General features: G+C 39.6%; 1 protein-coding gene across 1 annotated transcript; it reads right to left on the bottom strand.

The window, feature by feature from the left end:
• Positions 1-68,009: 68,009 nt before the first annotated feature.
• Positions 68,010-127,614, bottom strand: LOC126248285 (uncharacterized). The gene is made up of 4 exons (XM_049949136.1): positions 127,361-127,614; positions 95,382-95,542; positions 94,569-94,950; positions 68,010-68,227 (listed from the first exon to the last, which is right to left on the bottom strand). Exons 1-4 carry the CDS (start codon positions 127,430-127,432, stop codon positions 68,156-68,158), a joined length of 687 nt encoding a protein of 228 aa, XP_049805093.1. The 5' UTR covers positions 127,433-127,614; the 3' UTR covers positions 68,010-68,155.
• Between the last annotated feature and the right edge of the window lie 16,565 nt (positions 127,615-144,179).

Genomic DNA, 144,179 nt, shown 5'->3' with positions numbered 1-144,179 from the left:
ATAAATGATTTATTTACAAGGCATGATACAATGACATGTTCATATTCGATCATGGCACAAAACACAGTGAAGTCTTGGCTCCATCTGCAGATACCTGTATATCTCCCTTCACACACCAGCAATGCATGTAACTATCAATATTTCCACAGAGCCCTCCACCTTCCTCCCCTCAAAGTCAAGAGCACTGAAGGGAAGATGGAAACAGCATCATTGTTTGACTGGACTGGCGTGCACAAGTTAGTGTGACCATTTGTGACATGACTGGCTCTACTATGGGGGACAGCTGGACCATTTCTCAAAGTCATGACGTGTGGTGTTGGTGAGCTGGTAGGTGGAGCAGGTGGTGCAGAAGGCACCTGGTGCACCCGTACCTGGAATTTGGTGGTTTATCTGGGGTGAAAGGAGTGGTGACAGTGGGGTCATCTCTGCAACAGAGTCCCCATCATCCTGAGGTCAGGGTGTAGGCAGTGATCACAAGGAGACCCCCACATAGATGATGGTGACGTTGCCGTGTGTTGAAAGGTGGGAAGATAGGGAGGTAGAGTCGATGTCACCAGAGAGGGTGTACGGGTGGTCATAGCATCAGATGCTTGCAATGTTGTGTGTCGGCATGTCTTCATTATGAGCTGTGAGGCTCAGATCATTATTGCTATGTCTGATGGTATCATATGACTTGAAGTCGTGGAGATCAAGCTAAACGGTGATGGGACATGGTGAGCTGTGTTTGGCCATCTGCACACTGGATAGTGGTTGGTATTTGTTGTAAGAACTCAAGCTGGTTTCAAGCAAGTTATAAAAGCAGTCATTAGTTTGTCATTAATCTGAATATCAAAGACATGTGAGCCTCTTCTAAGGACGTTCAAAGGACCTTTGTGCAGGGCTGTAATGCCAGCCAGACCATGTCGTTTTGTAGCATGACATGTACACAATTTGAGGGTGATTTATGTACTACTACCCTGGGCACTATTGGGGGAGCATTGGGGTGGCACAAGGATATGTCTAACAATGTTCTTCACTCACTGAACTATGCAGGTAGGTCCATTTGCCCGTGGCCTCGTGTGCAGAGGGTGGAATCAGCACAGAGGACTAGTGATTTGCTTTATAGTATCTCACCAAGGAGCACCTTGAAGGATTTTCAGGTGCCTAGGTAGAGCTTTGGTCCACAGTCAACTGCAGCACATAATGGCTGCTTTGACAGTCCAGTTCCACTGCTTGACAAACCCATTACTCTGGGAGTGACAAGCTATGGTATGGTTATATTTGATTTAGTAGAGGTTACACAGGACAATGAAAAGTGCTAATCCAAACTGGCGCCCTTGGTCTGTAATAGTCGTCTGTGACATCAGTGATATAGAAGGTCTATGTGAGTTGGTGCTGCGGCAACATTTGTAAGGTGTGTGCGGTGGATTTGTGCACCTCGGTCTTTGAATTATTAGTTGCATGAAGTTGTAGTGTTGAGGTTTCGTTAGCTGTCGATGTTATCTCCAGGTTATATAAGGATTGAGGTCAAAGATGTACCGCCACCTTGAGAGGGCATGTGCTTGAGTCTTCTGTAGTGGCTGTTGGTGACTTGATATCTCTGTGTGAGCCAGTACAGCTATGGAGGCCTGCATTTGAAGTTTGGGAACCCACAGGGAGAACAGCAGTTGTGTGCGACACCATCAAACTGGACATGATACTAGCAGGGCTGTGACCTTGAGGCAACAGTGGCCATCAGTGTAGTTTTGTACACTGCAAGAGTGGTGCCGTGCACAGCCTGTCAGTCAGTGTCAGCCTGTCAGTCAGTGTCAGGTTTTGAGACAGTGACATCACTGTTGGCCGTCCTCTGTTATGCTCAGGGCAGGCTGAAGTGGGGAGCAGGCAGCCAAATGGTAAGATGATGCGAACGTGCTGTGTCTTTGCAATCTGTATGGTGTCTATGTTGTAGTACTGTAAACATTCTGTCTGCAAGAGCCAATCGTTGTTCCTGAGCTTCAACTTTGTGTTATACTTTTGCCATTTGTATTTGCAGTTTAAGTTTAACAGTCCAAAGTGGCCAAAGGGCAGCATCCAGCATGAGGTTACATAAAGTGTAGACTGAAGTCATTGCCAAAGCTGGGACAGTATTCTATCATCCAATTATTCGTCACAGATAGCCTGTATTAACTGTTGCTCTGGTGTCTGGGAAAGCCATTATGGCAGTGCCAAACTGGCTGCATTGTATTTGTTGTAAGAAGCTGGTGCTAAGATGACATGGCTCATTAGATCTCCATGTTCTGCCAGATGACAAATACAGGTGACAAATTGGGTATCATAATCAAGAATGCTTAGTGAACTAAGTACACATTCCATGGTCGCAAATCATAAAATGGTTTGTTAAGTTTAGACTGGAGGCAGTTTAGATTGTGATGTAGATAATGGCTGTGATATAGTGCAGTTATGGTTGGCCAAACCAGACTTGGTGATGAGAAAGTTTATTGAGATTGCAGGATTGTAATAAATGCAGCACCTGGTACATCACACTATCTGGCTGTCTGCGTAGGTATTGGTGAAACTGATGGATGTCCAGTCATGTTATGCGGTGTGGGTGTCATGGTTGACTCACAAAGCATATCACAGTCTGAAATAATTTGCACTTGGTGGATTTTGTACACACTGTTGCTGATTCCAGTAACAAGTTGTCTGTTGCCTGCCATTTCATTTTATTTTATTTTATTATCTTTCCATAAATAATTTACATGATGTAGGAATTGTCACAACAAAGTTATCATACAAGTACAAGTACTACAAACATAATAATGGAATATCACTTTCAAGGCATTTTCAAAAGTACAAATTTAGACACATAAATTAAAATTTTTGGCAATAAATTTACACACAATCAAAGTACTCATCTATGTCATAGAAAGTTTTGCTTAAAAGGTAATTTTTAAGCTCAATCTTAAATTTTACTTCACCTATTATTTCCTTCATGTACACTGGCAGGGCATTGTAAAGTTTTATTCAAAAATAACTTACATAACTTTGTGTTGTCCTTACCCTTTCCACATACAAATTCTTACGACTTCTTGTATTATAATTGTGCCAGTCCTCATTTGTATGTAGATTTTTCATATGTGCTCTTGTACACAGAATGCTTTTAAATACATACAGTGATGGTATTGTGAGTATTTGTAGTTGATTGAAAACGGGCCTACAATGAGTTCTTGGAGATTATGTGTTATGATTCGTATAGCTCTAGTTTTACACCAGAACCCTATGCTGTAAGACATGATGGACTGAAAGTAAGCAAAATACACGAGTCTAGTACAGTCTGTGCTGCATACTCTAGATAATATCCTCAATGCAAAACATGCCGATTTGAGCCTGTGGGATACATACTTGAGGTGGTCTTTCCAGCTTAAGTTTTGATCAATGTGCATACCCAAACACTATGTGGATTGCACACTCTCCATCTCCTTATCAATTACTTTTAACTGGAGGTCCGTATCTTGAGTTGTTTTGCCATACTGTATATAATTTCTTTTACTTAGATTACATGTTAACTCATTAGCATGAAACAATTGTGTATATTTCAGGACTATGTCAGTTGTGGTGTTTAATGATTTTGATCATCACTTATAATTATGCTCGTGTCATCTGTGAACAACATTATTTTGGTAGAAATATTTGGATTTTTTATGTCATTTATATAAATCGAGAATAATAAGGGACCAAGAACACTGCCCTGTGGGACTCCTACTTCCAATTTCTTTGCATCTGAAACCCATTTCATTTTCTGATTTTTATGTTCTAACTTGAAGGTAAGATTCAAACCATTGCCTTACAACTCCTCTTACGCCTATTGTCTCAATCTTTTTTAACAGAATTTGGTGATTTACTGTGTAGAAGGCTTTAGATAGATCTAAGTTAATTCCCACTACACATTTTTACTGTTGAGATTCCTGACAATCTCTTCAGTATATGCATGGATAGCTGATTCTGTGGTGTGGCCCAAGCGAAAGCCATGTTCATTGCAGTTCAGAAGTTTGTAAGCATCTAAGTAATTTATGAGTCTGGTTTTCATTAATTTCTCTAGAATTTTGGAAAATGATTGGAGAAGGGATATTGGTCTATAATTTTCTACCTTTTGTGGATCTCCTTTTTTAAACAGAGGTCTAACCTTAGAGATTTTCAACCTCTGAGGAAACACACGTTCACTGAAAGACAAATTGGCAATATGTACCAGGGGCTTTATAATATGTTGGGCAACTTTTTTTATTATTGACTCAGGCACTTCATCAACACCTGTAGACATTTTTTATTTTGGACTCTTTATCACCATTAATATTTGATTTTCATTTTTGGGAGTTAACAACATGCTACTGTCTACTTTTGGAGCTGTTAATTTTTCATCTTTAGAAAACTTTTTACTTAATGACACAGGTACACTTAAAAAGTAATTATTTATGTAATATGCCAGAATTTAATCTTTTAATTCAATATTTTCACTATTTTTGAGCACTATTTCCTGATCCTTGGGGCCCTTACCTATTTCCCTTTTCACAGTTTCCCAAGTAGTTCTTGATTTATTACCCGATTTTCTTATTAATTTATCATTACTTAATAATTTTGCTTTTATAATCACTTTTATATATATTTTTTGTAGTTTGTTACATGTTCTTTAAACTTGGGGTCAGCACAACTTTTTAGTTTATAGTTAAGCATTTTCATGGTCCTGAAGGAAATTCTAATACCTGTTGTGATCCAAGAGTTAGCATGCAAATGCCCAAATGAGTTTGTTTTGACGAGTTTTTTAGGAAAACATATTTTAAAATTCAACATAAACAGGGAAGAAAAAACATTATATGCAGAATTTGTGCTAGTTCGTAACAGTATTTCTGCCCATGATTGGTTAATCAGTGTATTTATGAAGTGACTGCAACTATTCGTGGAAAAGGTTCTTTTGTAGATTTGATATGAACTATTTTTGGTCACAGGGGCTATGGGAAATTTAAGGATGAGTGCACTGTGATCAGATATTCCTAGGTCAACATTTAATACATCTGTATCTATGGCATCTATATTTGTGAAAACATTATCTATGAGACTTTTTGAAGAGTTTGTTACTCTTGTAGTGTTAGTTATATGCGGATGCAAGTTGAAGCTCTGTAAAACATTCAGGAACTGATCTTTGGATGCACCTTCAGTCGATAAGTTGACATTTTTTATCATGTAATACATTGAGCAATGCCTCTAACTCATTCCTAAAAATTTCAGGATCACCACATGGTGATCAGTACACTGATATTATCATTATATAGCTCTTTTGCATATTCAGCTGTATTGCCGCGGCCTCAAAATGTTTTCTTCGCTCAAGGATTCAGTTACAGTCAGTTTTTAATCTTTACTCCAGGTTTTACATAAATGCAAACACCACCATGTCTTGTTTCCTTCCTGCAATAATGACTTACTAATTTGTATGGGGAAATGCAAATATTTTCTAGTTCATACCTCACGCACCAATGTTCTTGAATACAAATACAATCTATACTAGCTTCACTGGCTGCAATCTCAAGTTCTAATATTTTATTTTTAATGCATTGTATATTAAGGCTCATTATTTTTAAATTATTAAAATTAGCTTGAGATGAGTTTGTACTTATGCTTCCCAAAGTTACCGGCTGTTCCTTGTTGAGGCTGGGTACCAAAAATCCTTAAGAATTACGTGTTTCCTGCTCCTTGTATTTCTTACCTCTGGAGGTGCCACCATACTTGTTGTATCTGTTGTTTCAGCGGATGCTGGAGGTGTTTCAGAAGCTGATGTTTCTGTGGATGTAGGAGATGCTGCCAGTTTTGATGTTGAATCCGTTTTTGTAGCTGATGTTCCAATTGTTACTGGAATTTTTGCTGAGACTGAAGTTCCATTTCAAACTGCAATCACGGTTGGCATTGATGTTACTGTGGATGTTGAAGCTGCGTATCAAGTTGATAAATGATGCTTTCATGGTGTTGATTTTTCTTCTGTTGATGACGTCTGATTGGCATTTTGTACCACTGGTCTTGCCTCTGTTCTTCTGATTGCAGGACTAGTCACAGATGCTGTGCTTATTTTTGAAGCTGCTGGAGAGGGTGTTACGTCTGCTGCTGATGATAATGGTTCAGCTGTTTTTGATGATTTTGACACCACTGATGAGTTGGCTGATTTGGCTGCTTTACTGGACGACACTTCAGATTGTTTTACTTCTTCTAACATTGAAAAATCTTCTATTGTTACCAATGATTGTGGGACATCAGCTCTTCCTATTTCCACTAATGTTGATACTGTATTAAGGTCGTTTTCAGACGGTGTGATAGTAGTGATAGTACTTTTGACTCTTTAATAACATTCGATGTTTCAGCACTCATGTCTTATTTCCCTTTCATGTTTCATTGTCAAGGCATAGAGCACACTGAAGTCTTTGCTCTGTCCACAGATAGACCTCTTTTCGCATGTCAGCGATGCGTATAACTATCGACATAGACATCAAACGTTTCTGAGGCTTCTAAGTAATTTCTGAAGAACATAATCTAAGATCGTAGTTTTATAGCTTGAAAGTCTTATCTACTCACAATCGCCGCAAATAGCACTAGACTCCTTGATGGTGTACACTATGTGATCAAAGTATCCGGACCTCCACAAAAACATACGTTTTTCATATTAGGTGCATTGTGTTGCCACCTACTGCCAGGTACTCCATAACAGCGACCTCAGAAGTCATTAGACATAGTGAGAGAGCAGAATGGTGTGCTCCGTGGAACTCACGGACTTCCAACAAGGTCAGGGGATTGGGTGTCACTTGTGTCATACAACTGTACGTGACATTTCGAAACTTCTAAACATCCTTAGGTCCATTGTTTCTGATGTGATAATGAAGTGGAAACATGAACGGACACGTAGAGCACAAAAGCGTACAGGCCGATCTCATCTGTCAGCTGACAGATACCGTCGACAGTTGAAGAGGGTCGTAATGTGAAATAGGTAGACATATATTCATACCAATACACAGGAATTCCAAACTGCATCAGGTTCCACTGCAATTACTATGACAATTAGGTGGCAGGTGAGGAAACTTGGATTTGATAGTTGACCGGCTGCTCATAAGCCAAACATCACACCGATAAATGCCAAACAATGCCTTGCTTGGTGTAAGAAGTGTAACCATTGGACGATTGAACAGTGGAAAAAAACGTTGTGTGGAGCGAGGAATCATGGTACACAACGTGGCGATCCGATGGTAGGGTGTGGGTATGGCAAATGTCCAGTGTGGTGCCAACAGTAAAATTTGGAGACGGTGGTGTTATGGTGTGGTCGTGTTTTTCATGGAGGGGTCTTGCACCCCTTGTTTTTTGCATGGCACTATCACAGCACAGGCCTACATTGATGTTTTAAGCACCTTCTTGCTTCCCACCGTTGAAGAGCAGTTCGGGGATGTCGATAGCTTCTTTCAAAACTATTGAGCATCTGTCACAATGCACGACTTGCGGTGGAATGGTTACATGGCAATAACATCCCTGTGATGGACTGGCCCGCACAGAGTCCTGTCCTGAATCCTATAGAACATCTTTGGGATGCTTTGGAGCACTGACTTCATGCCAGGCCTCACCGACCAACATCGAGACCTCTCCTCAGTGCAGCACTCCGTGAAGAATGGGCTGCCATACCCCAAGAAACCTTCCAGCACCTGATTGAACGTATGCCTGCGGGAGTGGACGCTGTTATCAAGGCTAAGATGGGCCAAAACTATAATGAATTCTACCATTACCGATGAAGGGTGCCTTGAATTTGTAAGTCATTTTCAGTCAGGTGCCCGGATACTTTTGATCACATAGTGTATCTTTCAGATCTATAAGCAATGGAGATGGTACTTCAACTTAACTACATAGGTTTTACAAACATACTTATTGTTAGACCCACTGTCTTCAGTAATCTACCAACTTTTCTAAGTATGTTAGCGGTTATACTTACGAAAAGTCAGCTATTATCGATACATATCGCATAAGCTAACGCAATGAAAGGGAGCTGGTTGATGCAGATAGACTAATACAAGGCATCAGCGTTAGACATCCAAACATAAACACTATACCTCACTCTCACACACACTTAAGCATAAAGGTGACAGAACCTCATCATTTTCTGTCACTGACTTAGAATTGTTACGGCACTAAAACTGAACGACTTGATTTATATATAAGGTCTGACAGGGAAATGGTTTATTTCACGTCATACCACGTGTATCTTCGCTTCTTGGACTCTGATGTCTAGAGGGGTTGCAAACCAATTTTCAGTTTTGCGTCAGAACCAAGAAATTTTACATTGACATTGGTTACAAACTTTCTAGGATGATAGAGAAACAAACAAGTCGATAGTTATAAGCAAAAGCCGTTTTTGATACCTGTGACAGTGGTGAAACAAATTGATTGGTAAACTGATTTCGCACTTCATTGACTGGTGGTGCCAATTATATGTGTTGTTGCTCAGATTGTAGCACACGCAACTTTCATAGGTGGTAGTGTGGGCCAAAACAACAAAAAATGTCTTGAAAACATGGGCTCTAAAATGCATATCTGAGGAGCTATGAGCACTTGTTCGCCTTCACTACTGTGAACAAATACCCATACCTCTAAAGCTATGCATTTCAGATCCCATGTTTACTAGATATTTTTTCTTGTTTTGGTCCACACTATCACCTCTGAAAGTTGCCTACCCAACAATCTAAGCAACAACAGTAGCAGTATGTGTACTGCACTGTCAGAGGTATCAGAACGGTTTTCACTTACAACTTTCGACTCGTTCATTTCTCATACAGCGTCACTTACCTCAAATTCATACATTTATCTTTCTCCATCACCCTAGAAAGGCTGTAACATCACTAAAACACCCAGTATATACATGCATTTACAGGCGTCAGAGCCTATTCGTAACTTTAGACATTCTGTAGCGTCTTTGAATTACATTTCCAGACATGGGCTCCTATTGAAAATATTATGTAATCACTCCCCTCTGCAGGCCCTAGCAGTTTGTAACAGCAATTTCCGCACACCCTGTAGATTACAATAGGTTTCCAATTAGCTCTAGCAGTACTGTATGGTCACCGGAGCTTGACGATTGCGCTAGTGCTGCCAGAAGCGGAGAAACTCGGCACCTCTTGAAAAGTATTCGTTTGTCGTCCAGTGCCGCCAACCTAAAGTTGCCCCTGACGTCAAGTATTACGAAAGTCTTGTGTCCACCAACAAATAACTTGTGTAATTATTGCTGAGGGGTTTACATTAGAACAAAATCTTACTCAAGTTTACTTGTTCATGTTACTGAGGCACACTTATTTCAGCAATTTTCTGAAAATACTTGTTTTATAAGTGCAGCTGTTCTTAATAAATACCAAAGAAGTCTTCACTGTTGTTGCATTATTACTAATGAATAAAAATCAAGACGAAACCTAAAAATAAAAATAAAATTGAAAAAAATTTTAGGAGTACATATTGATGTTACCATGAAACATTATTCAGTTAACTAAAATCAAAGGATTTCACTTAGATTAAAAACTTTGAAGAGGTCATATGGAAATTTCGAATATCTGTTGTCTATTGTATAATTAAATATCCCATAACAGGTAACAAAATTGCGACGCGGTATCTCACCGAGACACTGTCTTTTAATTACTCTTCGATTTTTTCAAACAGTGTTCACAACTTTTATCATAAATGTAATGCATTGATGTTTATGGTAACATTAAAAACTCAGCTCTAATTTAAAGACGTCTCTACTACCATTCTGCTTTCCCTTCTGGTGAAACTAATTGATTGGTAAACTCATTTCGCACTTCATTGACTGGTGGTGCCAATTATATGTATTTAAGGGTTCCAATGGTACCTACATTTGTTTCGGCCTATCTGTCTTTGTGCAACTCTCATTTTCGACACCAACATTTTCGCATTGGTACTGAACACTCACAAATTCTGTAAGTCTGAGAAAAACTTTCAAAAAATGACAAATTCGGCAAGTACTCGCAGCAAGATACAAGAAAGTAATACGAATTTTCACCCTGCTGCGAGGTGTGTGCTGATTTGAAACTTCCTGATAAATTAAATCTATGTGCCGGACCGGGACTCGAACATGGGAACCCGGCTTGACACGCAGTTTTAGTTTATCAGGAAGTTTCATGCAAGAAACTGTTTTCATTAACTTCCGAATTTCTTGAAGTTGACGAAACTACCAGATGTTAACGGAAAAGGGGGGGGGGAGGGGGTTGTTTGCAGATATGGTGGACGGTGGTTCCTATACTCCTCCAATTCTGTAATTGTATCGATAATGCGCAATACCACAACTTAACACGAAATCAGGGGTGACACTTGTGGAAATATTGCCCGCTTAAGTGACACTTCCGCCAGATCGGAAAACACTTAATTTGTTGACATATTCATGCTCGCGAGTTTTACCTATAACTTACGTAAACCTATTATTTATCCATCGCAAATAAAGAAGAATGAAAGTAGATGAATGTACAACTTACGACACTATGAATCGAAAGTTAAAAACTGATTTAAAAAATCTGTTTGCACATTGCCGATTTTCTCCGCTTCTGGCAGCACTAGCGCAATTGCCAAGTTAATAGTGACCAAACGGTGGTGGTGCCAGCACTGCTGCAGGTAACCGATACCACCTTCCTCTCTCCGCTCATCTCATCTCGGCAGCCGTAATGCAGGGGGCACGGCCGTTCTCGACAGCCACTCTGCCAGTCGTAAACTTATCGTGGAAAAAGTAAATCTGTAGCCACGGATTCTCAGCCAGCTGTACCACACCCTCATTTGATGGGGAGAGTACTATATTTTAACTAATAGTGATATTCGCTGATAGTATGCCGTGGTGTGACAGAAACTTGATATCGAAACAGACCAAATGTTACACTCTAACCATCCTTCCTATAAATAGAATGCGATCTGTTGTTCAGACTAGCACTGCATTTTTAAGCGATTCCTCATAAAAACTGCAAGTGTTTTACACAGAACATACAACATTTTCAGCAGATTTCTTCCCACCACTCACACCTAGTGTGCAAGCTTACTAGCCACCAAGAATGTATTGGAGCAGCATGTAACAGTGTTTCCAGAGAAGCTCTGTCATATACTGGTGCAGGACACACACAGTTATTTCCAGACTTTGAGTTTCCATAGTCTCCAACATCTACGCCACTAGGATCATATATTGCACCTATGAAAGTGGTGTCACTTTTTGCAACGTTAAATGTGCTATTATAGAATTGTCACCATACCAAGAGTTCAGTGTAGCGGTAATTTATAAAAATCCACAATACGCTGACATGAAAGTAGTGCAGTAAGATTGTGATTGATGTCAGTTATATTGGAATTGAGTATAAACAATGTTCAGTCTCAAATTCTGACAGTATTAACCTACTTGATTACTAACACAATATGAGCAAGAACCACGTTAGAACAGTGAAAATATGCACCAGCCACGAGAATACCATGCAGTACAGTCCCTTTCAGATGCATGTCAGCAAATCCATGCAGTGTATGATATCCTCATGTGTACTGATTTCATGGAATAGCCTGAGGAAGTGTTACCGAGCTCACCTATCAGAACACTTCAGGAGGAGTCTCTGCTATCAATTTCTAGCATGTTATTGACATGTGACAGTCCAACACCATGAACCACACAGAAACGGAATGCTATCTGGTCTACATCCCCGTACACCACTACCCTGCAAATAGTAACTAGCATGACATGTCTAGCTCAGAAGCACATTCATTGAGCTATTTATAACTAACGTGTTTCCCCCCAGTTCTATTTCAAGTCTTCAGACATGTTATTCACTCGCCTTTCACGTAACACATTAAACCACTTAACCAGATAGCATTATTTCTGTGACATCACCCTACAGGTACTAATGCGTGGTTCCAAGTGTGGAATAAAAAATAGTGATCCAAGATAGCAATCCATGACATTTTCGATAATGTCAGATTTCTCGACTTCAGCCATAGGGTGGTGGGGTTTCTGCTTAACAGGTCATGTGTGTCCTCTACATGCAGGAGGTAACTACGTAGGTAAAAGGGACTGTGTGTAAGCACTGAAGCTCAAATCGTTATACGTACTGAAAGCTGGCTAAGGTCGGAGAAAAGTTCAGCTACAATATTTACAAACGACCAGACAGTTTTTAGAAAGCATAGATTAAATACAGTTTGTGGTGGCATCATTGTTACTGTTAGAAGTAGTTTATCTTGTAGCGCAATTGAAGCAAGTAGTTCCTGTAAATTAGAATGTGTGGAGGATATACTTGGCAACCAGAATAAATTAATAATTGCCGTTGGTAGGTATGAAATAGCATCGTAAATTATACTAAATGATTTCTCTGAAAAATATTAGTTCAGGATCCCAATCCTGCTGGAAATGGTCGCGAAAATTAGCAACAAATAATCCTGAGAAAATAGGGAGCATCATGCCAGATACAGGGGTTAGTGACCAAATGATAAATTCAGGATATATGTATATAAATAAGCAGATAAAAATTCGTTTGTCGCCTACCTAAGAGACAGCCTCCACTCCTTCCCAAATAAATATGAAAGTGTAGACGAGATGTGGCTTAAATTCAGAGAAACTATGTCTGAAGCAGTTGATTTATAGCATATAATTATAGCATATAAATTAATAAAAGATGGTGCTGATACCCCATGGTACACAAAACAGGTCAGAACACTGTTGCTGAAGCAACGAAAAAAGCATGCCAAACTTAAAAGAGCACAGAATCTCCAAATTGGCGATGTTTTACTGAAGGCCAAAATTTAGCTGGAACTTCAATGTTAGATGCTTTTAATAGCTTCCACAATGAAACTCTGTCTCGAAATCCGAAGAGATTCTGGTCATATACAAAGTACACCCGTGTCATGACACAATCAATACCTTCACTGCGTGATACCATAGGTAATGCAACCAACGACAGTGAAGAGGGGACCTGGTTATCACCGTTTAAAGTCATAAACGTGCAGTGAACTGGCTTTACTGCCGCGCCCACACACTATGCTCAAGAGAGAGGCTTGGTGACAGGAAATGACGGGAATAGTTTTTGTTAGCGACACACATTTATTTTGCCATACTTAGCAAGATGCTACAAATAATGTTCATCATTAATGTCTGTCCGAACAGGTGCGCTGCACTGATGAGCCGTGGTGCGACCGCGTGGACCACGCGAGACAACGGCCGCATCTCCAAAAGTTCCGTTTTCGGTGCGACCCGCGAAGCCCCGTAACTTTCGCGGACGGGAGAAAAAGCACTGCGGAGCGAACGGATGCGTGCCGTGAAATGAGCGAATGCGCAAGACTTCGCGTACGTGTTTGTGGGGAGTCGCATTAACGCGACTCCCTTGGTCCACGGCGAGAAAGGTCGGAGACTGTCGCGTCGCGTTGACCAACTCGCACGGCGCGCCTCACGCCTGCTTTGTCCTGGGCGGACCGGTGCGCGACAAGCCGTTGCCAAAATTTGGCGTAGCGGGTAAGCCGTGCGCGCGGGCCGCGCGAGTGCCGGGCACCGTTTGCTTGTGTCGGCTATGCCGCAGTTCCGTACAGGCGTCTAAAGCTAGCGAAATGAGGGATGCTCAACTACCTAACCTACCGATAGATGGTTCTAGCGTCAAGACTCCATGATCCTTTGCGAGTCCAGGTGTCTCGGGTCACGCTCAACTACAGGATCAAACGATAGATGACTCTACGGTCACGTTACCATGATCCTTTGCGGCGCCTGTAATACGGAGCGGCAAGGAAATTCCAACTCCTGCTTATTCTATAGTCTGATCTATGAATGATAACTGTTCGCGCAGATCGAGATATGGACGGGGATTTCACTGTTTGCCGGTTCCAAGCGACGATTGCCGTAAGCGCATACACGTGCTCTGTGCTAGAAAAAAGCGTGTTTGCTGCAAATTATGATTCTCACTTGCCTGTGCGAATTTGTTGCTTATCTCTACCATCGACCGTGACAACTCGCAAAGCCCACAACCGCCTCCAACTCCTCAAACTCCTCTCCGGCCGGACATGGGGGTTGCACCCCTCTACCATCCTCCACACCTACAAATCCTTAATCCGTCCCATCCTCTGTTATGCCAGTCCTGCCTGGATATCTGCCCCCCCCCCCCAAATTCTATAAGTCCCTCCAGATCCTTGAGGGTCATGCACTCCGCTTCGCCTTCCGTATACGCCTCCCGTCCCCCACGCGGATCCTCTATGATCTCATTCCTTTCCCCCATCTGCTCCTATTCCTCGAACATATCCGCATCCTCTACACCTCCCACCGTCTTGAACCCCCTCACCCCCTGGTTGCTCCTCTCCTCTCCGATCCCCGCCCCCTGCCACGTCTTCACCGTTGTGTCCCCCCTACCCTCCATCTCTACACCCTACATCTCCTTTCCCAAGGTGGCTTCCATCACCTCCCCCTCCCGGATGATGCCCCCTCTCCCTCCATTTATCCCTCCTATCAACTCTGATCCTCACTCCCCCTCCTTTCCTCTGTCCTTTTCCCGGGCTCCCTCTCCCCCCCTTCCATCCTCTTTCTTCCCCACCTCCCCTCTCTTTGCCCCCTTCTCTTCCCCGCATCCTTTTACATTTCCCTCCTCTGCCTCCTCTCATTCCCTCTCGCGTCTGCCCTTTTCCCCCTTTATTAGTCCTCTCCCTCCTTGGTTCCCCCCCTTTTCGTTTTTTCCTCTCCTCCCTCCTTGTTTTCCCCCTCCTGCAGGCCCCTCCCCCCCATCTGCCTTTGGCTCGGGAGTGTCATCTTTGTGCTGCCACTTTCGTGCAGTGTTCTCCAGTGAGTATTCTACAGTGCGTGTTTTACAGTGAGTGTTCCGTGTTGTGTTTTTTGGGACTTGTTGCGAACGGCCATCATACTGTCGCTGGGTGTGCCTTTTATCTCTTGCGAACAGAAACCAGACTGTCGCCATGTTTTTTAATTGTGTGTCTACTATGTTACTTGTCTGATTCCTGTGTATTTTATTTACATTGCCAACCCCTTTTGCTTTCTGTTTTAACTTTCCGCATTTTTACGCCATTTTACACTTTAAATCACCATTTTATCGCCTGTTTTCCCCTGTTTCTTTCTTCTTCCTTCATTTAAAAAAGGCTGTAGGCTGTAGAGCAGCGTAGTAAGCTGCTGCCAGCCCGCCCCCTTAGGGGGCAATTGAAAATCAATAAAGAAAAAAAAATAAAGAAAAGACAACTCGCAAGAAATGAAATAAAAGTTTACTAAATAACTCGCTATGGTCGCGTTTAATGCTCACGATGGCAACCACTTTCACAGCAGAGATCTGAGAACAGTACTGAACGCATATTGGTTGTCGGAGAATGCGTGACGTAGATGCGCAGAACAGGCTTGACCCTAACTATAGTGAAAAAATCTTGCAAGGAAAGGTTCCCTTCCTAGTTCCGCCACACAGTTTCGACCTAAATTCTGTAGAACTGGTCTGGAATCTTGGAAAGAATAAGATCTGTAGTTGTAATGCATAGAGCATCTCACTCACCAACCCGAAAAAGTAAAGGCTGATGCTTCTGCTGTTAACAAATGTGTCACCAATCCTGAAGCAAGCCTTTCGACGTAAACCGTTACGTTAGCGATTTGCGCGTCAGTTTCGCTCCTTTTATATTCAAGTAGCTTTTCTGTTGGTTTCCCAAGGCAGAAGGAACCTCCTTCCAGATCTTTCCACCAGATAAAAAACTTCGATGGGTACTAACTGGGTATTGAACGCAGGACTTTGACATTACTAGCCAAAAACTGTAGTCGTTCCACTACAATGTCATTAAGGATATTTGGCATTGTAATTATAACTGAAGTATTACAATATGGATCAAGACCGTCACACACACAAAAATGGTATGTGATAACTATTGGAGAAGAAATACTTTGACGGGCAAGGGAACTAAAAATGTAACAAAATCACTCAGAATAGATTCAAGTAAAGGATCGGCAATATCATTCGCGACGAATCAACATTCACAGCTATGAAAAATAACTACATCACCAGAGAATATAGGTTAACTGTGGTTTTGACGGATACTGCCAGTGAAGAGTCGTTAGCAGCTAAATTAAGGTATACTGATACGTACTGTTTCTGTTGTCTTAAATGGGCACCTATTCCTGTGGCGCCTACAGACATAGGCGTCTAAAGCTAGCGGTAGCTTGACGCTAGAGCCATCTATCAGTAGGTCAGGTAGTTGAGCATCCCTCATTTCGCTAGCTCTAGACGCCTGTCAGTTCCGCCCTTCACGCGTTTCTTCGGTGCGGCCGTCACAGCAGCACCACTATAACGGAGTTATTAAATACAGTTTTCTGAAATCCAAACTGCCTATTGGCTTCTGTCTCGGGTTCTTCGGCCGACGTTCATCTAATGATTTTTCTGACGTTTCGCCAGCACGAGTGGCTGGCATTGTCAAAGCTTCATCCTCCATTGCCGGTGGTGCCAGTTCACCACCGGCAATGGAGGGTGAAGCTTTGACAATGCCAGCCACTCGTGCTGGCGAAACGTCAGAAAAATCATTAGATGAACGTCGGCCGAAGAACCCGAGACAGAAACCAATAGGCAGTTTGTCAACAAGTGGCCACGAAAGCCTTAACAATTTTGTATTTCTGAAATCCCTTCACCAAAGAAAACGAAATATATATTCCATAATTCGTATCGAGAACAACTGCTAACATAAGTAACAAGGAAGTAACTATCCTCGGTCTAACGAAGGAGCTTAAAGCACTTAATAAAGGCAAGTCTTCCGGTCGAGACAAAAAATGGTTCAAATGGCTCTGAGCACTATGGGACTCAACTGCTGAGGTCATTAGTCCCCTAGAACTTAGAACTAGTTAAACCTAACTAACCTAAGGACATCACAAACATCCATGCCCGAGGCAGGATTCGAACCTGCGACCGTAGCGGTCTTGCGGTTCCAGACTGCAGCGCCTTTAACCGCACGGCCACTTCGGCCGGCCCCGATCGAGACAGCATTCCAGTAACGTTCCTTTCAGCGTATACTGATACAATACTTCCATACTTAGTAATCAAATACAACTGCTTGCTTGACGAAAGGTCAATACCAAAAGACTGGAAAGTTGCACAGGTCACATCAGTACGCAAGAAAAGAAATAAGAGTTAAATGCTGAATTACAGACCTGTGTCACTTACTTCGATTTGCTGTAGGATTTTGGTATGACCGTGTTTGAACATAATGAATCACCTTGAAGGTACCATAGGCAGCACAGATTCAAAAAATATTATTCTTGTGAAACACAACTAGCTCTTTATTCGCACCAAGTCGACCTCAAATTGATTCCATATTTCTAGATTTCCAGAAGACTTCTGACATTGTTCCTCACAAGATACTTCTAATCAAATTGCGTGTCTATGGAGTATCACTTTAGCTGTGCGACTGAATCTGAGATTTCCTCTCAGAAAGATCACAGTACGTAATAATCGATGGAAAGTTATCGAGGAAACAGAAATGATATCCGGCATTTCGCAAGGAAGTCATAATCCCTCTGCTACCCTCTTAGATTGTTTGCAGATGTTTCTGTCATTTACCAGTTAGTAGAGTCATCAGAAGATCAAAACCAACTGCAAAGCAGTTTATACACGATATCTTATTGGTGTGAAACGCGGCAGTTGTCTCTCTATAAAGAAAAGTGTGTGGTCATCCTCTTGAAAACAAAAAGAAATCTTTTACAACATATATCACACAAATTTGTCCGCCGTCTTAGCTGAGTGGCCAGTGTGTCTGAGTGCCATGCAGCAGATTCGATTCTCTTCCAGGTCGGTCACTTTCTCCACTTGGGAACTGGGTGCTGTGTTGTCCTCATTATCACTTCATCATAATTGACACGCAAGTCGCCCAATGTGGTAACTACTTAAAAGGCCTGCAACTCGGCTGCTGAACTTCCCCAGGTGGGGACTCCCAGCCATCAATGCCATACTATCATTTCATTTCACATAAATTCAAAGGCTGTCAATTCGACTAAATACCTAGGAATTACAATTACGAACAATTTAAATTAGAACGATCACATAGATAATGTTGTGGGGAAAGGACACCAAAAACTACGTTTCATTGGTAGAAAACTTAGAAGATTCAACAGGTCTACTAAAGAGATTGACAACACTACTCTTGCTCATCCTCTGCTAGAGTACTTCGGTGCTGTATGGGATCCTTACCGGATAGGATTGACAGAGGACATCGAAAAAGTTCAAACGAGAGCAGCTCGTTTTGTATTATCACGAAACAGGGGTCAAGAACAGGTTACAGATATGATAAGCGAGTTGGGCTGGCAATCTTTAAAACAAAGACATTTTTCGTTGCTGTGAGGTCTTTTCATGGAAATTCAATCACCAACTTTCCCCTCTGAATGTGAAAACATTTTATTGCCACCAACCTACATAGGGAGAAATGACCATCATAATAAAGTAAGAGAAATCAGAGCTTGTACGGAAAGATTAAGGTGTTCATTTTTCCCATGGGCTGTTAATGAGTGGAACGGTAGAGAAATAGTCTCTAGGTGGTTTGAACACTCCTCTGCCGGGCAGTGCAAAGTAATCGTGTAGATTTAGATGTAGATACAAGTGTAAATGTAGATGTAGAACCGAAGATGGCACTCCAATATGACGATCCCCAATATCGCCAATGATGTCAGAATTCAGGATGGCAATCCAAGATGGCTGACCTGGGGATATCGGCCTAATCCAGAATAGTTGTTTCAGTTTCCATATTGCTCTGGCTGTCTACCCCCACCATTCGTCCACAATGTTCAGGCTTACAACCCATCAAGAGAACCCTGAACTTCTGCTCTGTACACCCTGGTGAAAGGCTGATCATCACAAATCATCATCAGAGATCTACCACATCCACATAGAAAAAACTGACTCAGACATTTGACTGTAAGTATTAAACCATGTCTCTCTTTCAGTGTTTATTATTATTATTCATGTATGTGTGTTTTTCATGGTTTTCTTTTATTCATCCCTCAGCACAACAGCTCCCTAACGTAGACAACGCTGCGTCTGATACATGTGTACAGCAGCCCAAATGCCGGCCGCTGTGGACGAGCGGTTCTAGGAGCTTCAGTCCGGAACCGCGCTGCTGCTACGTCGCAGGTTCGAATTCTGCCTCGGGCATGGATGTGTGTGATGTCCTTAGCTTAATTAGGTTTAAGTAGTTCTAAGTGTAGGGGACTGATGACCTCAGAAGTTAAGTCCCATAGTGCTTAGAGCCTTTTGAACCATTTTTTAAGCAGCACAAATCACGCCAGCACACAGATATGTCCCCTGATGCAGCTCCAAACAAACTGGAGTGTAAATCAAGTCAGTATGCAGAGCTGTTTTCAGACTTCAAATGAGCACTATATCCATCACCAACAAAACTAAGTCAGTACACAGACAAGTTATCGGATGCAGCACGTGGTGTATCAGAGCAGGGCACGAAATTGTTTCCAGACTTTGAGTTTCCACTATATCCAATGCCTGCACCACTCATCGAGCCTCAGTAAGGCGTTTCATTGCAACAAATGGTTGTAGCTCTGTCATAAATGGCGTTGAGAAGTATCTATTTTATTTCTTGATGGTGACTAGTTTCGCACACCTGTGTCCGTTTTGAAACCATCGGTGCTTCTCAGTGCAACTTATGACAGAGCTATAACTATATATTTCAATTATAAGACAAGTTGCAGACTGATTTTTCAACTGCAGCCCACTGCAAATTCGTAAGGCATTTCAGTTTGCTGTTGTTCAATACTACTTATTAGGTAACAGCCACTGGGTCAAAGTGTGTTAATGTATGTTTAGCACCTGACATAGACTTCGAAGTTATAGTAGAAATAGAAAATATACAACAGGGTACGAAAGTTCAGTTGAGGGATTTGGAGTGGGATCAACTGTAAAGCAAGTTGAAGTACACTAAGGACTGCATGACAACTGAGCACAATCCAGTCCCTTGAGACACCATATTTTGTTCACAAATCTATGTTTCAAAACATTCCATTATTATGTTCAAAACTGTATGCTGAAGAGCGGCTTCAGTACTGTTGCCAGCTTGCCCCGAGGGGGAAGGGAATGAAATGACAATAAATAGAAAAAATGAATACAATTGTGGGGTTGGTTATTATCATAACTGTTGTCAATACCACACAGAATTTTTGGCTGACTTTTGCAAGCATAGTACCTGATTTTTTTTTTTAAGTTTCCACCTCAAGAGAATGAGTGTGCACAGTTTGTTTTTTGAATTCCCATGTAGAACGTATACTTGCCTTGTACTTTTTTTTTCCAACTTGGGTGAAGTTTGAATCCCTTTCATCCTTCAATATGGCTTGAAGTACAAGTACGATTCCTGCATTTTTCATGTTTCTTATCATTGTAATTCAGGTAATATGAGCTGTGGTGTTAGAAGTGGTGCAGCGCTATTACAACAGTATATTCGCGGTGGGAATCACAACTTCTATCCACCACTTTGCGTTAGGCAATTGAATGAACAGTATGTGTGGCATCTCTGTGACACTGTCACGGGTGGATGGTGGCCGGACTACCGGCTACCTGGATGGTGTTGAACTGGACTTGTGTTTCTGCTGCAATCTTAATGTGGTATGGTGACCCCAGCAGCTGACAACTCAGCCCTCCCTGATCCTCTGGTGGCAACAGTGGTGCACAGTGACTCAGCTCTTAACATGCTACTGTGGAGGCCCACGGATCGGGTGATGGTGCATTTCTCGTCTGGTCTGTGGACTATGAACTTTGCCAGCGGGGAAAGCCTCCCCCCCCCCCCCTGCACCTCAGTGTGGTGTTAAAGACATAAACTTTCACGGCCTAGCATAAGTGGAAAGTTCGATACTTACGGGGACTGGACTTTAACTTATGACAAACACTATGTGTGTCACGTGAGGAGATGGAAAACCCAGGAATTCTGTATGTGACCTGAGTGTTATAAACAGCTTACCGGAGAAAACATGTTGCTGAAAGTATGTTAGCAGGCAAATCCAGAGTCAGACACCACTGGACCTGCAAGAGGAAACAAACGACTTTTGTCTACGGTGAGGGACGTCAGATGAAAACGCAGGGAAACTAACACCAATGCAGGCTGTGCTCATATTCAAGGCAAGCCATCTTGGATCGCCATCTGGGATTCTGAAGTCATAAAGCTATTACAGTATCCCAGTTCAGCCATCTTTAATGCCGCCATCATACAAATTGTACCCATATGCAAAGCGTGCCATCTTGCTTTTGTGAATTTCACATCAAAATGACACTACTTACCTTGAAATTTTGAATTGACCATTGATTTATTCTTGGGATAACAGCCCTATGTCTGCACTTACATGATAGGCATGAGGAAAAAACTCTGTAGCACAACTGGCTATTTTTGAATTTCCTGATAAATTTTGTATTTCGTGCCATTTCATATGTACGGCAAAGGTCTATGTCAAAGTGCGACCTTGGGAGACGATACCCTTTATTCAAGGCCTGGGGAACTGATGGGAGAGGGGGGAAAGAACAGTTCTATTTGTATGTTCCACAGGACTATACATATACACAGTTGGTTTCGAATTGCAAAGTGTTTGATACCTTACTGTTTCGTGACATGTGGGGTAAAGCTGATTTCCAGTTTCACTTTGTTCCACTTTTGAATCACTTTGTATCCAACGTAAAACAATCGCTGATGCATTTCACATACTCATATTTCTTAGACCACTGTTAGCTTGGCAGAAGTTGTGTGAAAGTTTTGGATCCATAATTCTGCAAATACTTCTACAAATAGCAAAAGAGCCCTTTTCATTGCTGGAAGTCTTGGTTTACTACATATTAGATGAACTATCAGAATTCTTTCAGGTTTCCAATTAAACATAAATAACAGTGCAGTACACCCATTTGGAAGCATCACAGAAAATATGCAATGAGTTAGTTGTCAGACATAGGCATTTGACATTTACAAACCACTTCTCATGAACACTGGTGTTAGTTGCTTTGGTCTGCTGGATACACCTCTATTAGAAATCCTGTTGAAACATCTGATAGCTATCAGAGTTTCAACAGGATTTCTAAATGATTTCTAATTATTGCAACTGTGGCTCTTCCAATGGGGGTATTTGTGTGGCAAGTCTTTTGCTAACCAAGGTTGTGGATGGTCATGATAGTGACAGTCTGCTGTTATGAATTAACAGCACTTTGCATGTCGCTTAGGACTGTTGGCAGATCAAGAATGCTGGCGAATCAGTCCCATAGCGAGTTCCTCCAGGTTTCGAAAGGTACCTGGCATCACATGTTTAGACAAGTACTGTAAACTATGGGTGCAGAGGTGACGTCCAGTAGTATGTCAGACTCGTTCAGACCAGATGAATTTGATGGTTAAGGCATCATTGTAAGCACTCCTGAGAACACTATAACACTATTTGAGCTTTACACTGTAGAAAATTATAATGGTGTTAGTATGGGAAGCCTTTCTGGTCGCAAAAGGGAGCGTCAGAGATGATCGGTTAAATGGTCACACATGTAATGTTGAGTATATTATGCAAGTTTGCTGGGTACTGAGACATTGAAGTATGCTCGCCTCTAGTTATACTATAAATATATCCAACAGTTATTGAACTCACAGTTATTGAAGGTTGGTAGGACAACGATATTATGCAGATTAATCTGAAATATTTAGATTAACTGTAGCAGGACTATGGTGGGAAACTGAATAATTCTTGGACCGACCAGTAGCAATTTAAACTACATTTACCGTACATTGTCTGATGGTGTTGAGGAATTGATCAACGCAGTAGTTTCACAAAGTTAACTTATGCTATCATCATGGAGACTCCATGGCACTCCACCCCATTCACTGACCTGTTACAGCAAGATTGTAACAAACGGCCCACCTTGCACCAAAATTGCAACAAAATTCCCTTGTTGTAGCAAAAATTGTAACGAATTATCACTATTAGCTGAATACATGCAAGCCGTAGGGTCCCGTGAGAGCTGTAGGGCAGACTACACACCCACTTCTGAGGAACTGACATACTAATTGTCCTGACATGGGGTTATTAATAGGTGCAATATCATAGCTGTCACAACTGTTCACTGCTGTTAAAAAGACTTCTTAGCTCGCACATGACCATATCCCACAATGTTTTGCATGAAGTCACAGTGGAAGTAAGTCACTTGCGCCAAATACATGAGAGTGTGCTGAAAATTAATGCCTCCTTTTTTTATGTGAAAACTGTTGAAGCTTGTTAAATAAAATTAACGTTATTAATATTCCACATTTTTATTCCTCATGTCGACATATTTATTTCTCAATCGCAATGAACACATTTCTCTCAGATCAGTGTAGAATGCTTGATTTTGTTGATGAAGGCACAACTCCACCTCGCACTGATTCGTCACTGTCAAAGTGAAGTCTTTGAAGGTATTCTTTAAGTTTTGGAAATGAATGAAAATCTGATGGGGCCAAGTCGGGGCTGTACAGAGGATGATCACTGACAGTGAACCCAAGGTGTCAGATTCTTGCAGCTGTCACAGCACTCGTGTGTAGTCTGGCATTGTCATGCAGAAGGAGAGGGTGTTCTACGCGTGGACAAACTCCTTGAATCCAAAACTTGATTACAGCATGCTATTTCTAATTCACCTCAGCATACCCTCATGCAATCCAAGATGGTCACTTGTGAAATCCAAGATGGATGGTCTGAGGATACTGGCACAACTTACATGGTTGTAATACTTCTGATGTCATCACCAATGATGTCGCAACGCCAACTATCTATCCAGGATAGCTGACTTGAGATTATAGGCACCGTGTGTAAAGCTGTCAGTCCAAAGTAGTTGTTCCAGTTTCTATGGTACTGCATTCACCTAACCTCACCACTCATTCACAGCATATGTCCAGGTTTTCTAGCCAATAGGTGAACTTTGTACTCATGCTTTTCCCACTATAGTAAAAGGTTGATCAGCATGAAGTGTCATCAGAGATGTGATACCTCTAGACGGAGAAAGCTGACAACACTCAGTTGTAATCATTAACCCATTTCTCTCTCTCTCTCTCTCTCTCGGTGCATATTACAATTCATTATGTATATTTATGTGATCTCGTGGTTTCCATTTTCAGCTCTGGTTCTATGATATTTTGATATTTCCGAGCTGTGGCAAAAACTTGATAGTGGCACTCGCCACCCATCTCGAGCATTTCAGATAGGATGCAAAAAATTTAAAAAATTCAGTTTTTCAAAAATATGTTCATTTTGTAGCGCACATCTTTTTGAAGAGTTTGATATACAAAACATCAATATTCGAGGAAGTGTAAGACATGTTATTGTGTCTTAAGCATGCCAAAGTGCAGTGCTACGCCTCTTCCCACAGCATTCTTCTACCACATCTCACTGTTTTTTCGCTCTGTGGTATTCAAACGTGTATATTTTGTAATGGACCCCATCAAACCTGCATTCAGGACAGTGGGAATTAAAATGTCTTGAGGTGGCTATCCTGCTCCCAGTCGGCCGGTTTGACATCCTACCTCCCTTTAAAAAAACTCACAATTAATACTGGGTGGGTTATTTGTGACGAGGAGAACAAGAACTCTTCAGAAAATTTGCAGTCTTTATTGCCTATTAGCTAACAACTTCATCTTGTTGACATAAAATTAAATATAGCCAACTAGAGAAGGGCAAACTGAAACATATAACTGCTTCGAAACAAATGAAACAGTACAATGTAATGTTTCGATACGCTGTGTCGAAACAGTGAAGCAGTTTGTGTTTTGTAATCGAATAGACCTACACATTTTATCATCCTGAATGTCTACTGTATAAGTATGTCCATATAAACACAAATGAGGTGCGAGAGAGCGAATGATATAGCAGAAAGTGTGAAACTTTCTTTTAGGTGTCTTGGTAGTTTCGTATTTCCTGCAACAAATGCGCTGCTTTCGTGTCGTGTGACTTTCATACTTTTCAATTGGCTGAGAACAGAGTTTGTATGTTTGACATAATAGATTTTGCCAAACTCCTTTCTATGTATGCTAGCTCCTAATTTTGATAGGTTTTATGAGTGAAAGTCCGTATGTGCTCTTGAAAAGGCATGTCATGAGATGTAATTTGTTGAGATAGCATTCTGAGAAGCGAGGCACTGAATTATCATTTATGAGTGTGCCACTCACACTTCTCTTACAGCTAAATTTTTCGTTGTTTGTCACACAGAGCAGGCCTGCGAAGTGACTGATGCACGCAGATCAAAAAATTACCATAACAGACTGAAGCATATAACGCAATGGTCAAGTATGACAGTTTTTCATCAAACATTTACAGGTCAGTTGAATACAGCTCTTAATATGTACACTTGATAGAACTGGAAATCATGTTAAAATATTTCAAGGTAACTGAAATGCAGAGGTCGGTAGGTTTCCTTGAAGTATAAAATCCAGACTAAATTTGATACCTACATCATGGCAGATCTGGCTCTACACCACTTACAATTCTTGCTAAAGAAGTATGTTTGATGTAAAGTCATATGGAGATCACTCAAGTACTCACAGCAAGCATATATATTTTCATTTCATTGTAAACTTCCCCAGGAAATCAGAGTTGCTGTTGGAATGCAATTTTTATCACAGCATCCAGCGACAAAAACAAAACGCTTATATTGTGTAATAATGAAACACAGCACATTTACAAAAAAAAAAACACACACAAACACTTACATACATAAATCAGATAATTATCCTCAAACACATAAATTAACGTACTGGTGAACAAAAAAGTGTCTTCTGTGTGCAACAAATTTGAGAAATATGTTCTTGTAAGGTAGCTACATGTAAGATTTAGTGGACTAAACAAAATACAGTCGGATACAAATTCAGTGCACATTGTCCAGAGAAGAACAAAATCAACTGAAATTTTACTGTTTCATTTCTGAGTAGATCTACTGTACCTATTCTAAGCTGTAGTTTAGAAATATCATTTTTGATACTTTTTCGCTTGAAGGACAGGATCGGCTATCTGTTACTGTTTGCTCCTGCTTTGAAAATATGCGCTCAGATAGAACAGAGGTGGCCATAATACAAAGACGTCGTTTCATTATTTCAAACAGTGGAGGAAATAACATATGGTTTTCTTTCCATCACAGTAACGGATATTGTGATCTAGCATCTTCATATACTTATCAAGCTCGACTATACTTGCAGCATGTGGATTATCTACACTTTGGATCAACTGTCCTACAGCTTGATCAAAATCTTGCCAAATGCTGCCACTGCTAGAGTTGAATGTCCTCACCTCAAATGGTTTGGCTGGTGGTGGACTGTCTGTAGAACACCTTGTGGGTTTCTGTCGTATTAAACAGCACTTGTTAATTATAACATCTTTTGTTCGATTTAATTGATGCCCAGTTTTTAGAAATCCATGCTCCATGAAGCGAGGATCCAGTAATGTTGCTCCGCAAGCAATTGCTTTATCTGCAAACTTTTGAATGAGGTGGCTACATATTCCATCATCAAGTTTAGCAATTACTGTATTCATGGCTTCATTGCTGTAATCTGAGTTTCTCAGTCTCGGACATTGACTTTGTAAACCTTTGCTTAATAAGACAACTTTTGACAAGGTTACATTTCTTTTGCTGCTAATTTCTGTTCTGACTTGCTCAAAATTCCACTACTGACTTCACTTTTGTCCTTGTCTGTGTAATTGGTCCAAGGCTTACTTGCACAATTAAATGCAGTGTATGTGCAAAGCAAGGTATATGCCACCATTTGCACATCATCACTGCCTTCACCATATTAGGTGTATTATCTGTAGTGCAAGCTATAATTTTATTGGTAATACCCCAAGTTGAAGTCACATTTTGTAATTCACTGGAAATGTTTTCAGCTGTATGCTTGTTATGGAATTTAAAACTAGATAACAAATATGACTTCAGATTGCAGTTTTCGTCAATGAAGTGAGCAGTCACTGAAATATAATTCTCATAGATGTTCATCAAGCAGTCGTAATGCAGATGGAGGATGCAGCTTGCACTGCATGTCTTACTCACATTAGTGTGTTGTCAAACACTTGAGAGAGTAAGCTTTTGGAGACGGTTTTTCTACTGGGAGGTACACAGTTTTCATTTAATAAAGAAATAATTTTTCTAAACTCTACACTCTCAACTACATTAAACTGAAGATATTCTTTAACAACAAGTTTTAAAATCTGTTCGTCTATTACGGCTCGTTTGGATGAAGACACTGGTCTTGGTGCAAATCCAGAAATCTTTGTTTGTCTACCACACCTACCCACAACTGAACTGTCAGATTCCTGACAGTTGTTGTGGAAGTTGAACTGACTTCGTCATTGCCCAGATTCATAAAAACTGGTTTCGAACGAGTTTCACTCAAATTAACTGTTGGATGCTTATGTCGCAAATGTTTGTTTAAGCAAGAGGTTGAACTATTTTTAATCGACAACACTGCTAAACACAAGTTACAATTAATTTCCTCAGGATTCACCTTCATAAAATAATCCCACACAGTGCTTCGTAACGCCAGAGCTAAAGACAGAAGAACCACCACGAAAGGAACTAGAGGTGGGAGCAAACTGCAGAAACAACGGATACGCCACTGGGATTCATACATTCCATTAGTATGGGTAATACACCCATCCTGCTAATTTCCATGCACACAAAAGGAATCATTGTGGATAATAGGCACAGTGACTATAGACTCACAAATAACGCCAAGTAATTCGAATAAATAACAAAATATAAAAGATAAATTTTTGTCTTTCAAGGAGTTTCCGAACCATTGCTATAAATTCACCGTGCTTCCCAGCCCTTCCCGTTCACCATTACACTATCAGTGATACTTCAAACAGATTGATTGCAATTACACCTACATGAAATTTACGTATGTGTCTAATAATTGTCACTCTACGCCTTTTTTTATTCAAAATGTTGTAGGCTTACTTGCGATTCTTAATATGATTTCTGTTCATGAACAGAGAAGCGTATGTTATAAAAATGTGAAATTTAACTGAATGATTTTCACACATTTATTACTTTGAATGTGAATAGTGTGCGTTATTTTAGTGTTTGGTTGATGTTTATAAAGCAGATGTTACGCCATTTCGGAATAGGGCAGGCAGCTAGAAACGAAGCTTCATTTTTGGAAATCTTAAGCTTCATGCTATTGCTTAAAAGATTTCTACACTCTTGAAAATGTTTCATGAAGTGGTATGTTAAATGTGTTTCAGTACCTGTGCCAAGCTCGAATCTCGTCCGACACATATCGGAATGAAACATCACTGTTTCGATACAATTAGTCCGTTCCAAGCACAGGTGGACTGAAGCAGCCTTATTTTGAAACAACGATACAGTTTCCGTGTCTGGCTCGAGATCGAATCTGGTCGTTATCCGACACAGGGGCGGAATGAAACATCACTGTTTCGAAACAGTGAACCAAAGCCGTTCCGAAACACTGAAACAGTTCTACGTATCGATACACTGTATCGAAACAGAGAAACAGTGGCCAAGTCTATAGCCAACATAAAACCAGTAAGGACAAGAGACAAGGAAGACAGGACACATTTCTTCAATCCTTAGGTCCCAGCATTTTTTCTCTCTGATTTTGCTACAGCTTTACATGGCGAGCTTTCCTTTTGGCGAAAGAATCTATTACCTCATCAACGTTTGTCAAACGTTTTGCTACATGAAAAATCAAAATGTCTTTTTCTAATACTAAAAGAACTGTTAAAACGGATACTACCCAAGGCTGGTGTGGTTTCTCGATTTGATTACGTCTATTTAGTCTGTATCTGCTAGATAAAACGAAATTGGTCTTTTTAATATTGCAGCAATTGTAACACACGCAAAATAAGTGAGACTGTTTAGGCATGAATGGTCATTTTTATGTATCTTATTTACATAAACAACACGACAGAACATAATTCACAAGTACCGATATCAAATGCCTAATAGGCTACTACAAGAAAAATGTTTTATGTTAGGAAATAGTTTCACATTTCATTTTTCTGCACCAATTTCTCAAGCATGAGATCGAAAAGCAGTAGTACGAAATTTTTACATAAATTTGGAATTGTCATATTCTTCCATATAATTTGTGTGATGTTCCCATTTCTTCTCCTTCCTCCTTTTCACAAACAATCTTTTCATCACTAATTCCGTAACTAATCCTGCCATTGTCAAAACTTATTCTTTGCTTAACTTCACTAACCCTGCCAGAATCATCAGTCTAGTTATCTCGCGTTTATTCACTGGTTAGGCGTTATTACGTGTTCGTAAAACGCGTTTTCGGCCCTATTACGAGAATAGAAATTAAAGCACCTGTTAATCAGGTACTTTACAACTGGTAGTGTAGCGATCTGGCAAAAATTTTCTGTCAAATTTTCATTTTCTTGGATACACCGAGAAGATAATATTTATCTTTCTTACCTGTTATTACTGACAGTCGTTTATTTCTTCTCTGTTAGTCTGAATCTATGGATTTCGCTAATAATTCTAGCTACGTTGATCATTCGCACATCCAATCGACCACATAAATAGCGATTGGAATTTCCCCATTCCGTTTATTCGGCTCAGCTCATGTAGCTCTGTCCCCTTTTGACCGTAGGATAGTTTTTATTTGTAGATGCAACAAAGATTCCCCTAGCAGAGAAATCACGTACATTATGCATGCATTCAAAAAAAACTTATGATTCGTTCAGAAATCAACTTAGCATGTGTTCAGAAAGTTCAAAAACATTTGGGACATGTTTCAAAGTTATTTGAATAATCCATAGACCAACATACGCTGGATGCTAGGTGCTTTGTGAAACAAGGTTTTTTTTTCTTCAAGAATATGAATTGGCGCCCCCTGAAATTTCTGCGAGGGGCCTATACACTGGTTTATCCCATCCCCCTACATCTAGGCCTGCCCATTTTATTTCTCATCTCAGGAAAACAGCTCCTTGATGTGTACAATGTAGTGCTCGTACACTTAAACACAGCAGAAACCAGCATGCAAAACATTCCCTTAAGCAGCTCCCAACATGTTGGAGTGGAAATCAAGTCAGTACACAGAACTGTTTGCTGAGTTTGTGTTTGGACTACCATTCGTTTAAGAATGCTGATTTTCAACATTATTTATCAACTGACTTCGAATGGATCGAAATGTGTAGTACCAGTTTAGTATCTGATATAGACTTCAAGCTTATTAGGGAAGTAAACAATGTCTAGCAGGGTTTACAATGCCATTCAGTGATAAGGATAGGGTTCAAATGTGCAACAAGCTGAAATATATCAGGGATTGCATGACAGCGGCTAATATAACTAAAATAAACATAAATTACACACAAACGGAGTTTATAGAAGGCATACCTAGTTATATTAGTGCTCCTGTTTGATTTGAATGCAACACAAGCTGAATTTAAAACATGTAAAAAACAGTTATTTGGAAAACATTGCAGAGTGGTGACTGGGTTAATGTAGAAAAAAATTATGGCAATGTTTTAACACTAGTGATACATTTTCTCAGTTAAGGAAGAAAAAAATATTTTATCAATTTATAAAAGCTGTACCAAAATATGTATGATATTAAATAATACATATATATTTTAAATTGCCTTTTGTTTTATGCCCTAATACATATTTCTCATGAGACTAAACAGTTCAGCTGTTGGACAGAGAGTCAGAGTCAGAGAGGTTTTGCAGCATTAGCACATTTTTAGATGAGATGATCCTTACCACTTCAGCTGCTGCAATGTCAGAGAGTAAAAGAAACTTAACATTTTCATTTATTGTCACTATGTTAGGCGGAAATAGCAGTTCATACATTTTTCAGTTATTGTTGGATTTAGCAGTTCATTATTATTGGCAGGGAGAAAATAACGAATGAAAATAAATGCAGTTCAGCATTTTATATGTCAAAATAGTTAATTTATATTGAGTTTGGTATTGCAAGCTTAAAAGTATGCAGCTACACTGAGTTCGTCAGGATGTTGCTTAATAGCTAATGACCAGCCATATAAGGAATCTTGCCTCATATATTCTATAATTAGGCTGAGATTACTAAATGTAGTTGGTGATGTTCACATATCGTGCACTGAACTGCACAAGTGCTTTAGTTCATGATACAGATGCAGATGTGTTTCCATTCTGTACAGGCTACAAGTAACGCATGAAAACAGTTCAAGGTGTAACATTTGAAGCTAGAGACAGAGAGAGAGAGAGAGAGATAGAAAGGGAGAGGAGACTTACCACATTTTAAACTTAACAGTTCAACTGTTGCAGTCTCATGGAGAGTGAGAGACTTCGCAGTTCATGCATACTTCAGCTGTTTTTGGATTTAACAGTTCATTATTACAAGAGATAAAATGTGTTTCTAACGTGTTTGCTCATAAATTAAAGCATATACAGATGAACCATCAGAGATATCTGTGAGATGGTTGGAGTCTGCTCACTCAAGTGACATCCTTACACACTATGTGGACAGGATAGTACTGTTCCCAGTCAGTTTAGCATGATGCAATTCCTTAATGGGGTAGTACACCAGGACAATATGCAGACAGGATAGTACAGCGCATTTCCTGGGTGGTATGCAATGGTGTGGCACCTGAATATGTTAGTAAGGTAATGTGCCACAGAATGGGCAGCCTGTCTTCCTTACCCACACTTCTTGTATGGTTCAACTGAAAATACTTCAATTTTTGAGCAAACCCATTCCACGTGCTTTTCATCTCTTCTAACAATTAATTGTTAACTTCAACAACAGCTGAAATATGCATGATCTGCTGAGTGTCTCACTGTCGTTGACATTGCAATAAATGAACTGTTTCATCTCAGGCGAGATGTGCTAAGTCTATTCCATACAGGTTGCTACCTGTATTATAATCTCTCTCTCTCTCTCTCTCTCTCTCTCTCTCTCTCTCTCTCTCTCTCTCTCCCACTCTCAGGTCAAATGTTCAAATATTACACCTTGAACTGTTTTCGTACTTTACTTGCAGCCTGTACAGAATAGAAAAATCTCCACATTCATCTTCTGCACCACTGAGCAGTTCAACACATGATGTGTGAGACATCAAAAACTACATTCAGTTACCTCAGACTCAATATAGAATGTATGAGGTGAGACTAGCATCATTCAGTGGTTGGTCTTTAGCTATTAAACAGTGTTACAGCAAACTGATTGCAGCTACATTCTGTTATGGTCATAACTGAGATTAAATCGTGTGTTTCCATTAAGTTTTAGGCTTGAAGAGGTGGGGCCAAGTGCACGATCCATGGGCTGGAGATCCTCTATGGTTTACCACGAGTTTGTTTGTGATTATTGTGAAGGGTAAAGATTTTATAGATGCTGTGTGTCAGAACACAGACATATTAACTACAGCAAGGGATGTAGCTCATATTAAACTTACTCCAGATCTTCAGGAAACTCTAAGAGCTGTTACTCCTAAAACATTTACATCATCACCTGAACAGCATGTGACTAAGAGAGTTACCAACAACATTTGCCTGTGCAAAACTTGTTTCCTTGAAGAGATGGGAGAGCTATTCTTTCTATAACGGTGCCAAGGGCGGATGGCTCCTGCACCTTTGGTTGTAATGGGATTTCCAGGACAGATGGTGGTGGACTGTGGTTGTCTGCTAAAGATCTGAACAGGGTTAGAATAACTTCTTTATTGCAGCTTGTTTACAGTCATTGACTTGGAACTGCAAGTAATGATGATGGGCGATGTGAATATTTTGGCATTTCCCAGTGCGTATGCCCCCACTTGTTGATTCCATGCCCTGTTGCTGTTGCTGTGACGCCATATTGTCAGTTTCCCCAGTTGGAGAAGATGTGGCTATCAGTGGTTACTGCAAGAAAGTCTGGCTGCACCACACTCCATTGCCCAGAGTATATTCTTCTGTTGATACCCTGGCAATGGTAGGAATAAACGCCTATGTCATACTCGGAGGATGGCAGCAGAGTGTGGGACTGGTATGGTACCCAGATGCTTAGGCAGCAGGCAGTGATTAATGTCCCTGTAGTGATAGACATGTCTGCATCATTATCACAGCTCTGAGCACACAGGTTCAGCATCACATAATTCCCCAATTGGTCTGCTGCTGATGGACTGGCTGGGTAGCCTTAAATACTGCTGCTGCCCACTGACTGCAGCGTTTGTGCCTCATGCCAAATTATCTGGAATGGAAGCAATGACTGTCTGTCATAAACAGTAGTAGGTAGGGGTTCCTGGTGAGTGGCCTGGTTTCGACATGCACGAGTCTGTGACATGGAAGAGGTGTTGGTCCACTCATCATGTGACTTGGGTGACTCCAGTGTAGGCTCATTACATTCTTGCATCAAATTTCTGGTTTCAAGACCCATTATAACTATTTCCCTTTGTGATTCCTCCACTCTATGGAAAACTCTGCCCTCGGATTTTGCTTAAAGACAGATACTGGTTCACTTATGGTTATTTATCTAGGCACTCAGTCCGGAACCACACGACTGCTACGGTCGCAGGTTCGAATCCTGCCTCGGGCATGGATGTGTGTGATGTCCTTAGGTTAGTTAGGTTTAAGTAGTTCTAAGTTCTAGGGGACTGATGACCACAGATGTTAAGTCCCATAGTGCTCAGAGCAATTTGAACCATTTTGAACTTACGGTTATTTACATTTTACACTTTCACCTTACTCACGATGTTACTTAGTCCCTTGCACGTTTTACACTTTCTGTCTGACTACACAAGCACTTAGCTCTATACAAAGGTCTTTCTTCATGGTTCACTTTGTAGCAATTCCTGCATGGAGAGGGGCATGAAAGGCATTGGACTGTATATTTGAGATCACCATTAGTATTTCAAACACTTTCAACAGTTTCCACACTACTGGGTATGCATGGAGGGTGGAACACTGAAATGTACAGGCCTTACAAGTTAATATGAATTTTGAAGTAGATATCAACTTTTTTGCTAGTAACTGTAGCTATATACTAATATAATGATAAAAATTCTTCCCCTATTCCTGTTAGTAGTTCTAATAGAACGAGTGATTTGGATTTTCCTTAATCCTACCTGGAATTGATCCGGTAGTAGCAGTGTTTGTGTTAAATGCCCACAAATGGAGTAGCTCAATGGTCTCGTTGTGTGCATCAGTAATACTTTGGGCAAGGCTGTGGAGTACGTTTGAAATCACTACCTGTATGTTATGTTATCCAGGCTAAAGCTGTAATTCGTTGTATCTGCCATTGACTGAATGTGAGACGTAAACATTGTGGTTAAGGGGCACAGTTGTATGGTATTGCTTACTATGTCTTCTGACAGACCGGAGAGCTAAGTACTGTGTTTCCTAGTTATCATCTACATCTATCTGTACTTGTTTTAATGCCTTGTTAGTCATATCTAGGTCATCCACGTCAGCTGTTCCAGACATTGTTTTCAAGATTCGATTTCCAACATCTAGCCAATATCTTTTTTGTTGCAATTGTACAACTTACTCCATATCTCTCTCCATCATCGTGTAAAATCTTACAACTGCAGCTGATAATCCCCTCTGTATCACTGAATCTTGTCTGTTCATTTATCATGTGCTGTAATTTGTCAGATGCGTCTTCTAACCTCCAAATTTTGTTCTTCAATGTATAAAATTACGGCTATGACATCAGTAGATTCATTAAAGCTTTCTAGTTCATCTTCGCGATCTTCAAGAGATCCAGATCTTACCACTTAATCTGTTTGTACAATATTTCGACGGATAACATGTGTAGGCACCCTATACGTTCTATAGACAAGAAATATAATATGGATGTAACAGCTTATTGAAAATGTTCTTCAATGTAAACATATGACCAAGTTAAGAACTACACAATTACCGAGAGAACGTAAATTTTGAAATAGACAAAATGCATATTACATGGCAAACAAACCTCTGAATGTTAACATCATAGAAATACTCCTGTTAATTTCAATAACAAACCAAAAGCCTTAAGTTACAAGTTGTACAATAGTATTGAATTATGGATTAAATTACCTTTTGGAACTTCATGTCTCATTCAAAACTTAGGAGACAGGGACATTGAAATGTTTCCTAGTTATGGTCAGTTGTATTCTAAATAAAAAAAATAGCCAAGTTTGAAAAATTAAAATTATGTCATCCATTTGAATTCAAAGGCATAGTTTAATCATAAAACTGTTCACAGGGAATTTACTTTTATTATTTGTAAATCCTGATATGGAACGTAGAAAAACACAAAATTTTTAAACACCTGTTTGACAATCAGAGTGGAAAACATGCCCACATCAAACTAAGCATAACATTGTCAGCAGAATATAGAACATCATACTCTCATACATAATTATGAATATGACTCTGTAAGCACTATTCTCAAACTGTATGTTGCATATTTTTGTAATGGAATTAACCTCTTTCTAAGAAGTGTGACAACTAAAACCAGAATAACAAACTCTAGTCTGAATATGGAGGTGTAATAATGTCTTTGACATATCGACACATATGACCACTTGGTTGCCAGGAATGCTAAGAAGCTGATGTGTTTTAAGGATCGCTCTATAAACTATCGTCATCACTAATATGTGTGAATATTCTACCCAGCTGTGAAAGTTTGTCACAATTTGGAACTAAACCATGTCGAAAAAAATGACATCTACGCCAAGACTGTTTATTTGAAGACAAATGTCAAACATAAGTCTGCTACCAGGACCTGTTTTTAGAAGTTTATGCAAGAAGAAGAAGCAGCAGTCTGGGAGATTATCCTCAAAACTTTAGCATCATACAGCTAAGTACCACTAACTCAGCTCCTTCTGCATGTTGTCCAAATTTAGATACTCTAGGGTATAAGACAGGAACTAAAATTTAGTCATTCCAAAAAGGTATGGGGAGACGTAAATGATGCGACATTATAAGTGCCCAAATATTGCAATTTAACCTTAGAGTCCATTTGTAGACTGATGTAATCATAGCCAGTTGCCATGTAAACAAGTCACCACCTATTAGAAGATGTACCTTGAGGCATGCTGCCACACTGCAAAAGTGTAGTAGACTTATTATGATGAAGCTTCCCACATTCTCTTTCTTTTCGTCAAAAGCCTCATGCCTGGCACTGGAACTGCTTCTCCCCACTCTGGTTTAGAGCCATGTGCCCTAGAGGAAGAAAGAATCCTTTTGCCAATTTATTATTCTTGCTCATGGCTTAAGTGTGTAGTGTCAGGTTAGCTGCAGTACTCTCTTGCTTTTTTCCCAACCTTTTCCTTCTTACTCCCTTCATTTAAGACTTACCAACAATAGAGGTAACAGCCCTATGGTTCCCTTAAAAGGACAATCACGACTGACATGAACTATCATAGAACGAGTTGGAAGTTGCAATTTAATATTAACAGGCGACGGTAATCCTGTCACCGGAAAGGGACCCTGTTAATGTGTCACAATTTTTTAGCCTTTTGTTTTGGTACACATGGGTTGCTCATCACAACCCACTGGCCTACATGCTACTTAGGAAACATGGCTTTCTTATTATGGGTTCTGCCTTGTCATTTCAAAGTTTTGGTGTTCATCTTTATCATCTATGACCAAACAATTTTTAACCTTTAAGACAAATTTTTCGTTGATGAAATATCACTTCCTGTAGTAGGCTTGGGGGAAAGCGTCTTCTGGCCAAGAACCACTTCACATGGAGGTAGCCTGTGTTTTTGTGGATTTTCGAACTCTATGCTCCCCTGACATATGGAAGTAGAGCGACCCAGTAATTCCGATGCGAGTTAGTGAAGTAGTTTAGCATTTTTTTAATCACATTATGAACTCTATCCATTCAACTATTTCCTGTGGATGTAAAGCACTGGTCAGAAATGCAATAACCAACATAACTGCTTCATTAAATTGCACATAAAATTGTCCCTTGGTCAGTTGTTACTGTTTCAAGCATTACAAATTTTAGTATTCACTGTTCCATCATTGCATGTGCTACTGTTCCTGCCTGCTGGTTTAGTATGGCTATCATACAAACTAAACGTGAAAAATGATCAGTTATTGTCAACTCATACAGTTTCCTGCTGGTGTTGCTGCACATGGCCCAAAGATAGCCATTACAGAAGAATGCTGAAGATTAGATGGATAGATCACATGACTAATGAGGAGGTATTGAATAGAATTGCGGAGAAGAGGAGCTTGTGGCACAACTTGACTAGAAGAAGGGATCGGTTGGTAGGACATGCTCTGAGACATCGAGGGATCATCAATTTAGTATTGGAGGGCAGCGTTGAGGGTAAAAATCGTAGAGGGAGACCAAGAGATGAATACACTAAACAGATTCAGAAGGATGTAGGCTGCAGTAGGTACTGGGTGATGAAGAAGCTTGCACAGGATAGGGTAGCATGGAGAGCTGCATCAAACCAGTCTCAGGACTGAAGACCACAACAACAACAACAACAACAACAACAACAATTTGTCTCACGTAATGCTTGTAGCACAATCCTTTGGTGAATGAGCACTGCTCTATGCATGCAATGGTTACAGTTCTTGATGTAACATTCAACATCCTGTATACTTGTTATCCACCAGTAATGTTGAACTGCTGTGTGATCCATTGCCTTTCGACCAGCATGTCTGCCCAAAATTCTCTTTTGTTAATTTCTCTGGTGCTACTATGCGTAATCTGCATCTCATCTGTCCGTACAACACTGTTTTTTCCATGCTGAATTGTGGCTGTCTGGAAAACCGCTGACAATCTGGGTCATTGCTCTCTTCCATTCAGCCTCATTCATGCCAACACATTCCACAGAATGTATTTTGTGGCTGACGCTGTCTCTGTTTGCATGTGATTTCCCTGGACAATGTATTGCTTTGAAATCGAATCCATAGGGACACAACACACACCTATTTAATATAACAGCTGGATCTGTAAGTCCTAATAGCCATTTGAGTGCTGTATGATTTGTTATTACTTTAAAATGTCGTCCATATAAATAACATTTGAAATAACTAATTCTGTATATTAATGCACACATTTCTTTCTCAACTGTCAAACAACTCTTTGCTGCTCTATTAAGCTTATTAGGCTGTCTGGGCGCATAAGCTATGGGGTGTTGTTGTTCATCTGTCTCCTGACTAAAAATGCAACCTAACACAAAATTGCTAGAGTTACATGACAGTATAAACTCTTCCTGGCAATCTGGAATGCCAGAAACTAGACTAGATGTTAATAAAACTTTAGTTTTGGAAAATCTGCTTCATAGTCAGATAACCAATGAAACTTTATTCGTTTTTTCAGTAACTAAGTGAAGGGTCCGACAAGTAACAGTGAATTTTTGAACGAAATTTCGATAAAAATTTATGAGACCTGAAAAAGACTGTCACTACTATACTGTGGTGGATCTCAGACAATTTTTGGGATCATTAGTGGGGAGTGGATCCATTTGTACCCCGTTTTGGTCGATTATATGGCTCAAGTGACAGACTTCTTGCTGAATGAAATGGCATTTTACTAGACAAAGTCTTAACATTGCTGCATGTAAGAAACCAAAAACTTCATGTGAACGCAGTATACATTCCTAGATATCCTTGGAGATCACAATAGATAAGATTACCAAGACATGACAACAAGTACAGACAGATGTAGATGGTAACCAGGAAACACAGTACTCAGCTCTCCAGTCTGGAAGAAGACACAGAAAATAATACCAGACAGTTTACGTCTCACATTCAGGCAATGGCAGATACAACGAATTACAGCTTAGGCATGCTTACTGTCCTGGATAATGTACTCACTAAGCTAGTAATTGCAAAAGCACTCTACAGCCTAGCCAAAAGTATTACTGATGCACACTTCGAGAACACTAAGCTGCTCTGTTCAGGGCATTTAACCCAACATTGCTACTACCAGATCAGTTCCAGGAAGGATTAAGGAAAATCAAAACAAAAGTACTCACTCTATTAGAACTACTAACAGCAATATGGGAAGATTTTTTTATCATTATACTACTGTATGGCCACAGTTACTAGTATAGAAGTTGACTCCTACTTCAAAATTCATGTTAAAATACTGTTAACTTGTAAGGCTTGCAGAGATAAAAAGATATAATGTCATTAACAAGCAAATTTTATATTTGACACAAATTTTATAATCGTCACTATTCAATAATCCCTCACTTGAAATGAGAATGAAAGATAAAATTTCCATATATCAAAATCTATCTGTTAAAGCTGTACCTGTTTTAGATGAATTATTCTTATTTGGTGAATTGATTTTAGAATCAAATGATTATGATTCTATAGAAAAATAATTATTTAATTTTCAATCTATATAAATGAAGAACGAATCAATCGTTCACAACTATCACATATGGTGTATAAAAAGTAGAAAATTTACTTAATTCCCTTATAGCACAATTAAAAATGGAAGACAAAAAATTGAAAGTCTCTGTTCAATTTATAAAGCTAAAATGGTTAAATTTGTTAAACAATTTTACTCGGGCTGAGGTCTAAATATTTGTGAAGAACATAGTAATGAATTACATAAACCAATGAGAAAATTTTTTAAAAGAAGTGTCATTTCTCTAGGTATTGCCGACTTAAGGCAAGCAGATTTAGTCCAAAGAGATTCAGGTAATTTAAAAGGAGTTTCACAAATAAATAAAGGATATAAATATTTACTAACTTATGTTGATGTGTTTTCAATATTTTCTTGGATGGTTCAAGTTAAATCACTATTCAACTTTTTCTGAATTAAAAGCATCTGGCGCTAAAAGATTTAATAGAACATTGAAAGAAAAAATGTGGAAAAAATTTATTAATAAAGGTAATTATAAATGGATTGATTTTTTAAAATTCTAATTGACGAATACAATAACACACATCATTCAATGTTGAAGCTGCAAAATGTGTATCAAGAAAATGAAAAAATGTTATTGAAAACTGTTTATATAACAAAATTGCCAGATACTAACAGTAAGTATACAATCGACAATGATGGAAAAATAAGTAAATGAATAGGAATCTTAAGAGAAAGGATACATGACTAATGGCTAAACAGAAATATTTGAAACTGAAAACGTCATTCATTCTAATCCAATCACAAATAAATTAAGAGCTTTAGATGGAGAAGTGAAAGCAATTTTTTATGAAAAAGAACTGTTGTAAACAAGTTATCCAGCCTTCTATCTTGTTGAAAAGGTTTTGAGAAAGGAAGGTCATAAAGTATATGTTAAATGGTTATGGTTCGATAAGTCACAAAACAGCTGAATAGATAAAAATAAAACTGTCTTGTAAAAATTCTTTCATATAAATGGAACTCATTATTGGAACTATTGAATATAATATTCATTCCACTAAATGTTTTATTAAAGATGGTAGAGTGTACTTTGAGATTAGAATACAAGTTAATAAAACAATTTAAGGTTGACATTTTTTGATAATTTGAAATTTGAGTTATATGAATCAGATGGCTGTAATTAATATCGTTTTTTAGGTGTATATAAAAATCGTTATGAATGTTACATAAAGTTTACATATGAAAAAAGGAGCTAGACTTTCACTTTAATTGATGAAGCCTAATTAATCAATAGTTATTGTGTGTAATTACTCAAAATATTAAAATAATTGTGACACCAGGCAATTTTCAATCTTTCCTTCATTCTTTGATGTAAATATATCGAACTATGATCACAATTCAGTCTTAAAATTTCTCCACAATAAGGCTGACTCTCTACTTTATTGTTTAATTGTTTCTGTAAATGTCTTCTTTGTATTCTAATGACATAATATATACATTCACATTTATCATTATACGATTTTTAAAGAACAAAATTTGGTCTCAGATTTTTCAATTGTTTGAGGAACAAAATGAGCTAAAAATGTATTTATTCCTTTATTTCTTTCGATTATCATCTCTGAAGCAGTAATAATTGTGTCTCTTAAATTTTCTTTTCGTTTCTGCTCCAATTTGATGATTTATTCATTATTTTTATTTATTTTTTGAAGCTGTTCTATGCAATAATTTTTGTATTCTATTTGGTTTCTCTAAGGACCTCTAATTTCTTTTCTAATCTTATATTTACCACATTCATGAATAGATGGTGAAACGTCTTCATAAACAAAACCTTGGAAATTTTCTGTCAAATGCATTTTGGAACTTAACTGAATAAATTTCAGGTTCATTGATAAATTTTGTATGAGGAACAATATTTTTAGATAGCACGTTTTTGGCGATAATGAAATTTTCATAAATTTTACAATATTTTTGTTTCACAAGATCATTAATTGATTTCCTAGATATTTCATATCCTAAAATATTAGCAACATCTTTTGCATAAAGCTCAAGGATTATTTTAATCATCATATATCACAAGAACTTCTGTACTGTTATACTTAATTTTGTTTTTTAAAAGATCTAAAAATGATGGCAATTATTAGAAACGATTTGAATATAAATTTTTAATATATTTGGAAAGTCCCTTGTGCAAACAAAAAAAAATAATTAGATAAAAATACAAAAAGAACTTAGCCTCAAAAATGGACTGTGTTGAAGCACATATAAAAAGTAACTTAAAACATACAAAAGAGCTTCTTAATAACTGGGATAAAAAACTCTTACGTGCAAAATTAAAAAAATTAATAATATTTTTAAATATATTTATAAATGTTGTTATAGTACACCAAAAAAGGAAGAAAGAGTTTAAGTTGTGGCAATAAACTTTGTAAAGTGTGTACCAACACTTCTTACCAAAAAAATAAATATTTAAAAAAAACAATGTTCTGGTGGAAAATTTGTTTCTTGAATATATTTTAAAATATCTCAAGAATTTGCTTATCGCGAAAAAATATTATAAACTGATCAGGGTGGGTCAGACACTAATTTTTCATTTTATAATATCCATATGGTAAAGCATTCCATCTTGTAATACAAATTTTTTCCATCTTCAGAACTTAAAACAATTTCATTGCATTTCACAGTATATAATTTGTGTTTAACAAATCAAATCAAATTTATTTTTCTATACTATTTTATTTTTTCATTTTAACAATTTATATAATCATTAAGAGCAATTTCACTTTGTGCTACAGATTTTCTGAAGCCTTTAGATTTTTTATATTCTTTCTCTCTTACTCTATAAGTGTACATTTTCGATCTTAAACTAACATCCTCAAACAATTTTTCCGTAATATTCGTCTTTAATTTTTTGTAAATTCTTTGGTTTACTTCTGCAGTTCCATAAATATTATCTTTCCCATAATGACTTGTATAAAATTCGTTTATCATCGATTTCATAATGTCATAAAGATCTTCAGTTCTTATATTATAATTAAAAATTAGTATGCATATAACATATATAGACATTTTCTACATATTTTGGTTTCATAACATTACAGTGAAAATGGTACAATTTAATTTTAGAAATAGATAAAATTCTCATTCTGACAAACAGCTTTACCGAATTTAATTCTTGTATTTTTCATTTGGACTGCTACTAAATTTTCTGAAAATACTGTTGTGTGTTCATAATTTGGCTTTGAAACATATTTTGTATATTTTTCTGCATCTATTACTGTTTTAATATTTCGCCTGTTTTTAATATTTTCTATCGTTTTATCGACAGAAAGATTATTCATTACTTTATAAAAGTATTTTTGAAATAGTTAGCCATTTTTTGTCATTTTGGTGTTGAAATCAATGTATTTTTCAACCAATCTGAGTTGTTAAATGCTAAAATTTTATCAGAGTTTGTAAATTTTAATTCAAGCTTTAATTCCTGTTTGAAAAAAATGGTTCAAATGGCTCTGAGCACTATGGGACTCAACGGCTGTGGTCATCAGTCCCCTAGAACTTAGAACTACTTAAACCTAACTAACCTAAGGACATCACACACATCCATGCCCGAGGCAGGATTCGAACCTGCGACCGTAGCAGTCTCACGGTTCCGGACTGCGCGCCTAGAACCGCGAGACCACCGCGGCCGGCTAATTCCTGTTTGAGATTTCTATATTGTAAAACGTATTTTTCTGCATTACTTAATCTTGTTAGTAATTTATTTAATCCTTCTGGCACTAAAGGTAAATCTTTGTGTAAATCCATGACTTGAGATATTAAAAATCGACTCTTAAAATAAATTCGTATTTATAACCAACTGGTGTTTTGAGTATAATTTTTTATTTCAGTTTTCTGGATGTATCAACTTGAAATTTTTAAATGCTAAATAATTAAAAATAGCTAAACTGCAGAAATTATCCTAAATAACTTTACCTACACCTTTAGTTTATCTCTAAGTACCTTGAGAAATACCTCCTCAAATTCGTTTTTCGGTAAGATCACATCATAAGCGTTTAATACTTCTACTTCAATTTTAGTAATTTTTACATGACATTCCAAGATAAACCTGGACCAGGAAAATAACAAACTAACCCGAGTTTATAATTTTAATACAAGTATCTCTAAAATCCCAGAAAATGTCCACTATATTAAAATGTCAGATGTATTATATAATTTCATATATTGTTCTAAATTTTTAATATTAAACTTTACAAACTAATTTTGCATGATTATTATCTTCATCAGCAATATTGAATATGTGCCAAATAATAAAAAAAGATTTTGTGCCCTTTAATTTTTCCTCAGAATCCATATACTCGTATGGATGAAAACTTTTTTAATTATTAAGTCACACTTTCCACAATCGAAATATATTGCTGTTTTTCTAAAATGTTCTTTTTTTACATTAGAAGACAATTTTTCTATACTCGTTGCCATAAATTTGAAAGTATCCAAAAATCTTAAAGTTAATCCATCCTTATTGCCAATTCCTTAATTAACAAATGAACATCATAATTTGCTAAATTATGAATATAAACTGGAATAAATGAATTGTTTTTACAATTAAGAGTTCAATCTTCATGTGTGGATCCTAGATATTTCCTCATTAAATGACAATGATCCCTTACTTTTTTCCTCCAGCAGTAAATTATTCTTCACAAAGAAAACAAGTCTCTGAATTTTTAAAATATAGTTTATCTCTTTCAGTCATTACTATTGCAGCATTTTGTTCATACAATGCTTTCATTTCTCTAGATTCTTGTTCTGACATTTCTACAAATTTTTGCAATGAATCGTTACCAACATATGTTATGGGTGATTTATAATCTGCATTATAATATTTTATATAACAACTAAAAGAGAATGGCTAATGCTTTTGATATTTATTAATATAAGGTTCTCAGGATTTAGTTGACAAGTGCTAACACCTTTTGAAAATCATTCTAAATCGGCATAATTTGCAAAAGGTAGCCAAAATTAACCAGTATAATTCTTAAATTTAGTTTTTTCTCCGTTTTTGCATTTATTTTTACTTCATGTTATATACAATCGTTTTCATAATTGTCTTACCGAGCCACATGGCGCAGTGGCTAGCACACTGCAAAACATTTCCTTGAATAAGAGAGAAATTTGGTGGGGACACTGAGAAAGAACAGAAGGCATTTATTACCAGTCATGAAACATACCATAAAAATGGTTAAGTGGGAGGTAAACAGTCATCTGACTGCATTGTAGTTCCAAAATGGAAGAGACATGGTCTTTCTTTCAACAAAACACATGTTGGATACAGTTCCATCAGACCAGTCTGGAAATGAAAACTAAAACCAGAAGTCTTTCTTTCAACAAAACACGTTAGATACAGTTCCATCAGACCAGTCTGGAAATGAAAACTAAAACCAGAAGTCATCATTGAACATAAAAAAGGAAAATAAAGGGTAGACATTTCAGATCAAATGGCTAATTACTTCTCATACATGTTGTTGTTGTTGTGGTCTTCAGTCATGAGACTGGTTTGATGCAGCTCTCCATGCTACTCTATCTTGTGCAAGCTTCTTCATCTCCCAGTACTTACTGCAACCTACATCCTTCTGAATCTGCTTAGTGTATTCATCTCTTGGTCTCCCTCTACGATTTTTACCCTCCACGCTGTCCTCCAATGCTAAATTTGTTATCCCTTGATGCCTCAAAACATGTCCTACCAACCGGTCCCTTCTTTTTGTCAAGCTGTGCCACAAATTTCTCTTCTCCCCAATTCTTTTCAATACATCCTCATTAGTTATGTGATCTACCCATCTAATCTTCAGCATTCTTTTGTAGCACCTCATTTCGAAAGCTTCTTCTCTTCTTGTCCAAACTATTTATCGTCCATGTTTCACTTCCATACATGCCTACACTCCATACAAATACTTTCAGAAACGACTTCCAGACACTTAAATCTATACTCGATGTTAAAAAATTTCTCTTCTTCAGTAATGCTTTCCTTCCCACTGCCAGTCTACATTTTATATCCTCTCTACTTCGACCATCATCAGTTATTTTACTCCCTAAATAGCAAAACTCCTTTACTACTTTAAGTGTCTCATTTCCTAAGCTAATTCCCTCAGCATCACCTGATTTAATTTGACTACATTCCATTATCCTCGTTTTGCTTTTGTTGATGTTCATCTTATATCCTCCTTTCAAGACACTGTCCATTCCGTTCAACTGCTCTTCCAAGTCCTTTGCTATCTCTGACAGAATTAGAATGTCATCGGCGAACCTCAAAGTTTTTATTTCTTCTCCATGAATTTTAATACCTACTCCGAATTTTTCTTTTGTTTCCTTTGCTGCTTGCTCAATATACAGATTGAATAACATCGGGGAGAGGCTACAACCCTGTCTCACTCCCTTCCCAACCACTGCTTCCCTTTCATGCCCCTCGACTCTTATAACCGCCATCTGGTTTCTGTACAAATTGTAAATAGCCTTTCACTCCCTGTATTTTACCCCTGCCACCTTCAGAATTTGAAAGAGAGTATTCCAGTTAAAATTGTCAAAAGCTTTCTCTAAGTCTACAAATGCTAGAAACGTAGGTTTGCCTTTCCTTAATCTATTTTCTAAGATACGTCGTAAGGTCAGTATTGCCTCACGTGTTCCAACATTTCTACGGAATCCAAACTGATCTTCCCCGAGGTCCGCTTCTATCAGTTTTTCCATTCGTCTGTAAAGAATTCGCGTTAGTATTTTGCAGCTGTAACTTATTAAACTGATAGTTTGGTAATTTTCACACCTGTCAACACCTGCTTTCTTTGGGATTGGAATTATTATATTCTTCTTGAAGTCTGAGGGTATTTCGCCTGTCTCATACATCTTGGTCAACAGATGGTAGAGTTTTGTCATGACTGGCCCTCCCAAGGCTGTCAGTAGTTCTAATGGAATGTTGTCTACTCCCAGGGCCTAGTTTCGACTCAGGTCTTTCAGTGCCCTGTCAAACTCTTCATGCAGTATCTTATCTCCCATTTCGTCTTCACCTGCATCCTCTTCTGACTCCATAATATTTTCCTCAAGTACATCGCCCTTGTATAAACCCTCTATATACTCCTTCCACCTTTCTGCTTTCCCTTCTTTGCTTAGAACTGGTTTTCCATCCGAGCTCTTGATATTCATGCAAGTGGTTCTCTTCTCTCCAAAGGTCTCTTTAATTTTCCTGTAGGGAGTATCTATCTTACCCCTCATGAGATAAGCCTCTACATCCTTACATTTGTCTTCTAACCATCCCCGCTTAGCCATTTTGCACTTCCTGTCGATCTCACTTTTGAGACGTTTGTATTCCTTTTTGCCTGCTTCATTTACTGCATTTTTATATTTCCTCCTTTCATCAATTAAACTCAATATCTCTTCTGTTACCCAAGGATTTCTATTAGCCCTCGTCTTTTTACCTACTTGATCGTCTGCTGCCTTCACTACTTCATCCCTCAGAGCTACCCATTCTTCTACTACTGTATTTATTTCCCCCAGTCTTTTCAATTGTTCCCTTATACTCTCCCTGAAACTCTCTACAACCTCTGGTTTAGTCAGTTTATCCAGGTCCCATCTCCTTAAATTAGCACCTTTTTGTAGTTTCTTCAGTTTTAATCTACAGTTCATAACCAATACATTGTGGTCAGAGTCCACATCTGCCCCTGGAAATGTCTTACAATTTAAGACCTGGTTCCTAAATCTCTGTCTTACCATTATATAATCTATCTGAAACCTGTCAGTAGCTCCAGGCTTCTTCCATGTATACAACCTTCTTTCATGATTCTTGAACCAAGTGTTAGCTATGATTAAGTTATGCTCTGTGCAAAATTCTACCAGACGGCTTTCTCTTTCATTTCTTCCCCCCAATCCATATTCACCTACTATGTTTCCTTCTCTCCCTTTTCCTACTCTCGAATTCCAGTCACCCATGACTATTAAATTTTCGTCTCCCTTCACTACCTGAATAATTTCTTTTATCTCATCATACATTTCATCTATTTCTTCATCATCTGCAGAGCTAGTTGGCATATAAACTTGTACTACTGTAGTAGGTGTGGGCTTCGTGTCTATCTTGGCCACAATAATGGTTCACTGTGCTGTTTGTAGTAGCTTACCCGCATCCCTATTTTTTTATTCATTATTAAACCTACTCCTGCATTACCTCTATTTGATTTTGTATTTATAACCCTGTATTCACCTGACCACCGAACTTCACTAACTCCCGCTATATCTAACTTTAACCTATCCATTTCCCTTTTTAAATTTTCTAACCTACCTGCCCGATTAAGGGATCTGACATTCCACGCTCTGATCCGTAGAACGCCAGTTTTCTTTCTCCTGATAACGTCCTCTTGAGTAGTCCCCGCCCGGAGATCCGAATGGGGGACTATTTTACCTGCGGAATATTTTACCCAAGAGGACGTCATCATCATTTAATCATACATTAAAGCTGTATGCCCTCGGGAAAAATTACGGCTGTAGTTTCCCCTTGCTTTCAGCCGTTCGCAGTACCAGCACAGCAAGTCCGTTTTGGTTAATGTTACAAGGCCAGATCAGTCAATCATCCAGACTGTTGCCCCTCTTCAGGAACCACATGTTTGTCTGGCCGCTCAACAGATACCCCTCCATTGTGGTTGCACCTACGGTACGGCCATCTGTATCGCTGAGGCACGCAAGCCTCCCCACCAACAGCAAGGTCCATGCTTCATGGGGGGGGGGTTCTCATACATGCAAAAAACAACTGATGGTACAATAAAATTGTATTTGATTCCTCCTGAACACCTCAGCAGTGAATACATCAGAACTAAATAGGAAACTAACTGGAAACATAATAAAAATAAACCGAGAAAGGTGGCACAGCCATTAGCACATTGGACTCGCATTCAGGATGATGACTGTTCAATCCCGCATCCGGCCAACCTGATTTAGGTTTTCCGTAACTTCCCTAAATCGCTCCAGGCAAATGCCAGGATGTTTCCTTTGAAAGGGCACAGTCGACTTCCTTCCTTGTCCTTCCCTAATGTGATGAGACTGATGACCTCGCTGTCTAGTCTCCTCCCCCAAACAACCCAACCCAACCCATAATTGTCTTATTGTTTTAGTGAAGGGAAAAAAATCTATCACAAGGATGAATTTTTTCTGTATGTTTAGTTAATCGTGATCTAATTAATGAAGATAAATCTTTTATCCAACTATACTGAGAATTATTTTCATCTATGATTAAAAGATGATTAACATGCTTTTTCTTGCTTATTTGTTGTATGGTAAAGAGGTTATATAATAAATTTTCGTCATAAGCATAAACATTAATGGAAATATTTGATTTTTTCAAAGTTTGGAATATCTGTTAATTGCATGGGAATTTTTTTTTCAAAAATTTCATCTATTTCTAGCCCAATATTTTTATAATTATTAAACTTTTCCACACGCTCTTTTGCTAAATACAAAACTGATTTTATGCATACAGAAAACATTTCGATTTTCGTTTTTAACATTAACTACACCATTTTAATTTTTTATATACACTCCTGGAAATGGAAAAAAGAACACATTGACACCGGTGTGTCAGACCCACCATACTTGCTCCGGACACTGCGAGAGGGCTGTACAAGCAATGATCACACGCACGGCACAGCGGACACACCAGGAACCGCGGTGTTGGCCGTCGAATGGCGCTAGCTGCGCAGCATTTGTGCACCGCCGCCGTCAGTGTCAGCCAGTTTGCCATGGCATACGGAGCTCCATCGCAGTCTTTAACACTGGTAGCATGCCGCGACAGCGTGGACGTGAACCGTATGTGCAGTTGACGGACTTTGAGCGAGGGCGTATAGTGGGCATGCGGGAAGCCGGGTGGACGTACCGCCGAATTGCTCAACACGTGGGGCGTGAGGTCTCCACAGTACATCGATGTTGTCGCCAGTGGTCGGCGGAAGGTGCACGTGCCCGTCGACCTGGGACCGGACCGCAGCGACGCACGGATGCACGCCAAGACCGTAGGATCCTACGCAGTGCCGTAGGGGACCGCACCGCCACTTCCCAGCAAATTAGGGACACTGTTGCTCCTGGGGTATCGGCGAGGACCATTCGCAACCGTCTCCATGAAGCTGGGCTACGGTTCCGCACACCGTTAGGCCGTCTTCCGCTCACGCCCCAACATCGTGCAGCCCGCCTCCAGTGGTGTCGCGACAGGCGTGAATGGAGGGACGAATGGAGACGTGTCGTCTTCAGCGATGAGAGTCGCTTCTGCCTTGGTGCCAATGATGGTCGTATGCGTGTTTGGCGCCGTGCAGGTGAGCGCCACAATCACGACTGCATACGACCGAGGCACACAGGGCCAACACCCGGCATCATGGTGTGGGGAGCGATCTCCTACACTGGCCGTACACCACTGGTGATCATCGAGGGGACACTGAATAGTGCACGGTACATCCAAACCGTCATCGAACCCATCGTTCTACCATTCCTAGACCGGCAAGGGAACTTGCTGTTCCAACAGGACAATGCACGTCCGCATGTATCCCGTGCCACCCAACGTGCTCTAGAAGGTGTAAGTCAACTACCCTGGCCAGCAAGATCTCCGGATCTGTCCCCCATTAAGCATGTTTGGGACTGGATGAAGCGTCGTCTCACGCGGTCTGCATGTCCAGCATGAACGCTGGTCCAACTGAGGCGCCAGGTGGAAATGGCATGGCAAGCCGTTCCACAGGACTACATCCAGCATCTCCACGATCGTCTCCATGGGAGAATAGCAGCCTGCATTGGTGCGAAAGGTGGATATACACTGTACTAGTGCCGACATTGTGCATGCTCTGTTGCCTGTGTCTATGTGCCTGTGGTTCTGTCAGTGTGATCATGTGATGTATCTGACCCCAGGAATGTGTCAATAAAGTTTCCCCTTCCTGGGACAATGAATTCACGGTGTTCTTATTTCAATTTCCAGGAGTGTATTTTGGTAGATCGATATAAGGATGACCAAAAATCGGATTGTGTCTATTAACACACAATTCTGAATTTTCTATAGAGTATGAAGCCCAACCACATTTTCTGCCTCGCATTTCCTTCAATTGTGTCAATACTTAATTTTTTGATCTGTGGTAATAATCTTTCAAAACCGTTGTTCTTTATAAAACTTCAATATTCGTTTTAAAACATAAGACTTTAATTTCTTCTACAATAAAACCTCATATTAACTTTAGTCGATCTCCTTTGTTTCAAAATATTCTTAAATTTAGCAATTACTATTACTTTAATTTGATTAAAAAATTCTTGCAGTTCTACAATATTTTCAGTATTATTAATTATGTAAGTTATTATTCTAGGTTGAAAAGATGCAGTTTTTTCCATTATTTTGTTCAGTAGTTTTAACAAAAATCATTAACGTCTAGAAAGTTATAACCCGAAATTTTTTCTTATAGTTTTTTTTTGTTTAAGTTCATAATGGTTATCTACTAGAAGTTTTAGAAACGATTATAAGTTGCTTCATTATTATTATTTTTTTTTCAATAGCATAGTTTACTTGTTGTTCATTAAGTTCAGAATATTGCTTTACACTTTTTGCTTTGCAAATTTGATGAAGATCTTCTTTAGTTTTAATGTCTCAGTTCATTTTATTATATTTTTCAATAAATTCACTGAGATGTAGTCTACTTAAATTCAAATAGCCTTCTTCCTTACAATAATTTTGTGAATTGTAATAATCTGAATAGCCATTTTCTCTACAATACATTCGTAAATCTCGTGATCTGTATAACAACTCTAGGTTGGAATACATTTTTTGTTTCATGTTTATAACAAAGAAAATTTGATTTTTTTAAATTGAGAAAGGTTGATTTGAGAAAGCTTAGTTATAAGGGAAAAATTTATTATTTCTTTAAAAATTAAAATGTTTAAAGTTGAAATGTTCCTGCAGACTCATCTTTCTCATTTCAAAAAATGAATTAAGGGTGAATGAATAAAATACATTTATTTTGTTACATATTAAATTTTAACTGAATAAATTTATACTACATTTTAACTGATTGGGTTTCAATAATTTTTGCAAAAACATGTTCTGGTCCAGAACATACATATTAGAACTATCCATTTTTTCATTACATTGGACAGTTGTGTGTTCACACTGAGGTAAGATTTATTACTTTATTTGCAGGTCTCAACAGTTTCTGACTACCATATTGCATCAAGTGAATGAATATATTCTTCCGAACTGCGTCGTTACCAGTTCAAAAATGGTTCAAATGGCTCTGAGCACTATGGGACTCAACTGCTATGGTCATAAGTCCCCTAGAACTTAGAACTACTTAAACCTAACTAACCTAAGGACATTACACACACCCATGCCCGAGGCAGGATTCGAACCTGCAACCGTAGCAGTCGCACGGTTCCGGACTGCGCGCCTGGAACCGCGAGACCACCACGGCCGGCTGTCGTTACCAGTAAATGACATATATTTTCTATACTAAACAATGCCTCTGAACAAAAAAAAAAAAATGAAGGGACAAAAGCAAAGGAACACAAAATACCAACAGCTTTGGTTACAGTAAGGACAATAATTTTGTAACTTCTAAGTTTACAACAGATCACATGCACAAAAGGTGTCCGAAATTTGCAGTGTTTGCTTGACTGCAAGTATTGCATCGCTCAATTACCCCTTCATGCCTAAGTGCGACTGCTGCACGTGTGAGTTGGTATGCTATCTGATGACGTCACATGTGCAATAGTTTTATGACATTTCCCAACATTTGCAATCCCCTGTGTCTTATATTAAATTACTTGTCTTATCATCACCTACGTCACTCCTGTGGCTTTTGAACGTTAATAACAATCAACCGGTAGATTTATAGGCTTACAAACAAAGCAAATATTTGTGAGTGTACTCTACACTCTAGTAACTGTAATACACATACTTAAAGAAATAGGTGAGAAACATAGAATACGAATCAGCATTTAGCATTGCAACCATCAGGGAAAGTCCAAAGAAATAATAATAGAATGAGAAAATTACCTTTCATTTTATATGTTTGAAAACAAGGCATATACAGTTATAATACCAGTTTGTTTCACAAGCTTAGTACAATATAGGCTAGTACTTATTATTGATATTATTACAGTAAACATTGTTGTGCTTTTATTTTAATCAAGTTCTGAATAATGTCATTGAAACCTTTTTTTCAATTGATTAAATGGAAAAATTGGCTAGATGATCTTGATTTGTTGTCCAATGAAGATAATTTTTTATTAGTTTCAGTTTAGAAAAGCTTCCTCATATGATGGGAATGAGAGACAATGGTCAAGTAGCATTCAATTATAAGTGATGTACAGGGTAATCACTCACTGAAGGCCCACTTAATTATACATTGAAGGATTTCTTGGGCTGTGCATCTAGCTGCACTATCCACATTTGTTTTGGATGCACATTGATGCCTTCTTATTTCTTGCTGCACCTGCTTCTTTCCAAAATTTCTACCAGTCCCCTGTGATACAGCCAGACTGTCATCTGAAGCGTCAAGCATATTAATTTTTATTCCAACTGTTTGAAAAATTTTGGCGATTTCCTTCTTGACTGTGTATCATTGTGATACTTCTTGTATAAATTGGTCTGTGCATTCAAACAATGATCATCACATTACTTCTTGAACCACAATTCCAGTGTCATGAGCTAGTTCACCAAGCATTGTTTTATGTAGTGTCCCTCTTCCTCATCATTCGACGTTTGAGTGCATATCAATGCAATTTTTAGTGGCAAAAGTAACTGCAGTGTCTATAATTGTAGTTCCTTGTGTTAATAAAAACTCATTCGAGATTTTTAATTTGGCAAGTCCTTCATCCAAAGTCATTTTTGGAGACTGTTGACTCTGCTGAACTAAATTTACTTCCTCTAGTATCATGTACAAAAAAATTGATGTAGGTCGAAAAGGTAAAATCAAATATAGCTGGAAGGAAAAAACTTGTTGCAGTACTACTATTAATGTTTCCCTTTAATGGATCTTGCATGTCTCCCAAAGTGCTCACAATTGTTTCCCTGTCTTCTTTTATGAGTTTAACTGAATTATAAACAACACTCCAGTGAGGTTCAGACAATCATTTCCTGTTTTTATTGTTCCTCCTAAAATAATTTCCCATCTATACATAGAAAATGAAAAGAATGAGTATAACTTCTCTGCAGTTCCAAAACAAGAATGATTAGCACAGGGGCTGAACAGAGCTTTTGGACTGACTTCCTGAATTTCTTGAACAAGTTTTTCAGTAATACTTGCTAATGTAGGAGCAGAAATGCTCAACAAACTCCCAAGTGAGACACTACAAGAATGAACTTGTGCACTGCAGAAAGCCTTCTTAAAATTTCAAGAATCCACTCTCTGAAGGACAAGTGCAAAAACAGAATGAGGTGGTGCAGTGGCTAGCACACTGGACTCATATTCGGGAGGATCACAGTTCAATTCCGTTTACAGGACATTCAACTCTTACCTTCCTTCAGTTTTCCTTCCAAGTGAAAAGGTAAATATATGTGCTGCAGGGAAAATGAAGAATGCATGTAGATATCTGCAGCAATAGGCTAGAAGCTGTGGTGATTCACTAACTTTCACTGTTGAGTGTTTCACAAATGAGACAAATAATGCTTCACATGGCAGAAGCTGGATACTTCTGAAAGATTTCTCTGCTTCAATGCATGGCACAAGTTTTGTATAATAATTCTTGTGTCTTCTTTTCTTCAGCATAAAACAGATTTACTCTATACTAAATTGATGTTTGCCTGAGCAGTCCAAACATTCCAGTGGGAGATGTATCTTCTATGCCTGATTCAGTTGCTACATGGTCACATTTCCAGAAGCAGCACGACCTCAACATATTAATGTAGTATGGCAAAATGTGTGGCATTTTGGAGCATCACATTAGATTCTTTACAAATGGACAAAACAGAAAAATCTGAGCTTAATACATTTGTGCAAGACAGACACATATAAAAATGAGGGCAGCAGTATTTTCACAGTTGCTATTCATGTGTCATATGTTCTTTGCTTCAGTAACATCCCTCTTCTCATTATTTTGGTATCCCTAACGTATCAATATTCATCTGGTCCCACAGCTGAGTTTAAATTTTATTTAATTTGGCAACAATGTCATAGTTAAGAAGCATTACATACCAAATGTTTGGCAACTTAGAACAAAGTGAAAGGTTCCATTTTGAAATTTCTTAACTTGTTTCAGACTTCAGTCTGCTTGTCAACCAGTCTGATCCATTTTGTATATAGAATGGGGGGCAGGGGCACATTATGAAAGATCACTGACTTTTTTTACAACCTTGAGCATGTCTGCACACAATTGCATCTTGTTAGTATTGTCTAACCCTCATTTTAGTTTAACCATTCTCGGGTGAATTATCCTCTTGGTTTCCTCCTCAGGTTGGTTGACATTATCCATTAGTGATACACATATGCAAATAGCATTTATGTAAGTTTCCATCTCATTCATATGAGCTGCTGCAAAAATACATGTCACCTCAGGAGGAGCCTCACACACCTACATAAGTCTAACAAAACTGTTGTATGGCTGATGGTTGCAATCGGATGTCTACCTTCGAGAGCCATTCAGCTTAATGACACTCAGCTACACTTCGGTAACCTTTCAGTTGTTATTCTTAAACTAATTTCTAAATATTTTTCACTGAGAAATTCTCTGGCTGTAACCAAGAAGGCCCAAATCAATTCTGCAGTCACAACTGCCATAGGAGATGACAGTCATTCATTACACTCATTTCTAAATGCTAGCGTTGAATTTTTACACGAAATTTCCAGTAACTCATTGGAAGGTGAGTTAAGTAAGTATCTAGTAAGAAGCCTCGTAGTTTAACAGAAAAACTGAGATCTCTAATCATTTATCCAGATACTAAAGTGTCTTCACATTTAGTACAAAAATAAACTGCAGATTTTTAGTATACATTCCACTATAACTCATGTACTCTTTTATCATGAGCCACTGTGGATAAAAGAAAATTTAACAAATGATCCTTAGACCAATTAGCTGAGCTATAATGACCCAAGTACCAGTCTTGCATTATATCAATCACAAACAATTAAGAAGCTTGCAGACTCTTCAAATTTGGTAATCTTCTGTTCAAAAACATACTGTTCCCTACAGTTCCCCACTTTTACTCCCACAAGCTTCTCGAAGACCAAAGTCAAAATTTCCATATATATACAACTTTGTAGCATCAAACACAGTTTCAACCACATGACCTCACTTGTGTGTTGTTTGTACTGAAGGTTCCCAATAAAATAAATTCAATGCTTAATCAAAAATTGTTAATTTCCACACTTTTTTCAAGGATTCAGTAACTTCCTTTCATTAACTGCCTAAAATTAACTGCCTATAATGAACTGTTCCCTAATGTTACATATATCTGTTACCATCCTTGTTAGGACAAGGATATTGTTTTGAAGCTTTCAAAGCTTGATTAAAAATTTTGTTATGCTTATGTCTTGTCAGTCTTGCTATGAGTGTTTCTGTCTAACAAACAGAAAAGTGATGCCTCCTTTTGCCTCATAAATGTGGTCTTACACTTTATAACTGTGTTTGTGGTTAGTACTTTTGTGATCTGTGGACAGAGATCCCATTTCAGGCAATAAAAACACTGCAATACTGGTTTTGTTTTCAAGAAAAAATTGAATTTATTTATTGAATATGCAGTAACTTTTCACAACATGATTGTAATCTCACCTAGTCATTTCCTTAATTTTTGCTACATCACAGAAACTGAACAGACAAATACCTCTAAAAGAGTTACAATAACGTCAGATGTTAAGTAATAGACAATGTCAATGTGCTATGTACAGTGAAATTTCACTCAGTAATCTACATAATAGATTTTGAAAAATTAATTGCCACACTTTATGTTAATCATATCTGATGGAAAAATAATCAACACAAATATCCCAGAAAAAGCATTATTACTTGTGGCACCTGTTACATCAAGAAGGTCCCTAATTAATTACACTTGGTCTCTTTCTTTTCTCTTCTGCTTCAGATCCTAGAGCCAGAGGAAGCCTGTAAAACTAAATACTCAAACACTTACAACCTTTGTTATTTAACTGGGTCCTTATATAGTATGAAAATTATTTTAGTGCAGCTTCAATGAAAGAATTCATTACCTGTGTCAACTTTGAAAGCTGTTAAAGCGATATGAATAATTTTACATGATTAAAATTCATTGCTGTCTACTTTTGGAGATTCAATTAAGTTGACATTGGATTACAACAGGAGTCCTATCAATTTTATTGGTTTACATATGTGTGAAATGAGACACACCAAATCCTGATCATAAGTCAAGTTGTTATATTCATCATCCTTGCAAGATATCATTCCAATCCACATATTTGATTACCAAACTATTTCATATTTGTTTGTTTTTGCATTAGGACTACTATATTTGTCATCTTATTCACTGGGCCTGGAATGTGCAATGAGCACAGTAAGAACAAGATTTGATTCTTTAGTTTCCAGGGTGGAGCCCAGCTGCTTCCCTTCTATTTTTGGTTCAACACTGTTCACTTAGAGTGAGCAGGGACATACAAGTTGTTACGGCTATGGTTAACGCTGTTTTCAAAAGCCTCCTGTTCCTGCATAAGATGAACCTGCCACTGTCTTTTCTGCTGAAGGCATCCAAAAATTATGTGAATTTTATATAAAAAAACATATATGCACTCATTCTTTTCCAATTTTTTCTTTAAAGCATTTTCATTCTTCATTTAATACTTGTTATTATACGAAAGCTCACAAAAAATTACAGGACACTTTTTAACATGTCACTATACAGTGTGTGTGTGTGTGTGTGTGTGTGTGTGTTTGTGTATGCAACACAAAAATAAGAAAATCCTTAGAAGTACTTTACTCATATTGAAATGAGTTTTTCTTACAGTTATTTCCTGATTTCCTGGATAACACAGAGGAAGACCACAGGAAATTACCAAAAGCTGCTCAGACACAGTAAACACTAGTGCAGAAAATAACAACCACATCTTAATTCAAATGAGATGTTCATGTATTTAAAAGCTATACCTATGAACATAGTACCATAACCTGATTTGATAAACATTTGGTGCAGGAGATGCTTACCTGAACTGCTCAAAAAATTCAGTGACGCCAGATAGCACACAATTAGAAGTAATGATAAAGTACCATATTAGCTATTGTTTATGGACACACAAAATTAGTTTATTTGTGCAAATTGAAATGAACAATGAGCAGGGCCTCCAGTTGCTATGTTCCTGTACGTTGCTAAATTATTTTGTGGCAACAGCAGTTAAGTTTCAGAGTAAGTCAACCATTGGAAAGTTGCCTGTTTTCAATTCCAAAATAACACACACACAGACACACAGACAGACAGACAGAGAGCAGGGGTGGGGGGGGGGGGGTGGGGGGTTGGGAGGGAGATATGTAAAACTCAAATGACGTGGGTACTTTACTATCTCCATGCCTAAATTGTTGGGCACCTCTCTTATTAAGGAGATACATGAATAAATTAATGTATGCCCAGCATTTGGAATTTTATAATTGTAGTCACACTTCTCTGAAATAAACTGTGAAAACTTCATATTATACTCAGCAGAGGTACCTGTGGTTCACCACATACCATGTCACAACCATTATCAATCATACATTTCAAACTATGTTGTGTCCACAGCCTCCAAATAAAGATCAAATCTATTCAATAAAAAGACCTTTTGTTAACATTGCTATCCACTGCACGTTTATCTAATGACCCATTTAAGAGACTGACAGTCTTCACTGCCCATAATGAACAAAATTAAATGTATTTAACAAGACAGCTGTGCATGTACTGTGGAAAACTAATGATTAGGGAAAGTTACTCAAAATGAGCTTAAGCTCTGGCAAAATAAATCATTGGATAATATATAAAGTATTAAACACTGAAATTAAATAACTTGATCTAAAATACAATACGTTTCTTATGCAACCAAGCATCCAACTTCTAAGGCCACAAGTAGACAAAATAAATGTGTAAGAACAGAAAGAGACAGTGTAGCCAAATTGTTTGCTAAAATCGAATCATGAGAATTAAGCCTTATCACAAATAGATATTAAATAAGAACAGTTAAACAAAGTGATCTCCTACACAAAGCAACATTTAATCATATGGAACACTTCAAGAAACAAACATAAATGGATCTCCAAGACTAACAGTAACACTTTCAAAAAGAAAAGAGCTGGCAAATTATGTGAATGGAAGTGTGGGGGTGGGGGAAGGGTGCGGGCGGTGGCAGAAATCACTATAAACAACAGTGTACCAGGATCAAAACCAGTATCTATTAAAGATGCAGACACTGTGGAACAGTAATAAATGCCTAATACCAAATTTATTGCTCTTTCATTCCTATTCAGCTGCTCTTGCAAAATCATCTTTGGCAATACCTGCAGGTAATGTTAATCTCATCATAAAATAAAATGTTTAGTTATCTGAAAGCTGGTCTAGCATGATCCTAAAGGATGTCATATGGTGTAGCACTGCCTTCCTCTATAATGTGAACTGACTAGATCAGTCCGTTATCAGTGGACTTGCAGTTTATTGTGGAAACTGGCAGAGAAATTCGGCACTTTTTTCTGGTACTGCCATAAGTTAAATACTGAATGTCAAAATCTAGGAGATATTAGAAAAGGGGGGGGGGCAGGGGCAGAAAAGATGAAGGTGCCTTCTGATGGAACTTGTAGACACAAATGTACCTTTAGAAATACCTTGTGAAAGGTGGTACCTCAATTCAACTTGCACAAATTCTACTGAAATTCTTCCACATAGAATGCAATAATGCATTAAATGGATCCAAAGCATAATTAATCATCATGTTTGTATATGAAAATAAATATAAGGGACGATCAAAAGGTTCCGTTTGAGGGCTTCGCTGCAGGCTACATGCAACGTAGCACAACCTTGATGAGAGTAAATAACCACCGACATGTAAGCAAGGGATTATCGTGGCATTTGTGGCTTTCCAACATTTGTGTGGTAAATGTAGAAACATGAACTATGGCGACTTTATAACCAAATGCATCCAAATAGGACCAATGTGCTGTTATTCTTTTCTTGGCTGCTGAAAGACCAACACTGGCAGCCATCCATCGGAGAATGAAGAATGTGCATGGAACAACAAGTCTGTCAAAAGCCACCATTGTGGAATAGTTCACCTAGTTCCGTGCTGGTCACGATTCAACACAAGACATCAGTCGATCTAGGAAGCCGCCTCATTCATTACGGACAAAATGTGGGAGACAGGTCAGCACCCGCCCCCTAGTTCTGCTCTGTCCCCAAGTGATTATCAAGCCTTCAGCCCCTTGAAAAAGGCCCTGAATTGTCAATGATTCCTGTCAGATGAGGATGTGCAGCAAGCAGTTAAAGATTCCTTCACACAGCTAGACACGGTGTTTCACCAAATGGTATCTTCAACCTGGTATGTTGGTGGGATGATTGCTTCAATGTTTGTGGCGATTTTGCAGGATTGGCATACCAATTCTGGAGTGGACAGCCTTCTAACGAAAACCTTTTGAGCACTCCTTATAAATGTCAAATCTTCCAACAGCAGTGTACATTGACAATAAGCACAAACTACTACTAGAAGTCATCTCAGTCATCATCACAAACTATTTTCTGGCAACGCTTTTGAGTTTGTCATGAAAAGATTACTTGTTTGGTTCTTAAATGTAATTTTTTTTCTCCTAACATTTGTATGATACACACAGATTACTTTTACAAATCATTTCCACTGAAGAACAATTTCACTTAAAGAGTAATAGTGCAATAGACTCTACCCTTGACTAAATTACAGAGAATACAAGTTAAGAGCTAAATATCATCATCTAGCAAACATTTTCAAGTTATGAGGGACCTTTCATTAGTGTAGGATTCATCGGCAACACCAGTCTAACATTAATACTAAAAAATCTTTGATGGAATACAAACAATGGGATGAAGAAAGACAACCACTCACCATACAGTGGAAGCATTGAGAGGGAAGGAGAGAGGGAGGATAAATATAAAAACAACTATTGGAGTAGTTGGTCTGCAATAGTGAGTTATAGTGTTTTTTTCTTTTTTACATGCCTATCCATTGTACAAACCTCCACTGTACAATGTGTGGCTATCTTAACCCATTTCAATGAAACCATTCTTAGAAACTTCAACTGAAAAACTGAACTGCAGTTTTTCCAAATACACTGTTTCTTTACTAAGTTTGATTATATTAATCATATTTCCCTAATCTTATTTTCATTAATGTATCTCCTTACTTCACTTTCTAACCTTAATTCTGTGTACACGAGGTATCTCTCCTTTAAACAATCACATTTTTCAGTTTTTTTAGAAAGGTTTTGTTTCAACATCATTTTCAAGAAGTTAAAAATCAGAGCAGGCCTATCCCTATAATTTCTTTAATGGCTATCATCAAGTTCTCTGTTGTATTTATTTTGCCAACAGTTCCATCATATCACTGTTTCTTTCATATCATTGTTTTCTAATGATTTAATACATCCTGCAAGACTAAAGATGTGAAGTCTTCACTATTCCTTTCCGTATGACTATTTCTAATACAGCTGCAATTGTTTCATTAATAATTGTCAATAAGAAACGTATAACCCCCAAATTAAAAGGTTTTTATTTTGCTTTATTTGTAAAAATGAAAGGGCAATAGAGTTAACAGTATAAGCTTACAAGTACAGAGTTGCTAGTTCCATCATTAACACCCATTACCCACTTCTGTTACAACAACAATGTAAAATCATGGGTGGGACACAAACAGCACAGTTTGAAAAGAAAACCCCTTCCACCCACCCACCCACCCACCCACCCGCCCGCCTGCCCTCCCCCACATCATGTTCCATTATTCCCATCATGAAAGAGTGCCTTCAGGGATGCAGAACAAACCAAGATACACATTAATAGGCAGCAGGCAACTTCTCTCAGGTATAGTAAAGGTGTTGAATATTTATCAACAAGAAGTTGGTTGTTTGAGCAGCCCAGAACAATTAGTAGACACTAACTTCTACATATTTATGTTCTTTTTAAGCTGTAGGAATTGAATTTATTGTTGTTCTTTCAATGATGGGAGATTAGTAGTGATGTGCATTAAAGCAAAACACAGGATACTTTGAAGTGACTAAACTGATTTATCAAAACCTGGATTAAGAATTTATAGGTATCAATAAGTCATTAGCATGAAATTCATACTTTGAAGATGAGAGTACACAGGATTGCCAGGTTGTGAAATTTTCCCATATTCTTACTTTTTTTACTGTTAACTTAGCCTTACTTTTTTATTTCCCCATGCAGCACTTTCTTCAGTTTTTTAATATTTGGCACTGGCCTATCATAGAACCCAACACAATTCTTACCCTTAATATACATATAACAAAAATGCCGACTGATTATATTTGTTATTATTACTATTTGGACACACACGGTGTTTCCGTAAGACTGAGCAAAACTGTAACAGGACATAGTGAATGCTCCACTGAACAATTTGAGGAAAGGAATCTGGGCTCAGAGAAGCCAGCATAAGGAGGAACGCAAGTAAACTTGTCTACCACTTTGTCTAGCATTTCTGTTTTCCAGTTTATTTACAATTAACATGCGTACAAATTTACACATGCTGTACTGCTTATTTACTTGTACATTGTTTATTTTCTGCGAGGAAATGACTACGATGAGCCTGATAACTAGGAAGTATTTCCTGGTCACTGGATTGGAAGGGGAGGTCCTATTCTATGGCCTGCGAGGTCACCTGAGCAGAATCCCCTTGATTCTTCAGTTTCAGCACATTTTGCAAGATACAGTACAAATAGTACGTTCATTGTGCAATGATGGTATTTGCAGTTAGCTGTAGCTAAGGTAAATTAGACAGTACACAGTACTGTGATTTTATTCCTATTATCTCCTTAAGCTGGCTTCTCTGACCCCAGGCTCTGAACCTCAAATTGTTCAGTGGAGCATCCTCTATGTCCTGTTAAATTTTTGCATGCTCTTATGGAAATGCCCTGTAGATTTTCTGGTAGTCTATGCTTAGCCTGGTACTTTTTAAGCTCACCTGATTGCACAATTGATAGTGTTGTCAATATACTTAATTTCCAATTCTGATGTTATGTACATGTTCTTAAACTTCATTGCTGTGATAAATTTCTTGAATCCATACAGTATATATGCCAGTTTTCTTAATTTGCTTTTGTTTGGGAATCATAGTCAGTGGGAAGACACTTTTACATGTGTTAGACCTGGTTCAGCCTCTGATAAACATGTTCTTTGTACAATGCGCAGCAAGGAATTAAGCATTTCGCATGGTGAACAGTTTGATCTCAAGCAATATGCCCACTACAAAGAACATCAGTTAAAGGAGAAAGCAATTAGTCAAACCTAGAAAGTGTCTCAATATTTTGTGAACAATACAAAATCTGAAGCCAATGTTGTCACAGCTTGTGAGTTAGTCAAAAATAACCTTAGTTATACAAGTTTGACATGCAGCAATAAATTGATGTCATGTATATTTGCAAATTCAGAAACAGCTGTAAGACTTTCCTGTGGCAAGATGAAGGGAGAAATGTCAGTGAAAAACTTATTAAGCATCAAAAAGTGTCAGTGAACAACTTATTAGCATCAAGAAGTGTCAATGATTTTGTTCATCCTCTAAAATCTCCTGAAAGTAGTAAGTTTTTCTCAGTAGCAACACATGCTTCAAACAGAGGCACCACAAAGATGTTCCCAATATGAATGAGATACTTTGAATCATTAGTAGGCATACAGAACTGTTGACATTGATTGAACAGTAAGATAAATATTCAAATGCAGTGGTAAAGTTAACTGTTGATAGCCTGGAGAGCCATTCACCAAATAGTAATAATTTAATAGCATATAGTGCCGACAATGCTAATATAAATTTTGGCACGAAACAATCTGTTTATCAATTGTTGCTTTTCAAGAATCCCAACCTGCAGAGAGCCAGTTGTTCAAACAAGATGGTTCACAATGTGATGAAGCACATCATGGAAGAGATCTTTGAAGATCTATAGTCATTTCTCTGCAACACCTAAAAGGCTAGATTCTGAGTGGTCTGAGATATTAAATGTGCCCACAAGATGGCTCTCTGTAGCTCCTGCCATTAACAGATTGAGTATGGATGTCAACTACAAAGAGCTACTTAAGAAGCTTTGATACTTGTCGAAAGCAACTTGCATCAGTATTTTTAGCTGAAGGTCCGAGAAAGGAATTCTTGGTGAAATATATTTGCATTTTGAGACAAATATGAGAGATCAAATGCAATCAGTACCAAAATACCTGGAAAAGAGGGAGCTAAGTATTATCAAATCACATAACAGTCTGTCCATGATCTGTGAGAAGGCCACACAAAGAAAAAATGATAAATTCCACGGGAGTGAAACCAAGAAATTAATGAAAGAGATTTCAGCAACATCCCTTGAGATTTCAAGTGAATCTGATTGTTTCTATAACACCTGCATGGCAAAGTTGGAACCTCTTCCTTTGAATGGGAAAACACGATACTGTGACTTTGAACATGCGGTAGAAATACTTTGTCTACATGATCAAGTCAACCTGGATCAGCTACATGAAAAATTTTCTGATGAAAGATAACTTCACTGATTTTATCACTAAGGGTGGTGTCTGGGTGAAATTCTTCGCACTAGTGCCTCACCATAAAGTGACACATATATCTTGGTTCATACGTGTTGTACTAATCATACCAGGTTCAAATACATTCATGGAATGAGTATTTTTGGTGATGAAGAGCAAGTGGACCATTGTCAGGAAAAGGTGTTCACCATAACTCATAAAATCAGAGCGTCAAACTGTAATAAATGATGATATGTCTTGCAAAGACTTTTGTAACCTGCAAAAAATGACAGCATATTTCTAGATAAAGCTAAATCAGGTACAAAATACCACAGTGATATGAAGTAATATGGTTCAAGGTAAACGTCAGTGATTTTTGATTGAAAATGGCATTTAATAAATAAAAATAATTATGAATGAATGAGCCATTAAAAATATGTCCATGAAAAATTTTCCTTTTTTGTGAAGAAAGTGGCAACCTTTACTATGTCATCTTAAATGACATGTGGGAAAATGGTGTAGGACACTGGTATAGTGATGTTGTGGAACACTGCTGAGCATCCCAAGAATGACAAAACATGCAAATGTTTCACGTCAGTCTAAAACTAACTACAGCGTACTGCAAGACTTATTTATTACCAAATTAATACATATGCATATCAAAACAGACTTCCAAAAATGTAATTACAACGAAGTTGATGATAAAGAGCTGAAATTCTACAGCTTACTGTAGCATTACAAATATTTTCGAAGTGTGTTTAAATGAAATTTGGAAACTGAAAATTTTACCATCACTATGGATACTGGTATAAATGAAGGTTAAAAAGCTATGAAACAGTAGCTTATAAACCATGGGTACTTTATGTGAACAAACAATGGTAAACAAAAACACAATATACCATCATGACAACTGGCATGTAGTCACTGCACAGCAAAGACATCAATCAGCACCACATGGCAGACAATCCCAACATACAAAGTGATACAATATCTGAATATAAAATAAAAATGTAGTATTGTTCTGAATTATTTATCTGAACTTGGCTGGTTGTCATTTTTTTTATGAAAATTTGTGTGTAACTGAAAATCTGGAGGATGGAGTGGCAGCAGAAGGAAACACTGACCATGATACACACATACATGGTGCAAAGGATTACAGCCAGGACTCAAAAGTACTGGATACACAAAGCAAATCAACACAACTGTTTAAAAGTTGTGAAGGTTAGATACAAATTAGACTAATGATACACTTCAACTTACTTTTGGAGGAAGGAGAAAAGAAAATAATACTTTTCCCCTACAAGAGATAGACTACACTGCCACCTCTACACCATAACAAAAAAGTTTGCCTATAATGGAATCAGTTAGCTGAACTCAAATAAACTATTTTCTAAAATAACTGTAAAGACATTATAAATAATAATGGATGAGGTTGTCACAGAAGAGGGTCGATTCATTGTTGGTTATTTTACATGCCTAATGAATCTGCCCTCCAACTAACTAATATGCAATCTTGAAAAGCCATACAATGAAAAGTAACAGACGAATATGCAATCCCTCTGAATCTTATCTCAGTTATTGTATATGTATATGATTAAGATACAATGAACATGTAAGAAAGCTTTTCTGTGGTAGAGATCTTAAGTCTTTACTTTTATAATAGTGGAAAATTATAAAGCAGTAACAGAAATTTACTTTTCACCCATGAAACTGAATATGACCTCCAATTACTGCTACACAAAGTTTTAGTGTAATGAAAGAATATGAGTTATATCTCTATCACAAAAATTTAAGCAACAGCTTTCATGAGGAGGAACCTCAATGACCAAAACTGTTATTGTGAAATAAAGCATTATAAAAGTTTCACAACTAAATTAATTAGGTTTTGACGTGCTACTTTTCAAAGAAAAGATATCTGTATGGGAAGATATCAAGAAGTATGTGATACATTCATTGTAAACTGAAAAAATTACCTAGTGCCAAATCGATTCTGAAACTCTAGTATGTTAAAGTTTCATTGACACTCATGTACCAAAATGAACTTGGAAACTAAGTTGTAATATGAGAAGTAGAGTGAACATCAGAAGGCACCTAAAGACTTTAGTAGTTAATGAGCTCATAAAAAATTTCAAAAATAAGGGGGGGGGGGGGAGTTAGCTCATATGTGTGTCACATAAAAATTGATAGATTGATAGGTCACCACTGCATTTAGTAAGTTGTGGACAATGAGCAAAACATTAATTTTAATGACTTGGGCTGCAGTGAGTATAACAAAGCAAAGACCTAGCCTGTAAGAACAATTTCATTCCCTATTACTAAATGCATATGATTAGATTATTCTATTTCAGTTTTACTTTAACAACACAGTAAAGTTTGAAATAGACATTTTTATAACTGTTGAGTTATTCTAAAGACTGAAACATAAGCTGTAACTTAGTATTTTAATTTCACTTACTGTCAGTTTCAGTTATTTCCACAAAGTCCCAGGTTTGAGTCCCAGTCCAGCACACAGTTTTAATCTCTCAGGAAGTTTCAAATTTCTGCAATGGTTTCAAATTTGATCTACTTTTGTACCAGGAACCCGCACTTGCTTTTTAATGAAGTAATTTAACTCTTACTTTTTTTCACTAACAAAAAAGTTTAAACAACTACCATCTGCCATTTACATAGATTCTACAACGATACTTCTTTAGACATCAGTTTTACTGAACTACTCAGGGTAAATGTTTCAGAAAGTAGTACCTGTCACAACATTGGGGTTCGTACTTCCTCCTGACACTCAAAGCTATTTGCTCAGTGGTATTCAGCATGTAAATATGAGATCTAAATGTTGCTAGTTGAATCTGTGTTTTTCATACTAGTTAAAAAGTTTTTTGTTTGGAACAGATCAATGTTCCAAGACGTTAAAAAATATATTATTTTCTATTAATTATCTGCCCTAACAGACTTCACCCAAATCTACTACACAGGTAATTTATGTAAATACTACATGACATTCTTCATTTTCAAAAAAGTATACCAAATAGTTTAAGAATATATGTAGTCTTGAAATATGAAAACATTTGTGCTTGACATCATAGCATGAAATTTGGTTCCTCTCACAAGGGTTGTCTTCAAATAATTGCAGAGATCCTCTCCCTTCCATGTCATGAAAAAGTCATCTGCTAACATCGAAGCTCATCCTTGAGTCTGAAGACAAATAAGATACATGGTTTTAGAAAGAGAGAGAGAGAGAGAGCTCATTTCCTCACTTGATACACCATAACAGAAAAAGTAAAAAATTAAGGAGGAGAGAGGAACTGGTAAAAAACTATTTAGTACATCAAAAATCTCAGTCATCATATTATGTAAATGAAATATGATATCAAAGTAGCTCTATTTGGACAAATGAAGCAATATACTGCTTACAGACCATTTACTTATGCACCTTACTTGCTTGAGAAGACTAGGATGTCCCTATGAGAATAGCTACCAATTAGTACCAGCACTTCTGGCTTTTGGCAGGTAAATGACACCATCTATGACAGTAGGATAAGACCATTAAAAAATAATGAAAATTTACAAGAAGACACAGAGGGTGTCTCAACATGTAATAGTGTAAATGATAATGTTAGAAATGGGCTGCAAATGTCACTTTGAATCATACGTATGAAGACAGTGTCCCCATAAAAATGTATAAGAAATAAAAATCATTCTGAGAAATCTGAGCTGGCAGACTGAATGCAGTTATACTTAAAATACTTCTTCAGTGACCTGTAGATAAGATGCCTGGAAAGCTACATATTAAGGTAATAAACATTAAGACTGTGGGTACTGAAGTGCAAGAATCTGGAGTACCATTTGAGACTGCAAACTCCCCATAAAACTTTAGCAATTTAAAGAGTATATAAAAGAGAATCTTCAGTTTTGCACTTGAGTTCATCGTCATCACGTACAGTACACCACCAAGAACAACTGACAATCTGCTCCAGTTCTTATGGATAATAGAATATCCAACAGTTCCAGTTCATTAATCACTGCTCCATGTTATTCTTTGTACAAATGGTTAGTTAGCTGCATGACAGGACTTTTTTTCACATTATGAGTTTACACTGCACAGTGCACAAGCACGAAGTACACAAAACAGACCCCACACATGTAACTGTATGTATTTAATCCTGTATATGAAGCATACATGCTTTCCTGAATACTCTATCTTCATAACATTATAGCGTTATCAGACTCTTCGGGGAGAAGTATGGTAGGCACTGATGATAAAAATAGCTTCTTTTCCTATTTTTACGGCCAACTAATCTTCTGCCTGACCTTTTTTGGCTTTGTTCCCTCTGACACCGCTTCTGTGTTTTGCTCCTGCAAAGAAAATAAAAACTATTTAATTTACAATTAATTTTTCACTATGAAGCCAGCTGAAAACCTTCAATTGGTGTTCTGCAACAGAACAACTTAATTATTCATATTTTTAGTGGCTATCAGTGAATGTTTTGTCTATAACTAAGATGTGTTATCACATGTGAATTGAAGGTTGGGAGTTAATGTTAGCCACAGCAAAGCTACCATGTATAACTGAGATCTGAAACACACTACGTGACTGTATTGCAACTCTAAATCTCTTTCCTCCCTAAGCATTCTGAAACAATGGACATGTGAAGGATTTTGCAGCATGTCTCCATACAATATATAAATAAATGAAAAACACCTAGTTTGTGTTCCTTATCTAGTCATTTATTATTATTCTGCCAATAAATGGATTCCACTACAACATAAGTCAGAAATGGACAATTTCAATAATTTGTTAATAACATTCACATTAAACGACACATGGAAAAGGTATTAGAATGATACTTTATCATTATAATGCCCATAGCACCATTCCACATCATTTCTATGCAAAATGGATGATGTTCTCTGGTAGCGGATCCAACATGCTTTCCTCCACTAGTTCAACACTATCTCATAAGTTGTCATGTTTATACTCTTTAACTAAAAATTCTAAATTCTCATTGGATATTCACCAGTGGATAACAGAAAGTGGCCTAATGTTGTCTATAACCACTACTCACACACAATGTGAAGTAAAATGGCTAATCCTTTGTCATGCACCACATTCTCCTCACCAATATTTCACTGACTGCCACCTATTCTTCCATGTTGTCCATTCCTAGGCCACAAAAAGTTACACATCATAAGTATCTGAGAATTAATAAACATCAAAAATTCCGATTTCTTTCTCTACATATTCTACACACTGCCACAGATGCCATAGGCAGACAAACTTAAGTCTCTTCTCAGTCTATTAACTTTCAGATGTACTGAACTGCCAACCCCAGTGGCATGCCATCATGTACAAAATGTTCTTGAGCCCATCAAATTACATTGCAGGATATGCGCCTAATTGCCTTAGGTCATTATCATTTTCTACCACCTATATGTTTAAAAAAATTAACAACTTCGATTACAAAATAATGAAAACATAAAAACCAGTTACTTTCAATTTATTTATAGTACATTCCTGGATTCTCAAGATTAAAAACCCCCAAGTGGCTCAGACATGTGACCTAACAGGAATTAATATGGTATTTCCTTGTAGATTAAAGTTTTCTTCCAGTAATATCTACACTGCTATCTGAAATGGTTAATATGGACTACAACATTACCTGAGGAGCATACACATATACATCTCACATAACAACAATAATTTTTATACTGTTTGTGAAGACAGTACACATGTTCAGTGTCATCACCCCACACTACAAGTCAAGTCCAACTACACACCGCTGTTCCCACAGTCACTAAATATACAGCACAGTTCAGGAATATAATTACGTTCCATCACAGTCCAAATAATTTGCTTGCACACACTCACTCACACACACCTGGTTTGCTGGCTAGGAAGGTTGGACGAAGGGGTGGCACACGTGCAGGGTTGCTGAAGCTGGTGAAGAGCGGCACACACCGAAGGTGATGTGGAGACATGAAGTGGGAGGAGGTGACAGGTCGGAGATGGGGAAACTGTTGGGTGGAGGGTGCGGGAATAGCGGGTTACAAGAGACTGAGGGCAGGATGATTACAGGAGTGAAAGATTTGTTGCAAGGATAATTCTCATCTATGTCGCTCAGAGAAGCTGGTTGTGGGGGAGGAGGATCCAAATGGCACAGATTGTGATGCAGCCATTGACATTGAACAGTTATGCTCAACTGCATGTTGTGCCACTGGGTGGTCAACTTTGTTCTTGGCAACAGTTTAGTGGTGATCCATCATCCTGGTGGTTTGGTAATTGGTAGTTTGGTTGATAAGGGGAAGGGGACCAAACAGCGAGGTCATCGATCCCAATAGATTAGGAAAGGATGGGGAAGGAATTGAGCCATGCCCTTTCAAAGGAACAATCCCTGAAGCGATTTAGGGAAATCATGAAAAACCTAAATAAGGGCGACCCGACACAGGTTTCAACCATTGTCCTCCCGAATGCGAGTCCAATGTGCTAACCACTTTGATGGTTTTGTAGTCATACCAACATAAAAAGCTGTGCAGCATTTGCAGCACAGTTCGTACAAGACATGGGTGCTTTCAAAGGCGGCCCGGTCTCTTCAGATGGCCAAACTGTTGCCAAAAACAAAGTTTACCACTAAATCACACAAAATGCAGCCGAGCATAACATGCTGAATTTCAATAGCCATGTGACAACCCGAGCCATCTGGATTCTCTTCTCCATCATCAGCTTCCCAGAATTACACAGATGGGAGTTATCCTTGCAACACATCCTTCACTCCCATAATTATCCTGGCTTGTATCTCCAGTAACCCACTGTCCCCACATCTCCCAGGCAGTAGTTTCCCCTTCCTCCAGTCTGTCACCCCATCCCAATTCACATCCCCACATCACCTTCAGTGTGAACCATTCCCCACTGGATCCAACAACTGTGCACAAATGCTCAGCCTGTGCACCTGCCACCACCCCTCCCTCCATCCCTGGCAAACCAGCTCCCTCCCTCTCAGCCACTAGCCACCTACCCCTAACCCATCTCCCTGCCTCCCACCTCTCTCTTCCTCTACCCACCCCACCCAACGCAACCCCCAATCCCAGCCTAGTGAACCAGCCAAAATGCAGCACTTGCGTCGTTATACCAGCTGGTGCCATGTAACAGCGCATGCATGTGGTCTTCCTCAAAAAGGATTACTCTGAAAGCTAACAAGTTCTTTCTTTTTGCGTGCACCTGTCATGACTCAATGCTTCTGCTTTTCGTTGAGTGATCTCCTTTACTCCAAAGTATTTACAGATGATGAGTTGGCCAATATGCACTTCATGTATATGTTTACATAAAGCACAATGATTCTATGCTGAACAGTTCCTATAATGATGTGTTGCATCGAGGGGTGTTGCGTTAAACTGTGTTTTGTGTTGTCCATTTTGGTGCTGCATACAATAGGCTTTTTCACTGCTGAAAAGGTACTTTCGCAGAAACCAAGATGATCAGGATAATAAGCTGAAAAAATTATAATTACTAGACCTCGGATTTTAGGTAAAAACCTATTTTCATTAAATAAAGGCAATAGAAGTTGCACATATACGAATTACGCCAATTTACAACTGAAAATGCTAGTTTTACAGCACCTAAAAATACCTAATTTCATGTTAGAACCTGACAATCAAATAAAATTTGCATGACTAAAACTACTCTTCTGGTCTTCCCGGCTACTTATAAAACAGTACTTGAATGATAACTGCTTTGTTTGCATACGTGAACACCAATCGTGAGTCAGACGATGACAGAATAGGCCAGGCTGTTATAGCCCGCCCTGCTCTGCAGATTGTGGTTGTTTGCTGTGAATCATCAAATAAACCGGCAGGGCATGGAGGAGTCTTGTGAGCTGCCTCCAGTGCCTTCTTGCCCTGTCGGAACAGCCTGTTTAAAACACATGCACTGTCTTCATTCAGTCGGTCAGAGTGTTGCTTGGATGTGGTGAAATATTTCACATTGACAGTGTATTTGTGGAAAGTCAAGCATGCCGAAAGTAGCCAATTCCAAATCATCTCTGATTAAGAGTGGTTACAAGAATTTACTGCTTTTTCTCCAGACAGAAGAGTTATTCATTGCACTGTGTACAACAAAGACACAATTAAAACGTTAACCTTTTATCTGCTATGCCCACTCAGAGAACAGTGATGCCACTGTTTTTCCCAAATTAACTTGGACCAGACACATGCGAATGAGAAAATATTGTTTCTAAACCCTTAATGTAGGTTAATTTTGCTAAGCAGATCTCTTATTTAAATACTTCCACAAAGTATTTCTCATTTCTTTTTGTTTTTAGGTATGTCCTGACCAGAGGTCGCATTTAAGTCAGCATGTTGCAGGGATTAAACACCAGGCAAATTTAAAAAAATAAATAAAACTTGAAACAAATGTTTGTAACTACTCCAAATGCAACAAACAGAAACAAATTTCATCTTGACCCGTGTCGAGCCATTGTTGCAGCAAATATATCATTCAATGCAGTTGAAAATAGCCAGTCCAAAAGTTTTGTAGAGAAATACTGTCACTGCAGCATTCCATCAGAATTCACACTGAGAAAGAACTATTTAGACACTTTATACGAAAATACATTGAGCGGGATAAGTGAAGATATAGGAGATTCATATATGTGGATCTCTGTCGATGAGACAACTGGCAGACAAGGTCGGTATGTGGCTAATTTGATTGTTGGAAAGTTAAATCCTGACACTCGCTCTGTACCTCATCTGAAATGCAGCAAGGAGCTAAAAAAGACTAACCAGGAAACAATTGCTCATTCTGTTAATAAAGCCCTCAAATTACATTTCCCCAACAGTCTAGATGAAAATAAAGTACTTGTAATCCATGCCATAATAGTGTAGCTGAGATGATACATAAATATTGATATGTAAATAAGCTAGTTTCAACCATCAAAAAGGTTTTTATTAAAGCACCTACAAGAATCCAGTTACTTTGAGAGGAACTTCCCAACGTACCACTTCCACCAGAACACATACTTAATCACTGGGGAACATGGCTAGAGTCCCAGAAATATTACAGCGAGCATTTAAAAGACATTAAGTACATGTTCTCAAATTGCGGGAGGAGGCAGTGAGCATTATTCAGCTAAAGATCTTCTAAATAACTCTCCAACGACATTGCACACACAAAATCTCATTATGCATTTTTGGTCCCTATTATTGAAGCTCTATAGAGTGTTCAGACAAACCTGTCTACACACAACTGCGAATGATAGAAGAGGTGACAGAAAAATAAACTTGGTTCCAGGTTCTATGGGTATGAACTTCAGTGAAGAACTAAAAAAAAAAAAAAAACAGGATTGACCCCCTCCCCCCCCCCCATGCACAGTGGCTGACACCTTATCAGGTAAATCAACTGAACATGAGTGTGCGGTCCCATTGCGCCTAATACCATCATTTAAATATCCTCTGGTGACATCTGTTGACGTGAAATGCTCGTTCTCGGCCTATGAGATGCTATTAACAGACAAGAGATGCAATTTCTAAATGGAAAATCTGGAGAAAGAGTTAGTTATTTACTTTGACTGTAAATATGGACATTGACAATAATAAAATGTGGATTTTTGTCAATATACAGGGTGATTCAAAAAGAATACCACAACTTTAGGAATTTAAAACTCTGCAACGACAAAAGGCAGAGCTAAGCACTATCTGTCGGCGAATTAAGGGAGCTATAAAGTTTCATTTAGTTGTACATTTGTTCGCTTGAGGCGCTGTTGACTAGGCGTCAGCGTCAGTTGATGCTAAGATGGCGACCGCTCAACAGAAAGCTTTTTGTATTATTGAGTATGGCAGAAGTGAATCGACGACAGTTGTTCAGCGTGCATTTCGAACGAAGTATGGTGTTAAACCTCCTGATAGGTGGTGTATTAAACGTTGGTATAAACAGTTTACAGAGAATGGGTGTTTGTGCAAAGGGAAAAGTTCTGGACGGCCGAGAACGAGTGATGAAAATGTAGCACGCATCCAGCAAGCATTTGTTCGCAGCCCAGGAAAATCGACTCGCAGAGCTAGCAGAGAGCTGCAAATTCCACAATCAACTGTATGGAGAGTCCTAGGAAAAAGGTTAGTTATGAAACCTGAACGTCAACTACCCGAGGCGATGGATCGGCCGCCAGGCAGCCCGTGACAGAGCACTTCATCACTGGCCTCCAAGAAGCCCTGATCTTACCCCCTGCGATTTTCTCTTATGGGGGTATGTTAAGGATATGGTGTTTCGGCCACCTCTCCCAGCCACCATTGATGATTTGAAACGAGAAATAACAGCAGCTATCCAAACTGTTACGCCTGATATGCTACAGAGAGAGTGGAACGAGTTGGAGTATCGGGTTGATATTGCTCGTGTGTCTGGAGGGGGCCATATTGAACATATCTGAACTTGGTTTTGAGTGAAAAAAAACCTTTTTAAATACTCTTTGTAATGATGTATAACAGAAGGTTATATTATGTTTCTTTCATTAAATACACATTTTTAAAGTTGTGGTATTCTTTTTGAATCACCCTGTATTTATCTTTCTAGACAATAAAATGTCAGATTTTGGTCACCAATATTCTTATCTATATAACCTATTTTTTGTATGTGATAGAAACTATTTTAGGTACCTAATTTAAGATTTTTAGAACCTAAAAGTCCAAGGTGTAATAATTATATTAATATGCTGTAATAAGTCCCCAGTGATCACAAGTACTCAGAAAACTTCCCTGAACAACATTCAAAATTCTGTAAGTGGAATTCAGGTTCCCCATGTATATAATATTTAGGATAATTTTACACAATAAGGAGACCACATAATGAATGCTGTAAGTACTGAAAGACATTTCCTATGTTATTCATATATCTGTAGACCAAAATTTTGTTTTCCTGACACCAGTAACATATCACGTTGGTGCCATTGAGATGCTGTTCAGTTCACAGCAAATACATTGTCAAAAAGATAATACAAATACAAAAACATGAAAGGTAAAAATGAGTGTAAACATTACTTTGAACCTGCAGCACACTAAGCCTAATTTTGAAGTGACCACCTGTCGAAAGCCTGAAGAACCACCTTTTTTGGTGTGACATATGCAGGAAGAGTGTTAGTGAGGTTCTAGAAGGTTCCAATAGGGATCTGGAGCCATTCCGACGCCAGTGTCATGGTCAGCTGTGCTAGGTTTCTCAGTTGAAGATCTATGGCATGAACAGCCTGATCAAGAGGGTCCCATAGCTTCTCGATTGTGTTTAAATCTAGGGAGTTTGGTACTCTTCAAACCATGCACATACACTGCGAGCTATGTGAGACACTGCATTGTTCTGCTGGTAGATACCATCATGCTGAAGAAAAACAAACTACATGTATGGGTGGATATGGTCCCCAAAGCTAGATCCATACTTGTGTTGATCCATTTTGCCTTCCAGTACAACGAGATCACCCAGGAAATGCAACAAAAACATTCTCCAAGCCATAACACTTACTCCTAGTTGCAGGGTGTTAGTTGCAAGGTGTCTGCTTTCAGACATTTCACACTGTGCACACCAACAGCCATTTCTCCATTGAAGCATAAAATTGATTCATCTTAAATGGCCAGCTGTCGCTACTCAATGGACATCCAGTTGTGGTACTGGTGTGCTAATTCCAGCTTTCATCACAGGTAAATGGCAGGCATCATGGGTGCAAGAACCAGGCACCTGCTGCGGAGGTCACATGCAGCAATCTTCACTGAACAGTCATTGAGGAGACCCTACTGCTAGCCACTTCGTTCATCTGGGTGATCACTTACTCAACAGTTGCATGATTATTCATCCATACATATCTCCAAAGCCATTATTAACCCATCATCTTTGGCCTGTAGGGCATCACAGTTGTCTCAGTACTGGTTTTTGGTAGCACTATTTTGCCTTGCATGGTATACTTTAACCACTGCGGCGTACAAGCAGTTTACAAACTTAGTTGTTTTGGAAACGCTTTCACCCTTGGTAGAAAAACCAATGATCGTATCCTCTTGGATGTCAGATAAATAATCCCATTTCCACATTATGCATCCTCCGACACACTTAATATATCCTCTGGAGCTAGAGCTGCCACCTGCCGTCCACGAGTGGTTATTGCATGTTGACATTGAACATAGGTGGTGGCCACATTGATGTCACTGGACTGTATATAATTTGTACTTATTAGTGTTCAATTTGCAGTGACCAGAAAATAAATTATTGCCCACTTACATTGGACAAGAACTGACACAAAATGAAATATTATTCCGCAAACAGTATAACGATTATACTACAACCCCTTACCCAGTTACACTTGCTGTACTTTTTATTATTCTCAATATATTGATGAATTTTAATTCTTTACAGTTTCACTTCACACTTATAATGTCAGGCCTAGAAAACTGGGCATTATCTAAAGTGTTATCGGCACACATGTAATTGATTTATCTTCAAGATTATTATGTACTAAGAAAACAAACTTCAAGATTTGTTTTTCATATTTACTTTAGTTCTTTGATATTAAAATAATGATAACAGAAAGTATAATTATCCTTTAAAAATTGAGTTACTGAACAATTTCTTCCTCTTGAGCTACCAAAATTTCTTGTTCACTCAATAAACATGATTTATTTGTAGCAGAATTGCAGCAACCTGTGAAACGTGATGAGGACATGCACAAAACTATGTCAACACGGTCACATATTGTCTCAGCTATTCAAGACAGAAGCTGTTATGTTCACTAATATTTCTTTGTAAATAATTCTAGAAATTGACAACAGAAGGCGGCACCTGTCAAGGGACAGGTAATGAGGTGTCCATACATTATTCTCATATGAAATGAGTCCAGTTTTTGATTGAAAGATGTCTTATGCATCAAGAAAAGCATGCCCCGAGCTACACTTGGATGCAGTATTTTGAATACAGCATCGTGGCCTGCGCTATGCTCGGGCTTGGTCGCTGATGTGTTACACATACACTTTTGCCATATTACTTTCCTGTCCTACTATGGAATGGTTGATTGGTATGAGTTAAGGGCGCCAAATTGTACAGTTATTAGGCCCACACAAATTTCTTGTTGGATTCGTGACTTGAAAAACATAAGAGCTTTCTTTTGAACGTGTTAAAAGAACAGTTATAGTCTTACAATAAAATATATCTCGATTAAAATCTCGAAGATGAAAGGGAAGAGCATACAACTGAAATTCAGATAAATGTGGCTGGCTGACCACTGGTATAAAAAATGGGAAAGAATCAACAACTCTGAAATATGATAAAACCTTTGGATATGCATTCCATAGCATGTGCAGATATGTTATGTTGTAGGTATATCTCACAGCGAGTAGTTGTCACCAGATAGCTGGTTGCTACTCCCCAGCTTCTGCACTTAGGAGTATGGCTGGCCCAGTAACTAACCCAATACGCTCATAATGCACATTTTAGGGTATGAAGGTTGCACTGACACTAGATGCCATAGTTCTCAAATTATTCGAGAAAAACATACAAATTTGACCATCAAATGTATTTCTCTTGAATAACTTGAAAACAGTGGCCTCCTGTGAAAACATATCCCAGTACAAAATTTAAGTACTTTAAATTTCATACAAAAAGATCCTGTTCCTTTTTCTGTAGGACTCCTAGGATTGCACATAGCAAGAGCAAGAGTATGAAAATCTCATGCACAGTTTTTGAAGGCATTGTAGGTTGCATAAAACCCATTGGTAGTGGCAATTCCACACCTAAAATAGCACTTTCAGAGAAAATATCTCAGTAGGTGGGGGAGATGACCACAGAAGCATCAATCATGCAACTGAACCATGATGTAGTACCTCTTACTAATACCATATGATTGGTGGATGTCTACGAATACCGCTATAGAATTACATTTCCACAGGAATGATCTTCACTAATTGCCTCTATGAACACTAAGATGTCAAAAGTAGACCAGTGTTTTTCTAAATCCACATTGGAGGGAGCTGGTTACATTTCTTATTTACAAGGTCCAGATAAAATACTTGTTAACCACGTAGCCTACGATGCATTTGTGATATAAACTCACAAATGAGATGTGCACCCATGTTGATACTAGATAAGAGCATGAACACAACTATTATGGACATCACAATAATAGTAAAATAGCAACAGGTAGTTTTGTGACCACTCTTTTTAATAACACATTTCAAAAATATCAATATCAGATTCTGAAAAGAGATTTTTACAAAACCAATTGCAAGTTGTGAACACATTGTACAAGTGTGGTATAGCCAGATGATATATATACCAATTAAGGGACAGGCGTCATACAATTTAATGAGTCAATTTAAGTGTACCATATTGAATAGGAACTGAACATCTCTGGCTGGAGAGCCATGCAAGAAAACTGAAGTTGCCACTAGCAACATCTCGTACACAACCGAAGCCAATGAATGCCAAAAAACGCATACAGAAAGGCACTTTTTTGTAATAACTACTGCTTTGTTCCACATAATTAATAACGTAAAAAGTAGTGTGCAATGTGAGGCCTTGCACGATAGGTTTTGGTTATGAAGTACAATTTGTAGCAATATCTGTCTATTGTACGTATTGCAATTTTGTACAACTAAAAATGGCACAGCACCAACTTAGTGAATACAGTATGTAGTAAAATGTAAAAGGATAAAAACAATGTTTCAGGGGTAAACTCATGTTTCTGTACAGTATACCATAATAAACAGTGGCTACAACCAATAAAAGTACATCAAGTACCACATTATAAAACTAGCCTAATGTTTACAGTGGAGCAAAGCAGTAGTAATTACAAAAAAAAGTGCCTTTCTGTACGCATCTTTTGGTATTCATTGGCTTCACTAGAGTATGATATGTTGCCACCCTACAGCTACTTTAGTTTTCTTGGGTGGCTCTCCAGCCACGGATGTTCAGTTCCTCTTCAATTACGCCCATTGAACTTCACTCAGTACACTGTACAGTGTCTGTTCACTTGACTAGTATGTTTAATATCTGGCTATACCACATTTGTACAATATGTTTGAAACTTGTAATTGGTTTTGTAAAAATCTCTTTTCAGAATCTGATGATGATATGTTTGAAACATATCATTAACAGTAGTGGTCACAAAAATACCTGTGGCTATTTTACTATAATCATAGCATTTGCTATAGCTATTCCCATACTCCTATCTAGTAGTCTACAACTTTTCTGCAAAATTTCATGAGGGCTGTAACATGATAGTCACTTACATGTAAGCCATCCCTCCCCAGATTTAAGAGAGGAACCATGACAGCTTCTTTCCATGAGTCAGGGTATTGCCCCTCAGACCAGAACTTGTTACAAAAGGCATAACCAGCATAGATGTCTTAACTAGTCCTAAAGAATCGCATATCATTCTGGAGTGATTTCATGGGAAGTAGTGAATGTAGCATAGAATTCAAGAAGAAGGGCAGGCTGTAATTTTAATTCTTTGTTAGAGTAAATATTAACTCGGATCATCACCAGGTCTTACTTGTAGCAAAAAAATCCAATCTCTGGCTCAGACAAGGTGTTATTCTGTAGAAGTATTGTGCCACTGTGTGTGTTGCCTCATGTGGTGTATTTGTTGGGCACCCCATTGTTTTAAAATGGCTGTCAGGTGAATTGCCCTATCTTTCGCTGAAATCCTGCTTACTGATTCCCACACTTCTGTGGAAGATGTTGGGGCAATTAATGTATTTTATGAACCATAAGATGCACTTTTTTCTTCAAGACATTGCCTCCAAAATTCAGGTGCATCTTATACCCAGAATCAATATAAAAATGTCCAGTGTTTCATATAAAATTCCCGGCAGTATTAAAAATGGCCATATATTCAATGCTGCAGGAAACCTGTCTCTATCTGGCAACAATGGATTCCACTGACAGCAGCAGTGCACTGATGCAACAAACATAAGTTGCGGGGATTCACAAGCTTACTAAAATTCTGCCTCCCTCCTGCCCGCTGCATCACTACAGTCTACGGTGCCACTGATCTTGAATTGAAAGTGGTTTGTGTTGTTGGTAATAGTACAATATTTTCTTTAGTAACTACCTTTGTAATGAGAAAAAATAATAGGTATTCATACAATACAAGCAATAAATTGAAAGTAATACAATATGTATAACATGGAATGGCTCTGAGCACTATGGGACTCAACTGCTGTGGTCATAAGTCCCCTAGAACTTAGAACTACTTAAACCTAACTAACCTAAGGACAGCACACAACACCCAGCCATCACGAGGCAGAGAAAATCCCTGACCCCGCCGGGAATCGAACCCGGGAACCCGGGCGTGGGAAGCGAGAACGCTACTGCACGACCACGAGATGCGGGCCAATACAATATGTATAACATGGAAACAGACCAGCTGAGCATCGTTATGACCCTCCAAAACAAAAAACAACCTCACGGGTGGTGATCTAGTTAAAAAAAAAAAAAAAAAAAAAAAAAAAAAAAAAAAAAAAAAAAAGGTGCAAATAGAGGAATAAATGCTAAATGACCAAAAGTAGAGGATAACGTACTGAAATGGATTCAAGGACACCATCAAAATGCCACTGGAATTGATACATGCTCACAAGCTTGTGCTACAGTGGAATTTAACAGACTTTTAAGCATGGAGTTGGTTGGAGGTACAGGTTTATGAAGCATCATGAACTTAAAAAGTGAACCAAAACCAAAATATATCAGAAAATGCCACGAGAGTATGAAGAGAAATATTATCTTTTCAATGCTTTATTGTTTAAAATTGAAAGAAAACTGATGTGGAACTATGCCAAATAGCAAATACGGATGAAACTCCTTTGACATTTGATGTACCAAGTAACAAAACTGTTGCCATGAAAGGTGCTAAAACTGTAACTATAAAAACAAGTAGACATGAAAAATTCACTACACTGCTGTCCTCTCATGTTATGCTGATAGTACTAAACTTAATCCAATAATCATTTTCAAGGGCAAAACAATGCCAAAACCTTCTGCAATGCCATCACATGGTGGCATTCATTTTCATGACAATGGTTGGACGGACATGGCTTGTATAAAATTATGCATTAACAGTGTGTGGGAGAGAAGGAAAGTTGCTTGACTGAAGAAGAGTTCTCTTCTTGTGCTAGATCACTTTAGTAGTCATTTGAAAAATTCTGTGAAAGAGAAACTGAGACAGGGAAATATTGAGCTTGCTATTATTCTGGGAGGACTAATTGCAACCTCTTGATATCTCAAAAAAATTAATCGTTTAAAGTAAATATGAGAGAGCAGTTGAAAAAATGTATGACTGATGAAACCAAACAAGAATTCACACCGAAAGGAGCTTTAAAACAACCTACAATCACACAAGCGTGTCAGCAGATAAAACAGTTGCAATCAAGAGTGAGAAGACATTATTGGTAAACCTTTCAAGAAGTGCAACGTAAGTAACGCTCTCAACGGCAGTAAAGACAATCTTATATATGAAGACAACAACAATGGTGACAGAGAGGAAGAAGAAAGTTCAGTTGAAGATCTTCAGGGACTTTAAAGGTCAGTTCAGTTATATAAACTAAAAATTTTTTTTTAGTCTGGCTTTTCAATCTTATAATAAAAATGGTCAAAACGTTATTCAAAAAAAAATTGCTTGAAAATTGAGGTGTTTCTTACAGTCCATAGCATCTTAATAGTCCGTAACATACTGGTTTTCATGACCTCTTATTGTGATTTCAACTGGCTCTCTCATTATCCTTCAGGCTTTAGCCTTTACAACTCAGGTCAAAAGATTTTCTGTAGGTGGACTGTTCCTGAATCTTCACAGCATCAGCATCTGTCCACTTCAGAGTGATACAGTTCATTCCAGAAGTGTCCATCTTCTCTCTAAGGAAGTCTGAAGTGGATTCTAGAGTATTACAGTCGTTAAATGTTTCATTCAGTTCTGGACACGGTCTTGTTGCTGAATAACAGCCAATTAACTGAACAGAGTGCAGCTTGTCTTACAGACGATCCACTTTCAAACAATGGAATTTCTAGGTTGGAATATAAACAATATTATGAAAAAGATAGATGGCTACTCACAGAAAGCAAAACAAACACACATCCACACAAGCAACCAGACCTCATGCACACAACCACTACCTCCAGCACACTACTACTACCTCTAGCAGCTCTGGGCAAAATGCAACTGTGTTGTAACAAATGGAAGTAGCAATCCAGATTGGGGCGGGAAAGTGGACGGGATAGCAGGATACGGGTGGAGAGGGAGAAGTGAGCACTGTCTGGTGTGTTCCAAGATGGCCGCTGAGTAAGTGACGCCAGAAACCATTTCCACAAAGTTTAGTGATTTAGACAGGAATATAATTTAGTTTAACGCCGACAACAAATTAAATACGTGCATTAGTGTATCGTTTAGTCTTGCCATTAAAGGTTTGACTTTTCTTTGCGTATTTTTTCAGAAAACACGAAAAGATCGTAACTTCGCGAAGTCGCGCTTAGGCTTAAATTTTGTAAACGTGTTTGTTTATTGTTTCACGGTAATTTAACTAGTTTCTCGGTAACAAATAAGTAAACTACCGTAAATAGCGTATAACTTCATTGTTTTAATACAGATTTCAGAAAAACAGCGTAACTTTATATCAGAAACTTGCCTATATACATTTGTTTATAGGCCTAATTCTCATAACGTTTTTGGAGAATCAAAGTTAAAGTACCTCGTTTAATTGTCCTTTTTTTCATTCAATCGAGTGAAATATATAATAAATAGCGTATACCTTCATTGTTTTAATACAGATCTCAGAAAAACAGCGGAATTTTAAATCAGAAACTTGCTTATATACATTTGTGAATAGGCTTAATTCTTGTAACGTCTTTTTTGATTTTCGGTAATTTAATTGATTTATTCTAGCTAAAGTATTATTTTTGCCATGAGTGAGAAGTGCCTGACTTGCCGTAGAATTGTTAGTTCCGGGGTTTGGTGTGATGGATGTAGTAGTTTTTTTCACTGGGGGGACTGCAGTGGCGTGGGTGTTGGGAAAGTGGATCAGGCTCATCAGTGGTTATGTAGGATTTGCAGCAGAGATAGGAAGATAGTGGAACAGGAGGGGAAAATTGCTGCCCTTCAGGCTGAGCTAGATCAGGCTAGGGAAGATCTGGACAGGTTAAGGAGGGAGAAGGGCAAAGAGAGGTGGGAAGTGGCAACAGGTAGCAGAAGGAACAGGCCTAGAACTAAGTCTGACAGTTTTGTGGTGAATGTCAAAAATAAGTTTGACCTGTTGCTTCAGTTAGAAACTGATGAGCCTCAAGTAGAGGTAGGTGTAGACAGGACACAACAAACTTTCAATAGGAAATTGAAAAAGAATGTAGGAAAGTCATCGAAAAGGAAGAAAGTTTTGTTGTTAGGCAGTTCTCATGCCAGAGGTGTAGGCCAACTTCTGCAGGAGGAATTAGGACCAGAATACCAGGTCACAAATTTTTTCAAACCAAGTGCTAGTCTGGATCAGGTGACGGAGGATTTAGGTTCACTCTGTAAAGGATTTACCAGGGAAGACACCGTGGTTATTGTGGGAGGGCCAGGGAACAGCATCGACAGAGATCCTGGGTACAGTATAGAGTGTGACTTGGTAAAGATTGCGTCGGCATCGAGACACACCAATGTTGAATTTGTATCTGTCCTGAGACGCCATGACCGGCCCCATTTGAACTCTTCTGTTGGGAGAGTTAATTTGGAGTTGGAACGGCTGCTTGGGTCGGGTGCGGGGGCTCATATTGGTGTGGTTCCTGTTGATTATCTCAGTAGGTGGGACTATACCAGGCACGGCCTACATCTCAACAGGAAAGGGAAGGGGAAACTGGCTGGGGTAATAGCAGGAAATTTAAGGGGGGGAGGCACTGCCATGAATGGTAAAATACCAGTGGTTACAGGTGTTGGAGCAGCACCTTTTTTAGGATAGGTAAGACAGAAAGATGTCAAGTTCTACGAGAGGTCAGGATTGAAACAAATCTTCAGTTTAGGAAAGAAATTAAACAGCACAATTCTAGCACATTGGCTCACCAATCACAGCTATCAATTATAAATTTTCACCAATCACCAGAAATTTTATCTCCACCAAGTTGTATCTCAGTCCTAGGTAATTGCATTGATGAATTAAAGTCACCCAACCCAGTTGACATAATCTGCCTCTCTGAACACCGTGTGACCACTGGTATAGGAACTAGGCCTAAGCACAATGAGAAACTCAGACAGGAGAGTACTGCAAATGTTAGAATAAGGAAACGTTCTCATAAAAGTATAATTAAAAATAATGTAAGTATATTTCATCAAAATATTGGGAGTTTAAAGAATAAAGTAGATGAGCTTCTGGTTTGTTTAGAAGATTTAGAAGCTGAGAATGAAATAGATATACTATGCCTGTCTGAGCATCACATTGTTACTGATATGGATAAGGTAAATGTAAGTGGATATAAGCTCTCTGCACATGTAATGAGAGAAAATATGGAGAAAGGAGGAGTTGCCATATATGTCAAAAGTTATCATTGTGCAAAAAGTATAGAAACAAAAAAGTTTTGTGTAGAGAAACATATAGAAGCATGTGCCTGTGAGCTTAAATTAAATAAAGGCACATTTATAATTGTAACTGTATATAGGTCCCCATCAGGAAATTTTCATCTATTTCTGAAAAATTTGGACTCCTTGTTGTGCTATCTGTCAGACAGGGGGAAGCAAATTATTATTTGTGGGGACTTCAATGTAGATTCTCTGAAAGAGGGTAATAGGAAAAATGACCTTGAAGTATTACTCAGTTCTTTCAATTTGACACCCGTTATTGATTTTCCTACTCGGGTGGTAAAGGATAGCAGCTCACTGATAGATAACTTCTTTATAGACCAAGATAAGTTTAACCAGATAAATGCTCAGCCTGTTGAGAATGGTCTTTCTGATCATGGTGCACAGCTAGTTACAATATATGACATAGCCCCATTCAGCAATACTAAACAGTCCTCCAAAGTAGTACGTCCAGTCAACGATTTAACAATTGCAAATTTCAGGGAAAGCCTACAACAGTTAGACTGGGATGAGGTGTACCGTGAACCTGATGCCAATTTAAAATATAATTTATTTCATGACATTTTTGTAAATGCATTTGAAAACTGCTTCCCCAAGAAAATAGTTAAATATACTCGTAAGAAACCTTGTAACAAACCATGGCTTACTAAGGGTATAAAAATATCTTGTAACCGGAAAAGGGAAATGTATCTGACAGCAAGAAAGAGTAGTGACCCAGAAACTATCAAAAATTATAAAAACTACTGTGTTATATTAAGAAAAGTTATTAAAAAATCCAGGAGTATGTGTATCATGTCTGAAATCAGCAACTCTGATAATAAAATTAGAACAATTTGGAATATTATTAAAAGAGAAACAGGTCAACCAAGAGCAGAGGAAGACAGTATTACCATCAAATTGAATGAAAACTTTACGAACAAAAAGTCAGAAGTTGAAAATATTTTTAATAATCATTTTCTAAATGTTGTGGATATAGTAGGATCCAGGTGTTCATTAGAAGATGCTAGGCTCTTAATGGAAGAGGCCATACCTATGCAATTTGATACAATTGAAATCTTACCCACTTCTCCCTCTGAAATTAGGAAAATAATAAACTTGCTTAAAAGCAAAAACTCACATGGAATTGATGGCATTTCCAGCAAAATACTAAAAGCTTGTTCTCAACAGATAAGTAAGATTCTCAGCCACCTGTGTAATAGCTCTCTGGAACAGGGCATTTTCCCTGATAGACTGAAATATGCTATTGTTATACCTTTGCATAAAAAGGGGGATAGATCTGATGTCAACAATTACCGTCCAATCTCCCTTCTAACAGCTTTATCCAAAATTTTTGAGAAAGTAATGTATTCAAGAGTAGCTTCACATATCTGTAAAAATGAAGTACTAACAAAATGTCAGTTTGGTTTCCAGAAAGGTTTTTCAACAGAAAATGCCATATATGCTTTCACCAGTCAAATTTTGAATGATCTGAATAACCGAACACCACCCATTGGGATTTTTTGTGATCTCTCAAAGGCTTTTGATTGTGTAAATCATGAAATTCTTCTAGACAAGGTCAAGTATTGTGGCATGAGTGGGACAGTGCACAAATGGTTTAATTCGTACCTAACTGGAAGAGTGCAGAAAGTTGAAATAAGTAGTTCTCGTAACATGCAAAGATCAGCACATTCCTCAAACTGGGGAACTATCAAGAATGGGGTTCCACAAGGGTCAGTCTTGGGTCCTTTGTTGTTCTTATTATATATTAATGACTTGCCATTCTATATTCATGAAGAGGCAAAGTTAGTTCTCTTTGCTGATGATACAAGTATAGTAATCACACCTGACAAACAAGAATTAACTGATGAAATTGTCAATACTGTCTTTCAGAAAATTACTAAGTGGTTCCTTGTAAACGGACTCTCACTGAATTTTGATAAGACACAGTACATACAGTTCCGTACAGTGAATGGTATGACGCCATTAATAAATATAGACCTTAATCAGAAGCATATAGCTAAGGTAGAATATTCCAAATTTTTAGGTGTGTCCATTGATGAGAGATTAAATTGGAAGAAACACATTGATGATCTGCTGAAACGTTTGAGTTCAGCTACTTATGCAATAAGGGTCATTGAAAATTTTGGTGATAAACATTTTAGTAAATTAGCTTACTACGCCTATTTTCACTCATTGCTTTCATATGGCATCATATTTTGGGGTAATTCATCACTGAGGAATAAAGTATTTATTGCACAAAAGCGTGTAATCAGAATAATAGCTGGAGTCCACCCAAGATCATCCTGCAGACATTTATTTAAGGATCTAGGGATATTCACAGTAGCTTCTCAGTATATATACTCTCTTATGAAATTTGTTATTAACAACCAAATCCAATTCAAAAGTAATAGCAGTGTGCATAACTACAATACTAGGAGAAAGGATGATCTTCACTATTCAAGATTAAATCTAACTTTGGCACAGAAAGGGGTGAATTATACTGGCACTAAAGTCTTTGGTCACTTACCAAATAGTATCAAAAGTCTGACAGATAACCAACAAGTATTTAAGAAGAAATTAAAAGAATTTCTGAATGACAACTCCTTCTACTCCATGGAGGAATTTTTAGATATAAATTAAGAAAAAAAATATTTTTTAAAAAAATAAAAAAAATAAAAATAAAAAATAAAGAAAAACAAAAAAAACACAATAAAATAAAGTTGTTATATTAACTTAAGTATGTTGTTAAATTAACCTAATTATGTCATGTATTGGAAAATTCGACTCGTTCCACATCATTACGAAATATCGTATTCATGATCCATGGAACTAGTATTAATCTAATCTAATTTAATCTAATCTAGTGTGGAGGGACTATGGCTGGAGAAGGTTGCCAGGTGCAGTGTCATGAGGCTGTGGTGGAGGGAGGGGGTGGGGAGCAGAAAAGGAGAGGAACAGAGAAGGGGAAAAAACTGGTGGGCGTGTTGGCAAGGGAAGATTTCAGCAGAAGAGGATATGTTGTAAGGATAACTCTCACCTGCACAGTTCAGAAAAGCTGGTGGTGGAGGGGAGGATCCAGATGGCCCGTGTTATGAAGCAGCCACTGAAATAAACCATGTTATTTTCAGCTGCATGTTGGGCCACAGGGTGGTCCACTTTCCTCTTGGCCACAGTTTGGCAGTTGTTATTCAGCCTGGTGGACAGCTGGTTGGCAGTCATACCAATATGGTATATGACATGGTTGCTTGCACAGGCAGCCCAGCCTCTATTAGGGTAGGATAAACCTGTGACAGGACTGGAATAGGAAATGCTCGGTGGGTGGGTTGGGCAGGTATTGTATCTGGGTCTTCCACAGGGATATGTTCCCTATGATAAGGCAATCCCAGAACACTGTTGTTAACCACACCACCAAAATCTTTAGTATCACAGAAGTTTCAGTCCTATCCAAAGGCCTCACTTTGAGCGCTACAGCCATATTTAACCATGTTGGACAGTTTGTCAAAGACTTAGTCTTGCCCTCCTGACCACTGCAGTGGAAACACTTCTTTGCTACCAATCCTTCCAAGCAAAGCCAACCTCATGCTAACTTTGAACCCTGCCTCTCCCAATCACAGCACCAAAACAACACAAAGTGAGCTCCATAATCAGGGAATTGCAGGGCAAGCTGGAATTCCAATACCACTCATCAGTGATGCAAATGACTGTAAACAGAAAAAGTTGTTTACAAACTATAGAGCAATGGAAGAATGTCATTTGGTCAGATGAGTCTTGTTTCACATAGTTTACAATTCTTACATCCCAAGAGTGAAACCTGGCAGGGCTTTGGTGATGATTTGGACAGTCATATAGTAGTATCGCATGGTCCTCATGGTTACTCTGTTAGACTGCATTACCACCAAGGATTATGTGATCAGTTTGTTTCATCAGGTCAATGTTTGTCCACCAATGGCGATTCTGTGTTCCAAGATGACAGGGCCCCTGTTCACACAGCTCACATTGCCCAGGACTGGTTTTGTGAGCATGAGGATAAATTGCATCTCTCCTGGTCATTACAGTCACGAGATCTCAATATTACGGAGCCTTTGTGATCTACTTTGGAGAGAACAGTGGACGTCACTATCCACCTCCAGCATCATTGCCTGAACTTGCTACTATTTTGCATGAAGGATGGTGTAAGATTTCCTTAAAAACCACGTACAACCTAAGTTGATTCATTCTGAGATGACTAGATGCCGTTTTGACTGCTATCGGTTTTCCTACACCATATTAGGCATGGTAATATGTTGTGTTTTTGAACTTTCCGTATTCCCCCCCCCCCCCCCCCCACATGTATTGTAGGAGCTACTGCTTGTAGTGTTGTTTGCGAGGTGATTGGCACTGGGTGCCAGGTATCACTGGTAGAGACTCCAACTCCACCTTTTGCTCTTTGTCCACTTTTTTGTGCAGTTTATAGGCCTGGAGGGCAGCAATGTGGAAAAATTTAAAATGAGTCTCTTGCAGGTATACAAAGCAATTTATTCCATACTAGGAAGGTCAGTTGTTTCACTTGATGCCATTTACATTTCACTGAATATCAGGAGCCATTTACCACTAAGATTTTCATTTCTCCCCAGAAAGCTGGATGGTCATGAAAACAGTTAACTTCTTCTTTTCTTCTTCTTCTTCTTCAAGGGCCACACATGCAACACCAGTTTCAAGAGCCACCATGTCACACACCTCTCTCACGATGCTTGACCACTGCTCCCTAATGCTGTGTGACCACACTTTTAACACGTAAAACATTTCACTGTATTTTTGATGTACAGATGTACCTTAATTTGTAGGAAATCTGCATTAATATATTCAGACTACAATGGAGAACTGAATGTCAGATTAAAGGACTGTTTTTTAATTTCTCCATTTATACTCCTCATAACATTTGTCATTTCAGTTATTACTTCCTCCTCCAGCTCTTTCAAAAATATTCACATCCAAATGTCATTACAAGCTGTAGCACTCTTACCACAATACAAGGTATTGGACAGTTCTGCTGTTATCAGATAATCACAGAATTTTTTACTTTTAAGGAGATTGTTAACCCAACAGTGTAACCTAGTCAATAAGGACCAAAAAAGATTGATTACGGGGAAAGAAAAAACATATAGTTGTAAATATTTGCCCAGTGTTAGAAGTGAGTGGCCTCAACAACATACTGACCAGTGGGGTACGAGTGTTGCGGTGAGGGCAAGTTTAAAAGTAACTTTTTTGTTCTTCTCTAGCAACTCAAAATCAATGGCTTTTTTCCTACAAAAAAGGTCCTACTCATTTTTTCTCTGAGACTAATAGTTTCCAAGTTCAGAGAACGGATAAATCACAGATTATTAAAAAATATTGTTCAAAAGATATAAAAGTAACATTTATCTTTAAATCATGTAGGTTCAAAAACAACCACATCTAAGTGCAGCAGAACTGTATTAAGGGATAAATTATGTTCTGGGGATGTAAAAGTGCAGAGGAGGGAGACAAGTGCCATAGAAGCATGAGGAAGGTTGTGAATCCCTAGTGACACAGGGCACAGACATGCCCGGGGAGCATTTATTTTCCACAAAAGGCATTAACACTACATGGAATGCAGACTTAGTTACTAACAGGACTAACGCAAGTAATGCATATGGACAGAATCCAGAAAATTACTGCACATTTTTTTACACTGCTCGAGGAAAAATTGGTTCTTAGTCATCCTGTGTGGCAGTTGTGTTCTTCCATGAAAGGCCACTCCCCCACCTCTCACACTGAAGAGCCTTTTCCAAGGGTAATATCCTGTAAATGTGTATTTGACATCAATTTCATTGTCTCAACTATCACTGTCTGTAATACTTTACACAGTATGCAGAATACTTCACACAGTATGCAGAATATCAAATGCATTGCCCCAGCCTCAGCTCCCTCAACATCTGAAGAGACCCAGAGGCTTAAGATGCATACCTCTACAACTGAGGTAAGTCACCTAGGTCTTACAGAACATCATATATTTGAACGTAAGACAAGTAATGCATTACAGACTACTTAAACATGATCAGTCCCATTCTATCAGACATATTTCCTTGCCCCCGCCCCCCCCCCCCCACTCTCTTGGATACACTGTGGATGCATGGTAAGTGGCTCCACTCAGGGCAGCTCACTCTACAAGTGCTAGCAATTCCTGAATGGATTTATGTAACCTATCAGTAACACAGTTAACTTCACCAACACATGACCACAACACAACTATATGGTTTTACGACATGCTGTCAATGACTGAGAGCAGCAAGGTGTCACATTTAACAATCCAGTCCCTTTGAAGAAATACTGCATTGGTCACTGACAACATCACACTTACAAATTAAACATTTCTAGTCATTGTTTACAGGAACACGTTTTATACAATACCACACTTAACACCAGCAAAAAGTATTCATTTAATAAACTGAAAATAACTCCACTATATAAACATGAACTCAGTGAAGTTATTTTGTCTGTTCACGTAAGAGAACTGGACAGGAAATGCTGGGGAGGTACTGTCATCTGTGAACTGAAAATCAAGCAGCCCTTGTAGTGAGGGAAGTCACATTTCCCAGAAGGACACTACAGCTTCTGTAGGTGATGACTATGAATCAGTTTCCCCTCTAGCAGTGTAAAACAGTATGCAGAGGTTTACACAGATTCTGTCCACATGTGTTACTTTTGTTAGCATTATTAGTTTATATCTGTGTTACGTGTAGTGATAATGCATTTTGTGAGAAATAAACAACCCCTTGGCATGTCTACACACTACATCACCAGTATTTTGTATGCACACTGCAAAAGGGTCACTACAACTTTCTGATACACCATGTAGTTGCTTCTTGTGACCTAGTGGGGTAGAAAGAGTGGGGAATCACCTGCTCTATCTCCAGTTTCCAGACCTATGAAAGAGGAAGTGCATGAACACCATATGGCGATATGGCGACCTACCTCCCCTCATGTTTCTACTCCTCACAACCCCCCCCCCCCCCCCAAAATCACCCTGTATCACCCCAGGAACACAATTTTCCCTTAATATGGCTCCACTGCTACACACATTTAATTTGTAATCAACTTTAAAAACAAACAATTTTATATTGTTACAACACAATTTTTAATAATCTGCAATTATTCCATCTGCAATGAGGAAGCTATTAGTCTCAGAGAAGAAACGAATAGGACCTTTTTTTCACAACATTAATGTAGTCTAATTTGGTACTGGGAAACATTTGTGTTAGGAGCCACAGTTTTCGAATTATTCGAGAAAAACATTAAAAAAAAGTCATATTTAAATGTCCCTGCCCCACCACCCCAATGCTCACACCTCACCCAATAGGATTGTTGAAGATACTCCTCTCCTAGCACTGCATAAAAATTTGTGACAATATAGCCCCCCCCCCCCCTGCTTTTTTTCCCTTTGTTAACTGGAGTAGTATGTAGACGTTTCCACTAGGAGAAGGTTATTACAGAGGCATTTCACTTATATAAGTGCCCCAGCCAGCCCCTGTAAACCCTTCTTTGCTACTGGAAAGGACAAGAATATATTAGCAGATTGAAATTTTCCGATTACTTGTTTCTACTCTTTACTTAGAACACACGTTTATGGGTTACCCTCCATCATTTTCTTTATTGGTTACTGGGCATTAACACTGCAAAATGAGCTCCCAAGAAGGACAAGAGAGTAATCATTGATCATCAGGAGCCATCTGAGTCCCACAAAAAGTTAGAGATATTAAGTACAGCTACAAAGAGAACCATATACCTACTGGGGTGTGGCATGTGCCCCACGTTCAGCTCAGTAAAAGCTGTTCTTTGAGTGAGTTTCGGAAGTGCTTCAAAGACTGTAAGAAGTGCTGGCAATAGCATATTATTTCTGTGAGGGATTGCTATGAAGGGGACAAAGTTGATGATGATAAATAAAGACTCTTTAAGAAAAACAAAAATTCCTGTTACTTTTTGATCATAACTCATAGCTACAGACATGCATGAGCTTTAAATTCAAGGGGAGCAGGGAGTGAAAGAATAAACTGTATGAAACTGAAAACGTTACTTTATTGAGAAATAACCAGTGATGCCTACCGGCTGAGGATGACACAGTGGTCGGCAAGTACTGTCGCCCCTTCTGAGGCCTATTTGGATGGAGTTTAGAGATTTAGTACATTTGCAAAAAATAAATTGCTTCTGGGTTAATTCAATAATGTGTTACTCCACCCCATGCACTGTAACATTATTGGATCCCTACTTGTGCAGTCAGCAAGGTCGTCAGACTTGCCCCACTCTTCAGCAATACCACTCCTGAGGTCAACCACTGTGTGAGAAGGCGTCGTGCATCAATGCACTGCAACTTTCAACTGATACCAAATATGATCCATTAGGTTCTTGTTAGCAGATACCACAGATCATTCCTTTCACATGATTCCTGCCTCCTGCAAAAAAGTGTTAATGAGGTGGGCACAGACTGCTCATGCACTGTAGTCTTTAAAGATGAACCCATTGCCAAAATATTGACTTTATGGCTTGACAGTGGGCTGAAGGATCCTGCCTCATTACTCCACTGCCCTCCAATTACCCCCAATGGTGATGACAAGCATCGAGTCTCCATGTGCAATACAGGCTTGAAACAAGACTGACTCATCTTCCTGCTGAACCCACATGCCTCACACACACATTGTTACCCGGACACCTCCACACTTTTCTACAACACTCAATCAACAGATGTGATAAATCCTGCACTCATAAATGAAGAGTACTAGACACTACTGATCCACGTTCTATTCAATGTGTTGTTTCTCCCACTTTTTTTGTGCACCATGGTGCTCAGGAGTTTGTAGTGTGGTTCGTGACAGATGCCTGGAAGCAAAATTGATCATATGGAGATGGCTGCATACTGTCTGCATTGGCACAGCCCTACCAACTGCCTTCAAAAGGCAGTGCACAGATCTATTGTATTCTTTTCAAGGTACCTAGAAGCCATAATTTGGTGGTAGTTATCATTAGCTGATGTTGCTGGTTCCACACAACCACTATTAGGCAGATCTTCAATGTTTTGCATCTCTCCATAGTGAGTGAATGTTCAAAAGATGTCAATGTTCTATGCCAATTCAGCACAAAACTTCCCATGTTGATAATCTTTCTTGCTGTAAAGTCACAATGTGAACACAGCCTAAAATTGAAATGATCCTTCCAGGCTAGTTGGTTGACTAAACAGTATGTACAAGTGACACTGGAGACACAGCAAACACTACTGAATTGCACTAGAAATGCAGGCTTACTTTTACCTCCGCAACACATGTGGCAGAATGCAGCAACTATCTGTGATCAAAAGAGTATTAAGACAGAGGTTTCTGATTAAAAAACACAAACTATGCAAGTAATAAGAGTCAAACAATGGAAAATCCAGGATGTAATTTAAGAATATTGTGACAGTCTTCTTGCTGTGCCTATCTGCAACTCAGCATCTCCACTATATAGTGAGTAGCAACTTTTCGTAATACTGTTACAACTAATGAGAGTGTTACATAACTTTTTTCTTATACTCCAAAAGCAACTTTATGGTGTCAGGCAGGAGGTACCTCATGTACCACTATTATTTCCCTCTTCCCTGTTCAACTTGTGAATGGTGTGCAGGAAGAATGAATGCCAGCAAGCCTCCAAATGAAGTGAAATTCCTCTAATTTTATAATCAGTGTCATTTTCAGAAATAAGTCAATATGAAAGAATGGTGGATTCAATAAAATGGATCAGATGCTTAGACAACACAACAGAAACACAAGGAAGGCAGATTTTGGTTTCATGTCTTTAGAGGAGCAAAACCTCATATTGGGGAATGATGGGGAAAAAAATCTGCTGTGCCCTTTTCAAAGGGCCATCCTGGCACTGCCTGAAGATATTAGGGGAAATTATGGAAAAAGTAGATCTGTATGATCAGACAGGAATCTGACATACCAACCTCCCAAATACAAGTTCATTGTCTGAACCTTTGTGGCACCTCATTTGGTGGTAGAAATATGAGCAAATTTTTTAATTACATGTTGTGATGCAAGAAAATACAAAAGTGCTTACGGTATCTTCACAACTGTGTTAGAAATGTAGGCTATTAAGAAAATATGCTGTTCCAAGGCTTCAGAACATTATAGATTGTAGTTGTATTAACTTACCTCTTCCATTTCAATAACAGGTCTCTTCAGTGTTATCTTTTTTGCTTTAGTAGGTTCTGAACAAACATCCTTCTTTGCATTTTGTTCTTCATTTTGGCTTTTCTCTATTTTTACATCAGCTTTCTTGTCAGTTGATTTACTTTTAATGATTATTTTGTCAAGGAAATTATCACCTCCATTACTTGCTTTACTGCTTCCAGATGTGGAGGTGCTGGTGTTCAACTTGATCTTTTTACTCTGAGTAAGATCTGGAGGTGGTTTTAAACGATCCTTTCCTGTATGGTCAGAGTGCTGTTTCTGACGATTTGAATATGGCATTGTTGATGATGACGACGATAATGACAACGATGATGATGATGGACTATTGTTTGTAACAGATGTGCTGTATTGGAAAAGAAAATATATTGAAAACATCTGTACAGTACTTACAAAATACAGTTGTTAAGAGTATTTAAAATATTTCAGCAGTAAGTAAATATGAGTCGGCTAGCTGCTTTTTCAAAGTGCTTAATGAAACATGAAACTGCAAAAATCAACTTAACCTCAGACTAATCCAGTAACCAAGCAGTTCAGTACCCAAATCATGACCTCAGACCTCACACTTGTAAATGAGTGACATACAAGAAAGCAATGATTCTACTCAGTAACTTAACATGATACCAAGAAATTAGAAATCTTTAAATTGTGTCAAATGTACAGATAATGAGCTACACATCTCACAAGTAAATTTTTTTGCTTTATTTTAGGAATAGCACGAAGAACAAGCTATAACAGTTTAAAAACGTTAAGCAAAGAGATAAAGTTGCCCGGTACCTTTGCTTTGTCTTTTCCTGTTCTTGCTTTTCACGCATTTTTGTTAATTCCTTTCCTCTTCGAGAAAGTTTGTATTGCCTCTGTGGCAGAGGAACACACAGTCTATGAAAAACATCAAGAAGCTTACGCTTTGATATTCCGTAGTCCATCCGCACTCCCCTCTACAAAAGAACACACAAATGAATACAAATTTCAATTTTGTTGATGGTGATGCTTCAAATTACAACTGCAAAGGACTTCCTCTCAAATACTACTACCCTTCATACTAAAATCAGGCACTCACCTACAGTGCATAGAAATATGTACTGGGCATGGAGGGGGTGATGACTGCAACAGGCGGGAGGAGAGGGATGATTGGAGAAAAAGTCAGATTTGAGGAAGTTTCATCAAGGAGAAGTACCTTATGCTAAAGACAGGAAAAATTGTTATATACATTTTAAATGAATTTTGAAACTAATTTTGGGACCCAATTTACACAAATAAATTGTGTGTGATGTCAGTCTCACTCTGATTAACACAAAACCTAATTGTTTCTGTTTCAATTCATCCACTTAACACTACAAAACTACTTATTAACTCTAGTAGTTGTATGTTGGCACACACCCAATAAGGTTTTTGCAGCTATTTGTACCATATTTAATTCTTTATCATCTTCAAGTACTTTCATCAACATTAATGGCAGGTATCTGGGCTACACAAATGTCAGGTGTTCAGGTGTACTCTCATGTTGAGACACATTTTCAGTAGCTCACTCACCTTTCTATAAGCACTTAGTTTTCTAACTATACTGCCAGCAACGAACCTCAAATGGTTTTTCTGAGACAGTATCTTAGCAGTGTATGACATGCTGTTTCTGCTGTTCTTTCAATAAAACAGTGTGTTGGGTCATCAGTTTCTGAAAGAGTGTTTCTGCCCCTGACATTAAAACTGTAATTTTTATCAAATTTTTCATTATGTGGTCCAATAAATCTGTAACTTGGTCTTTCTACAGTTCATTTTAGAAATGTATTCAATACAGAGTTGTGTGGATTAGTCTCTAAATTTCTGGGGCTGTATTATAAAACTTTCAGCAGAAGTCTTAGTATCAACTGACTTAATAAATGGCACTGCAAGATTAAGAATTGGTAGATTATTGTACTTAAAATCCCATTTATTAGTAGCAAATGAGGTACATGACAAACTAGGCACGTGATTCGGCACCAAACAGATAAACTGAATGAATACTGTGAGAATAAATGCCGACAGCAGTATATGGAAAATTGATGTGTGAAGAAATAAAACAGGTTTGTTATGTGATTCAACACCAGTTGTAAACTTGTAGTTCTGGAGGAGCACATCAAAGTAATTCATAAAAATTCCCATCGAGACAAGACAAGTAGCACATATTCGAGAGTCCAGTTATATTATCAAGGATTCAAGAATTTTACAATGGTTATGCTGACACTACACACAAAATAAAGAAAATAAAGAAATTCAATAATTTACACACTTGGTATGACACTGTATTAATCAATGTGAAACAGATCAGATCTGTCAGTTTTTATTTTGAGTGGAAAATACTAACAACATGAAGCAAACATTACTGTATATCTTGCACTGACACGTTTATTTTTGTTTGACACTGTGCTGTGCAGTTGCACATACCTTCTCTTCTAATAACACATTCACTTGCATGTGTAATTGTATCCCACCTTTAGCTTCAACTGACAGCTTCAAATGCTAAACTGAATACAACAATTAAACAAGTCTAATGTAAAGTAGTTGTCTTGTATGTTTATGCTTGTCCACTACCGCCCCCTAGCTATGGGAAACATTTCAAGAATGCTAACAAGGGAACCTCCCCATCACACCCCCCTCAGATTTAGTTATAAGTTGGCACAGTGGATAGGCCTTGAAAAATTGAACACAGATCAATTGAGAAAACAGGAAGAAGTTGTGTGGAACTGTGAAAAAATAAGCAAAATATACAAACTGAGTAGTTCATGGCAACATAGGCAACATCAAGGACACTGGGACCGCAGGAGCGCCGTGGTCTCGTGGTAACGTGAGCAGCTGCGGAACGAAAGGTCCTTGGTTCAAATCTTCCATCGGGTAAAAACTTTAATTTTTTATTTTCAGTTTATGTGACAAACTCTTATGTTTTCATCACTTTTTTGGGAGTGATTATCACATCCACAAGAAAACCTAAATCGGGCAAGGTAGAAGAATCTTTTTACCCATTCGCCAAATGTACAAGTTAGGTGGGTCGACAACATATTCCTGTCATGTGACGCACATGCCGTCACCAGTGTCGTATAGAATATATCAGATGTGTTTTCCTGTGGAGGAATCGGTTGACCTATGACCTTGCGATCAAATGTTTTCGGTTCCGATTGGAGAGGCACGTCCTTTCGTCTACTAATCGCACGGTTTTGCGATGCGGTCGCAAAACACAGACACAGACACTAAACTTATTACAGTGAACAGAGACGTCAATGAACGAACGGACAGATAATAACTATGCAAAAATAAAGAAAGTAAAATTTTCACTCGTGGGAAGACCTCTCCTTTTGCAGCTGCTCACGCTACCACGGGACCACGGCGCTCCTGAGCTCACGTTCTCCTTGATGTTGCCTATGTGGCCCATGGAGTACTCAGTTTGTATATTTTGCTTATTTTTTCACAGTTCCACACAACTTCTTCCTGTTTTCTCAATCAATCTGTGTTCAGTTTATCAAGGCCTATCCACTGTGCCAAGTTATAGCTAAATCTGCGGGGGGTGCGATGGGGAGGTTCCCTTGTAAGTCATATTCTTTCGAGACAAAATCAGTAGTATTACAACTGTCATTAGATATGAGCAATGTGTCGCTGTGGTATGACATTGGGCTCGCATAAGGGAATGGTGATTCAGTTCTTTGTCTAGTCATCCAGATGTTTTCAGCAATTTTTCTAATCTGATTAAGGCTGAGGCTTCTTTGAAAAGTGCACGGGTGGTTTCCCCCCTATCCTTCACCAATCTGATCCTGAGCTCAACGTCTTATGACATCACCAACAGAATGTTGAACTCTAATTTTTCTTCCTTCTGTATCTGTAGAGTATTATTACAACTGATGCCCAGTAAACAAAGATTCACTGGGTGCCTAAGATTAACAGGCCCTGTATAAGATAATGTGTAAGTTGGCCATCCAGATGAGGGTAAAGGCTGCAGTTAATATCACCTGACTGTGATTTATTAGTAGCTGTCTAGTTGAAATAGCAAAAATGTATCATAAAACCATGTATTTTAATCTGCAACAGCCCCCCCCCCCCCCATCATGAGCAACCAATTCTTTTAGAATACAGTAACTTGCATTCAAGATCCACAAAGACGTATCCATGAGTTACACATTTCTTCAATCACTTATTAGTATGAACAGCTAAAAGTTGGGGGACACGGAATGATGCACAGCCTACTTAGTGATGTACAATAAGGGTGCCATGTTATGAGTTAGCAACCTCTGTACTTATTTTGTGACAGCAGTTTAGTCACTTTATTGAGTGTTTCTGAATGTAAGTAAACGACTGCTAGCTTAATTTCCTGTTGCTGTCGACACTTATACAAACTTCCTAGAATATTAAAACTGTGTGCTGGACCAGACTCAAACTCGAGACTTTTGCCTTTCAGGAGCAAGTGCTCTACCGACTGAGCTACCCAAGTATGATTCAAAACACCTCCTCACAGCTTCAGTTCTGCCAGTACCTCATATCTCCTATCTTCCAAACTTCATGGGTGTGTGCCACAATCAAACCCTACCATCAGTTCTTATCAACTGAAATTGGGACTCATCTGACCAGGCCATGGTTTTCCAGTTGTCTGGGGTCCTACCAATATGGTCATGAGCCCGGAACATGGGCCCGTAAGAGGTGCTGCAGGTGATGATGTGTTGTAAGCAAAGGCACTCCCAGTGGTTGTCTGCTACCATACCACATTAATGCCAAATTTCACTGCACTGTTCTGACGGGTACATTCGTCATACATCCAACATTGATTTCTGCATCTCGTTCACATGGTGTTACTTGTCTGTTGGTACTGACCACTCTATGCAGATACCGCTGCTCTTGGTCATTAAGTGAAGGCCCTCGGCCAGTGTTGCCCATGGTGGAGGTAATGGTGAAATTTGGTATTCTCGGCACGCTCTTGACATTGTGGATCTTGGAATATTGAATTCTATGACAATTTCCAAAACTGAACGTCCCATGCGTCCACATTCAAAGTCTTATAATTCCCGTCTTGTGGTCATAATCACACCAAAAACCTTTCACATGAGTCACCTGAGTACAAATGACAGCTCCACCAATGCATTGCCCTTCTATACCTTGTTTACACGGTACTACTGCTATCTGTATACGTGCAAATCTCTATTCCATGACTTTTGTTACCTCAGTGTTTGTTACATTAATAAGTGAGACTAATTCTGGGACATTCACATTCTGTAGTTAACTAATATTATGTTTAAATTTTCTTTTGTGACTTAAAAGGATTTATATTCCCCGCCATAAAAAGTACAAATGATGCACTCATGGCTCTATAATGTACAACTTATTGCTGAAACTTCCTGGCAGATTAAGACTGTGTGCCAGACCAAGACTTGAACTCGGGGCCTTTGTCTTTTGCGGGCAAGTGCTCTACCATCTGAGCTACCCAAGCATGACTCACGACCCATCCTCACTGCTTTAATTCCACCAATACCTCATCTCCTACCTTCCAAACTTTGTTCTGGAAACTTATTGCTTATTGAACTAATAGATGGTACTTCGAAAATTCTGCATTTGCATGCCATATGTCTGCATTTGCATGCCATGTGTCTGTGCTGCCCAAGGGTGTTAATATGTGTTCATACAAGCACCCATTCATGGGCTTCATGTTACCAATAAATGGAATTTTTATGGATGACCATCCACCATGTCACCGGGCCACTATGGTTCGAGACTTGTTTGAAGACTATTCTGGAGAATTCGAGCGAATCATTTGTCCATTCACATTGCCTCACACAAATCCCATCAAACATTTATGGGACATAAGTGAGAGGTCAGTTTGTGCACATCATCATGCACTGGTAACACTTTCGCAATTATGGACAGCTATAGAGGCAGCATGGCTTAATATTTCTGCTTGGAACTTCCAACGACTTGTTGCTGCATTATGCTGGGCAAAATGAGCTCCAACACAATATTAGGAGATGTCCCATGACTTTTATCATCTCAGTGTATCTAGAATGGTTTGATTGGAAAATTAACTGAAATCTAAAACAAAGGGCAAAAAGTCTTAAAAGCTATGTATAGAATTAGAAAAGTAGATTGAACACAATGGTGGCAGCATATTCATTGCCAAAAAAGCTCAGTAATTTCTAATGAGATAAACAGAGAACAATTACAAAACAACCTGACTGGAAATAAGCACCAAAAGTAGGAGGGGGGGGGGGGAAGCTCGCAATGACAACAAAGCATATTAATTTCAACAAAAAATTGTCTCAAAAATAACATGGTTCCAAATTATCTGAAGACTGCCATCAAAACAAACACAACAACTGAAAAGAAAACACCGGAAAACACACGGAAACTCTGGAAGAAGTTTATAATGCAGAATTACAGTTGGGGATGTTGCTACATAGACTAGAGTACAATTCCATAACCGAAAAAGTCAGAAAGTACACCGAGTTCACCATACAGAAAACAAAAGCCACACAGAAGAATAAACTAGTCGACCTTATAAAACAAGTCACCTCCCAAACTGAACCAAAACAGCCAAAGGAAACACACATTCTACACACCTTTCCTCAACAACACCAATATAATATTCACTGCAGAAGAAGAGGCACTACTCAGCAGCAGTTTAAAACACAACATTACAGTTCCACTGGACCAAAAGAACCAAGAGAAGCTCATCACTAGTGTCCCACAGATTTCAACCATTGCCTTTAAGAAGCGAAATGACAGAATAGCAGCCTGCCACAAAATTAACAGAATTATTGAGAAGGAAATTGTAAAACCATTCCCAGCATACAAGAAAAAAGAAGAAGCGCTTACACATACTACTAAGACTAAATCAAACATGAATAATGCAATAATTGTAACAGCTGACAAGGGTAATACAACTGTTGTAATGAACAGAGCTACATACATAGAAAAAACTTTAAACCTCTTCCAAACCAACAACATAACAGAAATACATAAAGATCCAACAGCTCAAATACAAAAAGAGATTAAACACATTTTAAACACAAATTTCCTACACACCATCCAAGAAGCAAGAAACATTGTAACAATGAGTCCACAAGCACCTTGCCTTAGATCACAACCTAAGATACCCAAAAATGGGACCCCCATCAGGCCTACAGTGAACTGTGGAAACAGCCCAACATTCAAACTCAACAAAATGCTCTTCAAAATTCTCAAAAAAGCATATACATTCAATAATGAAAGAACACTAAAAAACATAGCAGAATTTACATAACATGCCAAAAACATGGAAGTACCTGATGGAGCCACACTTGCTTCATTTGACATACAAAACCTTTTTTCCTCTGGCCAATAGATGCCACACAACAAATAATCAATGCCTACCTACAAAAGCACAAAAAAATCCCTTCAACTCACATTACTGAACTAATGGCCTTGCTCGAATTCACACTTTCACACAACTACTTTAAATTTAACAATAAAATCTACAAACATTTCTGAATTGTTAGCTGAAATATTTATAAGTGATTTAGAAGACAAAATCCTGAATTCCAGTCACAACCTCCTCAAAAAATATCATCTACTACCACAGATATGCAGATGATACCATCATTTTAATCAAAGGCACAAAACATGACATCAATGAGTTGAACCAATTATTCAACAACTCCCATGAAAACGTAAAATTCACAGTTGAACACCAAACAGATGACAGTATAAATTTTTAGACCTTACCATTAGAATAAAGAATAACAGACATCAGTTTGAAATTTATTGGAAGCCTACCACAACACATACTACAATCCACAACTCTCTTGCCACCCCACAGCCCACAAAATTGCCGGTTTCCTGTCATGAGCAATAGAGCTATCCAACTACCACTCTCTGAAGACAAATGTGAACTAGAAATTGAAATAACAAAACAAAAAGCCATGGCAAATGGTTACAACAGCTCCATAGTAGACACCCTAAAACACTCAATAATGGCAAAGCAATCACGTCACAAGTAACAAAAAGAAAATCATCATCTTCCATACTATTCCCTTTTTAGGTAACATTTCATATCAGATTGCCAATGTCTTCAAATGAAAAGGCATAAGCATATCCTTTACCACAGACAACAAGATTGGACATAAGTTACCCCACTTCATCACACAGGTGTGTACAAAATTGAATCTTTGGACTGTGACTGCTTCTACATAGGCCAGACAGGCAGATCATTTGAGATTAGATTCAAAGAACACATGGCAGCACTAAAAAATACAAAATACCACACATCAGCAATAGCCACCCATCTGCATGAAACAAAACACCAAGTTAACAACACAAGTATGACTGACCTCATTTACAATTATATAATCACAACAGCTTGTATCCCCTGTTAGCTTGAAATTATATGTACATCAACTACTGGCACAAATTGTACATCCATCAGCATATTTTAATGCATTAACCAATGTATTACCCCAACCTTTAGGCAGTTATTACACGTAACAGTTGCAATCTTAAGACCACCTGCTTTGTAAAGTTTGCTCTCATACAATCACTCCTTCCACCATCTCCCTCCCTCTCACTTTCTCTTTCTCTTCCACTCCTTCCGCCTCCAGCCTAACTGTGAATCCCAACCAAAATTGTTATTTGTGTATAATTTTACCACTGTAGCCAACATAATTACTGCACTTAAAGTTTGTAACATGCCACCTGATTGTATAAACGAGTATAAAGTTTAATCTATACTAACTTGTCAAAATTGGATGTATATACCAACTGAAATATTTATTCCAAAGCAGGCATTTGACACCTCAAAATAAACATCCCCAAAATCCTTTAAAAAATTTCTTCTGTAACAATGTTGTTACAACGTATATTATTTGTAATTTGTGATAATGTTTTCTCTAGTGCTATACGATCCTTAAACCTAATAGTTTCCAGACGCCATATTTGATTACAAAATATGACACTATACATGTGATGTATTACAGCAGTGAAAGGAACCTGTGACCACTATAGGTACTCTATTTTACTTCGTTTACTTATTTTATTTTTACTGTTAGATACACGTTTAGTTTTTGTCAAAAGAAACCCAAAACCATGTTCTAAAATAGTGTTTTGTTTCTCCATTAGACAGGGCCACAAGTTCCTCCAAAAAATTGTAATCCCCCCCCCCCCCCCCCACACACACACACCATACTAATAAATGTAAATCCACCTGATGATGGAGGTTTAAACCTTTGAAACGCGTCGTGGAGATAAATAAACAATGACTGGTAACAGTAAACTTGTTGTTTCATTTAAACTTGGATAAATTATTGAAGTGGTGGAATGTTCAAGAGAAAGCATGGAAAATATCATTTGTAAATTCTCATTTTATGCCACAGTAAGGAACAGAATTTAAATTTTCCCACTACAGAATGAGGATGCGTGGGTTTAGAGGGACAAAGATATATGTAGTACTGTACAAAATTTCTTCCCGCTACCATGGGCAGTTGGTGTGCCAAATTACTTTTGAGGGAACATGTTAGATCTTATGGCAAAAATTAAGCCAAAGAATTGTTATTCAGCTAATGTACAAATGGGATTCAGTGACCACAAACTACATATACATCTACATGACTACTCTGGAATTCACACTTACGTGTCTGGAAGATGGTTTTTTGAATCACCTTCAGACTATTTACCTACTGTTCCACTCTTGAAATGTGCATGGGAAAAATGAACACCTCAAACTTTCCATGCAAGCTTGGATTTCTTTGATTTTATTATGATTATCTTTACTCCCTATGTAGGATGGGTACAACACAATATTTTCATACTCAGAGCAGAAAGCTGTAGTTTGAAATTTTGTGAAAAGATCTCACAATAACAAAAAGCTCGTTTTAATGATTGCTGTTCTAACTCTGTTGCCACATCTGTGACACTCTCTCCCCTATTTCATGATAATACAAAACGAGTTGCCTATCTCTGAACTTTTTTGATGTTTTACGTCAAACCTATCCAGTACAGATTCCATACCACATGGAAATACTCCAGAAGAGTGTAAGCAGTCTTTTTAGTACATCTGTTGCATCTTCTAAGAGTTCTGTCAATAAATCTCAGTCTTTGGTTCGCCTTTTTGCAACTTTTTCTATGGGATCATTCCAATTTAAGTTGTTTGAAACTGTAATACCTTAGTTTTTAGTTCAACTGACAGCCTTTAGATTTGCGTGATTTATTGTGTAAATGAAATTAAATAGATTTCTTTTGGTAGTCATCTGGATGACCTCACGCTTTTCATTATTTAGAGACAACTGCCTCTTTTTGCATCATATGGGTATCTTGTCTAAATCATTTTGCAATTGGTTTTGATCTTTTGATGACTTTACTAGATGGTCAATGACAGCATCATCTGCAAGCAATCTAAGAGGGCTGCTCAGATTGTCTTCTAAATGGTTTATATTGATAAGGAACGGCAAACAGCCTAAAATATTTCCTTGGGGAATTTCAGACTGTTTTATTATTTTACTCACTGACTTTCTATCAGTTACTATGAACTGAACAATGTTTTCTGAATCTGTGTTAACTATTTGTCAATAAATCATTTTCTTCACAGTAATTCATAAGGTTTGAACACAGTATATGTTACAAAATTCTACTTCAAATTGGAGTCAGCGATGTGAGTATTATTTAACAAATTACTTCTACTTCCTTTCTTGGATACTGCTGTGACCCATACTACTCCCCAGTCCTCAGATAAGAATCTTTCATCGAGCAAGCAGTTGTATGTGATTGCTATGTACGGAGCTCTTATATCGGTACACTATGAAATGAGCATAATTGGTATCCCATCTTTAGCAGAAGATCTGCCTTGATTAACTGATTTAAAGTGCTTTGCTACACTGAAGATATCTACTTCTAAGCTACTCATTCTGGAATATTTACTTCGTCATCTTTGGTGAAGGAATTTCGGAAAGCTCTGCTTTGGTTGAACTGCTATCAGCAACACTACCACCACTATTACACAGCGAAGGTATTGATTGTGTCTTGCCATTGGTGTCGTAACACACAGCCAAACTCTCTTTGGATTTTCTGTCAGATTTGAAGACAGAATTTCACTGTGGAAACTATTAAAAGCAGCATGCAATGAAGTCGGCCTTATAATTCAAAATTCCAATCTTGGAGATTACAAACTAAATATACAAAAACCTTCCTGCAATTAAATAAATATTTCTGTTTCCTTGGCACATCAGATTTGATTGTATAACCAAGAGGAAATGACTGAAAGGTTGAGTATACAAATAAATCTTATGCAGTAAGAAAACCAAGAAACCTTTATCTAAGAACATCACAATGAAAAATTACATTCTCATATTAACTTTCTATCTTTGTTAATGTAACAAATGACATTACTTTGATATAGTGTAATGGAAGACATTTTGTGCTACAACATTTTCTGAGACCAAAGAACTCCTCTGTAGGAATCAACACAGATCCTGCAAGCAGGAGTTGTGTGAAACATGCCTTGCTCTGTATGATAATGAGATCCATATGACTGTACCTGGTGAAACCAAGGTTCCAGCAGAAAGTCTGAATTTCAGTAAAGACTTTGCTACAGCTCCGCAGTGTCACCTACTAAGCAAAGCAACTGCTTACAAATCTCCAGACTGGGTATGGACTGAATTGAAGACATCCTGGAAACAGAACTTGGCAGATCGTTCTTAACAGTGATAAACTGCTAGAAATGAAATTAGTATCCAGTGTAGCTCAAGGAGGTGTGCTAGGCAGATAAAATCACTGTCTCACACACTATTCACAGACACTGCATTTAACTACTGGCGATTGACCTTCAACAAAAATGAACATAATCTAATGGTGTATGTAGATGAACTGACTCTGAAGGATCGGCAATGTTTATGCCAATTGCACATGACACTGTCATTGCACCATTCCGAAGTCAGTTGAGTACAGAAACTCCACCCAGTCACCTGTGCCCACTTCACTCCCTCCATGATCTCCATCACTCCCTGCAAATCTAAATGTGCATCACATGCAAACAAATGACCACAACCTCAATGTAACTAATGGTATTCATCCACATCATTTAAAAGTCAGTGCATGCAGAGAACCAGGGGGAGAAGACACAATGAATATTGGAAGACTGCCATCAATGCCTCAGCGAGACAGGGAATCCATACCTGCACCACAACCATCAGTATACAAGTAGCTACAAGTCAGTGACTCAAGGATACTACTCAGTCAGATGAACAAATGTCAATTTAACTGAGAAAGATAATTACTTTCAATTACTGCTGTTACCAGCTCGGCTACCTGTAAAATTTTAAACAAAAGAGTATAAATTTTACCATGGAACTATAAATCTTTGCGTTTCTAGTTTAAAAGGTCTACCAAGTATCCACCTCCTACAACTGCAGACACAACATACTTGAATATCATTTGACTGCAAAACCAGTAACCAGTCACAACCACAAATTATCTAGGACCATCTGACCAGAGCAATTTATGGTGGAATGTCCACACAAATCAACCTGTGAGAATGCAGAAATCATGGAGCTATCCTATATATTGTGCTGCCTCTTCCTTTTTGACAGGTACAGGAAGCGCCAGACTATTAAAAATCATGAAGCTTATGTCTAACATATCACCGTTCCAGAAACAATACCGCATAATTGACATTTTGTCAATTTACCAGTTTTTGGACAACTGGTATCCTTGACTTTGAGCACAACTGCTGTAACTGCAAAGATGACAAACTTTTAGTTCTTTACAAAGAAAATTACGCTGAAGCAATACTGAAAAAAATGTAATCCCATTTAACTGCAAAATAATAACATACAGCATAAATGGCTCACAGAGGTTATGACAACAATACTGCATAAATGCCAAAACATGCACAGCCACAGGATTTTATGACTGTTCATTATCTCGCCATGTTAAAAAGTAGTCATGGCTTCATTTCATGAAAATGGACAACTTACAAAATGAGAAATAAAAACGATCTTTCTACAGACAGATATATTGTTGCACAGCTGTGGTGAGTGCCTTCATTATGTAGTGAAACCAAGGTAAAACCATGTCCAGAAGTCGTGGGGTTGGGCAGCCACCCCTCATTACAAATGTTGGACGTCGTAGGCTGGGCAGACTGCTAAAACAGGACCGACGGAGAACTCTGGCAGAACTAACATCAGATGGTGGTGGTGGTTAGTGTTTAACGTCCCGTCGACAACGAGGTCATTAGAGACGGAGCGCAAGCTCGGGTTAGGGAAGGATTGGGAAGGAAATCGGCCATGCCCTTTCAAAGGAACCATCCCGGCATTTGCCTGAAACGATTTATGGAAATCACGGAAAACGTAAATCAGGATGGCCGGAGACGGGATTGAACCGTCGTCCTCCCGAATGCGAGTCCAGTGTGCTAACCACTGCGCCACCTCGCTCGGTAACTAACATCAGACTTATGCTGGACAGAGTACAAGTGAATCTGCACATGCAGTGCACTGAACACTTCTAACGATGGGCCCCATAGCCAGTGACCTCTTGCATGTGCCAATGCTAACACCACGACATACGAAACTATAATTGAAATGGGCACATGACCATCGGCACTGGAGATTGGCGCAGTTGCTGAGCACAGCGTGGTCTGATGAATCCCAATACTTTCTTCATCATGCCAATGGGAAAGTGTGATCCATTTTCTTCCAGGGTAACAGCTCCTTGACACTTGTACTGCAGGAGGCAGACAACCAAGCGGTAGCTCCATGCTCGGCGGAAAATTCACATAGGCATCCATCGGTCCAGTCGAGCTCACGCAAGGCATCATGATGGCCAAGGAGTATCATACATTTGTTGCAGATCACATACACCACTTCGTGACGTCATGTTTCCCGATGGCAGTGGCATTTTTAGCGAGGTAATGTGCCATGTCCCAAGGCCAGGAGTGTGATGGGAGTGGTTCGAGGAACATAGTCACAAATTCCAATTGAGGTGCTGATGGGGCAACTCGCCAGATCTGAACCCAATCAAACACATCTGGGATGCAATAGAACTTGGTGTCAGAGCTTATCGCCCCCTCCCCGGAAATTACGAGAATTAGGTGACGTGCGTGTGTGTGTGTGTGTGTGTGTGTGTGTGTGTGTGTGTGTGTGGTACGAACTCCTTCTAGTGACCTACCAAGGCCTTATTGCTTCCATGCCACAATGTGTCACTGCTGTAACCCATGTCATAGGTAGGTAGGTTGGTTTAAAGGTGGGGGAGGGACCAAACTGCGGGGCCATTGGTCCCTTGTTCCCAGTAAAATAATTAGACAAGGGAAAGAAGAAAAGAAAGGAGATGTACAGACGTACTGCACAATAACAGGAGAAAGGAAGAACCAGAAGAACGCCAGGAGGACAACCAACACTACTATGGGAGAAAAAAAAACACAGAGAGAAGCAAGAAAGAGGTGGAAGGGATAAAAACAAGAGGGCACATGACTGTGGCTGGCCGACCACAAGAATAGAAAGGAAAAGCCAGCCACTCTGTGACACATTAAAACATTCAGCCTAAAAGCATTAGAGTGGAGAACACAAAGGAACAATGGACATGCGCCAAAACTTGTATACAATGATAAAACCCACCGTCATCTATAAAATGTAAAACTAAATTAGCCAATGAGGTGTTGTCAGCTAAAATTAATGGCATTAAGTTCGGTAACTGAGGAGTCCATTGCAGGGCAGTCAAAAATGGACAGCTCACCAAGATATGGGCCACTGTTGGCTGGGTGCCGCACCAACAATGAGGTGGGTCATCACAGTGCAGGAGGTAGCCATGTGACACCCAAGTATGGCCAATGTGCAGCTGACAGAGAACCACAGAATCCCTGCGAGAGGCCTGTGTGGAGGTCTTCCACACATTCGCAGTCTCCTTCAAGGCACGCAGTTTGTTGTGTGTACCGAAGTTATGCCATTCCATCTCCCAAAGAGGCAAAACCTTGCGGCATACTACTGAATGCAGGTCAGTTGCAGAGGAGCCAATCTCCATAAGCTGTTTCTGCATAGCCTGTTTCGCCAGCCTGTCAGCAAGTTCATTGCCTGAGATTCCGACGTGACCTGGTGTCCAGACGAACACCACTCAATGACTGGACTGTTCCAGGGCATATATGGACTCCTGGATGGTCACTACCAAAGGATGACGAGGATAGCAGTGGTTAAATAGCTTGCAGGCTGCTCAAGGAGCCAGTACACAGGAGAAATGACTCGTCTGCGCATGAGCGAATGTGCTCAAGAGCACGAGATATGGCTGCCAGCACTGCAGTGAAAACACTGCAGCCATGTGGTAAAGAGTGCTGTTCTATATGTCCTCTATGAACATAGGCAAAGCCAACATGACCATCAGCCATCGAGCCATTGGTGTAAACCACTTAATGGTCTCGGTACATGTCGAGAATCGAGAGGAAGTGACAGCAGAGAGTCACATGGTTAACTGAGTGCTTAGGGCCATGTGAAAGGTCCAGGCGAAGCCGCGGCCTAGGTGTACACCATGGAGGTGTTTGTGAATGAACCTCAAGTATAGGTGGTAAAGGCAAAAACTCCAGTTCGGAGAGAAGGGATCGCACACGAACTGCAATTGTAAGCCCTGATCTGGGCCGCCGATGCGGGAGATGAACCGCCATGGGCGGAAAAAGGAGATGATTACTTGGATGTGCAGGAGAACTACGAATGTGTGCAACATAACTGGAGAGCAATTGTGCATGCCTAACCTACAATGGAGGGAGTCCTGCCTCCACCAGGACACTGGTCACCAGACTTGTCCTAAAAGCTTCTGTCGCTAGGCAAACGCTGCAGTGGTGCACTGGGTCGAGTAAACGCAATGCTGAGGGTGCCGTCGAACCATAAACCAGACTCCCATAGTCAAGGCGGGATTAAACAGGGGCTCTGTAGAGCTGCAGCAGCGTAGGGCGATCTGCACACCAGTTGGTGTTGCTCAGGCAGCGGAGGACATTGAGGTCCTGCCAGCAATTCCACTTAAGCAGATGGAGGTGAAGAAGCCAAGTCAATCAGGCGTCGAAAATCAATATGTCTCTACTACAGTGAGTGGATCATCATTAAAGTAAAGTTCTGGTTCAGGATGAACAGTACAACGCTGGCAGAAGTGCATAACACACTACTTTACAGTCGAAAAATGGAAACCATGGGCTACAACCCATGACTGTGCCTTGTGGATGGCTCCCTGTAGGTGCCGCTCAGTAACACTAGTACTGGTGGAGCAGTACGAAATGCAGAAGTCATCTGCATACAGAGGCTGTGAGACGGACGGCCCTACAGCAGCTGCTAGACCATCAATGGCCACTAAAAATAGAGATACACTCAATACGGAACCCTGCAGGAAGCCATTCTCCTGGATATGGGGTGAACTATGGGAGGCACCAACTTGGACATGGAAAGTATAAAGTGACAGGAAATTTTGGATAAAAATCAGAAGCAGGCCTCGGAGACCCCACATGTATAATGTGGCAAGAATATGATGTCGCCAGGTGGCGTCATACACTTTTCATAAATCAAAAAAGACGTCTACCAGGTGCTGGCACCTGGAAAAGGCTGTTCAGATGGCAGACTCGAGGGACACAAGATTATCAGTGGTAGAGCGACCATGGCGGAAGCCGCCCTGACATGGAGCCAGTAGGCCACATGACTCCAGGATCCAACCCAACTGCCGACACACCATACGTTCCAGCAGCTTACATAGAACGTTGATGAGGCTGATGGGCCAATAGCTATCCACATCAAGCAGGTTTTTACCAGGTTTAAGCACCGGAATGAGGGTGCTGTCCCACCATTGTGATGGAAAGACGCCATCGCAACAGATGCAGTTGAAGATGGTGAGGAAATGTGGTTTGTTGTCAGACGAGAGATTTTTAATCATCTGACCATGGATCCAATCTGGCCCAGGAGCCGTGTCAGAGCAATGTGCATGGGCACTGAGGAGCTCTCACTCTGTAAATGGGGCTTTATGGGGTTCACTGTGGCGCGTAGCGAACGAGAGAACTTTCCCTTCCACCCGCCGTTTGAGGGTGTGAAAGGCTGGGGGGTAGTTCTCCGATGCAGAAGCTCAAGCAAAGTGCTCAGCAATCGCATTTGCATTGGTAGACAACACGTCACTGATGTTAATGCCAGGGACACCTTTTGGGGTCTAGTACCCAAAAAGATGTCTGATCTTTGTCCAGTCTTGGGAAGGTGACGTTTGGCATCCGGTGGTCAAGACATATCTCTCCCAACACTCCTGGTTCTGTCTTTTGATAAGCTGGCAACGCGGGCACGGAGCCGCTTATAGGCTATGAGGTGCTCCAGGGAAGAGTGCCGCTTATGCCGCTGTAGAGCCTGCTGACACTCCTTAATTGTCTCAGTGACTTCTGGCAACCACCAAGGGACTGCCTTTCGCCGGGGGCACCCTATAGAGCGAGGGATCGCGTTTTCCACCACATTAACAATTGTTGTAGTCACCTGCTCAGCCATCACACCAATGTTACCATGTCGGGGAGAGTCAACAGTGACCTCAGAGGTCAAAGTTCCCCAGTCTGCCTTGTTTAAAGCCCATCTGGGCAAGCATTTGTGGGCCTGACACCGGGGCAGTGACAGGAAGATGGGGAAGTGGTCACTACCACACAGGTCGTCACGTGCTCTCCAGTGGATAGATGGGAGAAGTCCTGGGCTGCAAATGGATAAATCAATGGCTGAGTAGCTACCAGAGCCATTCTGAAATGTATGGCGGACCCAGTATTTACAAGGCAGAGGTCGAACTGAGACAGTAAAGTTTCGAACAACTCCGCCTTGGCCAGTAAGCACAGTGCCACCCCACAAGGGGTTATGAGTGTTAAAATCTCCCAAAGGTAGGAAAAGTTTAGGGAGTTGATCAATAAGTGCAGCTAATACATTCAGGGGTACTGCACCATCTGGAGGAAGATATATATTGCAGACAGTTATTCCATGTGTCGTCGTCATTCTGACAGCCGCAGCTCCAACAGGGGTTTGAAGGGGCACAGTTGCACTACAGATTGAGTTTAGGACATAAACACAAACTCCACCTAACACTAGATTATAGTCGCTATGGTTCCTGTAATATCCTTAATAACCACGGAGGGCAGGGGTCCGCATTGCCGAGAACCAGGTTTCCTGGAGGGCAATGCAGAAAGCAGGTGTAAAGCTTAACAGTTGCCATAGCTCGGCCAGGTGGGGGGAAAAACCGTGGCAATTCCACTGGAGGATGACACCGTGAGACTGGGAAGGCATGAAACACTCAATGAGGCAGTCTACGCCTCAGGGTCACCTGCTGCCACCAGATGAGTACCTGTGTGATCGACATCCCTTGTGTCTGAGAGCCCAGCGAGATTTAAGTCCTTAGCTGACGCCAGAATCTCCACCTCATCCTCAAACACAGAGCTTGTAGGTAGTGGTGGTGTGGGTGCCATTGCAATTTCCTTGGTCTTCGGGATCTTCTTCTTTTTGGACTTTTCTTGCTGCTACTTGGGTTTCTCTTGCTGCTCCTTGGGTTTCTCTTGCTGGGAGGGCTTCACTGATTCATTCTCTGGGACTGAGGAGGATTGTGAAGCCCAACAATCAGCTTCTTTTGGGCACTTCAGTCACTGGCGGGCGTCAACTTTCCCACTAGCAGAAACCTGGGAAGGGAGTGACCCAAGGGATCCCTTCCTGGTGAGAGGAGCCGAAGAAGACTTATGCTTCTCCAGCTGGGAGGTAGGGACTGGTGTTCCCGGTGGTTGGAGAGGGGGGGGGGGCGGCGGGGGGCAGTGCTCCCGAGGTAGGTGGTGCAGGTTGGTTGGTTGGTTGGTTGGTTTTGGGGAAGGAGACCAAACAGCGAGGTCATCGGTCTCATCGGATTAGGGAAGGACGGGGAAGGAAGTTGGCCGTGCACTTTCAAAGGAACCTTCCCAGCATTTGCCTGGAGCTATTTAGGGAAATCACGGAAAACCTAAATCAGGATGGCCGGATGCGGGATTGAACCGTCGTCCTCCCGAATGCGAGTCCAGTCTCTAACCACTGCACCACCTCGCTCGGTGGTGGTGCAGGAGCAACGGGGAGGGGGCAGTGGGAATTGCCCCTCACCAAGAGGGCAGGTGTAGTGTTCTGGCTGGAATGCAAGAAACTGATGGCGCTACTACTGTTCTTATAGTGGCGGCATATGAGGTGGTCATAGCCACAGGATGTAGGTGCTCATACTTTCTCTCAGTGTAGGTCAGTCGCTCCAGGGTCTTGTATTCCATGATTTTCCTCTCTTTCTGTAAAATTCTGCAGTCTAGCGAGCAAGGTGAATGATGCTCTCTGCAGTTGACACAGATGGGAGGTGGGGCACATGGAGTATTGGGATGTGATGGGCATCCACAATCTCGACATGTGACGCAGGAAGTACAGCGTGAAGGCATATGGCCGAACTTCCAGCACTTATAGCACCGCACCAGGGGCAAGATATACGGCTTGACATCTCAGCAGTAGACCATCACCTTGACCTTCTCGGGTAAGGTGTCACCTTTGAAGGCCAAGATGAAGGCACCAGTGGCAACCTGATTATCGCTCGGACCCCGATGGACGCGCTGCACGAAATGAACAACTCGCCACTCTAAATTGGCACACAGCTCGTCGTCAGACTGCAAAAGAATGACCCTGTGGAATATAATATCATCGACCATATTTAAGCTCTTATGTGGCGTGATGGTAACAGAAACGTCCTCCTATTTGTTACATGCGAGTAAAGGCCATGACTGGGCAGGGGAAGCTGTTTTTATCAAGACTGACCCTGAGCGCATTTTGAACAAGCCCTCCACCTCCCCAAACTTGTCCTCTAAATGCTCTACAAAAAACTGTGGCTTCACTGAAACAAAGATTCCCATGGTGTGGTCAGGGATGGGAATGATTTAGGGTTGTACTTCCTTGCATTGTACTGAGACTTAGAATGCTTAGAGATTGCTGGTGTTTTATCACCAACAAGTGATGATGTGGCATGCTTCATCGCGCGTCATTTGCACTGATGCCACCCACTCTGACCAGGGGCCCTCGCCACGGGCGCCACCCAGCCACAGCAAAGGCCACCTGGCAGGATGACCATTGCCAGGATTCCCGATGCCCAGGGTGACAGGCATCTACTCCTTGGCATACATGGGGAGTTAACAGCGCAGGCATCAGCAGAGTGATCCCTGTGTTGTCAGGGGGCTACAACCAACAGGGTACATGGTGGCCCCACCACAACGGACTGGCTAGTGTGCTGGATATCAGGTGCAAACAAGTCCATGGTCATCATTGGTGCAGAAAGCGACACTGCATAGTGCATGGTGGAAAACGCACACAGGAAGGTGTCCTCGCCCAAGAGATGGAGAATGAGCAGGACTGTAATGCGACGATGAGAAAGCGGGCTACAGATCTCAAGACACGAGGGACATGGTGCACTATGTAAAGTGCCCTTCCCCAATTGGCTCGCTCTCCGGAAAAATTTTGAAGAATGGAAGTCAAACCCTAAAGAGGACCATCACATAAAGGCCAAAACGTGAAACTCCTTTTAGTCGCCTCTTACGACATGCAGGAATACCTCGGGCCTATTCTTGCCCCAGGACCCGCAGAGGGCATGATAAAAGATGGACGTACCAGCTATTAGGTAGGTGGTCAAAATGTTTTGGCTGATCAGTGTACATAAACTTCATATTCATCTTCAATCTTCTCTAAATAACTACTAAATGTTTTTCATCAAGAGATTTCACTGGTTGTACCCAAGAAGGCCCGAAATAATTCTGCAGTCATAGTTGCCACTAGAGATGACAGTAACTTATGCTGAAACAAAATTGGAAGGTGATGGCAGTAAGGACACTGTAAGTGAATACCAAGCACTTATGGCCATGTCACACCAACACAAACCTCCAACGGCAACAAAATTCTGAGAATACATGGACAGACATAAACTGAATACAAAGAAGTCAAAAAGGCAAAATTACTAGTTACTGTCCAACAGGACCAAGAAAATAAGGACCAATGCATTCTTCAAACGTGTCATAAATCTATGCAAAGAAACTGTCATGAATTTTCTGCTGAAGATAGACAGGCAGTATCTGTCACTTTCTGAAAGCAGGGGAAGATTTATGTAACCTGTCCTGTGGGCATTATTTAAACCAAAGGTCGTGAGAAGATCACTGATGAACCAAGGAGAAAATGTAAAGGCTTTTACCACTCTGAGGTATGAGATGGGAAAACAAAGTATACAAAAAGATGTTTCTCAATCCTGTCAAGATCAAAGGATACACACACTTTTTGGATGTATAGTTCCTCAAATGGGATGAGCCACGATTCAGAAATGTCATGTTCTAAAAGAACAAATGAAGAAAAATTATGCGAAATAGTTTCTGAAAGTATTTCTGGAGAACTTTCCAAAATTGCCATAGCATTAGTGCAGAAAATTCTCCTGTAGACCTTATCTTAAGCCTGTTAAACAATCCAAACTACAGGTTTACAGACTCTCCAAAGAAAAGTGCAACCAACAGACTGTTCCTCTTCTAAAAATTGAACTTGATTTTCAAAGAGATTAACTTCAGCCTATTTATCAAAAGAGAGATCAGTGCAAATTGTGCTGCAGTTAGAGACCAGAGAGCTAGAGCGAAGACATTCGTAAGCAGCAAACAGAATGGAAGAGTAGGAAAGGCTGCAAGAAAGATGTACGCATAAAGCTGCCCTGTGGAAGCTCTTCACAGTGTGCACCGTGGACTCTAGCCATGAAATTAGGTCCATATATCTAAACAAGTGCACTTAATTATGAAACATAACTGGCTGTTCATAATTTTACAATGTACAGTCCTACAACAGCCATGATGCTATGGGCTTCTCATTCAGTAGGACTCATGGTGAATTGGTTGCAACAAGTTTTGCTTGTTTATCTGGAAAACCTATCCATAACAATTAAGGAAAATCTGGTCAAAGTCATTTTGCATTCTGACAGCTGCCTGCATCAGAACAGAAAAGTGATAGAAAACACTCAACTAAGATTGGCAAATTGTACACTGGCATCAATTAGCCAGAGAAACGTCGTACTTGGATGGAATGGGACTCAATGCACAGTTCCATTGGGTGCAGCTTTAAAGAACATGAAACTACACCTCATAGACAATATGCATTGTGAGCTAAAGTGGCAAGAAGAAAATAAAATCTTGTGTAATCTATTACCTTGATTACTAATTTTACAGGCAAAGGAGAATTTGTGACTATGATACAAAATTTACAACTTGACAAACTGCAAGACATCACCTAATTGCTATGGACCTGAGAACAATGCAGTATCCCCTACAAATGATCATCATCATGGAGGTAAGTGACTTAGCAGTGACTGTGCAGGCTCATCTCTTGTTGCTGCTGAAGGAACTTGTTAGGACGTGATTCCAGATTACTGTCTTGAACAAAAAGTAATTTGTGTGAAAGTTTTTTCTTGGAAGTAGAAAAAACAGCTATGAAGGCACAGTATCAGGACTGTAAGGTGGTGTGTATATATGTTTCTGTGTAGTTATTCATAAAAGTAATAAGTCATGAAGTATACTTAGAGAAATGATTACAATGAAAATATCATGTCCTTCACCAATACTGAGAATACATTGTACATGACATAATTAAGTTGTTCAATGAATCTTTGTTTAAAATTTTTTGTATGATCCAAAACTGAATTTTAGTGCTACAAATATGCCTCTGTGTATGTTTCACACTTCCCAGGCAGTTTCCTGTCCCTCTTGCAAATTTTGTGTTTTGCTACTTGCAAAAGTACAGTTCTTCAATGGTTATATGGCACTTAAAGACCTGGCTAATATTGTTAGGTAGTCCTTCATATTCTCGAAACTAGTTGCAGCTGTATAAATGCTGATCTTGCCGACAAATGCATATGATTACATGCATTAATGAAACTGAACGATCGATGGCAAGTTGTGCATGTGAGACTGTAATTGTAGTCAAACACATTCTAATGGCAGTAGATAGTTCTCTTTATTATCAAATGCCTTATGTGCCTCACAGACAGCAAGTTCTCTCTGGACATGGAATACATGTTTTTCAGTGCACTTACTAGATATGGTTACTTTCACTGACTATATAATCTGAATGGATAAATATCTGACTTATACATTCATGATGAAAAAGACACCTGTTTAAAGGGAACAATTTATGAGACAACAGTGCAGTCTATTCTGGAATACTGCCCCAGCATTAATAATCATTATCAGTAGGCATCACAACTGACGTAAAGGAATGCATAGATATATTGCTAGCATTGTGACAACAATTATAAATCCATACAAACCTGGAACACATGCTCATAACAGCTAATTGATTTTTTTTAATGAAGGTTATATTTCTGCAAAACCCTGTTAAGTAAATTTTGACAACCAGATGATTGCAAAGAAATGTTCTTACAAGAAGATCCCAGTGCGCTGGTATCCTGTCCTGTTGAAAAATGACATTTTCAGCATGTTCTTGCATTTGTGGATTAAGCCAGATTTACACCTTACCTAGGTACACAGTTTCTGTAATAGACTTTATTGCAAAAAAGAACAACCCATAAACCCTTTTTTCTTTTTTGGGAAATAGCAGAAAACACATGAAGCTTTGATGAATAAATGAGAAACGAAACTGGTATCTTTCATCTCCATGCCCACAATGAATTAACGAAATTCTATACACTGTTGTTTATCACCATCATTAAGGCCTGTAGCAACTGTATGACTTTAAACACAAATGTCACCAAAAAATACACCAGACAGACACGTGAGGGTTGGATAACTATGGACTGACATACTGAGTAGACTTCTGTGGACTATGCACAAAAATCTGTCCAATACACCAACTTAACAACCACACAGGGCTCATGTGTGGATTTCTCAGATACTTGGATTTCCAATGTCCTGAAACTGCTGTTCTGTACATCTCCCCTTCCTCTTCTCCACCCCAGTGTGCCCGTTCATGCATACACTCCCCGAAACGCATTCTGATACCACCAAAAACAATACATCAAACATGCAGAGCAATGTAGATGTCAGGCATTATCAATTTTTCTCGCTTCCACCACTACTGAACTGTAAGTTAATATTGCACTATCATCCAGTTTTGAATTATGTTTAAAATTTCAATTTTCTAGCTCACTGGGATGTTAGTTTAAAATCAATTGCAAAATCTGTATCGAACAAAGAGACAAGAAAGTGAGTTAATAAAAACATGGTAAAACACAAAGAACTCTAAAGCATAAGTGAAGAAAGTCTAAGAAAGATTACAAAAGCAGCAGCAAAACAAAAAACTGGGGGAAGGGAGGGGGGGGGTGAAGGAGGGAGGGAGACAGACTGGGAAATAATCATTATTAACTGGAACTCCTGAATCAAACTGAGTTCAAGGGACTCCAGAAGAAAACCGAGTTGACCAGGAAACCTTTGAAATATTACAAAAAAGTGAAAAATTGGTTAAAAATGAATGAACTGTCAGCAAATACATAAAGAACTAAATGCACAGCTGAAAAAAAAAGAAAAAATCACCCAAGCATGACTTCAATCAAAAGGATACATGGGGGAAGGGTTGAAGGAACAATTAATACTGAAATGGCTCATGAAACAATTTTGTCAAGGACAGTACTTGCATAGCAGAAGCATAGAGGCCCAAAATGTAAGAATATTTCATTTTATTTCTATCGCGGAATACTTTCCAAGCTACCGGGTTGAGAGAACATTATGATGCACAAAGAAACTCATAAAACACAACTATTACACTCACACTTCAATGATAAATGAGAATGATTTTTATAATTGACAAGCCCACAGGAAAAAATGGGATGAGTCACATTTTGTACTTTTATTAGGAGAGGAATTTTAAGCTTTTAAGCTTCAAGCAAAAAAGAAAAAAAAAAAAGAAACTTAAACTGCATTCGAGCATAGCCAACATAATTATGACGCCAAATAGGAAGTACATTGTAAAAAAATAAAAATTTAAATAATATGATGAAGACAAAACGAGCAGAGGAAGTATATCATTGATGCAAACAGGACTTGATAAGTCCATCGCTTTTTGGTAAGCTTTCGTCCCTTCTTTGTGTTGTTTAGCTTTGGAAGTTCCTTTTTTAGTCTTGGATTTGGTTCGTTATGTGGTAGATTGGAATACAAATTTCTTGTCTTGAGCAGAAAACTGTTTAAGTTTCTGAAGATCTGCATATTTTTCATAAGATATTGGCAGGAGCTCTGAAAATATACTCCTACAACAAATTACTTGCAAAACAATCTTGATTTACCTTATAAAAAGTTTATATTACAAAACACTGCTGTATACTCAATGGGGCTATAAGAATTCATCACATTGTTGCATTGATACTCAGGCCTGACATCTACTTGAAGACCATCTGCATGTTTCAAATCTACTGGTGTAGAGTCTCAATGATAAATAATCCTGTTTTGGAACATCTGATCTTCCTTCATGACCAGAACTTCCCTGAGAGATTATGTGGTGAAAGAACACTATAGTTTGTAACACACTTTTAAAAAGTTCATCTAATCTCATACCATTTCTTGTTGATCAGGAATGACTCTGTATGGCCTTCAATTCACTCTTGCAGTTTCAAAAGCATTAACCCAGTCTTCTGGTAACTCTGGGATAGTTTTCTTCTTTATGAAACCAAAGTTTTTATCACATTCCAAGTAACAGTGTCTGTTCATTGGACATACTATTTTGACACTATCTAATCTTGTAATGGTATGAATGACATAGTGAAGGTACAACAGCATTCCATAGTTCTTATTCTGTCCTAAAGCAATGAATCACAGAGCATTACAAAAAACCTCACTTTTGGATAAAGGATTTCACTCACATAATTGTGGAAAAAGCTAATAAATTCATTTGCTCCTTTATGTCCTACATCTTCAGTGTAAGTGTAAAGTATTGCTTCACTGTTGGACATTTTTTTGATAGTTCTTGCATACTGCTTCATTTTCCACTACCTTTTTACTTTCTAGCCTCGCTTTTTGCTTTCTTGAATAAAATGTAACAGTTCTTTGCTTGTGAACCTGATCTTCCATACTAAGTACTTCTATTTTATTTGTAGTTTCTAACTTTTCTTTTTCAAAGTTATTATGTGGAAGTTTTGCATCAAACCAATGAATTCTGCTTGAAATTTGTCACACGTTGAGAAGGTATTAGTATATGGGTACCCAAATGCTAAGCTGAATTTGCCGTTAAATATTTTCTTGTATGTCCCTTATGCAATAGGAAGTTCAGAGTATTTTTCTTTATATAACTCAAGGCATTTTTTTTATTGATTGTTCTTCTGGAAGGAAAATTCAACAGTATTTTCCTTTTCATAGTAGCTACTTCCTCCCTTAGAAGCAGCAACTTGGTTTACAATGGCTGCCTCCTTTTCTTCGGATAGTTTCCACGGCCAGTTAGCATGCATGTCTTTTTTTGTCTTTGGGAGATATTCCAGTATTCTTCATACGCTACAGTGTAGTTTGTAACCTGTGCTTTATTATTTTATGTGAGGCAATGAAGGTCTTTTGGCAAACATGTATCTCTCATGGTACCGTTTTGTATGATTCTTATAATGTACAAGAAAGAGCAATCTCTGGCATTGAAATTGTCATGCCTACACCTTCTACGAGCAATTAATGTCAGATACTAAGCAGATTAAATAAGAAGATTGATCACTACAATTACCAAACAAAGTAAAATTCTTGACCAGCTGTTTTCTTTCATGGTGTTTGATTTGTTTTGAACACCCATTGTTTGGGCATTTGCAGTCACTGACTAATTAATGAGACATTGCCCTGAGGTACCTACAAATGTTACACATTCTGCCATAACTTTTCTCTTTTTAGCTGATTGATTAACAAATGGCTTCTCACATTCATCTTATGATGATCCACACATTTTAAAGATCCTAAGAGGACTACATTACTATCACACTTCACACTAAACGCTACTGCTGTAACATTATAACACAGAGTAAGAAACTCAACCAAACATATCTCCAGTCACAATCAAACTGAACTAACAGGTGTAATGTAAACCTCAGAAGCAAATCTTGGACTTGCCCCATTCTTTCCATGGGAGGATTGACTTAGTGTGTTCTTTTCATTGCCAATAACAGTGAAACCCTTTGTATCTCAGTGACTTGCCAAGTTATTTGAAAGTCATTTTAACTGTGTTGCAGTACCAACAGCTGGCCATCAGAATGTGACAACATCATTTTTAAATTAAATGGACTTATCGCGTTTCTTCCATGGGGGTCTTCAACTGTGTGTGTGAGCTTTATACAAATAAAATTAAATGTCTGAGCTGGAAGAGATCACTTAGTTTTTAACTGATAATTGTTATTGCTATTACAGCACAGCTATATTGAGAATAAATTCTGCAGCAGCGAGATGGTGACAGATCCTGTCGTCACTATGAAGCTTACACAAATATGCTCAGCTGTAACAAGGCCAATTCACAGCAAAAAAAAAATCACAATCACAAATCAACTTAATAAACATTCTCCCATGAACTGCACAGTGCTCAAGTGTGACCTTGATGATTAGTATCATCATCATCATCATCATCATCATTTAAGACTGATTATGCCTTTCAGCATTCAGTCTGGAGCCTAGTCCCCCTTATAAAATTCCTCCATGAGCTCCTATTCAGTGCTAACATTGGTGGCTCTTCTGATGTTAAGCCTATTACTTCAAAATCATTCTTAACCAAATCCAGGTACCTTCTCCTTGGTCTGCCCCGACTCCTCCTACCATCTACTGCTGAACCCATGAGTCTCTTGGGTAACCTTGCTTCTCCCATGTGTGTAACATGACCCCGCCATCTAAGCCTGTTCGCCCTGACTGCTACATCTATAGAGTTCATTCCCAGTTTTTCTTTGATTTCCTCATTGTGGACACCCTCCTGCCATTGTTCCCATCTACTAGTAGCTGCAATCATCCTAGCTACTTTCATATCCGTAACCTCAACCTTATTGATAAGGTAATCTGAATCCACCCAGCTTTCACTCCCATACAACAAAGTTGGTCAAAAGATTGAACGGTGCACAGATAACTTAGTCTTGGTACTGACTTCCTTCTTGCAGAAGAGAGTAGATTGTAGCTGAGCACTCACTGCATTAGCTTTGCTACACCTCACTTCCAGTTCTTTCACTATGTTGCCATCCTGTGAGAATATGCATCCTAAGTACTTGAAACTGTCCACCTGTTCTAACTTTGTTCCACCTATTTGGCACTCAATCCGTTTATATCTCTTTCCCACTGACATTACTTTCGTTTTGGAGATGCTAATCTTCATACCATAGTCCTTACATTTCTGATCTAGCTCTGAAATATTACTTTGCGAACTTTCAATCGAATCTGCCATCACAACTAAGTCATCCGCATATGCGAGACTGCTTATTTTGTGTTCACATATCTTAATCTCACCCAGCCAGTCTATTGTTTTCAACATATGATCCATAAATAATATGAACAACAGTGGAGACAGGTTGCAGCCTTGTCTTACCCCTGAAAGTACTCTGAACCATGAACTCAATTTACCGTCAACTCTAACTGCTGCCTGACTATCCATGCAAAGACCTTTAATTGCTTGCAAAAGTTTGCCTCCTATTCCATAATCTCGTAGAACAGACAATAAGTTCCTCCTAGGAACCCGGTCATATGCCTTTTCTAGATCTATAAAGCATAGATAAAATTCCCTGTTCCACTCATAACACTTCTCCATTATTTGCCGTAAGCTAAAGATATGGTCCTGACAACCTCTAAGAGGCCTAAACCCACACTGATTTTCATCCAATTGGTCCTCAACTAATACTTGCACTTTCCTTTCAACAACACCTGAGAAGATTTTACCTACAACGCTGATTAAAGAGATACCTCTGTAGTTGTTACAATCTTTTCTGTTTCCATGTTTAAAGATTGGTGTGATTACTGCTTTTGTCCAGTCTGATGGAACCTGTCCCGACTCCCAGGCCATTTCAATTATCCTGTGTAGCCATTTAAGACCTGACATTCCACTGTATTTGATGAGTTCCGACTTAATTTCATCCATCCCAGCTGCTTTATTGCACTGCAATCTATTGACCATTTTCTCCACTTCCTCAAGTGTGATCCTATTTCCATCATCATTCCTATCCCATTGTACATCGAAATCTGAAACATTACTGATCGTATTTTCACCGACATTGAGCAACTCTTCAAAATATTCCCTCCATCTGCCCAAGGAATCCACAGGATTCACCAGCAGTTTTCCTGACCTGTCCAAAATACTTGTCCTTTCCTTCTTACCTCCCTTTCAAAGACTGCTAATTACACTCCAGAATGGTTTTCCAGCAGCTTGACCCAAAGTCTACAACCTGTTTCCAAAGTCTTCCCAAGATTTCTTCTTGGATGCTGCAATTATCTGTTTGGCTTTGTTTTTTTCTTCAACATAACTTTCTCTGTCTATCTGAGTTCTAGTATGTAGCCATTTTTGATACGCCTTCTTTTTCCTTTTACAGGCTGCCTTGACTGTGTCATTCCACCAAGCTGTTTGCTTCATCCTACCTTTACACACTACTGTTCCAAGACATTCTTAGCCACTTCTAGTACTGTGTCCCTGTACCTTGTCCATTCCTTTTCCAATGACTGTAATTGACTACATTCAACTAACTGGTACCTTTCTGAGATCACTGTTATGTACTTGTGCCTGATTTCCTTATCCTGAAGTTTCTCCACTCTAATCCTCCTACATATGGACCTGACCTCCTGCACTTTCGGCTTCACAATACCAATTTCACTGCAGATTAAATAATGATCAGTGTCATCAACGAATCCCCTGAATACACGTGTGTCCCTCACAGCCTTCCTGAATTCCTGATCTGTTGTTATATAGTCAATGACAGATCTGGTTCCCCTGCCTTCCCAAGTATACCAGTGAATGTTCTTATGTTTAAAAAAGGAGTTTGTGATTACTAAGCCCATACTGGCACAGAAATCCAAGAGTTGTTTCCCGTTCCTGTTGGCCTCCATATCCTCTCCAAATTTACCCATAACCTTTTCATACCCTTCTGTTCGATTTCCAATCCTGGCATTAAAATCACCCATGAGCAGAACACTGTCCTTGTTCTTTACTCTAACAACTACATCACTGAATGCACCATAAAAACTATCCATCTTATCTTGATCTGTCCCTTCACAATGCGAATATACTGACACAATCCTAATTTTCTTGCTAGACACTGTCAAATCTATCCACGTCTGTAGTTCGTTTACATACCTTATTGCAACTACGCTGGGTTCCATTTCTTTCCTGATGTAAAGCCCTACACCCCATTGTGCTATCCCTGCTTTGACTCCTGACAGGTATACCTTGTATTCTCCCACTTCCTCTTCTTTCTCACCCCTTACCCGAATGTCACTAACAGCTAAAACGTCCAGCACCATCTTACTTGCAGCCTCTTCCAGCTCTACCTTCTTCCCACATTAGCCCCCATTGATATTAATAGCTCCCCATCTCATTACCATTTGTTTGCCAAGTCGTATCTTAGGAGTCCCTGGTTGTCAGTTAGAGGTGGGACCCCGTCACCTCCAAAGGTCCGAGGCATTTTGCTCTGATTGTTGCCAGCATCATATTTAAAGTACCAGGGAAGCAGGTTGCTAGCCTTACTTGCTCCGAGTCCCATTGAGTTTTACCCCTAACGGTTGAGGGACTAACCGGTGGATTTGGTAGTCTTTGCCGATGAGCACAAAGGTGACCATGACTCAGAATATGATTAGTAAGACTGACTAATCAGTAGTTTCATAGGTTTATGAAATTTAAGAAGTGACATTGTTTCCTATCTATTTTCTGTGACTAAACTTTTGACACATACATTCACGATCATGGAATACACAGTAAATGAAATAGGTACGTCACGATTCCTATGAAGCTAAGCACATCTAATTTTGAAAAAACCACAATACATTATTTTAACAAATATCAATCAAAACCACAACTTTTAGTGTTGTGAAGTCAATACTAGCATACTGAGCTCCATTCCAGCATAATTACACTTTTAACACCACTGTTTTAAACCTAAATTTTGACAAACTTCTATCTTAGTTAACACATCTTACGGAAAGCCAGGTGAAATTGGCATTCGAGGATAATCAGCATTCTTCATTGCTTAATCTGAAGTTAACTGTGAAAATATCAGACCCTCCAGTCCATGAAAATATAGAACAGATGTGACGCTATTACAACCCACTTGTGCCAGTATAATCAGGCACCTTTAAAATTTCTTCATTTTCTTATTTCTGTTATTACCTAAACATAAACTCTTTGCCATCTCATTGATATAGGATGAACATCAATGAAAGCAAAACACAGATAATAGAGTGTTTTCAAATTAAATTAGGAAATGCTGAGGGAATTAGATTAGGAAATGGGACACATTTGGGAAGTAAAACAACTGATGATGGCCAAAGTACAGTGGATATAAAATGTAGATTGACAATGGCAAAAAAAGTGTTTCTAGAGAAATTAGGATGAAAGATAGGAATTGGAGCCCCCCCCCCCCCCCTTTACATTTTTCAATATGATGCGCACATAAACATTAGGCTTCACTACCAGTGAATTTGTTACCAACATATTTTCTGATATCACACTTATTGGTTTCACCAACTCTCAACCAAGTTGTCAGCTTCTCACCCAACCTAGACCTCGGGCTGCATTACAGATCGCTCTGTCACCACAAACAACCAAGGTTTCCAGGGGTTCCAATACATAACTTTAACTGAAATTTGTTAACATCGAATATACCTAGATTTAAGGGTTAGGAAGTCTTTTCTGAAAGTATCTGTATGGCGTGTAGCCACATTGGACATGGACAATAAACAGTTTAGACAATGAAAGAACAGAAGCTTTTCAAACGTTCTGCTACAGAAGAATGCCAAAGATTAGATGAGTAGATCACGTAACTAATAAGGAGTTACTGAAGAGAACTGGGTAGAAAAGAAATTTATGGCATAACCTGGTTAAAAGAAGGGATCAGTTGATAGGACACATTCTGTGACATCAAGGATTCACCAATTTATTATTGGAAGGGTGTGTGTTTTGGGGGGGGGGGGGAGGGGGGGGAAGGGAATGATAGAGGGAAACAGATGAAAACTGTACCCAGATTCAGAAGGATTTAAGTTGCAGTGGCATGGAGAGCTGCATCTAACCAGTATTCGGACTGAAGACTGCAACAACCACCATCTCAGTATGAAATTTTCTAAGGCATCTGTATCTTAAATCTCATATTGATATATGTGAGGACTACATACATAAAATGTCAAGGTACAATACTAAGAGATTCATGTTTAAAAGCAAGATTCTAATATATAGTCATTACTTAATAGGTAAATCACTTAACACACCAAGAGAGGTCACTGATGTACATACTATGTCAGTGAGCTAGGTTACTCCATGGGGGCCAATTGATGCTATTCAACAAACTATATGATCTATTGGAATGAGTTGCAAACCACCTGTCACTTCCATAGAATTTTACATAACTATCTTGACCCAGACTTCAAACTAATTATTACTCGACGTACAACAGTGTACTACAAACGGCTCGCATCTACATGATCTCTCAACCATTCCGACACTGCCTAACAGTAACAGTTTATAAAAGGACAGTGTGCTGCTCAACTACGTAAAAGAGTCAAAACTGCATTCCACTCACAATACCTCACTATTCGTGGTGCTTTATTTACCACTATCTCCTCACTTTGTTTACAAAATCTAAGTATTATTTATCGACATACATGTACTTACATCCTTAAGTACCCGGTAGAGCTCATCTTCGTCCAGTAACTCTGGATGTAATAATAAAAGTTCATCCATCATTGCCGATCGTCAATGTACGTAAACATGCTTCGTTTAGTGTTTACAATTACTTTTCGAGCTCAAACAAAATTACTACAGGCTTAAACCACACAATCCAAAGTTCTTCGACTACCAAGATGCAGTCATTCAATTCATGCAGAAACTGCACAGCAGGCCTAAAAACCTCAACATTTTGCAAAGGAAAATGTATCAAGAAGGAAACCAGACTTTTTTTTCCAACTAATATAATTTTATACTCCTCTGTCCACATGGGCAGTGAGACGGCCGGTCGGCAGTACGACACACATTGACCGTAAAACATTTTAACACAATTAAAAGAATGTGTTACATCTTAACATTTTGATTAAACCATTGTTTACATAAAAAATAAAGGTGATTACAAGTATAGGCTTACATAAGTTTTATAATATCCAAATGACATTATAAGTTCCTGAACGTTTCAAAACTTGCTGTTATGTTTTGTAGGTTTGTAGATCAGCTGTGGGGCGGGTTATTTGTATTTTTATACAAATGACATGAAAATTTTTGTGTATTTTATGTAGAGGAGATTTTATGGTTTTATGTACTGTACAAGTCGCGAGATGGCCTTTAGCAATGGGAAAAAGAAGGGAGGAACTCTGATGTGTAAAGAATTTCGTAGAACGGGTAGCTGTCAGGGACTAATTTATAGTCTGATTGTGAGAGTAAGTTAAAATTTCACTAAGAGGCGTCGCAGAGAGAATGCATGCGTAAGCCCTGGTATTGGAAGAATCAAAAATGTGTTCGGATATCCACGACAGAGAACGAGGATTCGAGATTGCAGGTAAAATAATCTGATTGGCATTAAATTTATAAGAATGTGTCTAATCCAGTGTTGGTGGGTGAAAAGGGTAACTGGTAAGCTAGTAATTAATTTGAATGAACTGTGGTGTGCAAATGAAATGTGTGACGTATGAGAATTATGAAGGATTTCTAACATTTTGAGTGTGCAATAAATCCGAGCGATGTTGTTGATCTGACTGATCAAATAATGGAAATGACATATTTATTGTACCGGTGGTGAAAATCTATAGTTACCGAACTTACGGAACAACTCAGCCTGCTAAATGAAACATTGTCTCGAAATTTGGTAGAAAATCCGAAGAAATTCTGGTCGTATGTAAAGTACACAAGCGGCAAGACGCAGTCAATACCTTCGCTGCGCAGTGCCGATGGTACTGTCACCGCCGACTGTGCCGCTAAAGCGGAGTTAGCGAACGCAGTTTTCCGAAATTCCTTCACCGGGGAAGACGAATGGAATATTCCAGAATTTGAAACACGAACAGCTGCTAGCATGAGTTTCTTAGAAGTAGATACCTTAGGGGTTGCGAAGCAACTCAAATCGCTTGATACGGGCAAGTCTTCAGGTCCAGATTGTATACCGATTAAGATCCTTTCAGATTACGTTGATACAATAGCTCCCTACTTAGCAATCATATACAACCGCTCGCTCACCGATAGATCTGTACCTGCAGATTGGAAAATTGCGCAGGTCGCACCAGTGTTTAAGAAGGTAGTAGGAGTAATCCATCGAACTATAGACCTATATCAAATGGTTCAAATGGCTCTGAGCACTATGGGACTTAACATCTATGGTCATCAGTCCCCTAGAACTTAGAACTACTTAAACCTAACTAACCTAAGGACATCACACAACACCCAGCCATCACGAGGCAGAGAAAATCCCTGACCCCGCCGGGAATCGAACCCGGGAACCCGGGCGTGGGAAGCGATAACGCTACCGCACGACCACGAGATGCGGGCTATAGACCTATATCATTGACGTCGGTTTGCAGTAGGGTTTTGGAGCGTATACTGTATTCAAACATTATAAATCACCTCGAAGGGAGCCGGCCGCGGTGGCCGTGCGGTTCTGGCGCTGCAGTCCGGAACCGCGAGGCTGCTACGGTCGCAGGTTCGAATCCTGCCTCGGGCATGGGTGTGTGTGATGTCCTTAGGTTAGTTAGGTTTAAGTAGTTCTAAGTTCTAGGGGACTTATGACCTAAGATGTTGAGTCCCATAGTGCTCAGAGCCATTTTTGAACCTCGAAGGGAACGATCTATTGATACGACAGGGGATCTCAAGTTGATTCCGTATTTATAGATTTCCGGAAAGCTTCTGACACCGTTCCTCACAAGCGACTTCTAATCAAGCTGCAGGCCTATGGGATATCGTCTCAGTTGTGCGACTGGATTCGTGATTTCCTGCCAGGAAGGTCGCAGTTCGTAGTAATAGACGGCAAATCATCGAGTAAAACTGAAGTGATATCAGGTGTTCCCCAGGGAAGCGTCCTGGGACCTCTGCTGTTCCTGATCTATATAAATGACCTGGGTGACAATCTGAGCAGTTCTCTTAGGTTGTTCGCAGATGATGCTGTAATTTACCGTCTAGTAAGGTCATCCGAAGACCAGTATCAGTTGCAAAGCGATTTATAAAAGATTACTGTATGGTGTGGCAGGTGACAGTTGACCCTAAATAACGAAAAGTGTGAGGTGATCCACATGAGTTCCAAAAGAAATCCGTTGGAATTCGATTACTCGATAAATAGTAGAATTCTCAAGGCTGTCAATTCAACTAAGTACCTGGGTGTAAAAATTACGAACAACTTCAGTTGGAAAGACCACACAGACAATATTGTGGGGAAGACGAGCCAAAGGTTGCGTTTCATTGGCAGGACACTTAAAAGATGCAACAAGTCCACTAAAGAGACAGCTTACACTACACTCGTTCGTCCTCTGTTAGAATATTGCTGCGCGGTGTGGGATCCTTACCAGGTAGGATTGACGGAGGACATCGAAAGGGTGCAAAAAAGGGCAGCTCGTTTTGTATTATCACGTAATAGGGGAGAGAGTGTGGCAGATATGATACGCGAATTGGGATGGAAGTCATTACAGCAAAGACGTTTTTCGTCGCGGTGAGATCTATTTACGAAATTTCAGTCACCAACTTTCTCTTCCGAATGCGAAAATATTTTGTTGAGCCCAACCTACATAGGTAGGAATGATCATCAAAATAAAATAAGAGAAATCAGAGCTCAAACAGAAAGGTTTAGGTGTTCGTTTTTCCCGCGCGCTGTTCGGGAGTGGAATGGTAGAGAGATAGTATGATTGTGGTTCGACGAACCCTCTGCCAAGCACTTAAATGTGAATTGCAGAGTAATCATGTAGATGTAGATGAACTGGGGGGAACAGGTGCAACTTGAGTCACCAAACTGGATTAGCTGAGGTTGAGGGGATTTAAAGTCAACCCGAGTTTGCTTGGTAATAACTGTAAATCAGTTCAATCCCGTGTGCGGCGGCCGTCCCTGTTCTTGATTGTTTCGCGCAAGGTTGGACTTTGCCGCCGTCGCGCCAGCTGAACCCGAGTTGAATTGAGTTCAGTCTATTCCTACAGAACTGGACGCTATTTACAGTGATCTTTAAACGTGCAGTAGCTTATTATGATTTATTTTGTTTGATCGGAACTCGTGAAGGGTTTGATACACGTCATTTACAAGTGGATCTGTACGATACAGAAAATTAGCCTCATGGCAACGTTTTTGTTGATCTCATTTTGTTCCTTGTTGTTCGTTCTATAAGTTCGGAGCGGGCTTCCCATGACGCTTGTTAAAATTTATTGTCGATCCATTAACTCAGTTTTTTTTTTAATTACAGAGGGCGGCTAACCCTCACCGAACACGCTGAGCTACCGTGCCGGCCCAACTCTAAAATATAAATGTATTGAAATTTTTAGTACAAAGTGACCATTCAAGCTGGAGCCGTCGTATCCGACAACTTTAAGATGTCCGATCGTTGTCAAAAACAGAAAATTCCTGGTGTCTCATGAGTGTATTTTCGAATTGCAGTGTATAGCACAGCAACTATGACGAGGCATATGGCTCTCTTAAGATTGTCCTATCACCTTCCACATCTTAGAGTAAATTCAAAGTGTTTCATGTGTGTATTTTCAAACTTAAGCCTGTAATGTGACGTTCATTAATGGTCCATTCTCCTCAGTCAGCCTACAATATAAGCAATTTTTACGATTTTTTTGGAAAAACTCATGAATATTTTTGCACATTAATTAATTGATTCTTGGACAACATTTTATGATTTTTTAAACAAAAATCCTTTCATCATTAAGCCCACTCCCCCATCCAAATAGTTAAACTTGCTCTGTCCAAAATGAGGTGTGTCTATGATTGATGTCTTGCAGTCTGCAAATCTTATCTAGAATCAAAAAACAAACATTTTTTTATCTATAGAATACTGTGCATGGAGTAATAGCACAGTTTCTTGAAATCTGACAAAATAATAAAATGGCAGACGTTGAAACAAAGATGTAGTTTTTTATGTCCATCCTTCTGACTGGAGGTTTGAGGGCTTAGACTATTCACTTATGTAATAAAATGGAACACCTCCGACTGTCCTTACGATGTCATTTATTATATGTCTACCAGTTTGTCCGTCAGCACACCATCTTCAGTCCTTAACTGATGACACTCATGTCAGGAACATCAACAAAATTATGCACACCAATAGACGATTGCAGAAGAATGTAAAGTTTTAGTTGGATCATGTCATGAAATCCTGGCATAGCATCTTGGAATGCATGATGTTGCCACCATTCGTCCCATGGCTCTTGAGTGAAGACCAGAAAGACTTTCACCTCGAAATCGCTGAAGAGCTTTCGGATTGCGCAACTGGGAACGAGATATTCCTTAAGAGAATCATAAATGGTGATGAGGCATGGGTCTACATTTATGATGTTGAGACCAAGGTTCGAGGTTCACATTGGGTTGGGAAAGGCTCTCCACTACTGAAAAAAACTCATCAGGTCAGTTCAAATGTCAAAGCCATGCTGATAGTTTTCTTTGACAGGGTAATTCATGGCTCTTGCATCACAATAATGCACCTGCACATTCATCCCCACTGGTGCATGACTACTACACAAAAAAACGAAGTCACTGTGCTGTATCATCCTCCGTACTCTCCAGACCTGGCCGCTGTTGACTCTCTTTATTTCCAAAGTTGAAAACCCAGTTGAAAGAACGAAGATCTGCATTGATAGACGAGATAAAAGAAAATTCTAAGATAGCGCTTAGCACGATCCAGCAACAGGCATACCAAGACTGCTTACGGAAATGGAAACGGGGTAAGGAGCAGCATATTAATTGCGGCTAAGAGTATTTGGAAGGAGACCATACATAAGAATTAAAAGTTAAGTTTAAAAAAATTTTTTGGACAAAGTTCTAGAATTTTTAACAGATCTCGTATGTCAGAAGGTTTATATATTACTGAGTATATAGCCTGTAATAAAAAAATTCCAATAGGTGGAACATATTGCATATTAGATGTTTGGCTTCAGATGACAAGAAGTCTTTCCAGTTTGATGTTTCACAAGTCTGTTTTCAAAGTTTCGAATCAAAAGGCCCAATATTGCGGTCTGAAGCACAGCAAAAAGTCATAACTGTGAACAGACATTTGGCTACCTTACAATCGCCTGACAGCCATAAAAATCTAGATAGTATGTTTCAGATTTTCACAAGTGTGTCTTCAAAATTTCAAGCCAAAGGACCAAAAATTTCTCCCTGTGTAGTACCCATCACGTCCGTTTTTATATATAGTGTTCCATTTATCTTGAACACCCTAAATAACTGTTTGTCCGGTTGCAAATTACAAAATGTTTCAAGTAAATGTTCTGTCTCTATAAAAAAAATGGTTCAAATGGCTCTGAGCACTATGGGACTTAACATCTTAGGTCATCACTCCCCTAGAACTTAGAACTAGTTAAACCTAACTAACCCAAAGACATCACACACATCCATGCCCATGGCAGGATTCGAACCTGCGACCGTAGCAGTCGCGCGGTTCCGGACTGCGCGCCTAGAACCGCAAGTCTGTCTCTATCAGGGGGACATCACTCAGCATGATTGCCTTCATTGTAGCTTTGTTTTTTTTTTACAAAGATATGAACAGTCGTATGAGATTTTTAAATGACACCCTGTATTTTTTATTTAGTAATTAATTTCCTCTCCTTAAGACCTATTCAAAAATGTATCACAGTGTGCCATTCACTGAAACATAATGTTATTAATTACACAACACAACATTGACTTTGAACCTGGGATCACAAACTCATCCACTTGCTGGAGTTGTCAGAAAACAAATAAAAACCAAGTAAAAACATACCACTAAATTGACTTTGACTGTCGTGTACCATTGACCCGGACTAGAAAATTCAAAGGTGCTCAAAGTGGTGACCCTGGACACTGATACACTGGTGCACTTGTTGAATGAAAGAATTATTTAGTGCTTCCAATGTTTCCTGCTGAAGAGAATTACAAGCAAGCACGATATGTTCCTACATGTCCTCTGGAGTTGTTGGACTGTCGTGATAGACAATGTCTTTAATGCATCTCCAAAGAAAAAAACCAGCGGATTTAAATCAAGAGACCTAGCAGGCCAAGTAACTGTTCCTCCTCGACCATTCCATCTGGAAGGATACCTTCGGTTCAGAACATGACGTGCACGCAAGACATTATGTGCTGGACATCCATTGTGTTGATACCACATAAGCATTCTGGTTCTTAGAGACCCTTCATCCAGAAGAGGAAGAAGAATTCATCGCAGGAGGTTGGCATATGCTGTGTGTTTAGACTACCATTGGTTAAATAAAGACCAAAAATTGTAGTACCAAGCATCCCACACCAGCCGTTAAATCCCCATTGATGCTGATGTTCCACCTGTCCAAGCCATAGTGGGTTGTCACTGGACCAATAATGTGTGTTCCTTGTATTTACCTTTGTTTGAGAAGGAACATTCATCGGAAAATAGAACATTGGAGAAGGAGTTTGGGTTGGTGAGGATTTGCTGCTGTGCCCAGTGACACAACTGTACACAATTCTGGAAGTCATTCCCATGCAATTCTTGGTGTAGGTGTACATGGTAAGGATGGAACCGGTGATGTGTAAGAATACGATGTACACTGGTTTTAGGAATGCCAATCTCGTGTTCAAGCTGTCTTGTGCTCATGTGTGGATTCATAGCAACGGACGCGAGAACAGTAACTTCGGCAGCTTCATCTTTGCGAGTGCTACAATGATTGCGTTGTCGTGAGTTGAAACTTCCCTTTTTCTGAAACGTCGCAACAAGAAGAGAAAACATCTGTCGGGAAGGTGAGGTCTTGTCGGGATATCGCTCTCTGTACTGTTCCGCTGCCTGCGTAGCACCTCGATTACCTTCGACAACAACAATAAAAGAAACGTTATGTCGATGCAGTTCGTAGGAAGGACAGCTTTTACTGTATGCCTACTCGACATAACAGCACTTAAAAGGACTATACTACTGTACTAAATGTACCCGTACATAAGAAAACAGTATTGAAATTACTGTTCTGCTAATTTACATACCCCATAGATAAGTAGCATTTCTACCTTCTCTTCGTTGGCGTACATTCTACTCGCACAACTCTTCAACTGACGATGGTTGACAGAATTAAGGGCGTGCATTGTACTTACGTTTACATTTGTCATCTGTCAACGTCAGCACGTGGATGTGTTCCATTACCCCGAGTATCTGCACTAAGCGCTGGGAGCATCAGCATCAATGTTATGTTATGTAATTAATAGCATAATTAATAACACAGTACACTGTGATACATTTTTGAATTGGTCTTTAGGAGAGGAAATGAATTACCGAATAAAAAATACAAGGTGCCATTTAAAAAAGTCATACCGCTGTTCATATCTTTGTAAAAAAACAAAGCTACAATGAAGGCGATCATGCTGATTGATGTCCCCCTGATTCCCCCTGATGGCCAAAGAAAATTTGCTTGAAACATTTTGTAATTTGTATCTGAACAAAAAATTAAAGAGACATTCATAAATATCATTTGAATACTTATCCATCATCTCATAGTAGTAACAGGAGGCAAGTCCTGATTGTGGGACATTGCATTTGGCATGAAACACAAACACTAATAGTCATTAAAATTTGAACTAAACATATTTTATGAAAACTATTTTGAACAACAAGCATTTGATGTCTGTGACGTGGTTCCACACTGTTGCTTAGAAAAGGGAAATGCCCAGTACTACCTATATGTTGAAATATGTAATCTAGTCGGACATTTCCTTATACACGAAGTTATAATTTAATTTTATGTTCCATGGCAACTTGTACAATATGCCTAGTGAAGTGGCACAGTTGTAAGACTCTCACAAGGATGGCGGTTCACATTCCCATCTACTCTTATAGATTTATGTTTTCTTTTGGTTTACCTAAATCTCTTTAGGCAAATGCCGGCATAGTTCCTTTCAAAACGAATGACTGATCTAACTTTTCTCATAAAGGCCGATTTATACTAGACAACAATGGACCATCATGCCACATCAAAGTGTATTCACACTAGAAATCATGTCAAGCTTGACCAAATGGTGAAAGTGGTGTTATAAGATACCATCCATGATGGATACCTCCTAATATCATGTTGGTCCTCCTTTTGCCTGGCTTAATACATCAACTCAATGTGGAAGTACACTGCAGAAATATTAAGCCATGCTGCCTCTATAGCCGCCGATAAACTGTTCGAAAGTATTCCATATACAGAATTTTGTGCACAATTTGACCTCTCAATTATGTCCCATAAATGTTCAATGGGATACATGTCGGGTGGTTAAATCGTTGTCTCCAACTGTCCTGTCCACTGCTCGTGGTCTAGTGGCTAGCATTGTTACCTCTGGATCACAGGGTACCGGGTTCAATTCCAGGCTGGGTTGGGGATTTTATCTGCCCAGGGACTGGGTGTTGGTGTTGTCCTCATCTTTTCATCATCATCCTCATCATTTGTGTCTGGCTTGATTGTACTGTGAACAAAATTGGACTGTGAAGAAATTGGGACTTTGTAAGGGCGCTGATGACCACACAGTTGAGCACCCCACAAACCAATCATCATTATGACCCTCAAACCGTCCAGAATGTTCTTCAAACCAATTGCAAACAACTGTGGCCTAGTGACAAAGAGCATTGCCTTCCATAAAAATTTCATCATTGTTTGCAAACAGTTCATGAATGAAACTTCCTGGCATATTAAAACTGTGTGCCCGACTGAGACTCGAACTCAGTCCCGAGTTCGAGTCTCGGTCGGGCACACAGTTTTAATCTGCCAGGAAGTTTCATATCAGCGCACACTCCGCTGCAGGGTGAAAATCTCATTCCAGTTCATGAATGGCTGCAAATGGTCTCATAGTATCCAAACATAACCATTTACTGTCAATGATCGTTCAGTTGCACCAGAGAGGCCAGTCCATTCCATGTAAACACATCCGACATCGTTACGGAGCGATTACCAGCTTGTACAGTGCCATGTTGACAACTAGGGTCCATGGTTTCATGGGGTCTGCAGCCCACTCAGACCCTATCATCAGCCCTTACCAGCTGAAATTGGGACTTATCTGACCAGCCCATGGTTTTACAGTGCCTAGTAGAGGTGCTGCCAGCGATGTTGTGCTGTTAACAAAGGCACTTACGTTGGTTGTCTGCTGCCATAGCCCATTAACACCAAAACTCACTGCATTGTCCTAACGAATATGCTCTTCGTTCGTCCCACATTGGTCTCTGCTGTTATTTCACGCAGTGTTGCTTGTCTGTTAGCACTGAGCACTATGCAAACGCCTCTACTCTCAGCTGTCAAGTGAAGGCTGATAGCCACGGCGTTTTCCATGTTGAGAGGTACTCTTGGAACACTTTTGACACTGTGGATGTCCGAATATTCAATTCCCTGATGAGTTTCGAAATGGAATGTCTCAACTACCACTTCGCATTCCAAGACTGTTAATTCCCGTCATGCGACCATAATCACGTCAGAAATCTTATCAAATGTATCACCTGAGCACAAATGACAGTTCCGCCAATGCACTGTCCTTTTATACCTTGTGTATGTGATACTGCCGCCGTCTGTAGGCTATATGTGCACATTGCAATCCCATGGTTTTTGTCACCTCAGTGTATATTCATACAAATACTTTCACTTATCATTTATTTTATGTCGCTCTTTTGCAGAGCATAAGGCTTTGATGAAACTCTACCAGTGCACTCGATTTCTGACAAGGATCTTCAACTCTGTAAATGTTTTCCCCTCTTTCTTGGCCGCTTCCTGCATTGTCCTCCTTCATGATGTCTTTGGCCTTCCTCGTTTCCTTTTACCCTGTGGGTTCCAGAATTCTCATCTGTCTACAGTGTCCTGGCTTTTTGAGAGTGTGTGTCCAGTCGAGCTCCACTGTCTTCTTTTGATTTAGATTGATAGGTTCTTCTCTAGTTCTGTTGCAAAAGTCTTCATTGGGTATGACATTTGGCTAGAATATTTTAAGAATTTTTCTCGGACATCTGGGGAAGACCTGCAAACTCTTGGTGATTGTAGAGTTAAACTTCCAAGTTTAACATCCGTATAGCAGCACTGCTTTCATGTTTGCTCTCAATATTCATAGTTTATTTGATATGGAACTCTCTCTCTTGCCCTCCATAATGAATACAGCTGGATGAAGGCCCCATTAGTCTTTTGGATTCTAGCTCCGACATCATGAGCTGCTCCTATGTCTTCAGTAACTAAGCTCCCAGTGTGGGTGAACTTGTTTACCTTTTCAACATCCTTATTGTTCATTCTCAGCTTTCTGATATTTCTTTTATTGATTCTCATAATCTTTGTCTTCACGGCATTCACTTTCAGTTCAACAATATTGGCTTCATGTTCAAGGTCCCGCAGCTTTCCTTCCTTCTCAGATGGTTCTGAGAGAGGGGGCAGATGTCATTGTCAAACTCAAGATCTTCCAACTGCTCAATCAGTCCCCAATGTATTACTCTCTTCTTCTTCTCCATCACTTTCCTCATCACTTCATCCAGCACCAGTAAAAAGATAGTTCGAGATAAAACATATCCTTGGCGAATTTCAGAATTAACTAGAAAGGTCTCCATAACTTTATCCTCGTGGATGACTCGACATCAGTAGTTATTGTAAATCTCCTGATAATATCTACTCTGGTATCACATACTTTTTCAAAGATTTCCACATATCACTTTTTTAATGCAGGCTAAGGCCTTTTCAAAGTATACAAAAATGTTTTGAAGACTAGTGATGAATTCATTTGATTGTTCCACAATGAATCTAAGCATGTTAAGAATGGTCACTTCTACAACCAAACTGGCTTAGTCCTTTCTTATCCGCAGTTCAATTTGCACATTGTGTACAGTGGGGGCCGATACTGAATGGATTTAATAGTATAAAATTGGATTTTTATTTTTCACTTGATGTCAGTCAGTACCTTCTGCCTGGTGGCTGGTTGCAGCAGATCAGTCACATTGCAAAACCAGACAGAACCACTTTGAAACTCACGTGTTGAACCATCAATGGGTTCACACTGCTTTCCCTTCCTCGCCAATTCTGATATGTTAACACTTGATTCTGTGAAGGATGTGCCAACACTTTGCTTGGGCTCATAAGCAAGGTGATTCTCCTCCAGTTATGGCAGTTGGTGATGTCTCTTGTTTTGGGCAATTTAATGAGGAGTTCTCTCCACTCCTGTGACATGCTCTCCAAGTTCCAGCTCTTTATCAAAAGAGGGTTGAGAAGGTCAGTGGCTGTGTCTGGGTTGGTGGTCAGAAGTCCTGGTGCAATGTTATATGCCTCTGGGGCTTTTCCATTCTTTAGCTGCTTGATTGTTGCCAAGATCTCTTCCTTTGAAGGTGGCTCCAGACTAACCGTATTTTCTACCATTTCAAGATTACCTTCATCTTCAGGTTCCCTTTCTTGTTCAGACTCTCTGTAATCATCCCTATTCAGCACCTCCATAAAATGCTCTCAGCATCTTGAAAGTTGTGCTGGTGAGGAGATAACCTTGTTCATTATTCACAGGGATCTCCCTTTCTGGTGAGAGTTCTTGTGACATCATAGAGCTCCTTCATGTTGTGTGCACCTGGTGCCATCACTGCCTTCTCAGCCAATTCTAAGACCCACTTCCTGCGATTAGCCTTAACACTCTTTTCACCTCTACGTCTTTAGCTATATATTCCTCCTATAGTTTAATCTTCTGGAGCCATGTCTTGCAACTGTCCAGTTTTGAGTTTTACTCCTCTCAGTTGTCTGATACAAGTTCAGGTTGTTTGCGACACCTCTTCCTTTCTCCTTGGGTTCTTGAAGCCAACAATCTTTTCAGCTGTACCTGTAAAGACTATTTTCACCTTCTCCCAGTGTTCATCAATGTCCTCATCTTCATTCACACAAATGCCGTTGCAGTAGCCACCGGAAAGATCGCGGGAGGCGCACATCAGCACGGCGCGTCACGGACGGTAGTTGCCGCAAGTAGAGTCCCGTCCACCAGAGGGCACGCGAGAATTCGGACGCGACCTCTGACGGCGTAACAACAACAACAACTCAGGCAGCACGGGCCGTGCCCAGTCAGTTAACATCGAGCATGCCTAGGGCACAGTCCCGGTCTACGCCAAGTGAAGTGCGACGTACACGTGAACAGTGTTATTACACAATTGGCGACGAGCAGGGTCGTTCTTTCGCGTGTTGCGTCGTTGTTCCGGTTTCGCAGCTTCTCCACGGCATGGAGGATTTAGTGCGGGTTTTGGTTGAGCAGCAGACGGAGCTCATGGCCACCATGAAACAAGTGCTTCCGGCGTTGCTCTCCACGCAGTCTGCTCCAGCGCCGTTCCCTCCTCCATTTCCCCCGTATGACGAGACGGCGGAGGATTGGGACGCATATGAACATCGCCTTCGGCAGCATTTCCAGGCGTTTCATGTTGCCGATGTGGAGGTATGTCGTGCTCTCTTCTTGTCTTGGATATCTCCCTCGCTGTATCAAGTTTTGCGGCAGCTAGCGCCGTTGCAGGAACCCTCGTCCTTGTCTTTTGACGCAGTGTGTTCATTGCTGTCTTCATATTATCGCCGCCGCACGCATGTTGTGGCGGCTAGGGTCGAGTTCTATCAATGCAAGAAACAGCCCCATCAGTCTTACCGGGCGTGGGCCGCTACCCTGCACGGTCTTAGTCGTAAGTGTCATTTTGTCACGGAGCAGTTGCGAGAGTCGTATGCCCACGTTATGGTACGCGACGTCACTGTTCGTTCGGCCCCTGATAGGGAGGTCCGGCAACGGGCCCTGCAGTTAGAAGACCCTTCCCTCGAGGAAGTCCTGTCCATTGCTCAATCGCATGAAGTCTCTTACGCCGCAGGTCAACAGCTGGAAGCGTGGTGCGACGTCGCGGCGGTTCAGGGCGGCGCGGCCGCGTCCACTGCATCCAGGGTGGACGACGTGCGAGCGGTACAATCCGGCTGTTACGCCCGCTCCCGCACGGCGCGTAAACAGAATTCCGGCCGCCGGCCCCTGCTGCCGTCCTGTACGTCGTGCTATATACATCATGATCGGTCAGAGTGCCCCCAGCGTTGGGCCGTTTGTCGCAAATGTAATAAAAAAGGTCACATTGCTAAAGTTTGCCGCTCAGCCTCAAAAGAATCGAAGCAAGCAGGTACAGAGGCCATGGCCGTTGACATTCAGGAAGTTTCATCGGGCCAGGCTCCCGACGCATCGGCACGCAAACTCTTTATCGAGGTGTCGGTTCTGTCGCGCCGGTTACAACTGCAAGTAGATACGGGCGCGGCAGTTTCGTTGTTGAATGCACAAACTTATTCCGACCTTGGATCGTCACCGTTGGCGACAGTTTACCGGCGTCTACGCGGTTATGGTAAACAGTTCATTCCCCTACTGGGTCAATTCACTACCGACGTGACTTACAAATCAGTCACTCGGCCTATTACTTTTATTGTTGTCAGTGACGCGAGCTCCGCTAACCTTTTTGGCCTGGATGCCTTTCAAGCTTTCGGTTTTTCTATCGCTGACACCATACAATTGGTCTTCGAAGACGTTCCCTATAAATCATTGGAATCTTTGATCTCAGACTTTCCAGATATCTTTGAGGAGGGCCTGGGGCGTTTTTCAGATTTTGAAGCTCACTTGACGTTGAAGGCGTCGGCTCGCCCGCGTTTTCTACGCGCGAGGCAGATCCCCTTGGCTCTCCGCCCTCAGGTAAAGGAAGAGCTAGACCGGCTGACAGCCCTATGGGTCGTTCTTCCCATTTCTTCTAGTGAGTGGGCTTCGCCCCTCGTTATTGTAAGGAAGCCCTCGGGAAAATTACGTCTTTGTGGTGATTTCAAGGCCACAATTAATTCCCAATTGGTGGTGGACACCTATCCTTTGCCTCGTGCTGATGAATTGTTCTCCGCCGTGGCGGGAGGCCAATATTTTTCGAAAATCGATCTTTCGGAGGCTTATTATCAGATACCACTTGATGAGGACTCCAAACGGCTGGCTGTCGTCAACACCCCGTTTGGCCTTTACCAATATCAGCGGTTGGCCTTCGGAATATCCAGTGCCCCGGCGATATTCCAGCGTTATCTTGAGCACGTCACGTCGACAATCCCTCATTGTATTAATTACCTGGATGACATAATTGTCACAGGCCGCAGCACAAAGGAACACTTGCACAACCTTCGCACCATCTTTCTCAAATTCAGGTCTGTGGGCTTGCGTTGCAACATGCATAAGTCAAACTTCTTCCAACCGTCCATTGAGTATGTGGGCTACGCCATCTCTCAGCACGGCGTCCAGCCACTAGAAAGTTTGGTCCAAGGTATCGTCGACCTTCCTCGGCCCGCTTTGCTGAAAGAGTTACAAGCTTTTTTGGGCAAGATAGCCTATTACCACCGGTTCATTCCCAGGGCTTCCACCATAGCCCGCCCCCTGTACTGCCTTCTGCACAAGGGTGTTCCTTTTGATTGGTCGCCTGCATGCGAGCGAGCGTTCAACTCGTTGAAGGGCCTCCTCACGTCAGCGCCTTGTTTGGCTACTTTTGACCCCCATAATCCGTTGGTCCTGGCTACAGATGCTTCGCAGTATGGGGTGGGGGCGGTCCTGGCCCATCGCAACGCAGATGATTCCGAGCAACCACTGGCATTTGCGTCTAAAACTCTTAGTCCCGCGCAGGCACATTACTCCCAGGTGGAAAAAGAGGCTTTGGCCATTGTCTACGCTGTTACCAAGTTTCACCCTTTCTTGTATGGCACGAAGTTTCAGTTAATCACTGACCATAAGCCGTTAATATCGTTATTTGGCCCCGCCTCTCAGATTCCGGATAGGACGGCCCACAGACTACAGCGCTGGGCCTTGTTCCTCTCTAAGTACCATTATGACATTCATTTTCGCCCTACCAGACAGCATGCCAATGCCGACGCTCTTTCCCGTCTTCCGGTGGGCCCGGATCCTAAGTTCGATCGAGAAGAGATTATGTGTTTTCATTTGGATGTGGCATCCCGCCAAGCAGTTGATGGCTTCCCGATCACTAGTTCTAGAGTCGCCAGGGAAACGGCAGCTGACCCGGTTCTCTGGCAAGTAGTTTGCCTCATTCGGCAGGGGTGGTCATCCCGCCCTCCAGGCCGGGCCTCGGACCCTCTTCGTAATTATTTTATTCTACGAGACTGCCTCTCGGTCTTGGAAGGAGTTCTCCTTCTGGCTACTGATGATACAGCTCCTCGCGTGGTTGTTCCTGCCAGTTTACGAACGGAGGTACTCACGTTATTACATGCAGGGCACTGGGGTGTTTCCCGTACTAAAACCTTGGCTCGCAGACATGTGTACTGGCCCGGTATTGACAGAGAAATTGAGCACTTGGTGGCCGCCTGTTCCCAGTGTGCGAGCCAACAGGCATCTCCCAGGGCAGCGTTCTCTTCCTGGCCGCCGGCAACCCAAGCATGGGAATGTGTTCACATCGATTTTGTGGGCCCGTTTCTCAATGGCTTTTGGCTCATTGTCATTGATGCTTATTCCCGATTCCCATATGTGGTTGTCTGCTCCTCAACCACTTCAGAAGTTGCAATCCAGGCACTAGCAAAAATTTTTTCTGTGGAAGGTCTGCCATTCACCCTGGTCTCAGACAATGGACCGCAGTTTATTTCGCAGACCTTCCAGGATTTTTGTAGGGACTTCGGTATTCGGCACATTTTCTCTCCCCCCTTCCATCCACAATCGAATGGGGAAGCCGAGCGCATGGTGTGCACATTTAAGATGCAAATGAAAAAGTATGTGCACGAATTTCCTGCGGAGGAGGCATTGACCTTTTTCCTGACGGCATACCAGACCACACCAATGGGCGAATGCAGCCCCGCAGAGCTCCTCCATGGGCGCCAACGTAGGACTCTGCCGCACCTCCTCCGGCCTGGTCCTCGCCAGTCTTCGCAAAACGGAGTACCTGGCTTTCCACTGGGTATGTCGGTCTGGGCACGTGGGTTTGGTCGCAATCCACGTTGTATACCGGCGGTGGTCCTGTGCCGAAATGGCCGCCGGCTCTATACCTTGCAGGCAGGGTACCGGGTGGTACGCCGTCACCAAAATCCGCTACGTCCACGTTTGGGCACCCACCCTCCGACCTCTCGGACACCAGCTTCCCCATTGCCGGCACCCGTGTTGGTTTCTCAGGGGACGTTACCGCCTCTCCCCGCTGCTTCTCTGCCGCACTGTGATGGTTCTCAGCCTTGGCAGCCTCCAGTAGCTCCAGCACCGGCATCGCCATCGTTCGAGATGCCCCAGCGAGAGCCAGCCCCCCTCGCAGGCCCGGTTTCTCAGGAGGCTGGTTCACCTGTGGTCGTCCCTTCCCCATCGTCCCCGCCACTGGGTCTTGCCCCTCCCGAGGTGGCACAGGAT

This window comes from Schistocerca nitens, chromosome 3 (genome assembly GCF_023898315.1).
Source record: "Schistocerca nitens isolate TAMUIC-IGC-003100 chromosome 3, iqSchNite1.1, whole genome shotgun sequence".
NCBI lineage: Eukaryota > Metazoa > Arthropoda > Insecta > Orthoptera > Acrididae > Schistocerca > Schistocerca nitens.
This window is presented reverse-complemented; position numbering and strand designations above follow the sequence as displayed.

Coding starts and splice junctions, on each gene's coding strand:
- LOC126248285 (XM_049949136.1), bottom strand. CDS start 127,432: ATGATGGATGAACTTTTATTATTACATCCAGAGTTACTGGACGAAGAT. Junction 95,543..127,360: donor TCTACCGGGTACTTAAGGAT/GTAAGTACATGT, acceptor GTTCTTTTGTAG/AGGGGAGTGCGGATGGACTA. Junction 94,951..95,381: donor CAGGAAAAGACAAAGCAAAG/GTACCGGGCAAC, acceptor TTTCCAATACAG/CACATCTGTTACAAACAATA.